General features: G+C 39.5%; 2 protein-coding genes across 6 annotated transcripts; one reads left to right on the top strand and one right to left on the bottom strand.

Moving 5' to 3' along the window:
- The first annotated feature begins 6,634 nt into the window (after positions 1 to 6,634).
- RGMB (repulsive guidance molecule BMP co-receptor b) lies at positions 6,635 to 23,958 on the top strand. The gene is made up of 3 exons (XM_082337511.1): positions 6,635 to 6,983; positions 9,645 to 10,156; positions 22,983 to 23,958. Exons 1-3 carry the CDS (start codon positions 6,878 to 6,880, stop codon positions 23,649 to 23,651), a joined length of 1,287 nt encoding a protein of 428 aa, XP_082193637.1. The 5' UTR covers positions 6,635 to 6,877; the 3' UTR covers positions 23,652 to 23,958.
- Positions 23,959 to 44,556: 20,598 nt separating this feature from the next.
- On the bottom strand, positions 44,557 to 103,230 carry CHD1 (chromodomain helicase DNA binding protein 1). 5 transcript variants are annotated; one of them, XM_082336498.1, is made up of 37 exons: positions 102,901 to 103,230; positions 100,794 to 100,996; positions 82,780 to 82,984; positions 81,667 to 81,771; positions 80,304 to 80,371; positions 77,973 to 78,122; positions 77,394 to 77,674; positions 75,629 to 75,854; positions 74,653 to 74,753; positions 74,225 to 74,403; positions 71,823 to 71,950; positions 71,038 to 71,107; positions 70,323 to 70,412; positions 69,266 to 69,456; positions 67,975 to 68,163; positions 67,497 to 67,659; positions 65,735 to 65,887; positions 65,174 to 65,245; positions 63,229 to 63,378; positions 62,462 to 62,610; positions 62,080 to 62,176; positions 61,899 to 61,994; positions 60,731 to 60,907; positions 60,365 to 60,525; positions 58,999 to 59,040; positions 58,143 to 58,273; positions 57,582 to 57,720; positions 56,721 to 56,871; positions 55,580 to 55,702; positions 55,049 to 55,186; positions 52,485 to 52,748; positions 51,915 to 52,055; positions 49,720 to 49,898; positions 47,734 to 47,830; positions 47,463 to 47,520; positions 46,341 to 46,551; positions 44,557 to 46,138 (listed from the first exon to the last, which is right to left on the bottom strand). In XM_082336498.1, the coding sequence occupies exons 2-37, from the start codon at positions 100,844 to 100,846 to the stop codon at positions 45,775 to 45,777; spliced, it is 5,292 nt and encodes a 1,763-aa protein (XP_082192624.1). In that variant the 5' UTR covers positions 100,847 to 100,996; positions 102,901 to 103,230; the 3' UTR covers positions 44,557 to 45,774. The 5 variants fall into 5 exon arrangements, with proteins under 5 accessions (XP_082192624.1, XP_082192621.1, XP_082192622.1 ...); XM_082336495.1 differs by having other exon boundaries at positions 71,038 to 71,254; XM_082336496.1 differs by lacking the exon at positions 102,901 to 103,230 and adding an exon at positions 102,302 to 102,402 and having other exon boundaries at positions 71,038 to 71,254.
- Between the last annotated feature and the right edge of the window lie 40,949 nt (positions 103,231 to 144,179).

The following is a 144,179-nucleotide window of genomic DNA, read 5'->3' on the forward strand; positions in this document are numbered from 1 at the left end:
GAAGACAAATACGAGCCTACAAAGGGGATATCGTCCTGAGGGGGTCACACCGTACAATCCAAACTTCCCCTATACTCCCCCAGGAGGCCAGACCATAAACTACTGTAAGACAGAGCAGAGCCTACAAAGGGGATATCCTCCTGAGGGGGTTACACTATAAAATTCAAGTCTCCCCTATACGCCCTCAGGAGCTCAAATCACAAACTGCTACGCGCATTTCGGTGCAAAGGTCTCAACATCCACTCCTTCCTTGTGCTTCGTTCGTCTCCGGCTGCTTCCCTCGCGGGAGAGCAGAACCGCGGATCGGAACTCCGCACTCGCTTCGTACTTATTTGTACGTCTCGTTCACACACACTCGCTCAGCACACTGTAAGGTTGTATGACACTCTCGTCTCAAGGGATCCTGTCCGTGACGCCAATTAAAATGTCCCGATCCAATGTCGGGAGAGGTTTCGATACGATCCCAAGGACGAGATTAAGACGCAAACGAGGTCAAATGCCGTACAACCTTTTACTTTTATTGGAGGGGAGAAGAGAACGGAGGGAGGAGGGAGGGCAAGGGAGGAGAGGAAAAGAATAAGAGAGAGAGAGTTAGAAAGAGAAGGAGAAGGAGGAGTTTGTCACCACCACTTCGAGTCCGGTGATCTTCTGCAGGGTCTTCGGTGGCCTCGGGTTCCGGCGGGGATCGAAGCGGGGGGGGGGGTGTGAGCCTGGAGGGTGCAGGAACAGAAGGAGTGGTCTCGCGCGCGCCGCTGCCGCCCCCGCCGAGAGGCACGTGCGCTCCTTATATAGGGGCTCCCACGCATGCGCAGATCACAAATGTGTACGTGCAGTTCGCCACGGCCGTGCTGCCCCCGCCTCTGCTCTTTTCGCGCCTTTTTGTCCCCGCCTCAGCTCTTTTCGCGCCTTTAGTCCCTGCGCAGGCGCACGAGGTTGCTTTTTCTCAAAGCTGTGGAGAAGACGGTCTTCTCGAAGCGCTACGCTGGATGGCGCTACAGCGGCAATGTCGAGACAAAACCGCATTTGGTACCGGTTCTCTACACTATGCTTAAGATATCAATGTCACCTCTGGATTCTCTGGCGGCAATGGGACCTTGATCAGTATTACGTATACTTCTGTAGTCTGCTAGCAGGACTCTCAGGATATGGCTCTGCAGAGATACCAGCTCTGGTATATCTTCTCACTTCAGTGGCAATAATTAACCCCTCTCTTCAGGACTAATTATCTTGGGTTCACCTCCACAGGAGGTGGCTAAACTGCTTCTCGTTGTCAAACTGTCCCACCTCCAACTAGCTTGTCCCCTTCAGGTTTGTGCCTGGCCTCAGAAGACTCCAGTTGCCAAACTGCATGGCTTCCAACTATTTCAGAGGCCCCTCTCTAATGTGAAGAAACTCCTTAGTATTAAGACTTCCTTTAACTTTTCTCCTTTTATTTATTGCCAGAGGGCATTGGGAGTAGCTCTAATGCAAGTATATCAGTGTAACTGAGGAGGAAATCAAGCTCTTCCAGGAAAAATATGTGTTGCCTAAGTCTATGTGCAATAATAGTGTCATAAATTTTAAAACCACTGAGCCCTTAGCAGCCGCCACTACAGACACTGAGCATTGGGATTTCTGTGAAGAAGAATGCGGATAAACCGGTAACATTACTTAGGACAGTGGCTGTACTGGTAACATAGGGATGAAGGATGGTGACCTTCCATCTATGACTATGAGGATGTCACCTTTTCTTTTGTATTTCCTGTAATTTCTTTCTCTTTTTTTTTTTTTCTTTCAGTGGCATTTTGGAACGCATAAAATGTCATTCTACTAAAATGTTTTCTACAAACTTTGATTTTTTTTGAAGTGTTTTTGTCAAGAAAAGCCACCCTTTTCTGGGAGAATATGTGCCACAGGAGTCTAAGGTTCCAGTCTTGCTATTCCAACGATTGATACTTGCTTAGAGATACTGGGCTGAGAGGAATGAGGCTATGGGAAACAGCTGGCATGCATGTTGTTGGCAAAACCCCTTCCTCTTAAGTCCTCCTCTGCAAAATAAAAAGGAACTTACCAGATTACAATAGTTTTCTAAGTGCCAAAAAAAGAAGAACTAGTTAAGTGGGTTTTTTTCTGCACAGAATCTTTAGACAGATGGTCCTGGGGCTTCTGTACATAGGGTTTCTGTCACAGCAAAGAAATGAGTGTCAGAGAAAAAGCTAGTTGGGATATTTAATTTGACTTTTTTAAGATGGCACATAGTCTTTTTATGTTAAAATATAAAGTTTCATCATAGAAGTTTTAACTTTTTGACAGACTTAACAGAACCCGAACAGTACTTTTGTACTCTCTCTAGTATTTGACCTCTCTCTTTTACCTTCCTCTTCCAATTTTTGCCTTTTAAAAAAGAGGAAAACCATCATTTTCTGTATTTTGGGATGGTGTTGGCATGACAGTGCTTCTGTACAGACAAAAGAGTAGAGGCCATGTCTCAGGGGGATATTTCAAACATCAATTCCTGCTTGGAAAGCACTTTAAATATCTATGATATAGACGTGAAACACCACTTCTGCTAAAATCAGAGTGAAGATCAGAGGTACTTCTCAACCTGCTAATAATGAGCATCACTATAAAAGTACAGAGATACCAGATTGGTAGGTCAATGATATGACAGCTCATCTCTGAAAGGTAATGAAAGAGAAGAGCTGTCTATTCTTTGCACTTTTTTTGCCCCCCCCCTTTTTTTTTGCGCCCCCCCCCAGTTATTCAGCATTTGGAAAAAAATGCTTTGGAATTAATAATGCTTCTTGGTGTCAAACAGCTCAGGAATCTGACAAAAGTCGGACGTCAGGAGACATTTCCCTTATCAGGCCCCTTGCCTTGATACCAGCGGAAAGGTCTGTTTCAGACCCTATTCAAAGTGTTTATTTAATTACTGCATTTCTTTGAGATTGGGCAAGCTGACTCTAAGACACATTGACTAATGTTTTTGGAAAGAAAAGGGCTTTGCCTTGCTAAATTATGTTTGTTGTGTTGGTACTTAGCAAAGAAGAAGGATGGTAAAGAGCTGGAATCACATTAGGAAACAACCTTTAAGGCCATCTTTCTGGGACAGCTTTGAACTCTCACTCATCATTATTTTATGCACCCAGTCTCCTTTGTGCTTATATAAGGAGGGTAAAGCAACATGAGTCTTGCCTTTAAGATTTTTAATCAAAGCTGCAACTTTCCTGATTGCTACAGTGGATTTTCAAGCTCCAAAGCAATTGTGTAAATTAAAATCTCACATTCCTGTGGGCTATGAATGGAGCTGTTTGAAATATTCTTAACAAGAAGAGCCTGCTTCCACTGTCGGAAAGGGGAAAGAAGTTTCAGGAGCTCTGGGCTGCCATTGCCCCACATAGTGATCTGCGACTGATAGACCACCGCAGGCTGTGGGTGCAGACTTGTGAACAGACTGAGGTCTCCCTCCCTTCTGGGGTAGGGCCTCACCCAAAGTACCTTGAAGCCCTTTAGAAATTTCCAATAAGCTTTCTTCATATCCATCTACCGCTGGACTGAGGAACTGAGAAACTGGTGACACATGCAGCAGAGGAGGCAAAGGGCTGGTCATTTTAAGATGTACCTACCAAGTGCACAACACAGACCCTGCCCCCCAAAACATCAGAGGTACATCTGTTCCCCCAAAACATTGTGTGGCAACTTCAGGGGTGAAAATGTAATGAGCCAGAGAAAGGACATCAGGTTCGATCCATAGCTTTTCTGATAAGTCAGCCAAGACGTTCCCAGCCACAAGGCCAAGTTTGGAAGCTTTTCCCCCCTCTCTGTTCACTCTTCTGCCCAGCTACTACATTCTGCCAGATCAGATTACCAGACACGTGTTGTATATTGATCTGTCACTATTATTCTTACAGGGGCGGATAGCCCCTGCACCGGCTGCCCAACATAACGAGAAGCCCACTAGCAGGTGCAAAGAGGAACGAGATGGTAAGCAGCCTCACGGCGGGGAAACCCAAACTGGGGTCTGTGCTGTGTGTGCAGCTTGTCAAGTGGACTCCCAGCATCCGGTAAGTGTGGAGCTACTGGTGGAAGCCGCCGCTGAGGCGACCGAGCGCCGGGAGGTGTGGGGGCGGCGCACTGAGCCACGGCAGGGCCAGGAGGCTGCTTGCGGCAGCCAGGGCGGGTCGGGGTTCAGGCCGGGTGTCGGGGGCGAGGGACCAGCGGCCGGGGTCGGGCCGACGATGCGGGTATGGGCAGGTAGGTGCTGGCCGCGGGCGCGCTGGGGCAGCGCCCGGCCGGGAGGGCAGTGGAGAGGCAGGGGGAGGAGCATTCCTGCACTCCCAGGGGGGCTGCCCGTGCTCTCCGTTTTCTCCCCTCCTCCTCTCCATTAGTTTTCTATAGGTGACAGAAAGATCATGCTGTCATTAAAAGCACGTCTCCTCCCTTTGTACTCGTGCCAGAGAGAGGGGCGGGCGGCAGGCTCGCCGGGGCGGGCCGCTCGCTGCTGCGGCCACTCCCGCCACGCCGGCGGCTGCCTGCGCTGCCGCTATGGGCGCCTCCGTGGCCGGCGGGGGCGGCTTCCCGCCCGTCCCGCCCGTGCGCTGACCCACCGACCGCCCCGTCAGCTGGCGGCATCTGCTCTCTCGGCAGCCCGGCCGCTGCCCGCCCACCCGGCCCGTCGCCTCGGGAGCTGCCCGCCTGCCTCGCTGCGCCCGGACCCGGCCGCCCGCGGTACAAGCAGGCGATGGGGGTGCTCCGGGTGAGTCATTTGTCGTGTGCCTTTGTTCGAGCTGGGGTTGCGGCGAGGGGTGCGTCTTGGATGGCGCGTTTGGTTGTTCGTTGTGTTGAGTTTCTTCCACCTTCCTTCAAGCAATCTCAGCTAGTGCTCAGAGATGCCGAGATCTCGGGGGTCAGGGACTGGAGAAGGAAGCGAAGTATTGCCGAGCTGTCCAGGCTCACATCTGGATTCACTTGCAAGTTTGCAAACTGCAGGTTGCATCCTATAAAGCAGACAGCTCCTGATATGGAGTGCTTCCTATGAATGTCACCTTCAAGGGGTACCACGGGGTTTTCCCTGCTCTGTGCCTAAAACGTGTTCCGTTCTTGAAGTCGAGGTGGGTGAGAGGCTGGCCCCCACTGCTGAAAGGATGGGGTCAGTGCTGGCAGCACACATTTTCCACAGGTATCCCCCAAACGTGGGCAGCGTGGTGTGGCTCTCTGGGCCCGTGCTGGATAGAACTGGCAGGCCCCAGGCCCAGCACTGGGATGCAAGGCCAGGGCATGTACAAAGATATGACACATGGCAACGACTGCCTTTGCTCAGCTGGAAAGAAGCAAGAAACAAAAATGCCAGTGCATTTGTGAGGCTGCTGTGCTTTCAAGTTTTTGCAGTTTTTGCCTGATGAGATGAATGTTGTTGGGCAGGAAGTTTGTGTGAGTTTCCCCAGAGAAACGGGCAAGAAACATGCTACTTCAGCAGCCCTGGCAGGCAGGCCCCAAATGTGTCTTGCACTGGCTGGTGTGCCCGCAGCAGTGTGCTCCACAACACGGATGCGGAGCCACCTCTGTGGGGGCCCTGTTCTTGCCCCCACAGCAGGACAACTCACCGTGTCCGTGTTGTCACGTATTTGATATGCAGGTCCTAATCTGCAAAGCGTCCTGTTACCGTCCAGTGGGAGGGAACGGTGCAGCCTTGACCCCAGCGAGCCACGCAGCACGCTAGAGTCAAAAAACATATAAGTACCCGGTGTGGCATGGGCGAGTTACCAGGGGCGTAGTACCGGGACTTCTGCCCTCCCCCGTGGGCGGGTGCAGAGGAACACGGTGCGCCCTGCGGCGCCCAGGGCGGCTGGGGAGAAGCCGTCAGTGGTGCTGCCTCCTGGGACTGGAAATGCTGCCCACTGGGGAGTGGTTCAGGCATCACACCTGGCCTCTGGAAAATAAACCACGGCTAGTTCAAAATCCAGTAGTGCTTCTTGCACTGGCACGTCCGTTTAATTTCTCTATTTTTCCCGGTTCTGCCGCGGGTGTGCTTGGAGCCGTGTTCCGGGGACGAGCGGGCGGTGCGGCTCCTCTGGCTGCTATGAAAAAGCTGCAGAGACGGCTTGTGCCGGCCAGGCCCGTCTACAGGAGCTTTCATCCCTGCCAGGCGGAGATCCCTGCACCGCTCCGGCTGCGGCGCTACCCGCCCCCGCCCCCGGCCCGGACCCGGACCCGCGCGGGCCGCGCGCGACCCCTGGCGGCGGCGCGTGGCACTGCCGGCCCTTCCGCCGCCTGTGTGCCGGCGCAGCCAATCACCGCCGTGGGGAGCGCTGGGGGCCGCCCGCGGGCACCACCGCAATTGGCCGCGCGCGGCCGAGTGACGTGGGCAACGGGGCGCTGGCAGCCGGGAGCGGCCGCGTGCGGCGGGACGGAGGCGGGGTTTCTGGTGCAGCGCAGCGCCTCGCGGGCAGGAGGCAAGGCGCGAGGGGGCGGAGCAGCTGGAGACATCCCTCGCGACGAATCAGCCGCGGCCTGGGCGGGCGGGGCCGCGCCGACGGCACGTCGTGGGGCTTGTCGGACAGACGGCACAGCCAATGGGAAGCGGCGGCCCGGGCGGGGCCGCGCGGGGCGGGCGCAGTCCGCTCGGCGGCGCGGGGCCTGCGGGCTGCCACCGCCCGCCCGCCTTTCCTTCCTCCTTCGCCCTCTCACCGGCTCTTTCCCTTTGTGCTCGTCTCCTCCTGCTGCCATGCCGCGCCGCCCCGCGCCCGCCCCGCTGTGGCCCGGCGGCCTCTGCTCGTCGCCGCGCCGCTGAAGGAAAAGAAGGAGGAGGAGGAAGCAGCGAGGAGGAGGAGGTTGCCCGCCCGCCGCCTCATGCCGCGGCCCCGTCCCGCCGCCAGCCTGGGGACCTGCATGGACGGGCATGGGGAGCGCTGCGCCTTCCCGCGCCACCGGGGCTAAGCCGCCGCACCACCTGCCGCTCGCCGCCTTCGGCCTCCTCGCTGCCCTGGGGCTGCTCCTGGGCTCAGGTATCGGGGCAGACCGGGACCCGCGGGGGGCCCGCTGCGCGTAGTGCCGGGGCTGGGCGGGGACCGCAGCCGCGAGCCTGTGCGGTTGCAGCCCCGGCCCGACCACGGCGGGGGTTACGCGCTCGGGCCGCGCGGGCGCAGGCCGCTGCGGGGCTGCGAGCGGTGTCTGCTGGGGCGCGGCCTCCCCTGGCCTGGGCAGCGTGCGGTGGCGCCCTGCGCGGGGCGGGGCCGGAGCCGGCGGGTGGGAAGGATGATGCAGCGATCGGAGCGAAGCCGGGCGGCACCAGGCTGAGCAGCGGCTGCCTCAAGAGGCGGGGAACTGCTCTTCCTTTTTGCTGTGGGTAGAGCCAACATTTGCTTGGCAGATTGGAAACTGGGGCGAAGGTGGAAGGTACCCCGCACGCTGCAGATGCCTGCTAAAGTGGTCTGTGTTTTAAACTCAGAAGTGATATAAGCAGTTGTAGTTCTGCAAAAATGTTTCTCTCTAGCTTGAGCACTTTTATATATTTAGTGAAATAAATAGTAGGGAGAGGTCGTCCGATTTTAGTCAAATCGCTATTCTTTCACCCCTCTGTGTACCAAGAATCCAGTGAAAGCAGCAAGCAAATTTCAAGTTGTAAGGAGTGTGGAGGGACAGATTTATTAGGCTATTTGATAACTTGATTGACTTGCTCAGCTAGTGTGATTAAAATATTATCACAAATCATAACTGAAGAGAAATATAAGAAAAGTTTTGATGCTTTGAAAGTTAGACTCTGAACCAACGTTGCCTGTGTCATTTTGCTTGGCATAGCTCTTTTTTGTTTGTGTATCTGAAAACACAGAATTTGATTGGGGTTTTTTTTCTGTTCTTTTGCAAAGCTATATATTACTTGCATAAAGATCAAGTGAGAAACTACTGTTTACTCATACAATTCATGGTCATGCTTGGCTGTAGGTTAGAGACTTCCTCCTTCTACTCTGTGTTGTCTTGGGATTTTGACAGGAGATTTGCATTGGCTACCCATCACTGGCAAAACATGTTTCCCTTATAAATTCATGGTTTGGATATTTAGAGTAAGTCATGTGAGTACTGACTCACAGGAGGGTCAGCTAAGGGTCAAGCAAAGAAATTGCTAATATCTTCTCATCACTGTGTGAACTGCAGAAAACAACTGTGTTTAGAAATGAAAAGAGCTACATTACTATTCAGTCCATTTTCCACTCCTCAGGAGTTTAGGAAGATTTTAATTAGACTATTAAAATTGGACTAGACCCATGCCTATTTTACTTTGAGGACACACAAAACAAGTGGGAAATGCTGTAAAAAGGGGTTTGAGGGGAGGGAAAAGAGTATCTGTTAGGTATATTGTATTTTTGCTTTTTTTCACATTTCCATGTATCTTTGGAAGCATTTTTGTGGTGTTCAAAATCTGCTTTATGATAGTTTGAAATTACAGATTAATGTATGCACAGCTGAATTTTATAGGTCATAAAAGGAACAAATAAGTACAGCATGTTTTTAGTAGATAATTTTGGGTGCTTGGACAGCTGTTGCATAAAGTCTCGCACATATTCTTTATGAAGGTCTATTTTCTGTTATGGCAGCTTTCAGCAGGATGGGAGGGAACCTGCTCTCCCCTTTGACTGCGGCCCTCCTAGTTTTAACCCCCATGGAACTTGTGGCTCTGTTTCCTTTAGTGCAGTCTTGTTCATTTCGTTTCTGCTCCTTCTGAGTTCTTGTGTAAAAGCTAACCTGCAGAAGACTGTTGTTAACTGCCATGAGAATCTGGAAGGGTTTCAGATCACAACAGCGAGAGCTGTGGAGGAGAGGACTGTAAAACTCCAGTTTGCTTGCTGTGATGGTAATTATGCTTTCTTTGTGGAAATCAGGTGACCAGATAAGGTCTGACTGGTTTGTTCATGTAAACTGAACTGTGTACCTGTTGCGTACATCTGATAAGTACTTCAGGTTTTCATGGGGAGAGGGTTTCTTTGCCCCTTGTCTTATTACTGAATTACACTGTAAGAGGTACTGCTATTGCAGCATATGGTTTCCTTAGCTGGCAACTTGCACTTCAGACAGCTGTGGGTTTTCTCGCTCATTAGTCCCAGAAAGCAAGCAGTGAAGCTTTAGCTATGGCAGTGCCAGGGGAATAAAGTAAACTGCATTTATGGCCCTACCCTCCTTCTCCCCTACCCTGCTTTCTACAAGAGAAACTTTGATTTCTGCTTCATTCAATCTGTTTTTTTCTAAATGTGTATTGCTTGCTGCCTTTACCACATCCTTCTGAGGGGCAGGATTCTATTTAAAAGTTCAGTGACTTGTGTAAAGACTAAGTGGAGACTTGCTTACTGACTAAGTGATCAGCTAAAGCACAGGATTGCATCACCTTGATATCTGGAAAGAAATGCTGGGTTCATCCTTGGCAGGAGTTAGTGCTCTTAATTTCCATCTAGACAATATCAAGTACTGGATTAAGTCATGCATGGGTCATCTCCGCCTTTGAGATGGACTGTATTGCTATCTTTTACTTCCCAACCCCTTTTTCTCTATTATATAGTGTTCCACCACTGTAAGTTGTCTTCAAGTTGTTTTCTCCAGTACCTGTGAGTGTGGAATGGGGTATTGCAATTTAAGAGGTTTGCTTGATTTCTCTCTGCCATCTGTTTTGTGCTTAGGTGACTGCCAGCTGCAAACACCTTGTCGAATCCAGAAGTGCACCACCGATTTTGTATCCTTAACTTCACATCTAAACTCAGCTCTTGAGGGCTTTGATTTGGAATTCTGCAAGGCCCTGCGAGCGTACTCTGCCTGTACCTATCGCAATTCCAAAGTATGCCGTGGAAACCTAGTCTACCATTCTGCAGTGCTTGGGATCAGTGACCTCATGAGCCAGAGAAACTGTTCCAAAGATGGACCCACATCCTCCACCAACCCTGAAGCCACCCATGATCCCTGCAATTACAGTGGCCACACAGAAGCCAGAGAACATCAGGGAGGGGAGAATACTCTTCCTCCTACTTACCTATTTTGTGGCTTATTTGGTGATCCTCATCTGAGGACTTTTAAGGATCACTTCCAGACATGCAAAGTGAAAGGTGCTTGGCCCCTCATAGACAATAACTACTTATCAGTGCAAGTGACCAACGTGCCTGTGGTCCCAGGATCCAGTGCCACTGCTACAAATAAGGTATGGATTGTTCTTAAGCACTGTGCATGCATACAGAAGTAAAAAGCCAGGACAGTAGAGTAAGTCACTTGGCCCCTAACAGTTAAGAAGTGTAGCAGCTTGAGAATCTTCCATGCAGTAGTATAAGAAAGTAAAACTGTTAGCTTCTTCTTTTCTGAGACTCAAACAAAACTTAAAACAGGTCTTTTTTTTTCCTTCTGCTCCTTCTCACCACAAGAAAACTCTGTACATATCACCACAGAAGGTTTTATGGATACTAAATGTAACACTTTAAAACAGTTATCAGATTGCAGCATCTGTGACTGCCTCTGCACTAAGTAGAATTTCTAGGCAAGGAGCAAGGAAAGAGTGTAAGTCTCTGCTTTTCATTAATTGTCTAAATTGTATAGCCATAACAGTAGGAAACAAAAAATATTGACAGAGTGACACAACAAATGAGTTATGAAGACACTGAGGGTTCAGAGTAGAGATAAGATGGGGAACTCTGGAGAATTGAGAGGAGGTAGCAAAAAAATTACATTGATGCCAAATGGTTGTCAGAAGGTCTCAGTACCCTGGCTTTACTAAAGAAGCAGCAGCCTGAAAATTCTGCTGAGAGTGTAAGTCCCTGTTCAGACAGGCAAGACTTCAGATTGCTCTCCTCTCAGCCACTTCTGGGTGGCTAGAGAATGAATACATGTGCTAATATTGATAGCTTATGCCATTTCTTTATCTTAAGAAAAGTACTTGTCTCTTTCTGTTGAAGGTAGATTGCAAGTGTGTCTGTAGGAAGAAAATGAGGAGGTATAAATCATGAGCCTGGCTGATATGTCCTTAGATTTACCTCCAGAGCCAGGGGTGAAAAATGCTCTGAACTTCTGGGGGTATCTTTCCATCAATAAAAGAAATTACTTGAACATATATTTGAGGCTGATGTTGTCACATATCTTCTTCCCTTTTTGGAGTGAAAAGGCCTTTTCTAACTGTGGTAGTGTAGCTCTTGTATTGTCAAGGGATGTCAGGCTATGTGTACACAGTTTCAAGACCTTCAATATTGGAGAATTTTCACTGTTTTGTTAAGCTCGGAAGCAGGTTTTTTGTTACCAGGGTCAGGAGCAGGGGGTGCCGGTCACAGTAGGTTAAAGTCTGCACATCTTCCATGGAGATGGCTGTGCAGTAATATTAATATGTGAAAATCAGTCTTGCTATTGCATTCATGCTGGATTCTGAGGTACTGACTAATGTCAATGCTTGTATGAGCGAGGCAAATTTTTGCATTTGTCAGAAGCCAGAGGTTGGACTGATACGTCACTGAAATTCAGAATCAGCTTTTCTTAATTTGTGGCTGTTCCAAGAACAGTCTGCATCATGAATGAGTTCTGAAGGAGTATAAAATGAGAGAATGAGGCTAACCTGAGTAAGCTTTGCAAAAGAGACTTTCCCTTGAAATCTGCTCCAGTGGCTTCTTTTTAAAGACTCTTAAATAAGTAGAAGAAAAAGCTGCATTTCGTAATCTGCAGTAAGCTTTTATCATCAGTTTTGCTAAAGTCTTGTAGAATGTTCTTTGTTTCCTTGTTCCTGGTTGTACTAGAGGAAGAAGTTGAGAGTATTCTTGTGTACAAATTGTGTGGGTGGCTAGGGTGTGATGGTAGTAGATAAGTGATCTTATCTTACCCTTTAGCCACATTCTGAAAATGATTGACTATGGTAGTATGTGCTGGAATATGTCTTCTCAAACAGACAACCAAGGGGAGAACTTTGGGAGATAAATGTCTGTTTGTAGTCAGGGAAAGGACATGTTTTAAAGGATGTACCTTCTGTCTTTATTTATCAATGTTTTTGTGTTTTTCTTTGACTTGTTGTTCTGGAAAAAGTGGTAATACATTCTTCTCTTTTATAATAGTGGTTTAACATCCCTGCTGTTGCACAAATACAGCTAAGTGTGCAGAAGCAATTAAACAACATAAGATGTATGGTTTAGGATATTAGAAATGTCTCCGATGCTAATACCTGTTATATGTACAGTCCTTGAGTTTTTTCTTTCTTTGGCAGGTAATCAAACTTATCAGTACACCTGTTTGTAGGAAATAAAGGTTGTTTGAATGTGCAAGTAACTTAGCAAGATAAGTTCTAATACCTCTAATGCATCCTCTTGACTGCTTTCTTTCTTTATGGAGCAGGCTGCTATAAAAGATACTGAAAAGGCTCGTTAAACTATGCTGCCACTGCTAGTTTCATTCCTCTAACATTTTTCTCTGCAGGTATTCCATTTTGGTTGTGGTGGTGGACTATCTGCTGCTGGGTGTACTTTTCTAATTTTGGCCACAGGTGAATTTAAGGCACCTTTAAAGAGCTACGAAGAGAAATTCAGTGACTTTTATCTATGTAGTGTTTTTTCCCTGGCTGAGAGCATGCAAATAGGTCTTCTACCTTCTTCATAAGAAAAGTTTCCAGAACGTTATCCATTGTTAGTCTTGCTGCTTTTTCATTGCAGATATTTGAGATACATGTTTAATGGGAAATAATAATTAAGGTTTATGCTGAAATTAAATTGTGCAGGAGCCAAAGCAAATACTAAATTGCTAACTAGCCTACTTAATCCACTGTAAAGCAGACCTAATGAAAGCAAAGATAAAAAGAGTAGAAAATTTAATTTCTCCTGAATGCATTTTTTTAGGGGAAGTAATTTAAGAAGCTGTAGGAACAGAATATTTAACGTTTACCCCATATGCAGTGTGCTTTTGAAAGGGGAATACCATCACTTGGCCTTGTAGGTAGTTATTACCTTCAAATTTATCATAGCTTTCTGGTGTACCAAGCTTTAAAGGACTGGGCAATGAAGGGAGCATTATGTGTAAACTAAGTTGTCTTCTCTCTCCAGAACCTATGTGACTTGAGTAAGCTCAACAGTCTGAGGGCTATCCGGTAAGTTCATAAAGGACAGGAGAATGCCAGGAGGAGATTTTTAAAAAGAATGTGAAGAAGAAAAGTATGTTTCCCTGCCCCTCCTACTGTGCATCTGGCAGGAAAGTATGAAAAGCAGGAAAAGTCTTCCTTTAATTCCTTAACTGGCAGTGTACGTCCTCTTGTGGGAGTTCTGTATTTATTCACAAAATGCTCTTGGTAATTTGTTTGTAGGTGTTCTGCATATTTGTGCTGCCTGTAGTAACAACATCTGTTTCTTCACAGTAAGCAAAGCTATTTAATGTTCTGCAGTCTAGCTGAAACTTGAAACTCCAGTTTTTTTGAGCTTGTCTGATGTACTTATGCCCCTTGGCATAGGACCCTAGGGCCTTTCAGATGGAGAATCACCAAGTAGCTGGGAAACTGAGTTCAATCTCTCCTTTCTTTTTCTTTCTGACAGACTTCCTGTATGAGTTTTGGGTAGGTCACTGGCATCTTTGTCTGATTTCTCCAGCTATAGATAAAGAGCTCCCCTGTCTTGGGAGCTGTCTTGGGATTTCCTGGGGATAAATGGCTATTACAAGGGGCAGGTAGGAAAGGTATTGTAGAATGCATTAAATAGAAGGGGTTTTTTTTATTTATTTATTGTGTGCTTTATTTGGAGGGGTACAAAGTCTTTATTGGTTTTTACTGCTGTGACAGGTGTTCTGGATATCACTAGTGCAGTTGTCCCTGAAGAGCAAATGAGGCAGAGATGCTTGGGCTTGCCTATGGAAAACTTTCCTCCTTCTTTGCAGTGAATGGAAACGGAGTTTTTCCTACCCAGGTGTTTTTTAGTGGATAGCTGAAGGGTGAGAGAGTGAATGGGAGGACAGAGGAAAAAAACACAGAGCTTTTACTGTAGTGGATTTACTGGGCATAAAGCTTTGAATCGGGGAACTGGTGGTATTAGCAGGGTAGGGGAACATTGGGTATAAGTGTTCTTTTTCCCAGAGTCAAAACATTTAAATATCTCTTTGCAGCATGGTTTCTGTTTTTGCAGGAAATTGTTGCAGACTGAATGCAGTGTACTTAGTCTCCTTTAAGTAATATTAAAACATTTGTATTCCAGTTATCATTCAGTTGTTCTAAGTAGGAGCATCAGATAACTGATCATGTATGATTAGTTTTTTTGTCTTTGCGGACATCCTGCCTAAGGTAAGATTAATTTGGCTTTATTTCTCGGAAGTAGTACATACAACAGTTTTGTTGGAGGACATCGTAGAATCATAGACTGATAGAATTCTTTAGGTTGGAAAAGACCTTTAAGATCATTGAGTGCAACTGTTAACCTAACACTGCCAAGTCCCACAAAACCATGTCCCTAAGTGTCACATCTACACGTCTTTTAAATACCTCCAGGGATGGTGATTCAACCACTTCCCTGGGCAGTGTGTTCCAATGCTTGATAACCCTATCAGTGAAGAAATTTTTCCTAATATCCAATCTAAACCTCCCCTGGTGCAGCTTGAGGCCGTTTCCTCTTGTCCTGTCACTTGCTACTTGGGAAGAGAGACCGACCCCCCCCCCCATGTCGCTACAGCCTCCTTCCAGGTAGTTGTAAAGAGGAATGAGGTCTCCCCTCAGCCTCCTTTTCTCCAGACTAAACAACCCCAGTTCCCTCAGCTGCTTCTGATAAGACTTGTTCTTTAGGCCCTTCATCAGCTTTGTTACTGTTCTTTGGACATGCTCCAGCACCTCAATGTCTTTCTTGTAGTGAGGGGCCCAAAGCTGAAGACTGTATTTGAGGTGCAGCCTCACCTGTGCCAAATACAAGGGGACAATCGCTTCCCTGGTTCTACTGGTCACACTATTTGTGATACAAGCCAGGATGCTATTGGCTGCCTGGGCACACTGCTGGTTCATATTCAGCTAGCTCTCGACCAACATCCCCAGGTCCTTTTCTGCCAGGCAGCTCACCAGCCGCTCTTCCCAAGGCCTGTAGCATTGCATGGGGTTGTTGTGACCCAAGTGCAGAACCTGGCACTTAGCCTTGTTGAATTGCATACAGTTGGCCTCGGCCTGTCGATCCAGCCTATCCAGAACCCTCTGTAGAGCCTTCCTACCCTGAAGCACATCAACACTTCTGCCCAGCGTGGTGTCATCTGCAAACTTACTGAGCTTCACTGGTGTAATGATAAATAGTGCTGTTTCCTGGTGTTCAGGACACCCTGGCTTTATCAGAGGTGGTTTTGTAGGGCAAGGTATGGCAGTTTGTCAGACATTAAACTGTTTTCTTTTCTGTGACATTTGTTGGGCTGCTGGACAGCTGTTACAGACATTTCAGTGCCTTCAATGCCTGCCACTGAGGGGTGGAAAGGAAAGGAGAGATGCAGACATAGTCACTCAGCAGCATCTGTCTTAATGTCTTTATAGCCTCTGGGGGGGCTGTAGGTCAGAAAATAAATTAAAAGTGGCAGTTTTTTCTCAGAGATGGTGGTGGGAGTTAAATGTTAATGTTGTGCCCTTAAACAGGCTTTACTTTCCTGTTTGTTGCCATATAAGCTTTATAGTCCCACTGTGGGGACAGGGGGGAGAACCCTTCTTCTTGTGTTGTCCACCTGAGAAAAGCTGTAGGAATGTTTTCGCTACTGTTTGCGTTGATTAAGGATGCTTAACTATGGTGAAGTTCTGGATAGTTTTGAAATTAATCAATAGTAGATTGATTTCTAGAGTGATCTATGAACAGTGGCCTTCTTTCTTAACCTCATTCAAGAAATGCTTTCCTGATTGATCTTGGCTTTCCTTTTGGAAATCATCCAATGCTGAACTGTCTTGTTTTCAGGTTGACGTCCTCTTTATTCCTCTGTTGTGCATGGAATCCACACGCTTTCCCTTCCCATTTTCTCCCATGAAATAGGAACGTGTCATGGTAAAATGTCTTGTGGTTCTTCTCTACCACAGAAGGAGGCTGAAGTACAGCAGGCTGAAGAGGGATTACTGTACTTAGTTTCGTAACACTCCCAGCAGTTCTTGCTTCTGAGAAGTTGCCCCTTCTAGTATTTCTAAATACAGGAGTTGGATTTGTGTCTTGTTGTGGGAGTGCTACACCAGGTTAAAGATGTGAAGAGAAATCTTCCTACCCTGGTATGGCCCTTGGGTTATTATCCATTATTGCTTTATCATGTGGGCAGAAACAAAGTTGCAATAAGAAGTCCGAGGGCAGTCAAACAAGAATTCAGGGTCTTGGGACAACGGGTTAAGGGATCAGGAACAGAAGTAGTTTTTTCCTCTGTCCTTCCAGTTGCGGGGAATGATGTTGGAAGAAACAGGAAGACCCAGCTGATCAATATCTGGCTCCATGACTGGTATCACTGGCAGAATTTTAGGTTTTTTGATCACGGGTCAGTCCACACAATACCAGGCCTGCTGGTGACAGATGGGGTACACCTGTCTCCAAGGTGGAAAAGGATCTTTGCACAAGAGTTAGCAGGACTCCTTGAAAGAGCTCTAAACTAGATTTGAAGGGCGAAAGGGGTAAAACCAGGCTCATTAGTGAGAAGCCATGGGGCAGCCTGCCAGTGTTTGAGGGATGGTGTGCTAGCAAGGTACTTCAGTCTGCTCCACGATGTGCTGAGTTCACTGGTGCGCATTTGAAATGTCTCTATATTAACGCCTGCAGCTCCTCAGCCATCTCAATAGGGGTAAGAGATGGAGATCCATGAGGCAGCAAAGACACAAGGGTTATTGATGTGTTAGAAACCACGGAAGCACCTGAGAACAGAAATTAGGGCTTCTCCCCAAAAGAAGGTGACAGGATCAATAGCCCAGCTGAAGCGCATCTACGCCAATGCATGTAGCATGGGCAACAAACAGGAGCAGTTGGAAGCCATTGTGCAGCTGGAAAACTATTATATAGTTGCCATCATGGAAACATCACAGGATGACTCGCACAACTGTAGTGCTGCAATGGATGGGTATAAACTCTTCAGAAGGGATAGGCAAGGAAGGAGAGGTGGTGGGGTAGTCCTGTATTTTAGGCAGTGTTTTGACTGTCTAGAGCTTGATGATGGTGATGAAAAGCATGACTGTTTAAGGGGAGGAATCAGGGAAAAGGCCAATAAGGTGGATATTGTGGTAGGAGTCTGTTATAGACCACCCAGCCAGGATGAGAGCGATGATGAGAAGAGGCAGATGAAATATTCTATAAGCAGCTGGGAGAAGTCTTATAATTGCTAGCTCTTGTTCTCGTGGGGGACTTCAAATTAAAAGGTCTCTGCTGGAAATACAATACAGCAGAGAGGAAACAGTCTAGGAGGTTCCTGGAGTGTGTGGAAGAGGCATTCCTGACACAGCTGCTGAGTGAGCCAACTAGGGAAGGTGCCCCACTTGGACCTGTTGTTTGCAAACAGAGAAGGACTGGTGGGTGATGTGATGGTTGGAGGCCATCTTGGGCATAGCGATCATGAAATGATAGTTTTTGATTCTTGGAGAAGTAAGGAATGTGGTTAGCAGAACTGAGACCTTGGACTTCCAGAGGGCAGACTTTGGCCTGTTATGGGGCCTGGTTGACAGCGTCCCTTGGGAGGCAGTCCTGAAGGGCAAAGGAGTCCAGAAAGGCTGGACATTTTTCAGGAAGGAAATCTTAAAGGCACATGAGCAGGCCATCCCCATGTACCAAAAGACGAGCCGGGCGGGGAGAAGACTGGCCTGGCTGAACAGAGAACTTTGGCTGGAGTTCAGGAAAAAAAAGGAGGATTTATGACCTGCGGAAGAAGGGGCAGGCAACTCAGGAAGACTGACTAGAAAGATGTAGTGAGGTTATGCAGGGAGAAAATGAGAAGGCCCAAACCCCAACTAGAAGTTAATCTGGCTACTGCAGTAAAAGGCAATAAAAGATGTTTCTGTAAATACATTAGCAGCAAAAGGAGGGTAAGGAGAATCTCCATCCTTTATTGGATGTGGGGGGAAACATCGTGACAAAGGCTGAGGTACTTAAGGGCACCTTTGCCTCAGTCTTTAATAACAAGACCAGTTGTTTTTTTGGTGTACCCAAAAAATCAATGGTCAGTGACCTGCTCCACCACTTAGACACACACAAGTCTATGGGGCTGGATGGGATCCACCCAAGGGTACTGAAGGAGCTGGCGGAAGTGCTCGCCAAGCCACTTTCAATCATCTGTCAGCAGTCCTGACTAACCATGGAGGTCCCAGTTGACTGGAGGTTAGCAAATGTGACACCCATCTACAAGAATGGACAGAAGGAGGATCCAGTGAACTACAGGCCTGGCAGTCTGCCCTTGGTCCTGGGGGAGGTTATGGAGCAGATCATCTTGAGTGCCATCACATGGCACGTACAGGACAATATAGTGATCAGGCCCAGCCAGCATGGGTTTATGAAAGGCAGGTCCTGCTTGACTAACCTGATCTCCTTCTGCGACAAGGTGACCCGCTTAGTGGATGAGGGAAAGGCTGTGGATGTTGTCTACTTGGACTTCAGTAAAGCCTTTGACACTGTTTCCCACAGCATTGTCCTGGAGAAACTGGTTGCTCATGGCTTGGATGAGCGTACTGTTTGCTGGGTAAAAAACTGGCTGGATGGCTGGGCCCAAAGAGTTGTGGTGAATGGAGTTAAATCCAGTTGGTGGCTGATCACAAGGGGCGTTCCCCGGGGCTAAGAATTGGGGCCAGTTCTGTTTAATGTCTTTATCAATGATCTGGATGAGGGGATTGAGTGCACCCTCAGTAAGTTTGCAGATGACACCAAGTTGGGTGGAAGTGTCGATCTGCTGGAGGGTAGGAAGGCCCTGGAGGTCCCCTGGAGGGACCTGGACAGGCTGGATCGTTGGGCCAGGGCCAGTTGTATGAGATTCAACGAGGCTAAGTGAATCTTACAACAACCCCGTGCAACACTACAGGGCTTGGGAGGAGTGGCTGGAAAGCTGCCTAGTGGGAAAGGACTTGAGGGTGTTGTTCAACAGCCGGTAGAATATGAGCTGGCCATGTGCCCAGGTGGCCAAGAAGGCCAATAGCATCCTAGCCTGCATCAGAAATAGTGTGGCCAGCATGACTAGGGAAGTGATTGTCTCCCTGTACTCGGCACTGGTGAGGCTGCACCTCAAGTACTGTGTTCAGTTTTGATCCCCTCACTACAAGAAAGACATTGAGGTGCTGGAGTGTGTCCAAGAACAGCAACGAAGCTGGTGAAGGGTCTAGAGCACAAGTCCGATGAGGTGAGCGGCTGAGGGAACTGGGGTGGTTTAGTCTGGAGAAAAGGAGACTGAAGGGAGACCTCATTCCTCTTTACAACTACCTGGAAGGAGGTTGTAGCGAGGTGGGTGTTGGTCTCTTTTTCCCAAGTAGCAAGTGATAGGACAAGAGGAAACAGCCTCAAGTAGTGCCAGGGGAGGTTTAGATTGGATATTAGGAAAAATTTCTTCACTGAAAGAATAGTCAAGCATTGGAACAGACTGCTATGAGAAGTTGAATCACCATCCCTGGAGGTATTTAAAAGATGTGTAGATGTCACGGCGCTTAGGGACGTGGTTTAGTGGTGGACTTAGTAGTGTTAGGTTAACAGTTGGACTCAATGTTCATAGGGGTCTTTTCCAACCTAAATGATTCTATGATTCTATGAAATGCGTAGTAAAAGAGCAACACATAGTCAGACTTACAGCACTGTAATTGCATTATGGCGCTGGTGAAGACTAGTATGAGAACTCAGAGTTGAAAGTGTTGCTTTTGTTTAAGGCACACAAGCCAGGTACCTTCTACAGATACATGAAAGTCTTCTAGAAACTTCTCTTTGGCATCTCAGTAACACCATCCTTGAACAGCTTTGCATATACAGTGGGATTTAACGATTGTTTGTGATCAGTGCAGTCATTGAGGATGACGTTACTGGCATCAGTAGTAGTGAAATGACGAAGTCCAAAATGAAATATTTCAAGTGCAGATTGAGTGTGTGGGGTGGTTTTTTTTTTTTTTTTTTAGTACTTGTAGTATAGCTGATCTTTGTATATTCTAACTTCAGATAAGTCTCTGGAACAACCTTATTTTCATCTTTTAGGGTTCCTCACTGCAGTAGGTTAAGAACTCTGTATGTGCCCAGAAAGCAAGGCTTAGATACCAATACTTTCAAAAAAACTTTCTTCATCTGAAGATTCTGGCATTTGGAGTTTTCTGTCCTAGGTTTAGAAAGGGCAGCTAGTTTCTAGTCCATGATGCGTGAGCAGCTTTGTGGTGGCATTTTTACAACCCAGCTAGAGTGCAGAAAGTACTATAGGTACAGGTACACATATAACATGTTAAATTTGTTTGAAATAACCTTTTTCACTGTTTAATGCTTTCTGTTACCTTGAGAATTTAAACAGAGGAAGCTTTGCAGTGAAATTTGCTTCATCTCCCTTTGCAACAAGCTCTTGAGTATCCCTCAGTACCAGGGCGTGAGATTTGAGGTAGGAGTGGATGATAAGGGAAGGACCTTACTGAACTCTGGTTTTACTAATCTGGCCTATGGATTAGATGGATGTCTCACAACAGAAAACACAATATCCGAACCTAATGTCTTGAGCCGCAGTGTTTAAATATGAATATGTCCTTGGAAAGTCTTGGATAGTCTCTGTTGATTCTCTGTTTGGAGCAACCTTGCAAGGTATGTGGAGGCATTCATTCACTTAATTGTTCAGCCCTCATTCAGCACGCAGTGTTATTGCTAACCTTGCCTTAGGGTGAAGGCTTCTGTTCTCAGTCTCTGTCTCTGTAGTGGTGTGCATTTCATTCTTGCAGAGGAGGGAGCTTTGGAGAGAATAATTTGGTGGCTGCTTCTTGATAAATTTTGCCAGTTGCCTTGCTTAACTGTTTTATCAAGTAGCCAGTTCTGTGTCTTATTAAAACCATTAACTTTTTGACTGCAGGTGCAGTCAGGTGCTGAGCAGGCTTAGACCTTTACTTCTGTTGAAATGTAAATCATTCTTTCCTTGCAAATATGTTTGAGGAAGTAGGAATGCTTCTTTGTCTGAGCAGGCTGAGATAGAAGTCTGTTTCATTGAAACTGTTACATAAAATGGAAGACCTGATTTACTGCATGAGGCTCTGGATTATATGCAGAAATACTAATCACTTGACAGATCTCAGGTTTCTCTTCTCTGGGTTGCTGAGCTTACTTCACTAAGCATAGAGTGACCTTTACAGCAACAAAGGCACTTGTGCATTTTCTGGATTTTGGGCGTAGACGTTCAAACTTAGCTGTGGCCCACAGACATCAGTTTACCAAATTGCTTGACTACAGATGGTCTCAAGCGAGCTGTATAACTGATTAATGCAAAGTAAAAACATTGGAAAATTCCAGACAGGCAGCACCAGTAGGAACATATGAAATCAAAATAGCAAGTATTGTCTATGTGTGTGATACAGACAGAAAGAGTGACAGAGCATCAACCAACTGGGACAAACCAAACATTGAAAACTAATGTAATATTGTTTAGTGTATGCCTGCATACTCCAAAGGAGGAATTGTTGCAGTGGGAGGAGAGAGAAGGGAAGACTTTTGTCTTAAAAAACTGGTATGGAGAAGTGAGGCTAATGACAGTAGAGGTTTTATTTGGATTGTCTGTAATCAGCTGTTTATTTAACCTCTAGCTCTTACTTCAAAGCAGAGGGGCAGGAAACAAGCTGTTGTGTGGAAGTGTGCTGGTTAACTGAGGTTGCTATAGAGTAGATTTTAAGGAAAAAGTTAGGTTGAAAATGCCTTCTAATATAATTTTGGAGTACTCAGAATCTTGTAGCAGACTGCCAAACTCGTAGGCTGTAAGTAATTTTGATGTCATCAGTCAATGATGAAAATAATGATTAAGATACCTATTCCTGATGCAAAATTTCCTTTGACCTTTTCAAGAAGTCACTCCCCTCTGAAACTGTAAAGGAAGTAGCATATCTGTTTTTAATATTTATGTGTGATTCCTCATTATACTTTTATTTTAGGAAAAGCCACTAGGCACTCCGAACTTGGTCTGTCAAATAACCTATTTATTTCCTTCAAGTAAGACTGGAGGACCTACTCTGTGTGTTGTGGCTTATTCAAATAAGTGTAAATGTTTAAAAGGCCAGTCATAACCTTAAAAGAATGAGTAATTGCTTTGTGCTCCTGGTTTCTGTGTTGGAAGTCACTCTTGAAAGGCATGTCTTTGAGTGTCTTTCAGTCTTGCTTTGTTTCTCCATGAGCACATTTTCTAGCAACAGTGGACTGGTAGTGTCAAATCTCCCAGTTCCTAGGACTAACATATCCAGGAGCCCTAAGCAGTTATTTGACTATTTGTTCTTCCTGGTCATGCATCTCTCATCTCACTGCCTGTTGTGTTGATGGCTGATAAAGCACTAAATACATCAGTGCTTTTAAAGTAGTCTCACACAGCTAATCGTAGCAACAAGTGTACAGTACTCTGACAAAGCTCATACAGTCACTGTAAAAGGAGTGATGAGAATATTGTGAGTGGGGGAAGCTGAATTCTTCTGTACCTTTCCATGATTTCACAGTCTCATTCTGGTTTTGCCATAGTGGCTAGCATTGTGGGAGTTACTTGGCACTTACGCTTCTCTGTGACTGGTGGATGCATTCCAAAGTGTTAAGAAAACATCAGGCAGGAGGGAGTTGTGATGCTTAATTAAATATAAACCCGTTTCCTTTCCTAACCTTGTGGCTGTTGCCACATGCTAATAGTCTTGCTTCCAGGCCAACCTAAGAATAAATTTAACCATTGCCATCTGGTAAAATACTGCTTTAAGCAAGTGTACAGACTGTTTTCCTTTAGGTATGAGTTGGGGACAACTATCAAGCTCTGAGCTAGTGGGCAGTCCCACATATGTTCAGCTGCAAAATGGAAAAGGGATTGAAATGACAATTTTTTTTTTTCCTCCACTAACTTTGCTTTTTCTTTTTTCCTCCCCTCCCACCCCCCCCCCTCAGATAACTATTATCTTTAAGTCGTACCAAGACTGTACAGATCAGAAAGTATATCAAGCAGTGACTGATGACTTGCCTGCAGCTTTTGTTGATGGTACAACAAGTGGAGGTGATGGGAACACCAAGAGCTTGCGAATTGTGGAGAAAGTCAGTGGCAAATACGTCGAAATGCATGCCAAGTACATTGGAACCACAGTGTATATACGCCAGCTTGGGCACTACTTAACATTGGCCATTCGCATGCCTCAAGAGTTGGTCATGGCCTACGAGGACAGCCAGGATCTGCAGCTGTGTGTGAACGGTTGCCCTTCAAGTGAACGTATTGATGATAGTGGCCACTTACCATTGCCTGTGATGGGGCAGTTGCTCCCTCAGGGTGGTTCTGCTCATCCCCAGTCAGTGTACACACTGGAAACTGCCACCACCAAATGCCATGAGAAGATGCTGGTGAAAGACATCTATTTTTACTCATGTGTATTTGACCTACTCACCACTGGTGACGCTAACTTCACGGCTGCTGCTCACAGTGCCTTGCAGGATGTGGAAGCACTGCACCCCAAAAAAGAGCACTGGCATATCTTTCCCAGCAGTGGAGGTGGTGGTGTGGGCAAGGGTAGCAAGTTCTTTGTCAGTCTTGGACTTGTGTGCTTGATCCTTATTGTGTTTTTGTAGGTTTTTTTTGTCTATAACAAAGTTTTGAAATATATATTGTCATAATATATTGAGTAAAGATGAGCATATATGTATATACCATGTATATGAAGGGATATTTTGTCTTGGGACACCCACCAGATTGTACATACTGTGTTAACTGTTTTCATGTATGTTGGATGTAGTGTTCTTTGTATCAATTTGTTTTGCAGTTGGTGAAATGTTTTATAATGTCCCTACATTGGGACCTGATAGAAAGCACTTTATTTTTTATATATTAAATATTTATGTGTGTATCTGAGTAACTGTATTATACATATAAACATGCGTATATAATACTCAGTGCTCCCTCTAAGTACTACTTCGTTTAACAAATTTTTTTAACTGGATTAATTTGTGGGGTTTTTTATCATTTCTCTTACTCTAGAGGCAGCATGTCTCTTGTCCTGTAGCGACATTGGTGATTTCCTGGGTTCGCTAGTTAAAATCATCAAGAATGGAATTGTATTCTGTCCCTCAAACAAATGGCCATCCCTTCTTCGGAGGGAGAGAGTGAAGTTCTTCCTATTAGCTCAGATGACCATCTTGGATAACATGAATTACAGAACCTTCTTTGTAATTCTGACATGTCCTAGTTTCATGGCATGAGTTTTAAAAGAAGAAAAGGGAATGTGTTAGAGTGAGACTTATGTAGCTTTATAGAGCCAGTGGGAAAATAATTTTAAAAGATATTAATGGTCTAGTTGTGTACACATATAAGGTAACTATTGCGGTTGCCTCTAACCTGGAGGGTTAAGTCATTCTCCAGGATGGACTGGAGAAATCACAAGCCTGAATTCTGTCCATCGCTTATGTGTTAATTCTCTCTACGCATTCACAAGGAGGAGGGGAATGAGGCCGCAGGCTCTGACTGCTTTACTGAGGAGCTAGGAGAAGAATGATTTGGTGGCCTGAAGGCTGGTTTTACTCAGTGCCTTAATCTGCTGCAAGAAGTGGAAGCTTTAATACGTGCTACAATAAACCCAGCTCCGAGATAGGCTTATTTCACTCTTAAAACTGTTCATATGAGACTGGACTGATGTACTATCTGAATAAGATGCAAATAGCACTTGCCTTTGTTAAGCAGACTTGAGCTAGTGTTTGCCTTGGTGGAGGGAGGTGGAGTTCATTCATTGAATGAAAGCTCCTAGTTTTTATGAAGACTCTTCTGGCTAGTTTAGGGACTGTTGACTTGTAAGGACAGCAGTAGTCTTCTCAAAGAAACTAAGTAATTCCCTGTATGAGTGAGAAACTGCATACAGGTGTTATTCTGGGAACACTTGAGATGAAAGTAGTCAGAACTGAGTTAAGGCTGAACGTAAAAATTTATTTTTGACTAGACTATTGGCAATTTGTTCTGTCTGTGCTGTCTGATGGTGCTATTTCAGATGAGTTAGACTTGTGAATTTATGATATGTCTGATAGTGTGGCTCCTGCAGTTTCACCTGATTGTCTCAGGCTTCTCCCTATTCTGTGTAGCTGAACTTCCTCATCAGTGCTCTGAATTTAAAGTTCTCACGGCTGAAAGCTGATGGATGAACCTAGTGTTGCTTGCAGTGGTGCATACACTTACTGGGCAGACACCGTATACTAGTTAATTTCCTCTGTCTCTGGATCCTGTATGTATATACATACATGTGCTATATATATGTATACAAGCATTGAGTTGTGAGCCTGTCAGATAAATAATATTTCAGAAATGTAGTAGTTCCCCTAAGGAGTTTCCAATTTTCTTGTTCCTGCTGTCAGACTTCTTGAGAAAATGTTATTTGCACGTGTTCATTCTTGAAGTCTGCCATTGCCAAGAGAGCTTTAGTTAATGCCAAACGTGGATAGTTTGCAGCTAGTGAATGGTCTCTGGGGAGAACTTAAGCTTAGAGGGAACACTTTTTTCACAGGCCCTCCAAATAGCTGTCTTTTAGAAGGCTACAGATATTTTTTTTTTCATGCTTGGAAACCCCACAATGTGTCAGCTTTTGCAAAACCTTTTAGATGTAGTTCATGAATATACCAGTAAGTATATGTCTGTGTAAAAGGGTGGCTGTGCAGTGTGTAAATACTTTATTATGATAGAAGAATAAAGTTGCCTGTCCTGCTGAGGAACCTCTGTAATGTGGTGCTAGTGACCCCTGGTGGGGTGCCACATACTGGGCAGGCAATCTATAAACAAAGCCGCAATTTGTTTCCTACCCATCACTTGTTGGATAGGAATGTGCTGAGTACAATCGTTATACTTCCTTGCAGATGCTTGTTTCTCCTCTGCTAAGTAAGCTGTGTAGTGAAATTTATGACCAGCAGCTGCAAACCAGGCTAGTTTATTGAAGAGACAGTGTATGGGAAACCAACAGCAGGAACCATCCCCTCAGCATCCCACTTGTACAGTTCCTTTGCAGTGTTTGTGGAGATATTTAGAAGAGCTTTAACACAGTGATCTGATATTGCTGCATCCATCTTGAAAGGCATAATGAAAATCCTCTTTTAAAGTTACTGGAGAACTCTCAAATCAGAAGAACTCTGAAAGAGAAAATTACTTGCTGAAAAACTGAAGAAGAGATTGAGGCATTGAAAGAATAAATTATATAGAAGCATCCATAAGATTACAGAAGTTCGTATAACAAGATGATCTGCTAGGTATACATGGGAGCTGTTAATATTTCAGCTGCAGGGCTAATCACGCAGTATGAAGGTAAATTGAAAGTGCCAAAACTGAAAACAAGTTATGTCAGATACATACCAGGAAAGATAGACCTAATAAACACAACTTTGAGTGTTGTTTTGCTAAGCTTGTGTTACAGCTAGAATTTGAGGTGTGTGGAGAACAATCTTACGTGGTAGATACATCATTGAAATGCTTTGTGGAAATGACTGTAGAAAGCAAAGGGAGCTTTAAATATGTATATGTTTAGTGTATACAGAAGGTGGCTATTGCATCTTTTAAGAGATTACTTTCAAAGATGTTGATCTACCACCACAAGCTCTGCAGAAGGCAATATAGCATGATCATCAGTATTTTAATGCAGCAACTAGTAAGCTATTACTGATGCTATCTGATGTTGGCCTCTGTCTTAAAGAAGTTGGCTGATGCCTTGGATATTAGTAGTTTATTCAAAAGGTTATTCTAAGTATTTTCTAGAGCATTTCTAACCAGAGTATTTCCTAATCCTACGCTAACAGAGCTCTTAACAGCAGCTGAAGATAGTTCTCTGTAGTTATGGAGTCTGACAACTTCCCTAGGAAACATGTCACAGAACTGAGCAGGGAATCGAGTGCTTAATCCTTCATTTTGTATGTACATACAGCTCCTGAACAATGGTATTATAAAAGGAAATAGTATGCTCAACTGACTGTCAAACCAAAAATTATTTTTTCTCTCTTCCTGGAAAACATGCTTGGAAGAATCATCTGCATAGAGCACCTGTTAAGTGGAACACAACCTGAGAGAATGCAGGGTCTGAGAACAACTTAGCTTTTGTTCTTGTGGTCAAGTTAGGGCCCTTCAGTAGTGCATTTCCTTTCAAACTGCTGCTGTACTGCCAGAAAACAGATCACCAGCTATTTACATTCTCTTACCTTAGCGTTATGGATACTGTGCGTTTGTTTTATGGGTTTTGAGGATGTGCAAGAGGCTATTTACTTATATACACCCTGAAGTGAAGCAGGCAATGGTGGAAGCTTTGCGCTGCCTAATGAGGGTTTCATTAGTGGACATGTTTAGAAAAAAAGCCCAAGTGACTTGTGCCTCTTTTGGCAGACTCATAGCACAGTTTCAAATCTTGCATTCATCTTCTTCATGTAAGTACAGCTGTGGCGTTTTACACTGAAATTTTCATGCTTTGGGTTATTTTAATTCCCATCTGTGTCTTGACTGATATAAACTGTATTCTTTTCTGTCTTTCCCTATTCCAGCTATTAAAGACTGCTATCTATACAATGCCTAGACATGACTAGTAATGAGTTCCTTTTTTTTTTTGAAGGTATTCTTTGTTGTCATTTACAAGATAAGTGTTCTCTGTGTTGTGCTGGTCGTTCTCTCCATCTATATTCAAAACAAACAAGGATTGTGTGAGTCAATGTTGTTCATTAGATTTTATCATTCTTATTAATTCACTTGTTTTGGAGAGCAACGTAGCCACAGATGAAGTACAAGTATGCAGGTAAATTTATAGTGATGCTGATGTAAAATAATTGCATCTGATCTGATTCAGAATTCTTTTAGTCTGACTGTTTGTAAATTACACTTCATTGAAATGAAATGCTGCTGATTAGTAAATCAACTGTGAACAGTAAGATTGATTACAGACTTTGGATACATGCAGGGGTATGTATCAAAACTGATAACTAGATATAAAAAGGACTTAATGTGTCGTATGTGGAGTGCCAATAATTTTTATTTATAGGAATTATTTCCGTGATTACTGCAGTTTTAAAGCTTAATTTCTACTTTTTTCTACACCATAACAGTAGAAGAATAATCCATATATACACAGAACATGTACGTGTCATTGATTCTAGTACGTGCCAAGGGCTGGGTCTACAAAGATTTTGTATGTCTAGTTGGTGTGTGAAGTGTTTAAATCCAAAACTGAGATACACAGTAAAGCCCTTCTCAGCTTGAACCCAGACATTTCTTTAGGATCTCTACCTCTCTCGTCTTAATCCAGTAACGCCCCTCAAGGAATGTGTATTTTTGCTGCTGTGCAGGGAAGAAGAATGCAGTCTTGAGGGTTGTATGTGCACCCTAGCCAGATTCGCATGTTGTTCATCTGCCTGATTTACTTGCAGGACTTTTTTGTCAGGTACCTGACCTGCTCACTCATGTTTGGCAGATGATGGTAAGAGTTGTTTATAGTGTAGTGGTGGTAAGCATTCTGCTGGGGTTTGGGAGATGCAAGTTAAAATTCCTCCTCTGCTGCAATTTTTCACATCTTGCAAGAGTGCCAGTGCCGTAACAGCTGGGAGCTATTATCAAATAAATACCATTCCTTGTTGTTATAAAGTGATAGCTTTATCCAAACAAGGTCTTAGGTGCCTTGAAAGTGATTGGAGGCATACTTTACGCTTGAAAGGTATTTTGCCTGAATTCAGTAACCTAAACATGTAGACCCTCTCTGTAGTCAGTGGAGTAAATGGCAATATTGTAGGTTGGGTGGAATTGTCTTCTGGAAGTGCCTACTGATATCCTTCAGTAGAGGGGAAACCCAGGCAGCTAATTTTTAAATAGCTGAAGTCAGATGAAATTAGTTCAGCCCTGATGGGTACATTTTAAATTCCAGCCTAGGTTCCTCTTCAGGGACTACCTATGTTTGCTAGAGACAAGCCAGTTGACCCAGCATCTGCACAGCACCACATCTGTCTCCCAGGCCTGAGTGATGGATACACCTTGTCCTTTGAAGGGCTCACACCTGATGTTCTTGGCCTGGCCTGTACTCTGAAACCTTCAATATTTGATTTCTCTTGAAAGCATATCTGAAGAAGGCAACAAGGCCACTCCATCCTTTCTGTACTAGCCCCTTCTCGTCTCCCAGAGCAGCTCTGTGTGGAGGGGAAAAAAAAGGGAGAAAGAAGCAGGAGTCAGGGGACAAAGAGGAAAGAAGAGGTTGAGTGGGGTCATAGTGGGTAAGGCTTCTAATCTTAATTTTGGCCTTTAATCCCAGACTGTTTACATTTTCCAATGAATGACACAAAGTATATAATGTAAGTCTGCATAGGAGCAAGGGCTGTGTTTTCTAATTAGTGTGTTTTATCTTTTAGGTTGTCCTTTGGTGTGTCCCTTGCTGCCATTACCATACAAGTGTTTTACAGAAAGCAGAACAGTTTCAACAGGTGAGATTGCCAAAACCCTTCAATACCCTGCAGCCACATTATTAATGTATTTGACTAGAAAGTAAGAGATCTGTGTTTGTTGGAATCCCCAGTCTAAATTAGTTAAAAGAGATGTTTAAACAAAGGTTTCCTTCCTTTTCCGGTGACAGTAATAATCATCCTACTGGACTTACCACCTTTTATTTGGCAGTGATAAATGAAAGTGCAAGCTGCCTCCTTAGCTGGGAACTCTGGTGGAGGAGAGCACTACCTCTGAGCTGGAGTTGTCAAGTTAACTCCTATAAGAATTTTACCCTGGTATTTCCTACTGGATAGCTAAAAGCTACAAACCCTTGCTGTGGATCCTGACAGTCTTACTTGTTCCAAGGTATCTCACTCTCAAAAAGTCTAACTAGATAGCAGTGCAGCCCAAATGTCTGCATACTATTTTTCTTAGCACTGCCTGAACAGTAGGTCCAGTATATGGTTTAAGTGATTTTAAAAGCTAGCTCACCCCTGAAATCATTGCAGATGCCTGTAACACAAATAGCTCAGTACCTAGCTATATCTGATTAAATCCTTTAACTTGGCCCCCCTTTTATAAGAACCCCAAAGGCCTGATCCAGCAGCTGTCCTTTCTCAGAACGAATGCTCCATTTTTTCATACCAATCTGCTTGGAAGCATATGAGATCTCTCTTCAAAGACTGCGTTGGGATTGAAACCCATCACTCCCACTTTCAGTAGGCGGGGTAGCATCTCATGGCAGAGGAATAACTCTCTCTCTAAACCTGTCTTTCTGTAGAGATAGCCCAACAGTGGCAAACCCTCCTGGTGGCTAGGACAAGTTAAAAAGTAGTGTACATCACTGTCTGTGGTGCCATCTCTAATTCCTTTCTCCTGACCTTGATGCAGTGCCAGTGGTTTGGCATGACCTGCCTTCATCTAGTCCTTGCTTCTTCAGGTGCTGCCAGTCATCTCTCCCTAGCTTGCTTAAAACACAATGAACTAATTCTCTGTAAAATAAGTAAGTTGATACTAAGCTATGAAAGACAGGTGACACCAGAATAGACTTTCTGAAAAAATAAAGGTGTTTTTTTTTTTCATTTCATTTACAATACTTTAGCAATTATAAATCGTGTTAAAAGGCTCTGTCATGGTTTAACCCCAGCCAGCAACTCAGCACCACGCAGCCGCTCGCTCACTCCCCACCAGTGGGATGGGGAGAGAATCGGAAGGGTAAAAAGGGAGAAAACTCGTGGGTTGAGATAAGAACAGTTTAATAATCGAAGTAAAATAAACTAGAACAGTTAAATAGGCAAAGCAAAAACCGTGCACGCAAACAAAACAAAACAAGGAATTCATTCACTACTTCCCATCGTCAGGCAGGTGTTCAGCCATCCCCAGGAAAGCAGGGCTCCATCAAGCGTAACGGTTACTTGGGAAGACAAACGCCATCATGCCTAATGTCCCCCCCTTCCTTCTTCTTCCCCCAGCTTATATATACTGAGCATGACGTCATATGGTATGGAATAGCCCTTGGGCCAGTCTGGGCCAGCCCTCCCCCTGGCTGTGCCCCCTCCCAGCTTCTTGTGCACCCGGCAGAGCAGGGGAAGCTGAAAAAGTCCTTGACCAGTGTGAGCGCCACTTAGCACCTATTCAGAGACAGCTTAGCACTACTTAGCAAGAACCAAAGCATCAGTGTATCATCGACATTGTTCTCATCCTAAACCCAAAACACAGCCCCATACCAGCTACCAAGACGAAAATTAACTCTATCCCAGCTGAAACCAGGACAGGCTCTAATAATTAAACTCTGGCTTGTACAAGTAGTGTTTGTGATTCTTTGGAATGCCACCATTTCAGAATTTTTTTTTTTTAATGTCATATAAAAAAGTCACACATCTCACCTCTTTTAGTAAATGAGATGGCCTTTATGTATGCTAAAGAGATCAATAAATAGTCCCATTGGGAAATCAGATACAGATATTCCTCTATAATAAGAATAATTGGTGAAAAATAATTTCAGATGCACCTGCATCTATGGCAATCAGAGTCTTCTGCCCTCTCTCCACAACTACTTAAGGCTCCTCAGTCAAAAAATATCAAGTCCTTCCGTGATGACCCTTTGTGTTTGAGTCCTTGAATGTTTTCTACAAGTAAACGTGCATGTTCATTGACAGAAATGCTGAGAGTTTCTTCTTTGCCAGCAGAGCTTCCGCTAACCTTTGTAAGATTGTGGATTAACTTTTTGGCTTTTTCTAGATGCATTATTTTTTATTGTTGACCTGTTCAGAAAACCTGGTAATCCTGATGTGGCTGTTTCACTGAAATAGAGGACCCTTACAAATGGAAACACTTTCTACTTCTGGGTTTAGAGTCTGGTAAAAAGTCTAACTTCACAATTATGAAAAAAGAGCAAACAGAACTTTGTTCAAAAACGTGTTAGGATATTGCTCCTACATTGTCTGATGGGACCAGAAGTGTATAGTGAAATGTCTAGTTCTGGACATTTCAGAGGCTGTCAGCAGCTGGAGTGAATTTTTACTGGATATTTAAAGTGCCAGTAGTTAAATGGCAATATATTGGCCTCTGGTGAAATACTTACCTTAAACATAGAGCTGCTAACTGTAGTTTAATTGTGGACAGTAAGGGTTATCTGACAATCATTAATCAAACTTCCTCAGATAACAATTTAAGTGGGGGTTTTTTTTGCTAATTTCCCCTCAGTGGGGTTCTTGGAGATTAAGTGTGTGTATGGATCAGTATGTACATAGAGAGTCTGCTTTATTTTTAATCTTGGGGTATAACTTTCTAATGTGCCAAAGTGACTTTATGTAGTGGTTTAGAGCCTTTAAGACAATTAGGCATTTCTCTGTCTTGAATAAAGAGCATATCCACTGCCAGTCCTTTTCACCTCTGTTCCTTATCCACAGAGTAAGCATTCAGTCTATCCTACTTATAAAGGAGGAATACAATTCTTCCATTCTTCCTTTATTTCACCCTTACACACAACTTTGACTATAGGGATTAGAGTATTGTGTATCAGCTTTGGATGGAGCACTGCATCCCTGAATCTCGGGGAAACTCTTTCCGCTGCCTGTGCCCTCCAAAGCTTTGTTTCAAGCTCATAGCACTCACCATTAACTGCATTTTTCTATAAAGGATCGAAACACTTGTCATAACTTTCTTACACTGAGTGCCTTGTCCTATCAAGGAAGCAGCGAAGCTGAAGTTACCATTTCATCTCTAGGTTTTCAGCAATGACTTCTCACTCCAACACCCACAAATCTAATTAAAGCAAGCTGACATGCAGCCCACAAAAAAAATTTTGTATTTCATTGTGAAGTTTACTGAGCTTTGTGTTCTCACTTTCCTACACTTAAAGATTTTCTACCTAGACTGGAAGAAATTCACAACATAGCTTTCTACACATGGATAATACTGATCCCATTTCTGGGGCTATGTCAAGCAATGTCTTATCAAAGCCACGAGGGAAAATAAAAACATCAACCTTGAGATCTGGCAATCTAGGGGCAAATGAAAATGCCTACAAGATTAAACCCTGAAGGAAGACAAGTATAGAAATGTATCCTCTTGGGTGTAGGCAGGAGATAGCACTGAGCTGCTCAGACCTTTGAAGCCAGGGGTTAGTGTGGGTGTGTGGTCAGAAGCAGAAATTTAGAAAGGCAGTAAATTTTAATACAGAAAATTGAGACCCTTCAGGTACTGCTGGATTAGGCAACAGCTGTGTGCAGACTCTGAGGACTGCAGTATTGAATTTAGGTGTCTAAATTCTTCAGTGATTAAAGGCTGTCATCCCTGTAAATTAACAAGCTCCTATTTTTGCAGATGAGCCTAGATATTGAACATCCACAAATCCATGGGACCTGATGAAATGCATCTCAAGATCCTGAAGGATCTGGCAGATGTAGTCGCTAAGCCACTCTCTGTTGTATTGGAAAAGTCATGGCAGTCGGGTAAAGTCCCTGGTGACTACATGCTACATGCATGTAGAGAGGCACCCAGTCACAATGATTTTCCAGAAAGTCCGAGAGAGCTTTTGTCATCCTGCATCGTTCTCTCTACACATCCTTATTTGTGTGCCTACACTTGGGGTGGGCCCCCTTCTGCCCTATTTTGCTGGCTGCAAGGTCTTTCCTGTCCACATCACCCTGCGCCCTTTGCTTGTCAATCCAGGCCACAAATTTCTTTCTTGATTGTGGATCATCGTCTCCCTCCCTTGCTGTTTCCTTGTTCTCACCAAGTTGGCCAGACTTGACAAACCTGACAAGATGTTTTGTCACGCTCAGTCAGGTGGGACCAATTAGCAGTCCTTGATCCTCAAAATGGCCCGGTAGTTAGAAAAGCTGAAACCCTATAATTGATACCAGCTACAGAAGTGATTGTTGACCTGCAGGATCTATCCACTCCTCCTCAAAATCCTCCTTTCACTGGCAAGTGACACCAGTGGGCCCTGGTACCCTTCGCCCTTGCCTCCAGAGCCATGTAGTCCTTCTTGCTATGCTCCAGGTCTCCCCTGACTGCATTGCTGGTGCTCATGTGGAAGAGCAGCGGGGAGGGGAATAGGCCAAGAGCCAGAGAAGCCTTGGCAGCCTCTCTACAATGTCCTAGATGCAAGCCCCTGGCAAGCAGCAAACCTCTCTAGGTCCTGATCTAGGTCAGGTCAGCAGATGGGGACCTCTGCCCCACAGCAGGCAGTTTTGAACTGCTGTCACTTGCCACTTCCCCCAGCTGCCATGGGGCTCAGGTGCAGTCAGCTGGGGTGCTTCACCAGATGCAGCTCCCAGGCCCTCATCTGCTGCCAAGGCACTGAATCTCTTCTGTATGTGCAAACCTGCAGGTGGGGCAGAATACCCTCCTGGAACTGAAAGCTACTAGTTTCCAGCCTTTGCCCTCCTGAGAGTCTCCATTTCCCACACCTGTACACACAGACTGTGCCTGCATCCTCAAGTACAGCAGAGGTTCAGGCTTTTAAAGCCACAGTATCTCAGAGAAGCTGACACATCCCTTATTGCTATCAGGAGACATGATTAAGTGAGGTCAAGCATAGGTTAACAAGGCTGAGAAGCACTGCCCTAGACTTCAATTAAAGATCAGTGGATTGCTGGAAAAACTCTCCCTTGTTCTTTGCTGTCTTTGCTCTTTTTCATGAACCCTAAGGGCTGCACAATGCTATGATGAAGACATGATGAAAGTTTCACTTTCTATATGCATGAGCTGAGACATTGATTTTAAAGGTCTTCTCTTAGATTCTATGATGCTTTGCTCCTCTGTTCTTGTTCCTCTTTCTGATGCTGTAAGCTTTCCTAGAAATATTTATTTCAAACAATAAAGTATATCAGAAATAGCCATGATGACCTCCTCATGTTTGTGCCATAGTGGTCATTTTAGAATCTGAGTGTTCTTTCTGTGGGAAGATAAAACAGGGCTCACTTCACAGTCTAGAAAGATCTGAAACTAGTTGTATCAACCGTCTCAAATTTTCAGTTTTGGAATTCATTACAAGAAGATTGCTCCATTCTGGAACTCAAAGTACAGCTAAAATATATATATTTATATATTTACATATTTATATATTTATACATTTATATATAATATATTTTATGTATTTTATATATATTATTATTGTGTATTTTTATATATTTATATATATTTACATACAAATTAGGTTTGAGAGAAATACACAGACCATAGGAAGCTTGAGAATCTCACCTGTCAAACTGAACTACTCACAAAGCTGAAAAGAAATACAAAGAATCTTATAGTTAATCATCAAATATTTAACATCTGATTGCCAATTGAACATTCCCAATGCTTCAGGAAAAGAAATCATCCATATTAAAAGCATTCAGGGTGCAGTATTCTTTGAAATTACTGACCATTGCTAATAAGTTTAGCGAAATCAGTATTTACTATTTGCATATGAGTGCTCATGCAAACGTTTGTAAGTACATTTCTTTTAACCATTTAGGCATTAAGCTTTCCCAGTCATGCAGCCTTCAAGTGGAAACCATGCTCCAGATTTTCCAAGGGAAGCATTTCAGCAGCTCACTTGCTGTTTAACGTAGCTGGAGTGCAGCTCCCTCTAGTGGCTCAAACTGCTCCTCTGAATATCTGGCAAGAGAAAGGACATTCCCACCCCACCCCACCCCACCCCCATCTTCTACTCAAGATGAAAAATGGAACCCTAATTATAAAAATGTATCTATATCTCTCTCATATGAGAAGATTGAATAGCGGAGTAAAGGAGAAAAAAAAGTATATCCTGTTACAAAGACTACATCATTTAAAGTGAATTTACAAAACAAAATGAAGCTGAGCTTAGTAAATATCTTGCACTTCAAGCAGTACTTTCTGATTAGCAAATAGTGCAATACTTTCTGCTCACTCATAAAAACCTCTCCATATTTTCACTTTCTAAAATCATGTTAAAAGACAAAAACAAGGACAGTTAGTATCTAAAAAAAGTAATAGAAGTAATAAAGCGCTTAAGAAATTTGAAATGTACAAGCAAGGATTTACAGTAGCTGCCATAGGGCTGTTTCTTGGTGCCATATATGAAGGGAAGAAATAATCATGAAGAAGAAATGAGGATAATCAATCAGAACCTCATGAGCTTGTCACATCTCCCAGCTTGCCCCAGCAGGAACATGTGGCACTGGCCATGCTTGCCTTCCTGCTACAATCGGAGATCCTTCCTGGAGGGCTCAGGAACAAGCTAGGAGAAAAAAATCCTAGGCCAAGAGATCTGAGTCAATCCTGATGGCTGAAAGAAGATATTAAGGGTTAAAGAAACACTGAATAAATTGTAGTATTTGGAAGCACCAGGTAAGGATAAAATAAAATACTCACATTAAAGTATTTTCATGTTCAAAAGACGTTACTACTATCTCATGTCCCCCTTGTTATGCTGGAATAACACCAATTCGTCTCATAAAACATACATTTTAAAGTGTTTGCAGTACTAAACTGAGTGCATCACTGCACCTGTGAAGAAATTATGGTTTTTATTCTGTGATTGTGCACTGAATAAAAGAAGAAATACTGAACTTACTTCATGCACTGTCTGCAGTGTACTCTTATGTCATCTCTGCAATGGATGAAGCGGGCTTCCCTAGAAAAAAGAAGTAGTTTGGGGCTCTGTCATTAAAATTGCATCATAAGAATTTCATAGAGGGGTCTGAATTAAGATTCTGCAAGCAATCTGGAATCTCATAACTTCTAAGTGATTTGTTTTGCAATTATGCAAATGTCAAGTCACTCTTACATTTATGGAAAAAAAAATTGAAAATACTGTAATCTAAAAATATTCTTGCCTCAGTTTTGAATGTTTACAGTGTTTTTATTGAAAACATTTCTTTTGTAAAGAAATGGTAGACTGTCAGTCCATCTGTTTATTCTGTATGTTATTATACTACAAACCCATATATTAAGCCTTTAGGTTATGAATGGAAAAATAACTTGACTCACTGCTTACTTAATGCAAGCAAATTTCAAATTAATAATGACAATGTCTTTTTTCTAATTATGGAAACATAGGTTGTGGTTCTAATAATAAGATCCGTTTTGACTTTTATACTTAAATAACATTTTGTTCTCCCTGTTAAGAATAGTTTTCTACCAAATTACAAGAGTGATCCTTAAGTACAGATGCAATATTCAAAAATTTAAAAGCAAATTGGATAATTTAAAAGTTGCATCATACATAAAAGTTGCATCATACATAAAAGTTACATCATACTTCCTTGTTTTCAGTACTGTAACTTGAAATAACACAAACTCTTTAAACTTCACACATTCTTCCATTGCATCTCCATGAAAAAGCAACTAGGGCTGGGTTTTTTCCGCTTGCAGTCATGATTATGGAGTTTCTCTAGAATTTTAAAACTGCAGAAGGGCAGTCATCTGTTATTATCTGAGGCTATATCCTTGAACTTCACAAAGGTAACTATTTAAAGAGATATACATACTTGCAGACTGTAATAATTGGGCATACTGCGCCTCTCAGATAATTTCACATTCATTTGTTCTAGTATTCTGGCCTTATTCTTGTCTGAGAGTAAATACTATTCATTTTATAATGAATTCACTTAATTAAAATAGAATGGGGAAGGCTGCACTATCAAAGATAACATACCAGATAGAATGGGAGCTTATACTTTAAAAACTTGACCAGAACATGCTGGAATATGGCGGACCTACAGGGTGATCTGTTCTGTTAGCTCATGGACATATACTCCAAGCATCTTTCTTCAGTCACTAGCTAGAGACTGTCCCAGTACAATACATTTGAAGGGAAAAATACAGTTTTAAAGCACCAAACTAGAGAATGCAGTGCTTCATGTGTATTTTCTTTTTCATTAAAGCTCATGGAGTATCTCCTTCCTGTGCATGTTTCCCTCCAGCATTAAGGTTAATGAATATCTGGATCCTAACTCTTCAGATGTATTTATTTGGAATTTGACATGACTTAGTGAACCCTTAAGATTTTGGGAAGGTAAGGGTAATTTTCCAGCCCTGTTTACTTTCACACCAGGAAAAAAAGTTGGATTAGATCTTACCCTTCTAGATTTGATAGTTTTGATAGACTTCAGTGAGGTAGAATTACAGTTTTCTGCTTGAGGTATTTTAAAGCTGATCTCCTGACTGTTCTGTTCTGGATAGAGAATCCATCTGCAGATTTAATCACAGGAAGAATATCATCAAGCCCCCCAAATCTAATTTAGTTAAGAATTTAAAACAGAAAGCTATCTCTCATATTAACAAATCCTTTGCAAATAGTACCAAAAAAGGGATGGAGCAGTTGGTTCCAGAGAAAAGAACTGAAAGGCATTTAAGGCTGTGGACTTACGTCCACACAGCCCAAACATGGTCCACACATAGTCCAAACATTATGTCCACAAATCCAAACAGTTTTATTATGGATGCTCAGTGCCATGATAGTTGTGTGTGTTGCTCAGTCATTGACTACATTTCACAATTCCAAGATTCATACGATATAGCACTTAATTATGATAGTGATAGCCATAGATAGTTTCACAGAATATATTCTTAATTATCTCAGAAACTTCTAATATGACATTAAATTAACCTTCACTTAAAAGAATGATGGTTTGATATGCTCACAAAAATCAGAGTTTGAGGTTCTCTTTGCTCCTCTGTGATTAAAAGGAATGTTTGTTAAAGAAACATGTTAATTTTAATTGGTACACTATTGATACACTACAGGTAGTCACTGCAAACCAAAACCAGTAGCTAATTTTAAGTGCTGAGTGAGAAGATTATATTGCAAATACTCCAATTACTTCAGCAAATACTAAATCTATTGCAATTAAAACTAAGTTGAGGTATTAGAGTACTGCAGTAACAAAAGCTGTCTGATTAATTTCTTAAATGTGATCAGTGGTATGTAATTTTCTGACATGATTTCTGTTTATTTTCAGAGAAGACAGACTTAAAACTGAGCTTGCTGAAAAACCTGTGACAAATAAAATATTTACTGTTAGCAAATAAATAGTAATAATGCCCAAGTATGTTCTTTGGGCTTCAGCCTTAGTGCATGAACTCAATCTAGATCTAAATTTAAGCCTTCTAACAGGACCAAAAGTTTATATTTAAAACCTTCTGTAAGTCTTCAATAATTACCTATTTTTCAGTTCACTTTCAATAAAGCTTATGAAATGCACTTTGACAGTAGCTGCTCTTGGGATGACAACTTTTTGATTCTAGTATTTCATCTGCCATTGAACTACTCTGATGGTCTGCAGAACTGTCAAAAACAGGGCTATTGCAACATTAAACAGCAACTGTATTAAACCCCCGTGCTCTGGACCACTCTTGTTTTACCAGTTGTAGCAGTTTTACCAGCTCCTTGTTAACAGCTTAAGAACAGACTTGCAGCATATCTCACCCTCTCTTTCTCACCTTCATTCCTCTACATGATTTTTAGCCTAGCAGTTATTACAGTAAGCCCCCATCTTAGCTGTATGACCTCAGCTATATGAACTCATGTCAGATGTGAACTCTTTATTACGCATTTCCGAAGAACACTACGTTGCTTCACAGAATCCTAGATGCGTTACATGAATAACTTTTCCCCTGGAATGTCTTCCTTTTCTATTCTCTGAAAACTCTCTTGGTTGATTTTGGGGAAGAGCAATCTGCCTGGGTTTCCAAAATCCTCACCAAAATGAGAACTCAAGCTTCAATTTTACAGGGATGCACAAGCTTTGCTAAATGCAACAGCCAGCCAAGAGTACAGGTGGGTGTTGGCTAGCAATAGAAACAGCACACTTCAAAAAAATTCAGCTGTAGAGAGGCTGCAGGCTACATGCATAAGTGCACTCAGTTGGAGGCCCTGGAGAAAAAAAATTGATTGGAGGGTGCAGTTAAGGGCATTAGTAGAAAGCTGGAATAGGGTTGGGAAAATGGATTGAGAAGCAGAGCAATGGTGAGAGGGAGAGAAAGGCTTTCCTTCCTTGCCTCTGGAGTACGTTGACAAAAACACACACTGAGGGTGAAGCTGTGGGGTGTGGGAATTTGGGCTGGGAAAATCAGGGGCATCAGTACCAGGCTGGGCTTGTATACTTCATGTTTGAATAGTAGGGGTCAGAGTGACTGGCAGTACCCTGGGGCACCATCTCCCCAACAATCACTTGCCTGGCACCCAAGAAATACACACTCACCTAATTTCTCTTCCCCACAAAGTGTAGCCAGGCACCCCATACACAGTTGTAAGACTGTCATCCTTCTAGCAATGCCCTCCTTTTTGTTGGTGCATATACGGTACCTCTAACTATACAGGATCAACTGTGGTAATGCCCAGCTCTCACAATTACAGCAATTACACCAATTTGCTCAAGTTTAGCATTAATATTTTTGGCAGGAAATCCTAAACAGAAAAATATTTCATATGGCTTTAGTCATCAGTGTGTATTTTCTCTGGCTTTCATTTACAACCTTCACACAAAAAGGCACTATGTTGTATTAAACGTTTGCAAATCAATTCCAGAATAGAGCTGGTACAGCAGGATTAATTTTCTCAGTAAGAACGTGGCCATGCTGTGGTTTGCCAACCAGATCTGGCCCATGGCCCATCCCTTGCAGACTTCTTTACCAGAGGCCCTTCAAATGTGGCCCAAGATTGACCTGTGCAACGTATGAATTGTTCTGGCAGTCTGTGTCCTACTGCCCTTTGCTTAAAGTGCTGCAGGGTCCTTTGTGGTCATGGGGTGGGAGGCAAATTGATCAGTGTCTTCTTTATACTCAATCATTTAACAGGTAACATATGCTGCCAAAGAAACACTTTAGGAGTGTTAGGTGAAATAGACCACCACTGCTTGACTATTGATGCATCCATGATATGCACAAGAGATATCTTCTATGTTATTCCCATAATGGAAGACAGGTCCAGGTGCACAGGAACTTCCATACGAGGCCACGTTACTTGCTGTGGCCAAAGGTTGTGGGTCACATGTTACAGAAAGATTAAGCAGTTAACCAAGTTAACCTACCTCACGTACAATTCATATATATTATTGTATATGATTATGTGGCTACACTTTTCCTTATAGCTGGAATAAAAGACATACTGTAATGAATCATGCTTGGACTAAGCAGTTTGGGGTTACAGTTAGATCTTGGGTGTTGAGTAAACATAGAACTATAATTAATCGCTTTGAAGTTTCTTCATAAAATCCAAATAGCATTTATGTATCTCAAAGGACTGTTGCTCAGTTTACTTCCTGTGAATGACTAAGATTCATGAAGATAAGTCATATGATACAATGGAAGAAAACAAATACGAAATACAGTCTTGATAATCCACAACATATGCATGCAAATTTTCTGTATTTATCAGTTCATGTAAATAATGAAGTTTTGGAATAAACTGAAGATTACACACTTGACCAGGACTTACCACTTTTCTGTAAAACAACAGCTCTCCCTCAATTTTTTCTACAATACATATCATACAGAATATGAACAAATATCTAAGATTAAAAAAACAAAAATTATTCTGCTGCTATAGTTTAAGTGGGAATCGTATTGATATGATATAAACAGGGACATGGTTTAGAGGTGGACCAGGCAGGTTAATGGTTGGACTTGATCTCAGAGGTCCTTTCCAACCTTAACGATTCTATGACAAATTAAAAGCCTAATGCTGACTCAGCTTTAGAGTGTAAAACAAAGTAAACAGCTTCCACAATAGGTTTATGAAGATGTTACAAATAATTAAAAAAGCAGAATTATTTTCTTTGTATGTTAGGTCTAGAAATAGTTATTTTCTTTTCAACAGGACAATGGCAATTCTTACTTTTTAATGCAAATTAACGATCATCATTAAATGTCATTATTTACCTCAAAGCAATTTTTCACTTCTTAGAAGTTTTGAAAATAAAAAACATAACTACCAATAAATTAGTAGGGCTAGGGAGTTGGAAAATACATGCCAGAAACATTCTTTGTTCTAGTATTGGCCATATCCAAAGGAAGACCTTTCGCTGACCCCATAGAGTGTGAGAGTATAAGGATGGGTGGACCAGAATGTGCTCCCCATTAGTCTTTTGTTCTCAACTGGCATCTTAAGAAGAATTGGACTACAGAGAAAAATGGAAAGGGTAAGAAACAAATAATGAATTCCATGAACCTCTTCTTTCTGCTCCTAGCAGTGTCTCACACAATTGTATTTCTTAGCTACTGCTTCTGGAGCATTTCACAAATAAAAAGCTTCAGCATAAAGTTTGAAGAACAAAGCTTAAATTTCAGGTGCAATCATAGTAGCTTGTTGGAAGAATGAAGGGGTACAAGTGACAGCACTACATATCTGTCCCAAACACAGGTCAGAAAAACAAACCTTGGTCACTACAAGTAGATGACTCATACCAAGTATTAACTATTTTAATAGACTTCACTGCTCTCTAACAGAAGCAAGAGACTGCCTACATTTATTCCTGTAAAGGTGAAAATGAGAGGACCTCATTTCAGCCATACTACACAAAAAGAAGCTAGGATTTAATTAATTTGCTGTTCAAATAAACTTTGATCATGAAGAAACTTGCAATAAAATGTCTCATCAGGAAGAAAAGCTGTATCAGTATGATCTCCTTTAGTCTCTTCAGTCTTGCCCACCTTGCCAAGTAATGGTGAGGTAATTTCCTACCAAAAAAACCCTGTTGTCATTGAACACAACACTAAACATAACACTGGAGATTGAAACAGCTCCTTAAAATACGTCACTATGAGAGTACTTCACTGGGATTTTATACGTTAAATGGGAAACCTGCAGCTAAACAGTAAGGGCTGTGGAGGTGACAAGATCCATTTGTTGGTAACAAAACATCATACAGGGACAAAACAAGCTAACTGAGCTCCGAAAAGAAGGAAGACAGGCATCAAAGGTATTCAGCCTAGGGAGTCAAGTGCTCCAGGTCACTGTGCAGTCCCTGTCTCAAAGGGCAGCTGGCACACACTCCTTTTATAGGAGCATCATGTTTCTGCAGAAACTGCCATCCATTTGTGGCGGGTGCTTGAATCCTTTGCAAGTCCTGTTCTTGATAGTAGTAAAAGGCTCTCAGAAACCAGAAGCTGTTCGAGTGCTGCTCAGACACCAGGACATCTGCACTGAAGATCAAAATGTGGAAAACACAGACTGTGAGCAGGTAAATGATGATGCCAACACAGCAGCTGATGAACTAATGGCAATGTCAGAGTATGCATTTCTCTGTCCTTAAAACTAATAGCAGCAATACATTTTTTTTAATGTGCCTTTTCAGACTGACCAACAACTTACTCTTTTTAGGTAGTACTGGGAATGGTAGACTATAAATACGTAACAGGATTAAGATGGAGATCTTAGACTTTCATGCATGGTAGATGGAACACATGAATCTTTATCAACAGCCATACGAGGAGTTTTCTTGCAGTCACCAGAATTATTACTTCCCCAAACCTCTTACGAACAGGCAACATTAGTATCTGATGGATGCTTTGGAACTGGATACACTCCTGGAAAACCTTTCATTACAAATGAACAAAAGAAGGATCAAATCTGTGTGCATGGAAAATGAATTATAAATGGCTTATCTGCAGAGGATACAGGGATTCTTCTAAATAGTAAGATACACCTTAACAGTCAGCCTCATAAGCAATGGAGGCTAATATTCACCAACAAACTTTATACTTAAGACTTAATTGAAACCAGAGGGGAAAAAAAAATAAACTGTTGCAAATGTGATTTGTAAATCTGTAAATATGATTGAATTTAACACAGCCTAAGTAGACTAATTGCCAAAGATCCTAATCATCAAAGCCACCAGGTAATTATTTTGTCTTGTGTGTTTCAGAGACCTGAGATAGCTTTAACAAAAACAGATGCAGACTAACCATGTCACATTAGACTCAGCCACAATGCTGTAATACAGTTACACTGATGGAGAACCAGGCTTAGTGGGACTGCTCTCTCTGTGCTCTATTGATGGATATATGCACTACTTAAGCAGTAAGAATCAGTCAGTGGTTGGAGATGCTCCAACTTCTAGATTTTCACCACTGCAAGGAGAAGATGCATGGCACGCATGCACAACCTTATCAGACACCACCCTACTGCCTAAAAACTGCTTCAGCAATTAAGCTTAAAACCAGAGCAACTCAAAACCCTACAGCAGGCCCTGGGAAGATGAAGAGTTAAGAAATGAAGCAGCATTAATTCAGTCCCAGCCTACATTAGAGAAACTTAACGTGCAGCAACTATGCCTACAGTGAGATCCTAAGAGGTACTCTGTAGACAAATTCTCACTCTGTATTAATGCTTTCATATAAACCTGTTTAATTGGAAAAAATGCTCAACATTGCAAGAGCAGAGAAAAATTGGAGCAACAGATATAGCTCCAACCACATCATGCCAAGCTAGATATCTTTCCAATATCACATTTGAGTATTAAAATATAGTACTTAAGAGCTTAATGTTTTTATGGGTAAACCTGAGAAAAAGTAACACTGTAGAAAAAAACAGCAGAAAACTACAAAGAGCCCACATATCCTTTTAGTTTAAATTTAATTTGTCAGATAGAAGTTATCTATGTACAATCAGTGTGCATTGTAACAATTCTGTCAATAAAGTCATTCAAATCTTCTAAAATATTAACTGGCTGCATAGCACATTTGACATTATTGCCCATGTTGAAGAGGGAACACAAATGGATTTACAATACATTTTGGCTGATTTGGATTCTGAAACGTTCAGATATTTAACATTCCTTCTTTAAAACCAATGCACCTGAAAAACTTTCCAGAGCACAGTTTAGCTGGATGTTTCTTACCATTTCATTACAAACAATCACAACACTGACAGTTTAATGGGGTGGTGGTGGGGAACCAAACCCACAGAAACACCCCCAAAAAACCAAAACATGTATCTAAAGTATCCAATAAAAAAAGGAGCACTAAATGGAATAAAATGTTCCCTTTCCCCATTTTTACGTTCTGAACAGTGATTCCATCAAGATATTTTATTAAAACATGTAAGTACACTGATTTTGTTTCATACTTGTGACAAGAAGGCCTGAGTTGGTGGGGAAAGGAACAGTCAGAAAAAGCCTGAGAGGGAAAAAAGCTCATTTAATTAATTTACAATAATTTACAGCCATTTGTTTGTGTGTTTAGGTTTTTTTATTTTTTTTGTTTGTTTGTTTTGTAAAAAGGCATTATAACTGATCACAAACAGGAGAAATCCTGGCTATTTTACAGTTATAGGTACAGAATTTAAATATTCAAGCTTGTGATGAAAAGCGGCAAGGTGGTCGCAGTGTACAATGTAAACAAGTAGCTTTGGAAAGTGAACAAAGTCCTTGAGAGTTCTTTACTAAGAAACAAAAGAAAATAAACTCCTCATTACTTCCTGAAATATGAGCACAGGTCAGTGTTTAAAAGTTCATTTACAAACATAATTTAAAATGTGTTCAGCCTGAAATCACTTTGACATGAAGAGTTTTATAGTAAGATCCAGTCTGAAAGGGGCAGTGTTGAGGTCCCTGTAAAAGTAAACATCTTCCATTTCTTAAAAAAGAGTGCCGCAACATTTGCAGCACAGTGCAGCATAAACTTTAAATACAAAAATATTTTTCTTCTGTTGGGTTAATAGACCTTGCATCCTGGAAAGAAGTAACAATACTGCTACTGATAGAATATCCAGTCCATATCTTTCAAGTCATGTAAGGCAATTACTGTGTTAGTTTACTGTATATGGCTAAAAGAAGGTCCAGAAAATGTCAGTCTTCGTTATGTTTTCCGGCTACTCCATGTATGTTCAGGTGTACTTTTGTGATCTGATGAGTGTTCAAATGGAGATCTGTGTCCTAGGGGAGATCTTGAACCATAAGGAGACCTCTGATCTAACGGTGACCTTGGGCCACTACCCGAAGCTCTGTGGTCCATTTGCCAGTCTGAGTGGTACCTATAATCTCTAGAAGACTTATGATGGCTGTACTCTGAAGTGGAACGGTGATCTGAATGTATCCTGTGGTCTGAATGGGAACGGTGATCTGAATGAGCCCGGCTGTCTTTTAAACTTCCTTCCAGGTTTGACCTGTGGTCTCTGCTCCTGTAGTCATCTAGCTTTCTATGTTTACTATCACTGTAGTATCTAAAAAATAGAAATTATTTGTATTAGGGCTACTGAACACACATTAAGAGCCACAATTATGTCAAATCAACAGAATTGCATTAGAGAGGTATCTCTGCAATTTTGCATTACTCAAAAAAGATGTTTTGGTGTTTGCTACACACGTACTACAAAAAGAAAAAGGGAATTCTGAAGAGATTTTTAAATTGCTGAAGAAACTCACCTGCTGTCTTGTTTGTAGTGATCCCAGTCTCTGTGATCTTTTCCATTGCTGAAGGCTGAATAGGGCCTTTTCCTAGAGTCATTTTTCTTGTAAGCATCTCCCTGATGCCTGTCTTTATGATGATCGTGGTATTGTGAAGAATGTCTATCGGAAGAATAACTGTCCCTGCTACTGTCATCATGGTTTGTATTCTCCTTTAGTCTTTCCACATCTGTTTAATAAAGCAGAAGTTAAAAGGAAGTCTCATAAAGTCTTTTCTTCACCTAATTCAAACAGCACTTCAACCTGTCAGATGTAAAGCTGTATGAAAGTGACATTATAATTTGACAGAAACGAGATCTAAATAGTTGAAAGACAAATGCACTAGTGTGAGTGAACTGAAAGAAACCCAGAAGAGGGAAGCAAGCTAGAATGTAGATGTATAGGACTTGGAAACTGAACTTTTCAACCTCTCCATTCAGTCTGTGAAGCCAAATGTGGTCCAAATGAGCAGTGAGTAGAGGTGCTTTTAGTAGAGCAATTTTAGACAGAATGATAGCAACTTCCTCTCTAAGAAGGGGTGGCCTTAGCATGAGTAAGAGTTTTAAAGGTACACCTTGTTAATGAACGACTTTCAAGACTTTTAAGTCCATGAAAATATACTCGAAGTGTTACATAACACAAGATAAAAGCAAGTATTACGAGAAGGCAGGTGAGGGAGCATAGAGAAATCAGTGTTATTGTTAACAATAAAAGACAGCCCATGTAATTCATTACAAACTATGACTTCAAGGAATAGCTTGCTTTCTTACATGGTAGTGACATTACAATAGCCACAAGTGGGCACAGAATTTCCAAGAAATTTACAGGTTTTGAGTAGACCTCTCTCACTCCCAAAAATCAAACACAAAAAATGCTTCCAAAATTTTTTTAAAAGATGGTCCAATAACTTGCTACTAAAACTAGTAAGTACCAGTTTCAGTCTGCACTCAGCTGGATTTCATCAGCGAACTAGTAAAGGTTTGCCAATCAGTGTATCTCTCTGATACTTAGCAGTGTGGGAGACGGATCTAGGAGAGATGTGACATGAAATAAACATGAAAACTAAGATATCAACACAAGAATATACTCAAGGTTTCTTACCTGGATTTCTAATTACATGTGTATTCACATTGCTGCTAATATTCTGGTCATTGTGTTGCTAAAAGAGACAAGTACAAAAACTCATTGCTAAATCCCAAAGTTCATCTGAATTCATTAGAAAAATATCCTAACAAAAGAGACTACTTTACTAAAAACACAAATGCTACTTGAAGTGTACTTCTGTGTTCCTTACAATCCTTTAAATCTGATAAAAGAGTTATAATACTTAAAATATATATTTGTGTATTTAGAAAGGGTCTGAAAACATTACCTGAGACTCTTGGCGTTTTTTGATTGCATGTTTATACAGTTTGTGCAGCTTTCTGGCATCAAATTCTGTAAACTTAGAGACAAAAATCCACAAATTTCTGAGGAAGAAGAAAAGAGAAGTTATAATTCTTGTATACATTTGTTTTTCTTGCATTATGCAACAGAACATGGATTTAACTGAAATTATTTGAACAGTACTTCAGTAAACCAGAAACACTAAAATTTACACAGTATTGCCTAGCTGCACAGCAAACATTACCTAGCTGTATTTCAAACATTTGAAAGATTAATTCCTTTAACGATTTGTCACTTTGTAATATTTATCATAAGTACTTCAGAGTGCAAAGTGCATGGGAAGTAGTACTAATAACAACTGTGTTAATAGAATAATTTGTGAAACTGCTTAAAAATGTAGCTATCAGTTTATATACGTCTTCTGAAAGTTTATTTGAATTTTGAGTATTTACCACTCAGTAAATAAAAATTTAAGCAAGTAAAGTAAGTAAAAAAACCCCTTGAAATCTCTTACTGTCTAAGACATTTGACCTACAAGCCTTATTTCATTAAAATATCAGTGAGAGAATTTTCCCACAAAATTCCAAAGCCTGGTCAAAACTTTTGAAACCAGATGAGAACTGTGAAAGAGGATGGAAGTGGCATGACAATAAATTTGTGCCTAATCTGTGCCTGAAGAAATGAAAGAAGAACAAATCGAGACTTTTGCTGTCAAGATGCCAAAACCCTGAAGAAAACATTTGCTTTTATGATCACAGGTAATAGATCTAAAGTCTAGAATTCTTTTAATCAAATTTACAGGTGGAATGCTTAAAAGAGACTACAGAATACCAGTGTTCAGAAGTATCTGAAGCATGCAGGCTCAGGAAGCAACAGCCTGCTCCTTCACTGTGATTATTTAAACATTATTTAAACGTTGTAATTTTGGTCTAGAGGTTTGCAAAAGTAGACAGCCACTCAATGGTGTGCCTAATGACACCTGTATAACTTCATATAAGCTAGGTAGCTTAACTATACTTCTTATCAAAGATAGCTGAAATACATATTTTAATAATCTACGTATAATATTGTAACATTATTATGAATAGTAGTTCTATTATGAGTTTCCACCTGAAAAAATATAACATTTACCAAAATGTAAGACATGGATCTTGGTTTTGTATCTCAGATCACCTTAATATTTTGAAGTAAAGCAACATAAAAACAGCAGAAGCATTCTACATTAACAGAAGTCTTCAAGAAAATGAAACACTTAACAGACTTTTGTATATGGAAGTGCAGGATGTATTTCCAACCATAAAAGATTAATGTGCACATTCCGATAAAGGTAACTCAAATTGCAATAGGAACTTAACAATGAAATGTAAGTTTACAAACCAACAATTTTTCTTAATTTTTTAAAATTTTCACCTCGAAGATGTAAACTCTTCTTTCATTTTTGAAATACACCTGAGTATGTTATGACAAATACTTTTATCAAGTCATAGTTAATATGTAATACGTAATTCAATTTTAGAGTATATTTTAAAAAGAATAAAGAATTCTGCAACTCAAAATCATACAAAGTTCAGCACAAATTTAGAATTGCCTATTTTATAGCAGGAATTAAAAAAAAAAAAAAAAAAGAAAAAACCACAAACAACTTCAAAGTTGAAAAAACCAGATCCTTAAAGGTAAGAATGCTTTTCCACTAAACACAGTCTAAGTAACAAGTTATCTAGTGTTTGCTGTCAGTTGTAAGTGAGATGACTCCACCTACTGGACAAAATGCATTGCTATTCAGTACGAAAAGGTCAATCCATTAGAAGTCAGCACCACCTGTAAGTATCTTTTTATAGATTCCTATTTAAGACAGCAGAAAGATACAAGAAAGGGAGAATAAGAAACTAGAGAAATAATTGAAAACTATTCTGCTTGATAGAAGCAATTATAGATTTTCATTTTTCAAGAAAAAACAAGGAGAATAACTTACTTCCTCCACTGTTTAATTTGTTCAGGATTTGTGTACTCCTTTAGACATTCAGTAATGTGATCCCCAATTTTGATTAGACACTGTCTGGTATGTTCCAGCTGCTCTCTTTCAGAAAGGCCCTTCTCTGGTCGATCCAGCTGTTTCAATGCTGCTTTGACAGGCCTCATTCTTTCTTTGCACTGTAAAATGGAAAAAAGGAATGTATTAATTCAAAGAAAAAAAGAATTCTGAAACATGACCCACGCTTTACTGTGATATATATATATACACACACACAAACACACAGGCAAAGACAGTATTGTTAAAAGCCAAATGAAACACAAGACTTGCTCACAGCTCTTAAAAACGTTTTACAGCTTTCTTTTGGAAGAAGTTGTATTTTAAACCCAGCTAGAAAATGCAACTTTCAGCACAAGCATATAGGACAAGACTTACACTTTTTAGCACCTTGAAAGCTACACAAACTCTATGTCAAAATTAAATATGAGAGTGTTCAGTACATTTCAAATAGATACTTTCTGCAACAATTAAACCTGGCATTCAGCAGAAAATCAATACTGCTTCTCTGAGCAGTTTTTAAATCTCAGTCACTAGCAGAACTTTTGCTATCTAGAGTAAAGCTAGTTTGGGTATGCCTAGATTAGTAATAACAGTGATGGCAACAAAGATGTGTCATACATGTGTTCTTGAATTTTCACACTTCAAATCAAAGGTTTTTATAATATATCCAGATAAAACCAGTTAACATGACTTAAATTACAGATACTTGCTTAGGAATACCATCCAACTACAATGCCACAGTGAACAGATGAAATGCATATTCTCCTTGTCACAAAGAGACAGATTAGTTGAGCCTGAACAACCCACAGCAGTAATTTCCATTTGAAAGTGTAGTTAAATATGCTAATTAGACTGCATCTGACCATGGCATAATGATGAACATACATTCCAGGAAAAAAAGCCTGGACAAAAAAATACTTTGTTCTATAAACAGACCCAACCTCGAATTACTCCCAGTAAAAACAAAAGGAAGTCTGCAGGTAAAAAAAAAAAAAAAAAAAAAAAAAAAAAAAAATTTAAAACCAAATAAATGTTTGGAATGGAATGAAATGGAATATCACCATTACCATGTAAGCATTTAGGGACAACTCAGACATATCAAGGAAGCTGTTCCATTGCCAGCTCATGCCCCTACGTAATTAAGCAGCTGCATTACATATTGCATTAGCTACAGCTTAAAGTAGCCTTCTAAAGCAAGCTTACAAAGTGCACTGCTTAAGTATAGAAGTGATCAGAAAAATGTAACTGTACATGGAAATAAAGTGATTTTCTGTCACTTAGCCACACCTGAATCACTCAAGGCTGATCCTGCAAGTCACAAGTGAGTTACTTGGAATGTTCAGAACAAACCATAGACCAGTCACTGCCATACTCAAGAGAATTTTACTTGCATGTTACAGCCAGCACCCATAACAGCCCCAATAAACCTGACTGGCAGAAACAAACTCTTAAAATCTAAATGACGAAACACCCACAGGAGAGTGGCTGCTCAAACTAAGTCATTGACACTTTTCCAAAGGCCGCAGCAGACCTATAAAACTTTACATAAATTGTGTGTACATACCTTTTTTCCTCTAATATTGATTCTGTTCTTAGTCAGAAGTAATGATTAATTAAATGAAATTCTTTTGGTGTCAGCAAGATATTTCTAAAGGCTTTAGCGTTTGTTCCTTCCTGTGTCTACTAATTTAAGTCTGCAATACTTCAGGAGGGAAGTGCTGAAACTTATTTTCTCTTGTTATCTTACAAAGAATAAAAGGCATGTATGATAAGATGAAGCCAGATACTCCAGCAATTGCACTGAAGTTCATTCATGTCTGCTCTTTAAGAAGCAGGATACACAAGTTATTCTTGAGGATGTATCTTTACAGCCTATATCCTAAATCTATTCAGCACACAGACCACTGGATAAGATTTCCTACTATCTTGCATAAATACAGTAAACAACAAAATAAAACTGCTGGAATGAAGACAAACATTACTTTAGTACAGTGTCAATAACATTCATTGATCTGAGACTTTACTAGCAAAAGATCACTTGTGTTACTGCACCCAATAACAGAATCAAGAACATCAGAAATTGTCTTCATTTAGACTATCAAGTAAAACCACTAACTTATCAAAAAAGGACTTACCACACTAAAAGTTTTCTGATCCAGTTCTTCAGATTCTTCTGATATAGGAACTGGTTCACTACTTGCAGTAATATGAACTGGAGTATCCAACAATGGAATTTTTTTAGTTTTTTCTTTATTTTCAGATTTGATTTCATTTACCTAAGAACAAGATATAAAAATATTTAAGTAAACTTTATTTTGGCTCTGGAATTATCCTATATTATATGACAATCTCCGTAACTACCACATTCTCTTCAATAGTAAGAATAAACACTACGCTGACATTCAATGACAGTACATTTCACTTTCTCTGTGGGATGGAAAAGGACAATGGAAAAGGAATATAAGAATTTCTTGCACACACTTGTACTCTCAGTCCAACTAAGATACAGATCACTGAAGACTTAATTTCCCATTTCATATGCCTGTCCTCATGGTTTCAGGTAGTAAAAATAAAACTTCAAATGATGTCAAAGACTTCAGTGAAATGACAACTGATCAAATCCAAAATACCTTTTCATCTCAAAATCATTCACAAAAACCTAGTGGCCTTTTCTAGTGCTATATAAGATAAGTAAACCTAGTTACCTTCTCTTCCTTCACTTCTTTTTCTTTCTGTGTGGATTCTTTTACTTTGTTTTCTCTCTTTTCTTTAATATCTTTTTCTTTTAATTCTTTCTTATCCTCTTTTTCTTTTTTCTCCCTTTTCAAATCCCTCTTATTTTCCTTTTCTTTTGTCTCTCTTTTTTCTTCAGCTTCCTTCTTTATACCAATATCTGGCTCAGGCTTTTCTTCATTTTCTTTTTCTGCTTTAATTTTTTTATGTGGATGTTTCACTGAAACAATCTCATCCTGCAATACGCAAGCATATATGTCACATCAAACTGAGTTCCTATCTATACAAGTTTTGTAACCATCAGATTAAAACATACTTTTTATCTTTGCATTTTTTTTCTTTTTGGACATAGATTTAACACCTATCAAATAGAACTTAATGCAGTTGTAAAGAAACATGAGAACTACTCACTTACTTCCTTGATGTGACAAAGCAAGTACTGATTTGGCAGCAGTAGTGGGGGTGAGAAATTATGTCCATTTAACTTAGAATTAACTTAGAATTCTGTCCCTCTAAAGGTAGTCAGGCTCTGAAGAGCTAAAAACTGTAAGGAAGTAGGTCTCGCAAAACTGAGCTGATTGGTCAGGACACTCAAGTGATGGGATGTTAGAAGACCTCTGTTCTAGTTAGCTTTGTCCCAGTAACTTTTTATCAATCCTGTATTAAACATTCACCGGAGAAGGTAACAAAGTCCCAACTTTCTCTTTTCCAGAGGTGTTCTTTTTACTGGGCTTAAAAAAACGTCTTAGTTACAGATTGTCCGATAGGGGACCATTTAATTACTTGAAGGTGAACAAAATACCACTCCACTGGTCTTTATAATATTAACTTAGAAGGTTTGAGATGGAAACTCAAATCCTTTCGGACACAGAAAAATACTATAATAAGTAACGGAAGTATTATGTATAGGTGCAAGAATCATTATCATCTCTGAACTGATTTGAAGTACCCCTGGAAAAGCATAAATAGATTCCATTGCAGAAAAACAGATGAAAGAATGCCTAATACATGAATCCGAACAAGTTACTTAGATGAGGTATCAAGTAATCAGCCCACCCAGGACTTCAGTATTTAGGTATCACGGAAATTTCCCAGGAAAAATCTAATGACTTCAAGCTTCTTGAACGTTTTAGCAGTTAAATACAGAAGTTTTAAATATTGCACACGGTATGGCAGCTAAATAGCTAAAGTCAACTGTTTAGGTGGTTAAAGCCCATTTTTGTATGTAGTCTAGTTTTCAGAAGTGCAATTCTTAGCCCCTGTCCGAAAGTATTGAAGTGATGAATATCTGTTATTAAGGATGCAAAAGAGGACAGCATTCTAGGCACTTTTGCAAAACGTAACAAATCAATCAACTGATTGGCAGTGTCTTCTGTTTTGAGTGGAGATGAGTCTAACACTAGTTTTTTTTAAGTAGTCTGAACACTTAATTTGCTTAGTTTTAGGATTCAGTTGCCCATGTTAATTTACTGGGAACACTTACACTGACAACACTTAAACCTCTTAGTCTTATATTCCAGAAAAATTATTGTATCTATAAATATAAGCCAGTCTACATTCAAAGTTTTTTTTTTTTTTCTGGCTTTACATTTTATTATTCATAGTACAATTTAAATACATATAGGAATGCTTTGGTTGAAAATGACTATTTTTGTAGATGTATCATGGTCCTTCTAAGGCTGACTCAGTTTTAACTATGTATTTGTGTAAGTTTTTTCATCTAGAGTGAGCTGACAATTACAATGGTTTGTAATAGTTTAAAATGGCTACGTAAGACACTTCCAATTCAGTTTATTTTAAACCAAGTAGTATTTTAATGATATGTGTATTTCTGCACTGATTTATTTCAGCTACTTTCAAAGTAATAAAATTAGGTGTGACATCACACTAAACTTCACCTACATTTCTCTTTCTAGTGGTTTCTGCTGTGTGATAAATGTTAGAAATAAAAAGACCCAACAAAAGCAAAGGCCTAAAGGAACACATCAGAAGTACACGACAAGGTTAAATAGTTGGTTAAATAGTCTTTTTGGATAATGAAAGCCATGCCATATATAGCTTTCACATGCAAGTCTTGAAATACCATTTATTCATGCTGCTCATTCTAACTGAGCTTGATGTGTTTTTCCTGAGCCTGAACAAAAAACTTTACCTGAAGAATCACTGTCAGTAGTAATAACACAATTAGCCAGAAACATTAGTTTTATAATTTTTTGTTACATTTCTAGCAGATACAATGCTGAAATCTTTAAAGAATGCTGAATCTGAGCAATGCCACTTGTAATTAGACCACAACATTTTTGTATAATATAATTTGGAAAACTATTCATAATTCCTCAGCTACTGGCTTATCATTAAATTAAAACAGATACAGTCGTCCATGTGCTTGTACTGATGCAACATCAACTGTAGGGGCCACAGGAAAAGGATGACATTCAAGTGCTTCAATTTTATTAAGTCAATCAGAAGATAAAATAGAAATCGATACTAACAGGAAGAACGGAATGGCCATCTTTACCATATCAAAGATATTTACCTTGTCATCCTCATCATCATCTTCATCAGATTTTTCTGAGGGTTGTGGCGAAGAATCACTTTTTATTTCTTCTTTTATTTTTGCAGCCTTTATCACTTTATTCTTCTTAGTTCTTGTTTTCCTCCTCTTTGAATTGCCCTGAATGCAAATTGGTCTCATTAGTATGTCAACTGACAAGCATCTTTGCACCGCAGTTGCAAAAACAGATTTTTTTTTTCTTTTTCTTTTTCTTTTTTTTACATCAAATAGAAGTTCATTTTATTTTATTTATTGCCACTACGATCACCACTTTTCTCAGGACTGGAGATAGAGCATAGTGCAACAGTAGAGAATACATACAAATAATAAGAGAATAATACAATATAAAACTTGCAATTAATTTCTTGAGTTAATCTCATAATATGATTAGCAATACAGAGTAATACTATACAAAGAAAAAGAGCAGAACTAAAAAAGAAAAAGAAAAGGATCAGCTGACATGCCCACAAGACTATTGTTTTATCTCACTAATGAATGCTAAATTTTACTTACGGCACCAGCAAGCCTTTGTGCCTCCTTCCTTGCAAGGTCTTTATTCAGTAATTTAATGAGGTAGTCTGCACGGGTCTGTAACTGTTTTGCCTGGGGTTTCTTATCTGGATCATCAGGCAAAATCTGAGGAGAACAATGGTAGTATAACAGCTATGAGTACATATTATCAAGTTTGGAAAACGATAGCCTGGAGCACACAGAACAGAAAAAGCTGCATAAAAGAAGGTGGAAAACAACCCACTTCAACTATACCTAGCAAATATACCAGCATGCTTGAAGCAATGGAAAATTTCTTAAATGTTTTTATTTCTCTCCAATCGCGCAGCCAATGCAGAGTCTTGGAAATTGCCTCACAGTTTAAAACAAACTCAAGAAACCAGCCTCAGATTTCTGTTTCCACTCTATCTAAGAAATTCTGAGCTCCAGTAAGTCATCCACAGAACTCCTGGCTCTGCCTCATTCAACTTCTAAATGCAGAACTCACTACAGGATTTTGCAGATGCCAAAAACATAAATGGGTGGTTTCAAAAAAACAGGCAAATTAATGTAAGGCAGGAGTAGGAAGCATAATTAAATGGATTTGGACAGAAGCCTGGCTCCTCAAATCCCAAAACTATAGGTTGTTGGCACTGTCACAAAGTTTACTTCACCGCAGTCTTTCCCTCAATACCTCTTGCTCGCTATTACTAAGGATCTATTGAACTAATTCTAGTACAGCTGTTCTCATGTTGTGAGTGAAAGACAGCTTCAAGTGAAGAACCTGGGGATTAAGTGGGGATGGGGAAACCAAATCAAATCTTTTCAAAAACCTTCCTTCCAAAAGTTCAAGAACACAAAATGGACAAAACTAGAACACCTAAAAGTAGAGAAGGAAAATACTGAAAAGAAAAAGTCAAATGGCAGGGGTCCAATTACATGGAAATATGGCAACATAATTGACTGCAATAAGGCATACTTCAACCGAATACACAAGACCTTAAAATCTAATAATATACCACAAGAAGGATACTAAGAAGTACAACAGACGTATAATATCTCTGCAATTTCAGTCATCATATAATAAGCTCTTTCAGTAACTGTTCTTAGTAGCATTGTTACCTAAACAAAAAGAGTCCTTGATGAAATGTTGTAGATGACATACCTTCTGTGTCAAACTAAGATCAGGATCCATTTTTATCATTTCCCAGCTGCCATAACCATATTCATAGATGCCTATTAACAGATTGGAATCATCTTCCTTACCCCAATCTATATCAAAATGAGCAGCTTTGGTGTGGCATGGGATGACATATCTAGCAGAAATAAATTAGAAAGACAAATAAGGGATTTTCACTTCTGAAGCTTAGCAAGGGGGAAGAGAACACACTAGAAGTAATGTAACTAGATTTGTTTTCTCTAAGATGCTGGTATATTTAGGAAATTAATCCAAATATTTTCTTAACATTTCTGTAAAATATTTATTGAAATCAGCACTGAGATGTGTTTTAAAGCTGATCAAGACTAAAATATGAAGAACAGACATCTATCTGTCTGTGGCCATGAGCTGCGTCACAGAGTTGGCTAACCATGAACGAAAGCATAAATCATCATCCAAGTGTAACTGCTAACTAAGTGGACAGTTTAGGGATTGTGATACACAAAGTGGCAAGGGAAAAAGTTCAGAGGGTAGAAACAACTACTTCTGCACTTTGAGATACTGCTTTGCGCTCAAGCAGAGATGACACACACAGCAGCTCCTCAGTAAGCCTGAATTCTAGTCATTATTAGTAACAGAACACAGTCCCCAGTGAATGTAATTGAAAAGCCAAAAGCTGGTACTGGCTTCAATGGCAAGGGAAGAAAGAACAACAGATATGGCGCAGGTTACTGCTGCCAGTCCTTACAGACAATAGAGGGACAATGCTGTCATAACGTGCTTTGAGTCAGTTGTCTGAAAAAAGTTAATAAAACTTGAAAATTTCCTACATTACTACTTCCTTTAAAAAAAAAAAAAAATCAATACCTTTTTCTTTCTTCTGGATCTGAAGGAATGGATTTGTGCAATGGTGCCAACTCTTCTTCATGAGAGATGACTAGCTTTGCATTCACCTGCACTCCTGATATTCGGAATGTTGGGCCTTTAACTTTACCAAGTCTACCACCTTAAAAATCAATGACAAAGCTATTAAAGTATTTACCTTTACGAATATCATACAGGAAAATGTAAAGAAAACAAGTCAGAGTGATGCTATAGCAGCAAACTTTCAATTATACAAATGACTTTTTCTTAACCAAATGCTTGAACTAATCTCCAGAATCAAAAGGTCTTCCAGCTAATAACAGATTACTTTCAAATTTCACAATAAAGCAAAAACATACTGCATTCTCCAGTGACAATTCACACAGAAAGGGAAAAAAAAAAGAAGTCCTCTTACTATAACCTTTTTTTAAAATCACCTAGCATGCCAACATTTTTGTTTATGTTTTTCCCCAACAAGACTGTTTTATGTTATCAGAGTGCAAGAATAATTCAGACTTCTTGACATTTTTTTCTTGTCCCCCAAGCCCCCTGAACACATTGTACCTGCTCTTTCTTGTCCAGATGAATTGTCCTTTAAAGCTTTAATGCATCCATTATGTACAAGCTCTCCCAAGCGTCTAAGATCTGTCTCTGATTTATCAACTAGCTCAGCATCTCTAGCTACAGCATCTAACCTGTAATAAAACAAATACACATTTTTATAGCTCTGAAACGTTACTAATTGTGAACGACTCCTTCAGACTTCGAAACTAGAGAAATGCTCATGTAAGTTGTCAGCCACCTGCACTTGCTATGCTGTGTACAATTTTGATCCAAGAAAAAAAATAAGTGATTCAGGTATCAGAGGACAATACAACAAGAACTGTAAAGGACCCTAACCCTACATTTTTGAGTTAAATTACTGTACATCTCTTTAAAAAAAGAAAAGGAATCATTATATGTGCTATGTTCATAAGGACTGTAAGTATTTTTAAGGAAAATAAGGGTGGGAAGCTTTTCTTAAAATATAGAATAATAAAGAAAGCTTAAAAATAAGAACTGACAACAAGGAAAATGCAAAACTAACTTTGACAGTCACAGTGGAAAACTCATAGGCTTTAAATAGGCTATCAAACAAGACAACTGAATGATTACCACCAATGAAGATTAAAAAAGACAGCAGGTAAAATGTAAAAAAAGAGAGTAAGTAGTCCTGCAAATTGAAGTTTTTTGTGTGCCTGTTTGCATACATCCCATACATGAAGAAAGGGAAGACATTAAGCTAAAGTCATGTTCTAGTAAAGGCAAAAGACTAGACACTGTATTTTCTCTCCAGCCTAAGGTTTCTGGGTGTATTGTTCTAATTTTTATGAAGACAAGGTTCCAAGTTGCTACACAAATAATAATCAAACAAGTTTACCTTTCAAGAGGGCCACCAAATTTCTTGTAACTCTTGATAAACCTAGCAACAGAAAATAATTTTGCCATTTAAGTGTATGCTTAACTATCTACATTGGTTTTAAAATTGTATTAATACAATTATTAATCTTAGTATAATGCTATATGGACAAGGCGGGGGGGGGGAAGCAGAGAGAGTAGGGCAGCTTAATATACCCAGATACCACAAACTAAGTCAGTTTTATTGGTTTAAGAACTGATGTAAATAAAACAATAGAAGGTAAGATTTATTTCAGAAATTGCTTTATTAATGTCATAAAACAGAAGATTTAGCAGCTGAATGTGTCTAATCATAAAAAAGTAATGTGGATGTACAGTAAATATAGATTTGAGACATTATGTTATGCCTTATATAGTAAAAGGAGCAATCTGCAACAGGTGATTTGAAGATTTCGGAAAATGTGTAAGTGATGGAAAGAAAACGGAGATACCCAGGATAGAAAGGAAATAAAATAAAAATAAAATGAATAAAAATAATTAAAAAAAAAAAGGAAAGAAAATTTTCTCAATAATCAAGGCCTCAAATTGCTAGTGCAAGCACAAGAATAGCCTTGGAAAAAAGTACCAATTCACTGTGTTGTTAGATGAAATGGAAAGGCAAAAAGGATCTTTGAAGTTATTTCTCTAACCAAAAATATTTTGAAAGCTTTACAGCATTTTAGAGAAACATACATACTTAAATTTCAGAAGCAAAGTAGCATTTCAAAACCCCAAAAAGGTAAAACAAAAAACAATTCCTCCTCCTTCTACCAGAAAAATATTTTAGCACCAAGTATGGAAGGGACCTGCTGTACAAGATTCAAATAGGATTTTGTATTTTTTTTAGTTTAAAAAAGCATGATATAAAATTAATTCAACTACAGTGTCAAGAACTTTAAAAAGAAAACAAAATCTACTCAAATTTTTGTAGCTGTCACCACAAAGATTCATATATTCTTTCAGCACTGCACTTTTTAGATAAAATGATGGGAAGCAGATTATTTTGCTTTTATGTTAAAAGAAAAGCTCACCCACTAGAACAACTGTTTTTTGAAATCAGTCTTCATGAGTTGCAGGAATTAACAAATTTGAAACAATCAAGAATATTTTTCAAACGTAATTTTATCCCTCATTAAAATGGGTTCAAATTCTTGCCATGACAGTTCACTATGTCAGCACCACAAAGTACACAACGTAAAATATTAAATGCCTAGAATAAAAAAATTCCAAATAAATTCAGGAAAAATAAACTGCCTTCTGTACTTTCAAGCTTAATATTATTATTATTATTATTATTAATTTAAAAAATTGTCTTGTCCCTTTAACATATATGTCCCCCCATATCTTACCGCCTGATCTCTGCATCACTAAATCCTTTAATATTTTCTCGAGGAATAGTGCGTGGTCTTCCACGTTTTTTTGGCCGTTTTCTTTCTGAGATAGAGTCACTATCAGATCCAGAGTATCTTCTGCTCCTACTGCGCCTCCCTTCACTTCCATTAAAGCTGATCTGGAATTTGAGAATAAATAGTTCAAAGCTATATGATTAACGAACAAAAGTAAAGTTCTACCTAGCCTGTCAAAAACATGTGTTCAGAAAAGGGAAAAAAAAACCAAAAACAAAAACCAGTGCAGAAACCAAAACCCAACAACAACCCCCAACAAACAAACTAAACCCACACCAACATAAAGTACAAGTCAGAACCAAGAGTCACCTGTTTTGCACAGTTCCTCATCCTTGGGAGCATGTATATTTCTTCAAGTTCTTTTTGTCTTTCCTCCTCTTCTATTCTTCGCCGCTGGACTTCTGGAATGATTTCTTCCCAATTTCTTGAATTTCTTTCTGGTTCCAGCTCAATATCATCTTCATCCATATTGGAAAAGTTGGCCACCTTGTGTATCAGAACATACGTATTTTCATCAAATCAATACATGACTTTATTTGAAAAAGACTGAGCAACTAGTATTTTAGGAAAACAAAGTTCCAGATGGTATATTTTATGCATTTATATATTTATGTCTTTATATATATGCTATTGTTTTGTAATACATATAAAATTTATCCATACAAATTGCTTCATGAAACAGTGTCTCTAATGAATAGTATTTTTATTCATTTATGAAACAGACACAGACTCCATGCAACATGAGCTAAGATGAGAAAAGATGAGAATCCTTTTCTTCTTTTAAAAGTTGACTAATACAAATGCACAATGAAACACCTCCCTGATAGTTGTATGATTGTTCAGATGATGTCCTTCAAAATAGGGCTAACGACATTTGAATGCCTGAGTTACCGTGAAACTATAATAATATAAAACTAACCAAATATTAATACAGTGTAGAAACCAAAACATACTGCAAATGAACAATTGTTCTGCAGCAGGAGATCAGCTATTTAATAATCTGCTGATCAAAACAAATACATCATAGCCTGCATTTTTTTTGCACCCAAATTATAATATGTTTAACTGGTAACGCTTAAGATACCTGGCATTCAAGTTTACTTCAGGGCTAAAAGCTATTTCTAGAAGTCATCAACTAAGAAATGCAAACTTTATATTTTGCATTCAACGATACCACAGCTGCTTAAAAACAAAGGCAGTAAATAAAAAACGAAGCTACCTAGGATTCTAATCATCAACACACTCAAAAATATCTCTTATTTTATTAGCAAATTATATAATGTATTTTTAAATGTTTATACTAATGGGAGGTATACTGTATAGGTGAAAAGACATTTTATTAGAAAGAGAGATAGAGTTGACTTACTGAGGCATCTATTTCATAAGAATGAAGAGACAGATAGGTACACAAAAGAAAAATAGTACTGTTTATAAAGGAAAGTATAATTATGGCACGAGGGAGGGAACAGAGCAATACCTTGAACTGTGAAAGCAACTCATCTCCTACAGTTAATGGACCTGGCTCATTTTCCCGAGTTTCAGCCCTCTTCAAGATTTCATCTATATCCATTTCCTAAAAAATAAGTTTCTCTTTACAATGAAATAATTCATATATATTTTCAGTTGTTTTATCTATCCAGTCAAGAAACACTACTTACCTGGGGCTCCTGTTCTTCCCCTTCAGGTTCTTTAAAAAGTTCCTCAGCACCAAACTTCAAAATCGCTGATAACTCCTCCTTATTAAAAGGTGTTGAGCTGAAATAAAGGATGTTTCAGGAAAAACATTTTATCTTAGTAACTTGGAAAAAGTTCTCTATAATCATGAGTCAATTAAGCTTTCTTTTTACTGTTAAATAAAAACTATATTTTTTTAATATATATTTAACATGAAAATAAAAATCTACAAAGACAATATACTTTGCATCTTTACTTATTTAACCTTATTTTGCCTTTCATTAACCAAGTTAAATAACTTGCATTTTTACTTACTTGTCAAATATACTTAAGGGTAAATTGATATGGAAATAAATACAAATATACCTTGAAGGAGTAGAGCCTGTATGTAGTACGGTTTTCCCAGTAGTGTCCATTCTCTGAATTACTAAATGATCTAACACCATCTTTTTCTTGGCTCTTTCAAGAATATCTTCTTCTACTGATCCTTTTGTGACTAGTCGATAAATATTAACCTGTGTATATTTAAAAAAAAAAAAAGAAAAGAAAAAAGAAAAAAAAAGAAACAACAAGGGAGATATCTCAGTCTTCACTACATATCTTCTGAACTTATTGACTGGTTTCAAATATGAAATACTAGTTTAATCATGTTACCACAGCCTCTGCATAAGTGTTTTAAAAAAACAGAGAAGTAAACTCTTAGACCTGTCTTTTTTAAACTTCAGTGATTTGGCACAAGCATTGCCACAGGCAAAACTGTCATACTTCCAATTATTACTGTATGTCTTCTGCAACAAAGAAACCTGAAGAAAACTGAAAAATATTTAAGCAAGGGGGATGTGCCTGATGTAGCAGTTATTTTCTAGAATGACACGATGCCAATGAATGTGGGGCAGACAAGCCTACAACTCTTTTCCCTCTCCCATCCATGTACCACAGCTACCCTATTATCTCTCCATATAAGGAGATTTTAAAAAAAAAAGTTAACGAGCATTACTAACATTTTTGGACATACGCAGCAAGTATTAGTTATTCTTAAAAATACATGAAGACTGAATGGTGCAGACAGAGAGTGGACAACTACTGTACTGGACCCTCCTTCAGGTTTGGAGCTTAAAGCTGAATGTATGTACCTGTTTCTTCTGTCCAATCCTATGCGCTCTAGCCTGTGCTTGAAGATCGTTCTGTGGATTCCAGTCAGAATCAAATATAACTACAGTGTCAGCAGATGCCAAATTGATACCTAATCCTCCAGCTCTGGTAGACAGTAAAAAGCAGAAGTCCTGAAATCATAAAATAAAAAATAGTTTTATATACAGTAGTTGTAATAGTCTTAAAGGAACCAGTATGACACTTGTTTATGCAGTTTGTGGCACAGACTACAAAAACACATACTACCGATTCCCTAGCTGTTCTACAGTTAAAGCTTCTTTAAGTATAAAGCAAACATTGATATCAATTTCTTTCATAAATAGTTACTGACTTCTCAACAGTTTAAAGGAAGCAGCATCCTGGAAGATGATCACCAACCAAAAAATCCCAACCAAAGACTGGTCAAAAAGTAGAAAAACCCTCCTGCTAAATCCTTATACATTACAAAGCCCCTCTCCCACATCCCCTGCCGCAAGCCCTGGAAGCCTACGCGCCCTGTCAGAGCAGGGAAGATGCCTGAGTCTACAGGTAACTGGTTAAGAGACAGGAAGCAAAAGTCTTCTGCCAGGTTCAATGCTGTTCAACATATTCATGAACAATATGAAAATGGTGAAAAAGCCTGTAGATTATATAGAATTATTAATTCAGAGACAACTATGAAGAACTGAAGAAGGATCTTGAGACATGCAATAGAACAACCTATGAAATTCAAGATAGAGTACAACAGGTTAAAAAAAAAAAAAAATCCCAATTTTCAGTACAGGTACAGGAAACAGCAAACCATTACACTCAGGAATGAGTCCTGAGAATTGTGTTGGAAATTTCCACGTAGACTTTAGCTCAGTAATGGCCAAAAACCATATAGAATGTTCCAAATTTTTAAGAAAGAAATAAAAAATAAAACTGAGAACATAATTTTGTTGTTGCACAAATGCATAGTTTGCCTCCATTTTTGAAATGCATGAAGTTTTAAATTCCTCTTCATCTCAAAAAGCATACAGTGTAACTGCAAAGATTTCAGAAAAAGGCAACACTGTCTATACTAGAAATTTGAAACAGAATTGACTTCTGTATTTAACAAATATCTGAAGTTTACCTCATGGAGTTAAGTCCTTCTCCCTCCATCATAGCAGAAACAAGCTCAGCAGCAACTGACAAATGCTATCCTTCAATTACTGGTTTTAAAAAAACAAGAACACACCCAAAAAACCCCAAAACAAAAACCATGCCCCAAACAACCTCCCCTCCCCCAAATCTGCCAGTGTAGGACAAAAGATTTAAGCTGATCAAAGGTATGGAATGACTTGCATATTAGGAATGCTAAACAAGCTACAAATTTTCCAACTCAGAAAAGAAAGAATCTGTAACAGACACCTATATAGTCATAGGTTGCTCACGAAGAACAGCTAGAAATCAGTTCTTCACTTTTTTCCAGGGCAAGTAGGTAGGTAGCAACAAATGAAGACAACAGAAGCCAGATTTGAAACAATTAAAGATGGTTGTTCATGCAAGGATATACACAAGTTAGTTCTGCCCATTGCCAAAGGATGCTTTTGATGCTAAATGCTTGTGTAAGTTCCATGATCTTGTGAACATTGTTGGGTTAACACAACAACAAGGCTGAGGTTAAATTTCTGCAGCACTTAAATAGTAATTAAAATAACTTTGATAAAGACCATTAAAGAAAAAAAATCATAGCTACACAATTGATTAAATACCATTTTCATAAGTTATGTGTTTTCTACTTAAGCTCTTCTTAGACAAAAAAAAAATTAGCAGACATAAACCTTATCATCTAGGCAATAACAGTGCATTTTCAACCTTATTGATATATTCCTCACTTTCCTCAGCCTTAATTTTTTGTGCAGTGGTTTTTGTATTTCTTGAGAAAAAAATAACAGACTCTTTACGAAAAAAATACCATACCTCGGATCCTTCTGCATTAAAATGATCCAGTGCTTGTTTCCTCAATTCCCCTTTTATTGATCCATCAAGTCTCTAAAGAGATTGAATACTACAGTTAAAAAGTAATTCTTATACTACATTCAAAATCAGAGAAGCCTGAATTCTCACCTGCTAAAACTGTTATGTGAAGGAAAAAAAAGTAATGCATCACTTCATGTAATTTTTTAATTCACCAGTTTAATTTCAAAATACTACATAGGATATAGCGATTGCCACTCTTTCTAGAAAAAGAACACTTTTTCTTATACCTTTTCTTAAGCAAAGTGGTAAAGAAATCAGAAAACAGTTGAAGTTGGAAGGGACCTCTGGAGGTCATCTTGACTAACTCCCCTGCTCAGGCAGGGGCAGCTAAAGCAGGTTGTCCAAGGTCATGTCCAGGTGGCTTTTGAATGTCACAGAGAATGGAGATGCAACAACCTCTGAACAACTTGTTCCAGTGCTCTGTCACCCTCAGAGTAAAGAAAAGATTTTTCTTATATCCAAAAATAAAAACTTCTTGGCTACTACCACCAAGATTCTTACCTGAAAGGGAAACTGACGATACTTCAGATATTCTGCTAGGATGTCCAGCATCCTCACCATCTGTGAGAAAATCAGAACTCTGTTGCCACGTTCTCGCAGACGAATCAACAGCTTGTCAAGAAGGATTAGTTTCCCGCTGCTACGTATTAAATGCTACAAAAAACAGTAACTACATATTACAAAAAAAGTTCATCAAAACACTAATATACACTGTAATTGGTTAGACATTCATTCGAGGTTTGCTTTTCTTTCCATTGTTGTGGGAAGGAGAAAAAAAAAAAAAAAGGGCAAATTCTGACATTCCTTAAGATTTCTGTAGTTTAAAATGTGCATACAATATATAGTCTCCTAGAACTAAGAAAGAAAAAAAACAACCCATCAAATTCATGTTACCAGAAGACAACACTGCTATATAAATTTACTAGTATGCAGCATTAACTGAACACGGAAGTTGACTCTGATTTTAGTTTAGTTGATTCTAACAGAAATCAACAGGATTACTAACTCACATATTTTTAAAGGAAATGCATTGTTCAGTTTCCTATCTTAACATCTCAAAAATTTAAGCAGTTCTGATGTAGACCCAAGTTCATTTCTGCAAGTAAAAAATAAAATTTGGTAACCATTAAAATACAAGATTGAGAAAAAACTCTTTAGTACTACTTTCTCTTCACTATCTTTTTGAAAAGAAGTTAGTATTGCTGCCTAACCCTGTAAGTATTTTTAAACAAAGCCTATCAATCAAGTTTTTCAGGCAAGATGAAGTGACAGGAATCTTGTTTGTGGTGCCTAACATTGTAACCCACCTAAAGCCTGTTAAGCCTTCTCAGCTCCATTGGGAATAACTAGAACAGAAACTCAAGCAAGTGTGAAATTTACTGTTGAAAACGTTAGGGCTCTTTAGGTGAAGATACTTGGGACAGAATTCTAGGGAATGCTAAATTTTGAGTTAGGTGCTTTTATTCTTTCTGCCAGAAAGGAGGAGGATATTTGTCACTGCACAAACTAGTAGCTTTGGGAAGGTATTTAAATTATCAACCTGAAAGCTTACAGAAAAAAATAATCCTTACAAATATTTACGTTGGTATAAACTGCATCAACAACAGTCGTCCTATCTGTTGCTGTGCTTCTGAATAGTTTTGGTACAAATATTAACTAACCTTACAAAAATCCCCCAAAAAACAGACCATCTTTGGTAGTGATGATAATTGTTTTCAGCTGTTATAACAACAACAACAAAATCGGACTGAGCTTTGGATGCTTGTTATTTTCATTTCCTTTCACTTTGGTTGTTTGCAGGCATACAGAGAACAGTATTTGATTATAAAAAAGGCTTAAAAGCATTCTACAGATGACTTTCTGCTACCACATAGATTGCTGGTGTATCACTGCCAGTCACATGTATTTCCACTTACATTACATTTACCTGCTTAGCTACTTTATTTTACTTAGGTTTAAAATAGGTCTCAAGTTTATTTTGCATAAAAATACACAGCCTGTTTCAAACTATTTCCTTTTTACTTTGATTTTAATTAAAATCAGAGATATTTTATTTAGGGAATTATCTGTCAATTATTCAGTTCCAATTAAGAAACAAAAATCAGTTCACTTACCTGTAAAACCCAGGATGCACATTTTCCAGAGAACCTGTTTTTCCTTAATATACTTCAATAAGCATTAATAAACTGCCAGAGCACTATAAAGTTTTGTTAATATTACAGATTTAATTTTTTTTTTCTTTTAATTAAAAAAGTGACATTACCTGTAAGGCCTCCTGTTTATTATAGAATTCATTATCATCTGGTGGTTTAATGAGGTAGCAATGGTTACAACACTTCTTGAGTTCCATCATGATGTTCAAAAAGCCTGAGGTACTGCCTTTTGAACCTTTACTGAGGGCTTTATAATTCCTGGTTAAAATCCACCTATGATATAAGATGTACAATATAAGTAATTTCTAACCATATGTGGAAGCAAGACAGATGTAAGCTCTCAAAATATGAACAAGCTAAAGAAAAAAAGCAGCTCCCAAAAGAATGTACTAACGTGCCAAATAAAAGAAGCTACATGAATAGACATTAGACCAGTGTAATTCTTGAGCCCTTGCTTCATAGAATTTTACTGTGTGAAACTCTAGAAGCCTCAAGTTCAAATTGCATTATTAAAAACTACTATACGTCATTAAATTGCACTTAGACATATCACTAAAATAGCACAATTTAAAAAGTGTTGTTACTTACTTGTAATATTGCTTCTGCAATGCACTCATTTCCATCCTCAGAATTTGCTCAACTTTAGCAGGTAAAGACTTTTCTACATCTTTTTTAACTCTTCTCAGCAAAAATGGTTCAAGTTCTTTGTGAAGACTTGCATAACCATACTCTCTCCCTTTGCCATGCTCCTCTTCAAAATCTTCCCAGGAGGAAAACCTTCAACATAATAAAGAATGAGTGCAAGATAGTGACAACACTGTGAATGACATGAAGAAGCAAACTTCAAGAAGATAGATAACACAAACACAGAATGTGCATAAATATACCACAAGAGCACACACACATTTAAATTTCTTCCCCACTCCCTTCTGTTTACCCAATTTCTGAATTTTCATCTCACAAGAAGTTTCAAATACTTTGCCTGTAAATACAAAAACGGAATTTTCCAAAAACATTTACAGAATGAAAACTACTGAACTTTAACTTCCTCACTGGAAATCCAACATTTTTCGTTTTCTGCAAGAATACTCACATAGATGGTTACAGAAATTCCATTATTACATATATCAAGAGTAACATGAAAAAAGAGCTGTATGGCTGGAGGATGTGCAAGACAACAAGAGACTACTTAATGTACTTTTTGAAGATTGTATGGTCTAGCTGAAGTGTAACTATCCTCTGTGCTAACAGACTAGGAGAACAGACTTTATGATCAAATGAAGAATGGGTACTAGACCAAGTGGCTTTGCTTGTAAGGTTCTGAAGAAGTCAATACAATCCATAGCTCAAACTAAATGGAGCTATGGTGCTTGGCATTTACAAGATGTCTGACAGAAACGTGCTCTCACATGAGCTCTAATTTGTCGTAAGTATAAACAGAGGTCAATACAAAATAAGGTCAATACAGTAAGCTTACTGCATGCAAACTGTATGGGAAAACCAGCTATCTGAACTACACGATATTGGGCATCTTGGTACAAATTTCTTTTCACTAATAATACTAACACAGAAAAGGTTCTGTGCTATTTCCCCAGAGTAAATCCATACAATTTTCCTCTTAGGTTAATATGAAGCCTTTTTTCCAGGTTCTGACCCGTACATCAAATCCATTATTTTTCTGGTCTGCTAAAATGGAAAAAGGTGACAACTGCTACCAACGTTACTTATCAGGAGCAGCATGAAAAAAATATATGCATCTACTTCATATAGAATATTTAAATTATATTTCAGTATGATTCTTTACCTCTATTGGTTTTCAAATCACTACACTACTTCACAAAAAAAATATTAAAAAGAATAATGTAAAACTCTTCCTTACTTTTCTGGCATGATGAAGTGCAACAAAGACCAAAGCTCTTTGAGGGAGTTTTGCAGAGGGGTTCCAGTAATAAGAAGACGATGGTTAGACTTGAAGTCTATTAAAGTCTTGTACAGAAGAGAGTCGTCATTTTTTAAACGATGCGCTTCGTCAACTCCTATGAACGCCCAATTCAGACCACCAAGGAATGACTTAAAGAAATAGAGGCGGGGGGAACGTTATACAAATAAACATATTGTATAATTTCCAACATTTTATAATCAACCTATGAACACCATCATTTTTTGGTTTATTTTAATATAATATGGACAGCTATATGTTTTTTGTACTAATTATGGCTTTTACATTTGCCAGATTCAATGAAAGGCTTTGCAAGCATCCCAAGAAAGTATAAATTAAGTTTAAAGGAAAAAAATGGCCAGAATTCTGACCCACGTTAATTTTATATGGCAGAAGAACAATCACTATTGACGTCTTCTTCCCAGCACGTACAAAATGGAAGTAAAAGTGTTCTGCTTCTTGACTATGTATAAAAATTTCCATATACCATTAGAAGCATTAACAGTAACTCCGTGTGCTACCACTATGGAGACAGTGTTAATACATGTACACATACTACTGTATGCACAATAACAAAGAAAAACTACATGGGATTTCAGAGTTCTGTATCATGTTTGGGGCTAGGCGTTGGGTTCTTTTTCAGTTCCTTGATGGTGGTCTGCAAAGAAGTAGAGCTCTTGAAGATGGGAGGAGATTATTACAGTGATGAGAATCCCAAGCAAACTGGAGAAAGAGAAGTGTTACCCACTTAATGAAATGGAAAAAGGCTGAAAGCCTCACTGCATGCACAGAAAATCTAAAAGTGCTTAAAAAAACCCCAAACCAACCAACCAACCAAAAAAACCCCAAAACCCAACCCATGCACTCTCATACTTCCCAAAGCAAAAGCTATCACACTTTCCATAAATTTAATGGCCCACAACCCAAATACATGCAAGTCTAAAGAGAGTTCTACACTGGAGAAATGATTTTTATCTCCCTGAAGAAGTATGATTACCTTATCCTTCAGCAAAATTTCGTATGTTGTTAGAAGTATGTTAAATTTTAATCGTTTGGTCTGTGGATGCATCCATTCATGAGTTCTAATCTGCAAAAAGAATCAAGTGAACTGTAAGCTAGAGAAAAAAAGAAGGTCTTGTTGACTGGGATGAATTTAAGTACTGCAGCAATGTAAATGTTTAATGATATAAAATAATATGATCACAAAACAGAAGCACAACATATTAACATACACAAGACTGAACTTCCAACCTGTTTAAGCACTCCAAAAATAGTTTGTTTAAATTTCTGAATAAACAGAAAAGAATTTCTACAAAACATTTTTTACTTTAATGGATAAGATTACCAACATTCAGAAAACACATTAAGAAAACAAACCAGCAACCTTTCAGGAAACAGATTAAGATCATGACTGGCTTGCTTTTGTTATTTATTTTTACTATATCCACCTAAACAATCATATGGCAGAAGATATTTTGTTTTGAAATGCAAGACTAAATTCTTAATCCTGGTCACTATTAAGCAGGAAGGAAATCTTTCACACACACCTATATCAGATCAAAACCTAAGCTTTCAATTTGCATCTTAAACACAGTGTTTCAGTAAGTATTTGCTCAGTCCTAATCAAAATATTGGAGATTAGCAGAGGACAGGAATACGAAGTGAGTCTTGATTATCTACAAGCCTTTCCAATGATAAATAGAAATACTCACCATATTTCTGCTAGTTATATCTCCTAAGTAAACTACAGCATTCATCTGAGGAGCCCAAGTTTGAATCTCTCTTTGCCAAGATGTCAAGGTAGAAAGTGGCACGACCAGCAAGAAAGGCCCATACAATTGATGTTCGTGAAACAGGTAGTTCAGAAAAGAAATTGTTTGTATTGTTTTACCCAGACCCATTTCATCTGCAAGAATACAGCTATTCCCTCTAAAAAAAAATTTAGGGGGGATGTAGAGAGGGGGAGGGATTGGACAAGAAGAAATTATTATCTTTTGAGCATAAAAAATACTCATACTAGTTTGCAAGATTTTGCAACAATACGTCTTGAAGAAGTTTATTTCCACTGTTTTTCCATAAAAACAATTTCCATCCCCCCCTTAATACCTGAATTAAATTAACAAAATTAACAAAAATCTTGCAAGTATTCCTCACAAGTCTAAATTTAAAAGTATAATACTAATGTTGACATTTCAGAAGAGTTTGCTTTGGATTTTCTGGTTTTACTGTTTTAGGTTTATTTATTTTTTAAAAATATGACTTACCCCCACACATAATTAAAAGCAAAGCAAGAACTGAACTTAGCTGTTTTTTGAGAACAGCCATGGAATGATAAGCTTTGGTACTACTTAGAGCAAAACCAGTCCCCTCAGATCTCTACTTTGAGCTTACTGTATGAAACCCTCCACCTTAAAAAAAAATACAGAAAAATCAAGTTCAAAGTTTTACAAATGCTTACAATTTACAAACAGAAAAACTCATTTCAGACTATACTTACTTGCACCACGAGTGAGCAAGCCAATTCAATCCATTTAACTGATAATCTCTTAACTCTAAACTTTCATGTCCACCAATATAAGATGGCTGCTTCTTTAGTGCAACAAACCTTGGCCTCTGTTTTAGAACCTGTCAAAAGCAAATTGATCATCAGTGCTACTACTGACTGAAGTTACCAAAATGTCTTCCTATAGGAAAAACTGCAGTAGGGATCTACTGGATCATCAAGTCTACTCTTTATCCATCGACGAAAACTAGGCTGTATAAAAACACCAAGCAATTTGCAAGTTGAAATGAGTTTGATTGCTAATCTGAATTTCACAATGAGAGTGACACTAACTCACTCAAAGTTTACTTTTAAAATAAACTATAATACTAAACAAGCCCATCTTTGAACGCCAGTAAAAACCCAGGAGACTAGTATCTACAAAAAGCTACTATTAGTAGTGATCCTGCTTGACCAACCTGATCTCCTTCTGTCACAAGGTGACCTGCTTAGTGGATGAGGGAAAGGCTGTGGATGTTGTCTACTTGGACTTTACAAAATGCTTTTGACACTGTCTCCCACAGCATTCTCCTGGAGAAACTGGTTGCTCGTGGCTTGGAGAAGTGCACTCTCCGCTGGGTTAAAAAATGGCTAAATGGCCAAGCCCAGAGAGCGGTGGTGAATGGAGTTAAACCCACTTGGTGACCGGTCACAAGTGGTGTTCCCCAGGGCTCAGTATTGGGGCCAGTTCTGATTAATACCTTTATCAATGATCTGGATGAGGGGATTGAGTGCACCCTCAGTAAGTTTGCAGATGACAACAAGTTGGGTGGGAGTGTCGATCTGCTGGAGGATAGCAAGGCTCTACAGAGGGACCTAGACAGGCTGGATCGATGGGCCAAGGCCAGCTGTATGAAGTTCAACGAGGCTAAGTGCTGGGTCCTGCACTTGGGTCACAACAACCCCATGCAATGCTACAGGCTAGGGGAGGAGTGGCTGGAGAGCTGCCTGGCAGAAAAGGACCTGGAGGTGTTGGCTGACAGCCAGCTGAACATGAGCCAGCAGTGTGCTCAGGTGGCAAAGAGGGCCAATGGCATCCTGGCCTGTATCAAGAATAGTGTGGCCAGTAGGACCAGGGAGGTGATAGTGCCCCTGTACTCGGCATTGGTGAGGCCGCACCTCGAGTACTGTGTTCAGTTTTGGGCCCCTCACTACAAGAAGGACATTGAGGTGCTAGAGCATGTCCAAAGAGGGGCAACAAAGCTGGTGAAGGGTCTAGAGCACAAGTCTTACAAGAAGCAGCTGCCAGAGCTGGGGTTTTTTAGTTTGGAGAAGAGGAGGCTGAGGGGAGACCTTATTGCTCTGTACAACTACCTGCAAGGAGGTTGTAGCAAGGTGGGTGTTGGTCTCTTCTCGTAAGTAAGAAGTGAGAGGACAAGAGGAAATGGGCTCAAGTTGTGCCAGGGGAGATTTAGATTAGATATTAGGAAAAAATTTCTTCACAGAGAGAGCGGTTAGGCATTGGAACAGACTGCCCAGGGAAGCGGTACAATCACAGTCCCTATAAGTATTCAAAAAACGTGTGGATGTGGTGCTTAGGAACATGGTTTAGAGGTATATCAGGAAGTTAGGTTAACAGGCTGGACTGGATGATCTCGGAGCTCCTTTCCAACCTTAACGATTCTATGATTCTATATTTTCCATATATATTACTATATATCATTATTACTATTCTGAACAACCTTCAAAAAATTATGTGATCTCCGTATTCATAGAATATTTTCACATTTTTACTGTCACAACTGATGTGGTGGCTTGAACCTGGCCAGCTGCTAAGCCACCACCCAGTTGCTTATTCACTCCCCACCCCAGTGGGACAGGGGAGAGGACTGAAAGGATGAAAGTGAGAAAAACTTGTGGATCAAAATAAAGAGTTTATTGAGTGAAGGAAAAAAGCCAACCAACCAAAACAAAAACGCACTACCAAAAAAATCCCACAAGTGACAGAAAGGGAGTGACACATTAACTCACCAGCAACTGATGACTAGCAAGTCTCCAAGCAACAGCCACCTCTGAACCCCCTGCTCAGCCCACCCAGTTTTACTGCTGAGCATGACATTAAATGGCATGGAATATCTCTTTGGTCAGTTGGGGTCAGCTGTACTGGCTGTGTTCCCTCCCAGCCCCTTGCCCACTCCCACCCTACTTATGGCAGGAAGGGCATAGCAAGAAACAGAGAAGGCCTTGACACTGTGCAAGCACTGTTCAGCAACAGCCAAAACACCGGTGTGTTATCAACACTGTTTAGGTCACAAATCTAAAACACAGGCCATACAGGCTGCTACGAAGAAAATTAATTCCACCACAGCCAGACTCAATACAACTGATTATAAATCCACTGCAAATTACAAACTCACCTTGCAGTCCTTAAAGGGAGTGGTCTTGGATTGATTTCTGCTGAAGTACTCATCAATGCGTGCCTGAAACTTTTTGGCAATGAGAGCACCATCTTCCCAGCTACATTCTGAATAAGGCAGACCCTGCCATTTGCAATAGTAGTCTGGATAACCAGCTGCTGATTTCTGATTTGAATGAGCTGCAGAAATACACCAGAGATATCTGATCACCATTTTACTTCTGTACCTTATGAAAACACTTACTTTAGGTAATAAGACAACATAAGCTAGCTTCATAGCACAGATAGTATGACAACTTCTATCTTTACCTGAAGTTTTGTTTTGGATTAAAAGGTTAGTGATATTAGTATCCTGAATTTCTTAACTACAAATGCAGTGAACATACAGAATTCTCAACACCGTTTTCTGTCTGCCAGTTTGTAACATACCAATTATTCTTTCCACTATCTGGTACTGTTTATGTAGATCATCTGTAAGCTCCTGCTGGCAGTTGTAATATTCCACATCTTCCGGAGAAGCATTTTTCAGCCTGTAATGGGAATTAATTTACAACACTTATTACACTGTATAGTTCTAAAACTAAGATAATTTGGCAACTCTAAAGCTCTGAATGTAAGCATCACAGGAATGTTGCTTACAGACCTTCTCAGAAGGGACAACAGAAATTCCTACTACAGAAGTGTTGCTTCTGGCCTAGGTGCCTCATCATTAATGACTTAGAATGCTTATCAAGAGACACAACTACTACAGCTACAGGTGATACTAGTCATGCAGCTAATTCAGAATACCTGTTCTCAACAATAAGTAGTGTAATTTACAGGGTATTTTCATGGAACAATATTCAGGGTGGCTCACTCTATAAGAATCCATCTTATGATTAAGTTGCTAAAAATCCCACCACTACTCATTCATTATACTAAACAAACTAATAAAACTGAACACCAAAAAGGCAACTTTAAAATGTACGGATTTCTGCAGGTTTTTGTTCTCAGGCTTGAACCTCAGGTTTGAGCCAAGAAAAATGAATTCTTCAAAGTATTCTGAAACAGCTAATGCACATTAATCTCTGTAGTGATTCCTGAAGAACTCTGATCAAAGTATAACGACAAAATTAGCAAAAGGTACAATTTATTAGTTATTTTTAAACACTACCCATCTTGTTGAAACTCCATTTATAACACACACACTAAAATCAGGTTCAGAAGATTATCTTACAGGAACATGTTAAGGAGATTATCTTACAGGAACATGTTAAGGAGGCTTCAACTTTTAAAGTTTTTGTCTTCCTGTTGCATAGACACTTGAAATTATGCCCTCAAAAAGAGGTAACAAGCCTCAGAAACACAAAAAAAATCTACACTGTCACAAAATAACTATAGTGGCAATCTACTTAAAAATATTCACCATCGTTTTGTTTCCTGATCCTTTTTCTTATAGTTGTCCAGCTTCTTCATTCCTTTAACATTTTGTTGCTTCAGCGTTTCCTCAGTTTCCCAAGTGTTATGGATGTGTGACCAACCTTTCCATTTAATAAGATACTGTATTTCTCCTGCCTCCTTCAACTTTTCAAACCCAGCATTTGGGTCACCATCTGCCTCAACTGCATAGATGGTGGTTGCAGCACCTGTGGCTGAGAAGAAACCACATCATAAGCCTTAATTAGGTGTGCAATGTTATAAGTTAACCAGTAAGAAATGTAGTGTAGAAAGCAATTAGTGATACTTTTAGATGAGCATATACTTGACTAGGATATACAGCTCTCATGTCATTACTCTTATTTGAGCAATTATGGCGTAGATATGTTAATACATGCCAAGTAGTCAAAAGAAAATCAGAAAAGCAACCAAAACTTCTGCACCTAACCTACAATATCTTATCTTTTCTCATGAGAATTTTCTTTGCATTCCTAATTTTTGATGTGATCACCAGGAAATGCTCCACTAACGCTGCTTGTCGCCTTCTCTGTCATACTACTCTCGTCTCTGAGCATACAAAAGACATCTGATGTTATGCTTGGTCAGCCTCAAGACATCAATAACCTACTAATAGGGACAGTATAAATCTATTTCTTCCTAAACATGTTCTACTACTTTTTCTGCCTTTGTTATCTTACCTGGGAAAATTTTTAATTAAGTACAGTCTGTATCACAGCTGAAGCATACTAGCAGCAGGAAACAGGCTCATTTCTGTGAGGACAGCCACGTAAGGAAATGAGCCCAGCAAGCTGCAGGGGCCAGATAAAGCAACAGAGAGTGGCAACAGCAAAACACAGCACAAGCAGCAACATCATCTGGGCAGGAAGAATATAAGAAGCTTAGTTCCAAAGGCTTTGACCACAGCAGTAACACTATGCAATGGAGGAGGATACACTAGAATTTGCGATGGCATGGGAGAAGAAAGTTGAGGGGAGGAAGAGTGCAAGTTCTGAGATGGATCAGAAACTTTAGAGATTGGGTATAACTAATGGAGAAAGGTTGCTCTGAAGTGCAAGGGGCCCAAGGTTGGGTTTTTTTTGCATGCGTTTGTTTCTATAATTAGAATCCGAATTTGCAGACTCAAACACATAAGCAGAACTGCTAGATCCTGCATCCCATTATTGCTGGAAATATGACATGCCTACCACTATTCACAAAGTACTCTTAAGAGTTCACATGCAAGTGCACCACTGAAATTTTAGATGCATTTTGTGGTCATTCCACACATTGCACTGTATTGAGACAATTTGTACAGTGGCAACTGAAATCATAACCTCAGTGGTTCAGCCTTGCCAACACCATCTTTCAGGGTTCAGATTACTAGTCAGCTCTCTTATCTAGTCCACTTTCTCCACTCCACTGTATATAATTTATACTGATCAAGTATCACTAAACTGTATAAACAGTTGTGTAACAATATGATAGGCAGTTATGCAATACTAAGCTATCTTCCACTTAATTTTTATTTTTACTTAGGTATGCAATTCTACATTTTACTTTGCAACACTTAGAATGAACTTTAAAAAGGAACATCCTTATGAATATGAAAGACAAAACAAGATGACTTTTTGGTAACTTTAAAATTATTGCTGTTTATAAACCTCACAGGTCACCTACAGCTGAGAACATTGTTGAAGTTGGCACCACAATGCACTCCAGAATCTTAAGAACACCGAAAAAAAAAAACCAATTACCTCCTTTTCTGCCAACTCGACTATCCATAAACTTCTCTATAGTTTCAAATTCATCTTCTTCAGTTTGTGGGACATCTTCTCCACAAACTTCCAGCAAATCATCAGAATCTGTCTTGGTTTCTTCAGCTTCTTTGTAACTAATGTTGACTGTTGCCTGGCGACGAGATCCTCTTTTATCATAATCATCATCATCCTCCTCCTCTTCCTCCTCATCATCCTCTGAAGAATCAAGTTGCCTTTTTTTTGGTCCTGCGCTCTTTTTCCCACTTTTTGGCTTAATTCTTGAAGACAATAAGATATGACACAACAATGATGTTTCAACCGAGACAACTATAAATCTTCTGTATAGATTTCTGAATACGTGTATTTCAAGAATGCTCAGTTACTCCGCTTTCAGTTACAGCAGACAGGAAAAGGGATTAACTAGAAAGCATTAGTATATTAACATCTTATGTAGCTTTAAAAAAAATCCTTTGTTTTTTAATACACATTATGTTTTCATTCACGGGTACAGTAGTAGTACACACTCAATTGCTTATTAGAAATAGTACCAGAGTATCCAAATGCATGACTTCTTACCTGCTTGGAGGTTTCCGGCTTTTGACCTTATTTTTTGGCTCGTAGTCAGATTCACTCTCTTCACAACTGCTTTTCTCCCTATCTTCCTCTGATTCAGAATCGGAACCAGTTCCTGATACTGACCCTGATCCCGACATTTGCCAGTCTTCACTGTACATATTGAAAGACAAAAGAGTAACTTATATTGTTTTGGTTTGGTTTTTTAAGTCATATTTATGCACATATTCATGCACAGAGTATCTGCTGTAATTTCAACATTCTTCACAGAAATAAAAATCTTGTAACAGTTATTTCAGCTGATGAGACAGAAAAATTGTCATCAATGAATAACAAATAAGTAGAAATGCCCAATGGCTTCAAAGAGAGTTGGACTAAGTTTTCTGTTATCAAGAGGTAGATTTAAAACCCAAAATAAAACAAAAATCTGGATTTCTATATAAATTTCAGCATGAAGAAATGAGTTAACATGACATTAAGAAACCAAAGCACTTTACAAGTCTAACTGGAAAGATACATATTTATCAGAACTTCTACATGCTCAAATCATAAAGCCCAGTCATGTTATATTCTGGAGAGTCCCATATTGTCTAATGCCTAAGGTCCCTGTGGCCCATGTGAAAAATAGCAACTTTGGCACAGGAATCAAAAAATAACAGAGGCAGATTCAAGAAATGCCCAGAAACACTTGATTTGCAGCAACCTGTAAGTGGCACTGGCTCCCAAAAGCTCCCACTGAGCTCCCAGATGAGCGCTTCACAATCAGGTAAGATACTATGAGTAAGACACTTGTCACTGAGCAGCAGCACCTCCTTGCTCCTGCATAGCTGAGATCTTCTGCTTTGCAACAGGAAAGATGTACCTACTGATGAACAGTATCTTGCTTCAAACTCTGACTTTATACAGGCAAATTTAATCTTAATAGCTTCATGAGAAAGAAAGAAAGGAAAAAGTCTGGTATACATTATTGAAATGTTGCTAAATCTTTATAGTATCATCAGGTTTAGGTTTACTTGACCAAGGTGCTAGAGCAGTAGTCATGTTCATCAAAGCTGGAATATTGCCAATAAATCTCTCCCTTAAATTTCCAATCAGGAAGCCTAAGAATCAGTGCTTTGATCCCTATCTTATTCTCTCTTTCCTGTCTTCCAGGACATTGGGTTCCTGGAGGAAATTACACTCCCATTGTTCCAGTCATCCAAGACAAATACATATGTGTGTCTATTGTACAGATGGCACATGGCCAATGGTACAGAATGTCTGATTAAAATACTTTTTCTGCAAACGGTAAATTAAAAAAATAACAACATAAATCCATGACCTGTATTTATTTGGAAATATAAAAAAACAAATATAAACCACCACCCTCTAAGGCTTGGTCATGTACCAAGTTATATATTGAGAAATCTCCGATCTGCATGTTAGATAACAACTGCAGACATACTTGTTCAGAAGAATCATAGGGCAAAAATTCAAGCACTGGATATATGAAGTGATTTGTTTATGGGGTTCCTGAACTTAAATATCTTTCCTGTAACAGAGTACGCTATTAGATGCAATCAAATTCTTAACTAACAGAAGACTATGAATAACAGCTCATTGCTAGGAAAGTACCATTTTGCATAGTTAGCACTTTTTTTTTTGGCGCCCTATTTTTTTTTCAGCTACCATTTCTTTAAGACATTATACTGGCAACCCTGAACACTGAGGTGATCCATGAATTGAGAGAAGAGGAATAACAGAACAGTTCAATTTTACACACCATTCATAAAAAACATAGGTCACTGCCTCTCACTGCCACAATAACAACATATAATCCTTTTCACAAACTTTTTGATCTATCGCTTAGGAGGAGCTTATTTTCAGTTAAAATTCTTTGGTAGTCAATAAAGTTAATTACTGTCAGAACTATAACAACTTTTAAACATGTCAGAGGGGAAAAACACAAACAAAAAGAATTCAGCATTAACTAAGGGATTCCAACTTAAATTTGTTGTGAGACAATCTACTTAAGCAGTTTCCCATTTCTGCAAGAATTTTTAGGAAGGGCCTTCAGCTCAAAAATAAACTGCAAGTATTTTAAAAATAAAAGCACTGATGAATGTTTTGGAGCAATAGTGCAGACTCCTTTGCTCAGAAATTAATAGGATATAGATGTTCCTTGGGAGTTTATTTTAAATATTCCAAAACATTTATCAAAACTGGAAATGCAAGATCAAGATGAATTAAAAAGGGAATTTAAGCATTTCAAGTGTGAAGAAATGAAGCATAAATTATGAGCATATGTCACTATGCCTTAAAAATAATGTGATATTACTTATGAAAATGTCTTACTCTTTATGTTTTTTCTTCTTGGTTTCACTGGATGAGTCATCTGCAGAATCTTCACTACTTGATGAGTCCTGCAGGTGAAGAAAAAAAAAAAATTCATTATCACTAAAAGAATGAACTACTTCTAACATTAAAAAGATAAATCAGCTCCCACTTTCAAATTGGAGGCATATTATGCATGTTTTACCCTCTTCATCCCCCACAGTGTAGCTGTTAATACAGAATGAGATAAGGACTGCTATTGTTTTTGTATTTATCCATCTATGAATACATTGTGCCAGCACAGCTCTGGAGAACACCACAAAAAAACCCTGTCTTAAAAAATAACCATTGTGCCTACATAAAAACAGTCATGGTTTAAGCTGCCCCAAGATGATCAAAATCCTAACAAAATCTCCTACCCTCAGGAGCTTTCTCACCTTCCATATTCTTTCACATGTAAAAAACAGCTTAAGAAAACTGAGAATAGCGTGTTTCTTCTTTCTCTACGCTCAAAGAAAAAACAAGAACCCTCTTAAAATTAGATTTTCCTAAAACCAATCTCAGCGAGATTAGGTTTAGATTTAGATTAAGTTTTATTCTGAAAAACATCTTTTAGAAAGAAAGTACTTAACAACACCTGTAAATTTATGTTTTGACAACAGGTGATTAAGTTCTGTGTTTAACGATGAGCTGCTAAACCAGACAAAAAAAAAGAAATCCAACCAAATGAGTGCGACTACACTGCATAGTTTTTGTCATGAAGGAGAGAGTCTGCTTTATAAATAAATTCTATTTCACAGTCACTAGGGTCCTTAAAAGATGTTCCTACTGCACAGAGTCAACATTTCTTTAGCCTATGATTTAGGTTATAAAATACCTAGAACACAGGTGTCACTCTTAAAATACAAGAATTCTTTTGTAGTAATCGTTACAAAATTTGCAAAAATGTAGTCTTCTACTCCGTACAGAATTTTTGAAAACCACAGCAGCTACCTTCATACAGAAATAAGTTGAAAAAAAATCTTTTAGCATTTTTAACTGTCTTTAGAAAACTCCAGAAGTCAAAAGTACAATGCAAGTCAGTACTGTGTGGCTTGAAAATCTCATTCATACGTCACAGAATATCTACCTAAAAATACCATAATCAAGGTACGTAATCGAGGCTGCTATAATTCTGGCACAACTCACTTGAAAACAAGTAATTAGAGATATTTTTACTTTTTTTTATAAAAATGTCAGTTTTCGGATGTTACTTTTTTAGACTAAAACCAGACTTTTATGCACACCTAGAGAATATAACTTGGCTCTATGTAATTTTATTCTAACATATGAGACAATGAGACAGGCATGTTTACATTTTAAAAATCTAGACTATGTTATTCACCTCTTCTGAGCCACTGTCTGATGAGGCTGCCTTTTGTTGTTGCTGTTGCTTCTTGAGCACTGCTGATCTTTGCACAGCAAGTATACTTGGACTAGACTTCCAAAACTAAACAGGAATGGAGATGCAAGAGTCAGTTCAACGTACTGAAAGTCTCCAGTTTACCACATATTTACTTTTCCTGAGGAGCATAACTATTAAGACTGATCTTAAATTTTATCAATTAAAAAAATTCACTACAAAACACTGCATATACTAATAACATCAGGTAGCTTTTTAAGGTAGTTAAGATTCCTGCAGAAGAGAATGCTATATAATAATTGCCAGGACAATTTCTACAGCATGTTTAACAACAATAGTTGTGTAGGTATTGTTAAGGTAAAACATTTATAAAGTACATTTTCAAGCTGACCCAGACAAATCCTTTCAGACCACTTAGCTGGTATGTTTTTGTTTCATACAGTAATACTGAAGTACATGAGTGAAAAATGTAACAGAGAATCCTTAACAGTCTTCAATTCTTGTGGTAACTGATATATGACTACCTTTCATTTATATGGTCTACCACGCCAATTAAGTCCATATAACACAGGAGAGCACAGGTAATTTTGGCCCACTGGATTTAAGAGATTTCTAAACACCACTTTTTCCTGAATTTAGCCGAGTTATTGACAAAGAAAGCCAACTGTATGTAAGCTTGAAATTTTTATACAATCATTTCTTGATAGAAAGAAACTAAGCATTAGAGAAACAATGTAAAAAAATAGAATTTCAGAAATAACTACATTACTTGTGCCTTTGTCTTCTGTAAGTTCCAGTAAATTAGCACGTGCTTCTGCATGATGAAATTTAGGTAAGCATTTAACTCAAAATACTTACAAATGTGAGAATTTTAAAAGTGTCAGTTCAAGTATTTATCTATGAGAAACTTAGCCCAATGCTTAAGACAGCTAAGCACATGCATTCACTAACACAACCAAGTTAAAATCTAATTAAAACCACTTCATTAGCTCTTTTTATTATTTTAAATGAAAACTGCTCTTGAAACTAATGGCACAGAATGATTTTTTTAATAATTTTTCCCCCACAAAGGGTTCATTTATATGTTTTGTTTACCTCAGATCCATCAACTTTTGGTGGTTTAGCTTGAATTTGCTTCTTCTCTCTAGATGTGTCAGACTCTGATTCTGACTGAGAGCCTGACTCTGAACCAGAGTCAGAGTCACTGCTGCCTGATTGGCTGCTGCTTCCGTCACTACTGCTTCCAGAGCTTGAACCAGATCCAGAACCTGATGCTGACCTGGAATCGTCATCTGATCGGCTGCAATGAGAAGTTAGTAGGATATTATACAATTGCCAAGGTAACAGGATTAAAAGAAAAAAGTTGCCTTAGCTTCACCTACAAATCAATTGTTAAGTTAGACCAGAAAAATGGGTAGCACACAAGTGGATGCAGTTGATGAAATGAGATGAATAAAGTTAAAAATAAACAAGAAACGAAAATTCAGAGTTTAATCAGATACCCTTTATGAAGCCTAAAAAACGCAAGATAAAGCAAGAACATTCAAATTAACATCGAGGAGTCAAGCAAAGGAAATAAAAGTGGTAGATATGTTTCTTACCCATGCAAACTGGGTCCACCCCCACCCAAATCCTTGTTTAGCTTCATCAAACCACATATATACATACACATCTCTTAACAGTTAAGTCTGCTCCACAAAGACCTGTCCAACTAAAATACAGAAGACCATTTTCAATCTTTATAGATCAGCAGTACTCCGTAAAAAAAAAAAAAAAAAAAAAATTTAAATGCACATATCTCTCTCTCAAAAAAAAAAAAAAAAAAGCTATGCAGACTGTGTTTTTCTGTTAAAATAACAGCAGTAAAATTCTCTCCGAATTTGTCACTGATGGTATGACTTGCGCCAAGGCACTTTCCTTCGCATGTACTTGAGCTGCCAGGTTATTCCACCTGTATATTCATTTTACACCAGATTTAACATACTTAGAAAGCACATTATTTGAAGATGAATACTTATTTTAGGACCATTTAAACTTAGAAACATTTGGTTTTCTACAACAACTTCAGGAAGTAGCTGAGTTAAAACTTTAATAAGATTCCTCACTAGGTTAATACTGCCATATTTCAAAGATATCATAAGAAAAAACATTGGAATCACACCACCACAGAGCAAAATAATATAAAATTATGAACATGAAGCCAGGATTGAAAAAGATAAAACCAAAAGCTGGTATCAAAACCTAGCCAATCTCTGCCAGCATAGTTAATTTGGCTGACAGTCAGCTGGGGAGGTGAGGGGGGTGGGAAGAAGGTAGATTGATCATCCTCTGCCCTAGAACATACTTAATTGACAACATTTATGGACCATATGATGGGGATCAGGGGGGCAAAGTTCCTCCCACTGTAAGTGAAGATCAGGTTTGCAACCACCTGAGGAACCTGAACATACGTAAGTCTATGGGTCCCGATGAGATGCATCCCAGAGTCCTGAGGGAACTGGCTGATGTAGTTGCCAAGCAACTCTCCATGATATCTGAAAAGCCATGGCACTCAGGTGAAGTCCCCCATGACTGGAAAAGGGGAAACATTGCACCCATTTTTAAAAAGAGTAAAAAGGAGGACCCTGGGAACTACTGACATGTCAGCCTCACATCTGTGCCTGGGAAGATCACAGAACAGATCCTCCTAGAAGCTATGCTAAGGCACAGGGAGGTGATTCGAGACAGCCAGCACAGCTTCACCAAGGGCAAATCCTGCCTGACCAACCTAGTGGCCTTCTATGGTGGAGTGACTGCATCAGTGGACAAGGGAAGAGTTACGGATGTCATCTATCTGGATTTCCGGAAGGCCTTTGACATGGTCCCCCACAACATCCTCCTCTCTAAATTGGAAGAATATTGATTTGATGGGTGGACTGTTCAGTGGATAGCTAACTGGCTGGATGCTTGCATCCAGAGGGTAGTGGTCAATGGCTCGAGGTCCAGACGGAGATCAGTGACAAGTCGTCTCCCTCAGGGGTCCATACTGGGGCCAGTGCTGTTCAATATCTTCATCAATGACATAGATAGCGGGATCAAGCGCACCCTCAGCAAGTTTGCAGATGACACCAACCTGAGCAGTGCAGTTGATGCCCCTGAGGGATGGGATACCATCCAGAGGGACCTGGACAAGCTTGAGAAATGGGCCTGTGTGAACATCATGAGGTTCAACAAGGCCAAATGCAAGGGTCGGGGTGATCCCCAGTATCAATACCAGCTAGGGGATGAAGGGATTGAGAGCAGCCTGGCCGAGAAGGACTTGGGTGTACTGATAGATGAAAAGCTGGACATGAGCCAGCAATGTGTTCTCACAGCCCAGAAAGCCAACCGTATCCTGGGCTGCATCCAAAGAAGCGTGGCCAGCAAGTCGAGGGAGGTGATTCTGCCCCTCTACTCTGCTCTGGTGAGACCGCACCTGGAGTACTGCATCCAGCTCTGGCATCCTCAGCACAGGAAGGACATGGACCTGTTGGAGTGGGTCCAGAGTAGGGCCACAAAAATGATCAGAGGGATACCTCTGCTATGAGGAAAGGCTGAAAGAGCTGGGGTTGTTCAGCCTGGAGAAGAGAAGGCTGGTGGGAACACCTTATTGCAGCCTTTCAATACTTAAAGGGGGCCTATGAGAATGATGGGGATAGTCTTTTTAGCAAGGCCTGCTGCAACAGGACAAGGGGTAATGGTTTTAAACTAAAGGAGGGTAGATTTAGACTGAACACAAGGAAAAAGTTTTTCATGATGAGGGTAATGAAACACTGGAACGGTTTGCCCAGAGAGGTGGTAGATGCCCCATCCTTGGAAACATTCAAAGCCAGGCTGGATGGGGCTCTGAGCAACCTGATCTAGTTGTAGATATCCCTGCCAATTGCAGGGGGGATGGACTAGATGACCTTTAAAGGTCCCTTCCATCCCAAAGCTTTCTAAGATTCTATGATTTTAAAATCACAAAACAATGCAAAATCACTCCTCTTTCTGCTTTTACTAACACTAACAAAAATGTACCAGTAAATAAGAAATGAAGCTATTCATAAACAGACTCCTGTAGACTGCACCTCAATCATCCATCTGCATCTGTCCACTCTGAAACAGAAAGAAACAGACCATGGTGAAGCTTCCTTGTTCTGAAAGGAGAGATATAGAGAAACACCCCGCTGCTGGGTTTCCTTGCACATGCCAAGATGAAAACTGGGAAGCAAGAAGTTTGCTCCCAAACTTCCTATTTCTGTCATCAAAGGCTTACTGCAGGCCAAATAAAGCAGGGCAGCCGCTACAGAATATGACCAGAGTTTAAACTGCTTATCAGAAATTAACAGCACTCCTTGACAACCTTAAAAAGAGATTTTAATTGTAATAGTGGTCTTGTACACAAATGTTACCTTGCCTTTAATACTGGGTAAATCAGATCATTATAAAATAACAGCCTTTCTCAGCATAGCAAAGTGCCATATATGTAAATATCAGGGGGATGTGGAAGTCAATACTAACTGTAAATGAAGAGAAATAGAAGAAAATTCAGCATGGACAAACCTTGAGACACAAGTAAATACCAACTAGACAAGTCCCAGTGACAAAAAGCCACTAAAAATGTCTAAATCCTACATAACCTTTGAGGAGGGGAAGGGAATCAAAATACTTCCATGCAGGACAAGGATTGCTCAAAGAGGGCAATAATAATGTGGATTACCAAATCTAAAAAAGATGGAGAACACTAAGCCATAAGGATGGTAATTAAGTTAGCTTTCCATACAGCAGTCAAATATTTCATACACACTAATATAGTGCTAAGCATAGGTTCAACTACACACAGAGCCAGAGGCAACCAAAACAAAGTACCTCTTGTCTAGGACAGCATGGAGAAACTGACACTGGAATAAGCCATCTTGGTCAAACAAATTGCCAGCATTATGAGAAACATATAAACCAGCTACAAGAGAGAATGGTGGAGAGACTGGCGAGGGGCAGAAAGAAAAAAAAAAAAAATACAGCTTACTTAGATAAGTAAGCAAAAATCAAGTCAACCAGATTCACAGTTGATAGGAAATTTTAAGCGGTTTGATGTTAGTCAACACAGGAATTTGGTGGTAAGTTCAAAAACAAAGGCACTGAGATAGGAAAAAAAGAAGTCTAGTAGATAATGCTAGTTGCTCTGAGGTTGGATGCAAAACCCCCAACTAATTCCAAATCTTTTTCTTTATGAAGAGATCAGCTAGCTATCATCTAAGGTCTCTTAAGTAATACCAACCTGTCAACAAATATGGATCATACAATAGTCAATATTCAGACAAAACACATAGACTCCTTATCTTGCCAACTAGCTCTCAACAAAGCTAGGAGTCTGCGAATGAATTCCCATTAGGCTTATGAGCAGGACCAGCAAAGTAAGAACTATTTCATAAACCCTACATCTCTCAATAAATTGGCCTGATTTGGACAAGAGCAGACTAATACAACCCAACTGCATATCACCTAACAGTAACATCTGACGAGTAAAAATGTTAAAGTCAATATTCAACCACTTTACTATAAATGCAAGACTAATGCAAACCTGCAGGTAGAGGTGAAAGGGATGTGTAGAGAAAGAAAAGAAACTACAAGAAAGAAGAAGAAAGAAAAATTCAAAGGATTTGAACCAACAGTAACAGTGATGGGGAACCTGAGGCAAAACACACATCATACAGTAAGAGCTACAGGTTAAGTGCTCAGTTTCAGCATAAAAAATATTTTCAAATAAAGAGATAAAATTGGTATTTTTCTTTTTATCACTTAAGTCACTGCAGTCAAAGATCCTAAAGAGAATATGGTTATGCCAAGACCAAAATATCACACACTTCTGGGTGCAGACTGTGTCCTTGCTTTTCCTGTACAAAACAAACAAAAAAAGGTGTGGTCCAACACTTCTAATGATAATCTTCTGTCACAACATCTAACCCTAATATATAATCATTTCCAACTATGATACTCATTTTTTATTTAAAAAAACAAAACAAAACAACTTACTACTAGCTAATTCCAAGCCATTTTACACTAACACAGATGTTATGAGAAGGCTGAAGAACAAGGAACTTAGTTCAGTCATTCCCTCTATCAAAGTCACTGCCTCTGCTCTCACAGAAATTTTTTCTTAGATGGGGGCGGGGGGGGCAGGGAGAAGAGAGGAAAAAAAAAAAAGAAAAACTCATTCTCTAATCAACTCAACTTATTCTCTAACCAAACTATCTGGAAATGCAAGCAATTAAAAGAAGACCTTTTTGTATCAACACCACAAAAAAAAAAAACACTCTATTGCTTAAGAGGACTAGCTACCTGTTCAAACAGAAACTGAATGGAAATTTTTGGCCTAAGACTTACTTCTTAATTATGTCTAAAGGTAAGTATTTACAAGGCAGACAGAAAGAAAGAATAGACTTAAATTACTAACTGGGGTTTTTCTTGGTTTTATTAATCTCTCATGGGAAACAGTTTTAGACCAGCATCAGACCAACTTGCCAGACTACCAATCAACTTCTGATATAAAGGAGCGCTTTATTTGTTTTTTAAATAATACTTGTAAGAAAGCAGCAGCAATAAAATAAAAAAAATATGTTTTTACATAGACCTATCTAATTTTTTCTAAAAATCAAGAAAGCCACCAAAATATGCAGAGGCCTGCTTGGAACAAAGGAAGAAGTGTTACATAAAGAGGAGAATAAAGAACTACCTTTCCCCTCACAACAAATGGAAAAGTAAAATTTTTCTGTGGCATTTTCTAGCCTTGTCTCTTAAGCAGTGTCCATAAAGAAAAAAATGGGATACTGAAAATGTAGTCTTACTGAAAAACTACTGTAGCAGTAGTTGCCAGTTTCAACTTCTATTCAGCATAGATACTAGCAGTTTGCTACACCACATCAATTCAACATCCAGAGACCAATCTTTTGTAGCACTTTGCCTCTGCAGATGTAAAATCACTTGGACATTACATGTACTTGGCTTTTTATTTTTGTTTGACACGTAGTGCTGACCAAAATCTAACAATGAGACACTGCTTCTCATTATCACATGAGCAAGACCCAGAGTCACCCTGCCTAAGAACTTAACTGAGAAATATTGCTGAGACAGAGAATCCACAACTCTGCTAACTGATGTGAGGAATGTCAGGATTTAACTAAAGGCTTTACCATCCTCTAAAGAGCCAATCTTTTAGCTGTAGTATTTGCCCTAAGGTGTTCATGAAAGAGATTCTCTCCTAGCCTCACCACAGTTCATTGTCAAGACAAAACTACTGGCACACCAAGGCTCCAGGAGGTGCGTGAGACAACTCGCAGGGGTATGTGAAGAAAATATTGGAACTTCTGTTTGTTGTGTTTTTTGGGTTTTTTTTAGATTAAAAATAAATCTAAAAAAACCAAAAAAACCCACAAAACCAAAAAACTTCAACAAACCAACAACCCAGCAATAAAACCCCCACCAAACCAAAAAAACCCCACAAATTCAGCTTTACAAACACTTAATATATGGATTGACACTGGCAATCCTACTCAGTCTGTATGTCTGAGGGTGCTGTGTCACATATGGTAGGTTCTCGGGAAAGCGTGTGCTCCACAATGCGGAGGGGCAACAGTGGCACAATCACTCCTTCATTAACTTTCTGTACACGGCAACATACTGCAGTTTGCCTCTGCCTGGTTAGGTGGATTTATGGATTATATCACTCAGTTTCAACCAAACTAACCCCCACGAAATGGAGAACTGGTTTAAAAAGATGCCTGCAAAGAAACGGTGGACTGAAGATAACACTAATACTGTGAGCGGCAGCGAACAACAAGAAAATGGCAGAGCTGACACTTCTTCTACTCCTAGCAAGCTCTTCATCAGCCACATTATGAGGTAAAAACCAATGACAATCTAATCACATCTGACAAGAAGTTGGACCAAAAAAATTGGAATTATCAAGACTATTTGAAATACGTATTTACTTCCACTACCATTAACAGTTAACCTTGCCCTGAGTGTATGCTCTGCGTTGAGATATTAGCTAACAATAGTATGAAGCCATCCCTATCAGCAAGACATCTGAAAACTAACCATGCAGAACACAAAGACAAATCTGTTTCTTCCAGCAATGTTTCAAGCCATGCAATACTCAATCCTGTACTTCTGCTGTAAAAATGGCTAAAATAATGCCTAGGAAACAATAGTGACAAACTAAAGTGCATTTCTTTGTCAGCAAACACTATTGAAAGACGCATAGAAAACATTGGTGAAGATTTGAATAAACAAGTATAAGAACAAATCATGCACCGTAGGAGGTTTGCTCTATGGCTGGATGAAAGTACAGATGTTTCTAACACGTCCCAACTTATGGTATTTGCTAGATTCTGTTTCCATGACGAAATACACAAAGAACTACTTTTTTGTGAGCCACTAAAGCAAATACGTACCAGAGAAGGTACATTCTCAACAGTAAAGGACATCTTTAATTAAAAAGAAAAAAAAAAACTTTTATGGAAAAACTGTGCATGTGTAACCACTGATGGAGTAGCTGCTTTGACTGGAACAAACAACAGATTCTGATAAGGGTGATAGGGATAGCACCACACATGAAATTCATCCACTGCATCAACAATAGCCAAGCTATTGCAGCAAAGAATCTGGAGCCAGAAGTGTACAAAATGTTAAAGGATGTCATCGATATGGTTAGTTTTATGAAAACAAGAATGTTTACTTGTAAAATTTTTACAATACTTTGTAATGAGATGGGAAGTGATCATAAAAATATTTTGTACGAAGAGAGGTTCACTGCTTAAAAGCATTGTTGACCTTGAAGATTAGTTTTTGGTGGGGTCTGGCGGTTTTGTTTGTTTGGTTTTTTTTTTTAAAAAAAAAAAAAAGGACAAGTGTTCCAAGTTTGCTGACCCCTTTTCTGTGAAAACAAGTGATCACCAGTAGTATGCTACCTAGCAGATACTTTTGAAAAAATAAACACACTTAGTGTATCCCTTCCAGGTGAAGCTGACATTTTAACAATGACAAAGCAACTGCTTTTCAAAAGAAACACATGATACGGAGAGAGCATTCTGAAAACAGATGATTGGAAAGGTTTTCATCGTTACCTGATTTTATTGCCAAAACCAATGCGTGTCGCCTATAAAAGTTATCATGTCTGTACACTTAAAAAGATGGAGACAGAAATTTCTAACCTGTTAAAAATCTTCAAAAAAGTTTCAGTGGGTTTGAACCCATTTGTTAAAAACATAAAACTGCAATCCCTTCTGATTAATTTGCAAGAACTGATTGATACTAGGGCAGATGGAAATTTACTAGCCAAATTTCAAGAAAAAACATTGCAAAATAGTGAATACGATTGAATAAAAAAATTAGTATTTAGTAAGCGCAGTCAACAATGCACTTCTTCCATTTGGATCCAAGTATCTTTGTGAGGTATCTTTTTCAGCTATGCCAGCCATTAAAACCAAACACCAACATAAACTTAACTTAGAACCATACCTTCAAACCACTATATCACAAAGTGTTAAACCAAGATTTCAATAAATAAGAATATTCATAGTAATTTTTTAGTGAGTGCAAAAAGGGTTTTTTTTGCCATTAACAAAGTAAAATATTTTCAAATATTATTTAATCTTTATCTCATCCTTTAAAAATTTCTATTTCTTGTGTATGTTTTATAATGTAAGTATTAGCAGTAAATGTATATAATTTATAAATGAATATATATACACTGGAGGTGTGTGCTCAAATATTTTTTTAATGACAGGAGCGCGCTAACGAAGATTTTGGAGACCACTGCACTAAGGGATAAAAAAAACATAATGGAGAGAAACCTTCCCTTCTCCCTAACCCAGACACAGTAAGCAAGCCTTGACTATTAAAAATGAACATAAATCTGTAATTCACACAATTTGAACAATGGTACAAGCAGGAGTATGAGCTACTACACTTTGAAAACACTTTTAGTCCTCACCAATACATTCACCTGTTCATGATGGCTCTACAAGAATAACTTTTTCTGACATTGGTATAGCTGCCCTCTCCAATCCCTCCTGTGGTGTCATTACTATCCACAGAGGGAACAGATTCAGCTTTTTAAAACAGCCTCTGTTTTCATAAACATTCTAAAGGGCCGATGAAGAAGTGAAACAAACAACCAGGAGTAAACAGGCAGTATTTCTTAAGACTGCTGTCCTGAAACTGAAGTATAAAACAGTGCAATTCATTACAAAATTTAGAAAAAACTAAATAGATTTCAAATGAAAAGCGTTTTCTGGTAGTTTCTCAACATTCCACGTGGCATCATGACATACTGCAAGTCATTTTTCCAAGTGCTTAAACTGTTACGAGGTGTAGTACCTTCTCCCTTTTCCCACGGAGCATGGCATTGCTGATGAGACTAAGAAAAAGGGCAACAGCGTGCAGAACAACTATTACACTGCAATGTCTCCCAACATCTCTGGAAATTTAGACAGCTTGTTTATCAAACTTTTTAAAACGTGTTTGAGTTTTTGAAGTTCATAGAAAAGGCCATACAGGATACAGAAGTTTCATACAGATTTCTAGTAGCTCAGATGACATTTTCTCAATCTGCTGAAATGGATACCCTAAGAGCCAGCTATAACACGGCAAAACCAATCATTATTAGCTGGAGAGAGGTCGACAAGCTTTTCAGAGCTTGGAGACAAGTAATCTCTTATTTTAACAACTTGTGTCAGCAGAATTTCAGAAATGGTTTAATCTTCCTTGAAGGAAGGGAGATACAATCTAAGAAGATGACATGTATATTTTCTATAAATAATCAATGGAAGCTACCATTGCAAACCAAATGATAAGTGAGAGCATTTCACACTGTACTAAAATTTGACTTCTAAAATAGCTGCTGCATTAAAAAAAACAGACAAGAAAACCCTGTCTGATAGCAAGACAGTTTACTTGCATTAAAAAAACAGAAGATAAACTCTGTAATAAAGATGTTAAAACATAAATTCAGGGAGACAATAGCTGTGAGGTAGTCATAACACCCTTGGTCACTTTCTTTTCCACCTTTGCCTATGGGGTTCTTTAATTTTCCCTGCATTTTTTGAGGCACAGTCTATAAGCAATTCCTTCTCTAGCTAAAAAGCTTTAGGTATTACCTGATGTAGTCTAGCTAGGGTCCATAATTTGACTAACTTTTCTTGCAATGAGTAATGCCCATTAGTGCAAAGTAACACCACTGACCTCCACAAAATTAATCACCTGAACTGGCACTACTAAACACTGAGATTCTGGTATCATATCTCTAGGGGTAGGATGCAAGGAACATTAAGTATTCCCTCAACCAAGGACTGGAATACTGTCACAATTGCTTGTCACCTGCTGTCTAATGCCATTATACAGGTATTTATGGAGCAATACAAAATTGCTCAGAACAGCAATTCTGGTCCCCTGCTCTTCAGAGTTCCCCTTGCAGAAAAGGAGACGCAAAGTGCTTTATTTCTTGCCATTTTCTTTTCCTGTATAGGCCAGGGCCGTTGCCTTTGCTTAAGATGCTTTTACTGGAAACAGTTCAGCAAAAGGCAAAAGTGGACACCATACCCACCATGCTTGAGGTAGGGTAAGAGAGGTGGTTTGGGTACAACTTAACCAGCCTTTTGCCTGTGCATCTGTATCTTCTTTTCTCCTTCTTCCAAAAAATCCTGATTAAAGCTGGAAAGTAAGAGAAAATCTCCACTACCTGCAGGCAGCTAGCATAAATTAGGACCTTCCTGTCTTTCCCTCATCCTTTCCAAACATAGTCAAGATAGTCTCTCTGCAGGACAATCCCGAGCTGGAGCCTACCTTCATTCAACTCTTCTGGTAGAAAAGTCATACATACCTTAAACATAATCAGAGAAACAGTCAGCATACAAGACTTCATTGTCAGTTAACTATTCACCTGTGTTTGTCAAATTTACTCTATTCCACCATGTCACATTAGATCTTCCCTTTGCTCTGGTCTTGTACTGCTGACCTCTTCTAACCAACTCTGTTTTGTAGTGTAACTTGCTTTTCTCCTTCTTCACTGATGAATGGGCTTCCAGGAAACGAAATGCCAACAGAAATTATAAACATTATCAAGACTAGAACAGGAAGTGTAGATGGAAATAACAGGGTGAAGCAAATTAAGCTTCAGAATAGAGGTGTTGTTAATATCATGTATACAGAAATATAATATTTGCTAACATTAACTGTTGAAGACCATTTGTGCTCTTTTAGGCACTTAACTCCATTGCTCAAAATGGAATTCCTGCTTTTCTAAGTCCCTCTTCTAAGCATGTCTCACATAGGCCTTCGTCCCTCCTGCAGCTCCAAGCAAATTATATACATGCTTAGTTAAAAAAAAAAAAAAAAAAAAAAAAAAAAAAAAATCAGTAAAATGAAAAGAGCATTACATGTTTAAAAGTGTTCCGGCATAAGAAACCTTACACTACATTCACTGTACTTTGTTCAACTGAAAAAGAACCACCCCAAAACTACACAAAGACAGCAATACACAAGACTGTACAAAACACTGAAGCATCATAAGACTATGTAAATAGAAACAAACATGATGGATAAAGCAATAATGATGATCTCTTTAGTACTGTTGGAGTGAGACTATTTCCCTACCATGCAAACAAACCACAGCAGTGATGACAAAGTTAGCTGTCAATAATAAGTTGCAGTAGCACGCATGCAACAGTATGTACTAAAAATGAGTAGCATGTTCTCAGGATGGCATTTCTACATGAAAAAGTATAGTTTCATGCATGTTGACAAACTGAGGTGAAGTCTATAAAGAGCACCTTCCAGGATATGTAGTCAAGAAACCTCTCTCACTTCTAGGCCTTGAGTCAAGTAGTTGCATTTGTACAGCAGCACATGTCAAATCTGATTTGGTATGAAGTTTGACACACTGAAGTAATTTGTCCATTCTTTTTTATAAACACTGTCTCCAGATACCCCCTACATATTCAAGAGGAATTTATCCTTGAATGCCGTATTTATTAACAAACCACTTTGCAAGAAAAGCAACATAGCTTAATGAAAGTACCAAAGGAGATAATTTTTCACATTTGTTTTTACCTGTTAATTTTTCAAACCCGCTAATAAATACCTATGCAATGAAACTGGAGAATGCTTTGGGGACATGACAGGCTTAAAGAGACAGATCGCTGAAACAGCCTAAACACAAGTATCCTGTCACAGAGTCATTAGTTCTTTTCAATAGTCTTAAGTTTAGCTTCACTAGCTCACCCATTAAAACAAGGTGCCCCTGACAGGATCACACAATGAGGCACAAAGTCTGCTAATTTACACAAGGCACTAGGAAGAGAAATCCTAAAATAGAAAACTGCACAAGTCACATTGTAAAAGAACTGATTGAGCTTTTAGACTCCTGTGTAAGGTCTAGATTAATAACGGATCTAACAGTGGATAATTTATCACCACTGATTTCAAGTGCATTCATTAGGTTAAGCTACCTTAAGAACCTTCTGTTTTAAGAACAGCATGAAACAGTACCAATTTGAGCAAAATAAAGTTCAACACTAAAAAAAAGAAAAGATTACTCTCTGCAGAGACTTTGAAAAGCATCTGAGATGACAGCGGACTGTCTGTTTTCTGGGTTTTGTTTTGTTTTTAAAATAAACCAGAAGTTGAAGGAAGGCAAGCATTTGAATATGAAGAGCCCATTTAAGATGTGTAGAAGTAATTGACACTAAATGCCAAACTCTTAAAATTGCAAGTTCATAACTAAGTTTCTTTATGCAAATGCTGTGTAAGTGTTTTTTAAGATTTCTTTAAAAATAAAACTATTTAATTTGATTTAGATGCATAAGGAAGATTTATCTTATTTGTCACCACCACTAAAAAGCAGAGGGAACAAAGAGCAGGCTACCAAGTGTTATTTCCTGTCCTCAGCTATTACAAAGCATGAACTCAATTGCATTTTCCTGATATGGGCTAACAACTCAAATACATGCATTATATTTCCAGTCCTGCAGACTATTATCTACTGCCACTACTATTAAGTTTCCCCAAAGCAAAGGTATCAAAACTACACTGATCATCTACCAACTTTCATGACCCTATGAACCATACTGCAAGTCCTTATTTGAGAGTCACAAGTCACACATCTTAAGAGCGCAAAGAAGACCCAGGAATCCTTCACAGGCAGGAGGTATCAGTGATTTCCCAGGGGTCTACTACTCTGCTGTGCAATATGACCATCCTTTAACATGCAGCTGGTTCCAGGGCCAACACAATGATGTCTTTACCAAAGGTTCCTTGTAAATCACCAGCAAAAAATAAATGGAATTTAATAAAAAAAACTCCACACTTGAGGGGCCATATCTGGATAGGTCCGGTGAATACACTGCCTGAATCACGAACCCCACTCTGTCTTGAGGAATGCGAAAAGCTCGCATCAGCTAAAATTTTGAAACTCTCAGAATGGTGGAATTGAATCTAAAATATGTGGAAAAAGTATTTGCCAGCCAGTTCGGATAGACAAAGACTGGGACCTGGATAAACTCAGCAGGAGTCCCAAAGCCAAACTAGAGATCATATGCACAACGAAAGCTGTATCATGAATTAATAATTTCTTCTTTTAGTTGGAAAGGTTTCTAGACAAAACACACTTGGGTTTTGATACATATTCAATCTGAACTCTTTCAAAAAGAAACAAAAAGATGCTTTTAACTTGAATCAGGACACCTTATCATGCTTTAGTATGCTTAATTCTGTAAGAGATCATTCCTGACAAAATAACAACTTACTAACCAAAGAGAAGATTACTGCTAACAGAAGTGAAGAGCTTGCTTTATTCACTAGCCGTTCATAGTAAGTTATACCAACAGTTTCCTTTACCATTCAAGTACTTTTGCTGAGTTGAGAATTCCTGTGCAGACATGTAAGTATGTATCTAAATATGTATAGTTTTATGTATATGCTCTCTCTTGCTATATACACACATTTTTATTAATATTATCTATTAACTTTCTACCAAAAAGAAGCCAGCGCATGGGAGTAATTCTGCAGATATGCTTGGGGAATCTCTTTTTTAACTCCCACTTAGATTTCTTGAAAGTGAGAACCTAAAGTCATGGCTTTCAATTCATCTTTTTACCTCCTACAGAAGGTATGAATTTATATAGTAAATTGAAGCCTGCTGACAAAGTCTTTAGTCTTAACTATCTTCTGTCGTCCACAGACTATTCAACCCACAAAGCAAATTAAACCCACTGAAATTACTGTTTTCTATTAACATCAGCTTTCAAGTGTGTAAAGAATGGCAAAAGTCTTTGGTGTAAGCAGCCGCTTACTGCAAAAATGGGAGCACAATACATTCCAGCCACCTACTTTCCAGTTAAGCTGCACTGAGAACATCCCTTTTTACCTGCAGAGAAGGAAGGTTTGCTCAAGTCCTCTGTACCTTGCTCTGCAGGAAACATAGGAAGAGCAAAGAGATGGGAAATCAGATTGTTATTCAATTAGCACCAGTGTTTCAATTCTGTAGTCCGTGTTCTACCTGGAGCTTGTCTTGCAGTTCAGGTATAACTGCCCTTCCTTGCTGATTAAGCTTTCTTAATACTATCTAACTAGACTGTATTTACTCATATTCAAATTTGCAACAGAATGCTTTCAAGAACACTATGCAAAGATGCTTTGCTTAAGAGTCAGCTTTGTAGAGTATTGCTGTACAGTTTTTGTGTCCACACTCGCTTGCTGTCCAGATGAACAAAATCTGTGATATTTTACCTTGAGCTACTTAAAAGTACTCCAGAGTAGTGATTCCAGTAAAGAAGCTGGAGAGTACACCTTAATTATCACACAGAAATCAGAACATCAAGTAACAAGATTAGGTAATAGTGTTTATGCTAGTCTACAATTTCCATTATGCTTGGTTCTAGTACTGATTTATAGCTTCATAGGCTGAAACAGGCAAAGAAAGTCCAAACAGTGCAGCCAGTTATTCAACGATGAAAATAAAAGAGATGCACTTTTCCACCTGTAGGAAAACAGAACTTCGGGCTCAACACCTGCAGCAAGGGAAGTTTTCAGCTCATCTACCAGACAGATAAATAGATGCAATGCTGGAAAGGAGTGCAGGAGCATGGCAAACTGTCCATTTCTTGCACACACTTCAGAAATAATTCACCTTCACAGCCAGTCACAGGGAGTAAAGGACAGCTACAATTCCTTACACAACACTGACCATTGCATAAAATTGAAGGTTTACTATCAGTCCCTTCTCCAGCCCTGCTCCTGCTGAGAATACTACAGGTTTTCCACAACTTTTGCAAGTTGCAGCATGTCCATAAAACAATACAACGCAATATCCATGAGGCTTGTGTAGTTTTGTAAATCCAGCCCTGATCCACTGCTTAACTTTCTACAGTAATGATGGCGGCTCCCCTGCATCAGGCTATATTTAATTGTTATGAAGACTGTCACTCCAGAATGACAGCCATGGAAGTTTACACCAGACAAAAGGGAAGTGAATGGCTTTACTGCACTTGTAAAGTGTCGAATACAAATTCATATATGTAAATACTACTACTACTACTACATATTCGTATATGTAAAGTGACACAAATTTTCAAACATTTGTTGTAGTTACCACCAATGCCACTTGGCATAGATTATCACTGTATTCGCCTTTGTCTCTTCTTTTCTTGAGAGTTTGATCTTCTTTGCAATTTATTCCCAGCTGCAATTCTCAATTGCTTTCTTCACTTGTTCCACTTCCCTCCTGAGCATTCTGAATGGAATGGGACCACTAGAAGCTTAGTAAACATTTTGTTACTGATCTCTACTTCCATTCTGCAGAATTCACATTTCCAGATTTGAAGGCTAAATACAGCAACACTTCCCAAGTTACAGTTAGCTATCTGTCTACAGTTGTGGCTTGCTAAGGCAACTCTCCCCTGAGTAAAAACCATCTAGAGTTCTGGAAACTTACAAATAAGAAGGAAAAAAAGAAAACTAAACAGCAGGGGCAAGGCATATAAAGATATTCCATAAGCGTCACACTCCCTTTGCAATAATTATTTTTATAATGGAACTAGGCTAGACAGAAAAGTGTTCCATCATTTAAAATTGAAAGCTTTCATCTTTCATTTACAAAAACAGTTTCCTGATAATATATAGGAAACATGAAAATGAGCTTTGCAAGACCTGCTTGTGAATTAGGCTATGAGGTTAATGATCGATACAAGCCTAGGAAAAATGTTTCTGGCATTTAAAAAATTTTTAAAACTTTAAGGTGTGCTCAGTAGGACATTTAAGATGAAGAACAAAGTCTCACTTCACAGGCAAGTATCAAGTTTTGAGTACAATGCATCCTCCTGATACTTACTTTTAATGAAGTTGCTGGGAACTTCATTATGCTTAGCTGGTTTAGTCTTACAAATTGCTACAGCTTTTAAATAATACTGATATACTTTTAAATATATTTTGATATATTTTTATAGGCAGTCACAGTTCAATACAAAGTATTTTTCTGACATAATCTTTAGCAAGGTGGGCTGTTGCAAGTAGTAAGAAAGTTCACACACAAAATAATCAGGCCTGTCCCTGGTAAGTTCAGGTTTGTTGGCAGTCTTACAATTCAGAAGACTGGCCTTGCTCACACCATCTCATTTGTTCATGTTTCTCTTGTCACCTGACAAACTTTTTTTTTTTAAGTAACCAGGAATATTTTGTCCCTCACGAGAAGGAACTCCAAATTTATTTGCTAACTAGAACAGCACTAACTTTATTGGAAGCAGAAGTCTTCAAGAATGAGTATGTATTAGAGCTTAAAAATTATTTACGAGATTCAAAGTTTACTGTCTTTCTAGGACATTCCTTTCTATAACAGGAAGCTTGACATAAAAATACACAGAAGTTATTAAAGTTTCTTTAGTTTTATTGTTCACAGATTTCCTTGTGATTTGCACCTAGTGTCACCTAAACACTTCTCTCTTCCCCTTCTTCCCACTCCATCATACACCGTGCTACATGCAAGCTTAATAACCAGCACGTTGCTGACTGATCAGCTGGCAATTATATTCTTGCATTTCTTCACTTGAGGCAGTAATTTAGATCTCTCTCTACCCAACTCGAAGTTTCCAAAAAGTCCACAGAATGGAGTTTTCTTTATGACTCTCTGACTGACAGAATCAGCTAACTGTTTCAACAGGTTGTGATCAGAAAGAGGGGCAGAAACAGAGACAGATGCATGGACTAACAGCACGGTCACAACCACCTCTTGGAAGACAAGTCTAAAACCACTTTTTATTTGCAAGTTCACTTTGACTTCTTAAACCTTCAGCATTCATCATATTACCAGTTTTAGAAATCTAAACTTTCTAGCACAACAGGGACTACTTGAACTTAGCATTTTTCTAGAAAAAGACCTTAATTCCACCCCTACAAATTGGTTGTCAACCTGCATGGATGCAGGGAAGTTCCAATCAGGCTTTTCCAAACATGTGAACACTCTGCACACGCTAGAAGACTAGCATTTAGCATTAGAGGACTGATTCTTCTTTTTATTAGAAAAAGCACCGGAAAACTGTACTTTCACTTCAGAAAACAAATACAAAGTTAACACTTTAAGTTATACTGCTCTGACAGCTCTAAAGAGGGAAGAATCCTGAAGTACTCTTTATCAAAAACTAAAATGAACAGCTCACTGCTCCACCTTTAGAGATAGTCTTGTTAGGATTTTAGACAATACATACTACGCATATGTGCCTTGCACTTTATAGACAGTAGCTTTATTTTAACATTCTAATCCAATGTTTCGGCCATTTTTTTTTTCCTCAAATACTATTCTGTTGGATGCTGACACAGTTTTAACACTATTTAAGCTTTATTATGTAAGGTGTATACAAGATCATTACAATTCTTAACTGAAGCAATGTAAATGTAACAAGAAGATTAAGCACCTGTAAGAAAGTACATCCAGTCCTCCTAACCATGGTCTGCTTGCTAACCAGGAAGCTTTGAGATCAAGCTCAAATACAAACCAGTTTTAATAAACAAAATATAGGAGAATACATAACCAAGAATAACTGAAATAAGCAAGTGCTTACCTTGATTCTCCACTACTGTTTCTTACGCTTTCTTCATCACTGTGCCCATTCATTGTAAATATTAAGAAGTTTAAAAGATAAATAAAAGCCCACTCAGGTTACAAGGTGGATATCAAGAATCCACTTCTTGGTACTCTATGTTTTCCAGGTAATATGTTTGCTCTAGTGTTCTCTGCTGGTATTCAAGATTTCTCCCAAAATACCTAAAATAGTAAAGAAAAACATTGACACAATTTGAAAATATGTTTGCAACTAAAAAGATACCAAAAATAGCTTGTTTTTTCACTAACACTGAACGGGAGAATCATGTTTGATGTCATGTTTTTAACTGAAAAATAGCTTTTTGTGTGTTACCTGTTCGTAGTTGATCATTTTATCACCATTTTCTTGTGTGGAAAAAAAATTTAAAATCTTTCCTCATGTCTGTGAAAACCAGAAAAAATCTTTCTCAAGAGAAGAACAGGTCTTTTTATTAGTTACACTTAAAAAAATTGAAAGAACTAAATGAAATACACAAATGCATGAAAGGAAAGACCTGTCTAGCTTTTTGCTTGACTGCAGTTGGGTCCCAGCCTACAGGCCATTATGCTTCTTTATGCAACTTCTCATTGATGGTGCTATAAAGATGGCAATTTCTACTGAGCCACTAGCTGCAGAATAAGAAGTGTTATGGAAATTACATTCTCTTTAGCATTGCAGGATGAGAAGAACAGTTTACTGCATATCTGCACTATACCCCATGGCTTAACTTTTGCCATAGTACTGACTTCAGGACAAAGTAGATCTAAATTTTAAAGAACAACTCCCTGCCCGAACACATAACTAAAAAGCATAGTGTTCTACTAAGATCTTCTTAGTAAAATGTATTTCATGCACAAAACGTAATGGAAGCATAATGCTTACATCCAGTTGTGGGTAGAGACAGGAAGATGAAGAATGTCCCGTTTAAAACAACTGCGTCAACTAAATCAAACCACAGATGGAATGATTGTTAGTTCACATAAAAGAGCACCTTAAATCAGATCACTGCAGTACCCGATGCAGCTAGAGAAAGTTTAGGCTCATGGTAAATGGACTACAAGCATAAACTCACTGATAATCAGATAAAGAGCTGCACCTCTCACAGATTTAGTGGTGTGAAAGCAATTAGGGGCTCGCCTGCCCCGAGGTGCTCTCCTCTAATACGCAACAGCCCAACCCAGCCCGGGCGGAAGCCTCGCTCCGGGGTGGGAAATGCCCTGCGCTCAGGCACCACCTCAGACACTCGGGCCACTCCGGCCTGCAAACAAAGGCGATGAGGGAGGGGAAAGTGATAGGAAGGAGCCCTGCAACCCCGGAGGGGCCGCGAAGCGAGGTCGGGGATCCCGCGGCGGCGGAGGCAAGCCGGCCGCTGCTTCCCGGCAGGGCCGCGCTCTGCGCCTCCCGGCAGCGGGCTCCCAGCCGCCTGCCCTCCCGCGCAAACAGCCCCTCGCCTCCGGGCCCGGCACCCTCTGGACGCCGCGAAACACCTTGAGCAGCGGCGAAACTTGCTCCCTGCCGCCCGCTTCCTGCTCCGCGGCGATCCTCCTCCGAGCCCTGGCCGCCCGCACGGCGCTCCCGCGGCCTCCCACGGCCGCTCTCCCTCTGCCCGCCCCCAGGGCGCTCCCGCGGGAGCCCAGGCCACAGGGCCGCCTCCCGCCCCCTGAGACGGCCCTCCGCTAGCGGCGCGGCCTGCACAGGCGCCGCTCCTAGCCAAGGCTCCCTGGCAGCGTCTCCAAGGCCGCCGCTGTCCTCCATGCTCGCTTCCCCCGGCGCCCCCCATGGCCAGAGGAGAGCCACGGCCGCTTTCCTGCCTCCCGGACGGCTGGATACTGGCTCCCCCCGCAGGAGCCAGCGAGAGCGGCACAAGCCGCTGCCCGCCTCGGCCCTTGCAGCTCCCTCCCCCCGCGGAAAACAGCGAGAGCCCGAAAATCCAGCCCTGCGCCAGGCATCCAGCCCCCCACAGCCGAGAGCGGGCCCCGAGCCCCATCTCCTCAGCACCGCCCGCCCCGCCCCCCCTTCCATCTTCGGAAGCCGCACAACTCCCAGCCGGCGAAGGGGAGAGGAGCCATGTCAGGCCTCTGCCTACCTGCGTGCGCCCGGCCCGGCCCGGCCTTCCCAGGGCCGCCCCGGACTGCGCTACGCCCCACGAGGAGGCTCGTGCCGCAGCCCAGGGTCGGGGGCTGTTCCCGCGGCCGCAGCGGGGCCTGGGCCGCCGCTCCTCCTGCTGGCCGCCGGCTCCTCGCAGCCCCGCGCGATGGGCTCGCCCGCCACCCTCGCCGGCTCGAACAATGGGACCCCGAACCGGGCAGGGAGAACCAGGGTGGGCGCTGCGCCGCTCTGCTCCGCCACCGCTTCTTAAGTCCTCCCGACCGCCGCCATCACGCTGCTGCTCCGCTCAGCCTCCCCCTCCCTCGGTCGGATGGAAACCCCGGGCGTGATGTCAGCCCTGCGCCCTGGGACCGAGCGGCAGGAGGAGGAGGAGCTACGGCCGGGGGCGACGGGCAGCGCTGCCGGGTCGCTCAGAGCGGGGTGGCGAAGGCAGGATGGGGAGCTCGTCGCGGCGGGGGCCGGCGGCCGCACGGGAGGAGCGCGGGGGCCGGAGGGGCTGCGGCTCCCATCCCCGTGTGAAGAAGGCGCGGGGCGTGGCCCGCTCCGGAGGGGCGCCATGACCCGAGCGGCGCGGCCGCCAGCCGGGCGCGCGCCGCTCGTGACCGTTCTGGGCAGCGTGGGTTTTTGTGTTCGCACTGGGGTTTTCGGTGTAAAATCATAGCCCGGCGACAAACACGACCACGTTTCTTAGTCTACGCAGTTAAAAGTGGTACCGGGGCGTATTTAGGAAGGCTTGACGCGCTGCTGCTGGGAGGACGCTTGTGTCCGTGAGGACTGTCCCCTGGCTGGGGGCTGGTCTTCCTCTTTCCGTTCCAGAATCTAACGCCCTCTCCTTTGAAAGTGGCTAACGTGAGCCGTTTGTTAAACGTGTCTCACGTTCGTTGTCAGGAAAAAAAAAAAAACAAAACCGACAACAACAAAACGCAAAAAAAAAACCAAAAAACCCCCACAAGAAAAAAGTCATGGAAGTTGTGTATCCAAACGTTCCCAGAGTGGCAAAGGAAAGCAGTGGCAGTTGAGTGAAAAAGTGTGTTGTAAACAACGTAACACCATAGCCAAACACTGTTGGAAAGAGGAAGCAACTTACCTGGCTTCTCCCCTCTGGACGCACACGTACGCAGTTATTCTGAAGGATTGTGGGGTCATTACTGACTGATACCTCGCACCAGACCTTTGGACATTTATTTGTTTAGCACCCTGCAAGAGTGAAAGAGGCCAAGATCAGCATAAAAACACAGTTTGCTCATCAATGAAGGGAAGCTTGAAGGAAGAGACTCACTGTGTGGGTATACTAGAGGAAGGTGGTTAGAGTAGCTGTCAATTCAACCTTGAAGAGTTGTGCTGGCCAGGAGCCAATGTCTGAGCTACAGTCAGTCAGCTGGAGACTTCCTCGGGCCTATAGCTTGCCTCATGGTTGCTCTTCCAGGGTGAGCAAAGCTGATTGCCTCACCGCTCAGTGAAGGGTGGGCAGCCAATGTGTCCAACACTCTTCAGCTGAGTTGCTGGGGTTTCCTGGAGCTGCACCTTCAGCCCACCGAGCAGGTTGTGGGCTTGGCTGCCATGCACAGTGCCTTGCTCTCTGAGGAGCAGCAGAGGATAGATGAGGCATATACATTAGCGTAGCTCTCAAGCACCATGTAGGAAATCTCAATGGTTGATGGCAGGGAACAATTTTTCCCCCTAGAGTTGAAAAAAATGCAGCAGGAATTGCTCAGACAAGAAAACAGCTTCAAAGTTTACAAAAGGGCTATGTTACACTATGTTCCTTAGTGAACCACTTAAGTTTGCTTAAGTCAGTTTAAGGGAGAATATTTTATTGTGATAGACAAGAATGCTGCAAGATTAATGGATTGAAGTTTAAATTCAAGAGTGTCAAAATGAAAGTAACTGTTTTAAATTAAGGTAATTAATACCAAAACACTTTACCAAGAATAGTTCAGGCCCTAATGGAAGGATTTTTATTACTGTTAAGGATTTGTTAATTTGAAGGAAAGAAACAGTAGAAAGCCACTGCCTCATTCAACCAGAAGGGATAGGTCTTATGCAGAAATTGTGGACAAAAGCAGTTACCTGCAGCAAACAGGAGATAAGACCAAGTTGATAAGAATTTGGATACATGCTAAGTGTTAGGTGTACAAATAATGTGACTTACATAGATGAATAATTTGAGTTACATAGATAAACAACAAAACACTTCTCAGTGGGTTTTACAGCTAGTTGCAAAACTCCCATAGGTAATAGATACGTAAATACATAATTTACGCCTTCAATATCAATATAATCCACGGAATCGGTAAAACCTTTAATAATGCAACCACACCTAAATACAAATAAAAGGAAATACATGAATTTAGCATCCCTTTCTGTTTACAGACTCTATTTTACAAACTTACACTTTATCTAGTTGGATATATATAAAAATGCTCAGGGAAGAAAGGAGAGAGGGGAACAAAAAAAAAAAGAGAAAACTAAATAAATTCCAGCAATTCCAGTTGCTTAGCTACAGAATGCACTCAATCCTTATTAACCATCCAAAAAGCTAAACATCAATAAAGATGGCAGATGTTAGTCAAATTCCTCTATTTTTGCTATCCAACTTCCTCCCTTCAAGTTCCTAATTATTCACAGAGATACAGTGACTTTCATTCTTCTCTTTTCTTTGTTTCTCCTCCTTCCTACCCCGTTGTAAGAAATCTTGTGTAGAAAATAGTTTTATTCTGCTAGAAAATATTTTTCCAGGCTGCTGCTTTGAGTCATGTTCATGATTTCATTTTGATATGTGTTAATTTTTAATCCGTGGTAACATCAACAATAGTAATCAACTTCTGTTAATAAATGGAAGTAAGGTAGTATTCGCATAAGTCCAGTAGCTTGTTTAGCCATTAGTACAGGAATTTACAAAACCTACTTATTCTTTCAGGAGAAGAATTGAGGGAGAAAATCCAGGTTTTTCATTTCACATGGCAACTACTACTTTGTCTTTTGCATGGTTAGAGTTACTGTTGTGACAGTTTCTGCATTTATTGATCACACTGCACATACACAGTTTCCTTTGCCGGTTAAGGCCCTGATTCTTCAAACATTTTAAATATGAGCACAACTTCCTGGCATTCCTTTGAGTGTTTATGGCCTCTGCTTCATTAAGAAGATGATCATGTTCTGCAAGATTGTCTGCACGGTAGGAAGATACGGCTGCACTTACATTAAGTATATTTGTAATAGCTCGTTTTAGCTACCAAAAGTAACTAACTGTGAACATATGTCAGAATGAACATTAGCATAAATTAATAATCAGAGTCAGTGCTAGAGAATTTTACCAACAGTACTATCAAGATTGTAAAACTGTTGTCACATATGGTTCCATTTGCAGATGCACAGCACCTCCATCTTCCTCACAGTTACATGCAGCCCACCATGTCAGATGTCCTTGGAGAGCTGCCTTGTGGTTGCTAGAAGGTTCTAGAGCAGGCAATACTGTTTTAGATTAATTAAGCAATACACACATACTTGCACCTGCTATGAGCACCCTTTTGCCAGAAAGGCATTTATATGTAAACTTTACTACTTTACTATAATCTGTTACTATTGGGTAGTCTGCTATGAAGTCTTTTTTTTTTTTTTTTTTTTCCCCCAGGACTTCAACACCAGTAGGTTTCATATCCAAATTAATAAGGCTAAACCTACTTACTTTCCAATGAGGAGCACTCCTTCGCTTTTTTTTACAGTTGCATGATTTAGTTAGAGGTGTGAGACGTCTTTCTGCTTCCACTATGTAGCAGATATGCTAGCCTGTGTACTCACTAATATGAATTGTTTCCTGAACACAGCAGTTAAAAATACTAGCCTACACTTCGCAACCCAGGAGACAACCTCCATTCCCTAAGTCTTCTAAATATGTCCCAAAGTGCTGTTCCCCAGGATGCACCTGCACACGCCCTTTCATTTGTATTTGATAAATAAAGGTGCCTCACATTTGGCAACCTCACTTGGAGTCACTGCAACATAAGGCAGGCTTAAGATTCAAGCAGAATAAATTTCTGTTTCAGCAGGATATGAACTGAACTCCTAATTACAAAACTTGGAAGAAGTCTACATTTTTAGTTACATTTTACTTAAAAGCCTTCTTAGCTTCTTCAGTTTCCTTCACCTAGATTCTTTTGGTAGAGTTTCTCAGCTGCCTTGGAAATCCCCTTTGAAGGTATGATTTCACAATGGTTTAAATGAACTGGAGTTAGAGCTGCTGTGATCCCATCCTCTTGTCTACCATACAAGCCAAAAACTAGCTACACTCAAAAATGATTGCTTTCTGGCCACTGTGACTTTCTGAACTAGGTCAACATGTAGCTGCACATGCAGTGATCCTTGTGCAGTAAGATGATGGCAGCAATTGTTACTTAAAGTGGTTAGAAATTGATGCAAATTGATCTGGGGATCTTTCTCCACATCCCTCTAAGAGATGGATTTTTCTTTCACATCACAACTTGTTTTTATTGCATCTTTAACTAAGTCCTTCTTTCCCAGGTGGCATAGTAAAGTATGCATGACATTCCTGTCTTAGCAGCATTTCACACCAGAAGTAATACTAAGTTCTGATACACATACTTTTAGTCTGTATCAAGAGACAAATACCTGTGACCCACAACATTTTAAGGACAACTGGACAAAGCTTTTTGTTATTACAGAAAAGCTATCACCCATGGGAATAAGCTGTCTTTTTCTGAAACTGTATTACAGGTTTCTGGCATCTCTATGCTTCTAGGATGTGGGTGAGAATATTTACTGTGCCTAAGGTGTCACTGATTTACCTCACCCCTATAGCCCTGGCTGTTCTTGAGTTGGATTTGTTCTTGTAGACAAAACATGATCAATACATGATCCAAGTTAGGTGTACTGTTACACAGTTAGCCCAATCTATCTCAGTGTCTATGTTTTCAGTTTATTTATCTTAACAGATCTTTTTAATAGCGGTAGTGGTTCGTGTTTATCACAGTATCTTATGTTAAAGAAAAGATTTATCACTGTTCTATTCTTAATATTTAGAAGCTCTTCTGGACAACGAAGCTTTTTCCTTTTTAAAGCAGTGAAGCCTTAAATACTGGATCTAGCAGTCTTTAGTAAGGCAAGATATATCCTTAACATTTAACTACGCACTAAGTTATGTACTAGTTTCTTCTTTTTTCTTATCTTCTTTCTGAACAACTCCCCCACCACACTTAATACTTTGATTTTTCTCCTTCTACTCTTCAATTAATTCTAAAACATGCCCTGAAGAGCTCAAAGACCACAATAATAGATATAATACAACAACAAAGATTTTCTTTCTTCTCAATAGATATTACATGCAGCAGGCGTAGCCTAGTTTGCCTGCTTTTCATTCATTTTGTACCCCTACTGTTATTCCATTTCATTTTGCATTCTCCCTTCTACTAAGAAACCATCAATATCAATTTATGTAGCTAAACCAATCATTATCCTGTCACCTAAATACTACATCTTTCTTGCCTTCTCCTTCACTCCTCCTAGCTCTTTTATTTACTGCACCCAAAAAACCCTTCTCATTTACCTCCCATCCTCACTTGAGCCTCATCAATCATCCAGCTGCACAATGCTAAAGATTAGGGAGATTAAGATTTAGAAGAAAACAAAAGTGACAAAAAAAAATCACTTGTTTTACAGAAATTGCTAAAAGAGAAATAAAAGAAAAAGAGTCAGTTCTAGGAGGAAAAAGCCAGTGTAAATTTTTTATCTGTTTAGTCTGTGGGCCACTTTCACAGTACTCTTGTTAGAAATCAGTTTAGTTTAAATCCACTACTTGCTTAGGTCTTGCCTTCACATACAGGTGATCAGAAGCAGTTATTTCAAAACAGTTTTGTGTGTAGACACCTACATCATAGTAAGATACAAAGTTTTGTTAGCTCTAAATGTCATTAATCAGTAGATACTTAAAATGCAGACAGATTTGTTAATTTCAGAGCATGGAAACTGGAAATATGGAAGAAAAAATAAAAAAATCCTAGTGGCTAGTTAAATAAATTGTCTAAATTTGGCCAACTAAGCATAGGTTTTTTAATAATTTATTTACGCATTTCTTAAATTATTTATGCAATGCCTTAAAAAATACATAAGTACATCAGCTTCAAGTAAATTATTTTCAAGTTAAAATAAACTAACAGCTTCACCTGGTAAAACTGTATGCATAAATTTTCTTAACTTTATGAGTTTAATTAAATTGAACAACAAACTGATGATTGGGCAAGTATGATTCGAAGTTTTACTCACACCTCATATATAGTACAATTTAATAAACTTTTTACAAATTTCTGCCTTCTCTGGACAGAGTATCTGTATGTGATTGGAGCATCTGAACAGAAACATCGGATCAGTGCATTGGCTGAATGTTTTGCTGAAAAGATCAAAGTAGTAACTAAACCAGTAGCATTTAATTGGTTGTAATGAGGTTTTAAAGTTAGCATCCATCAGGACAGCTGAGAAAAGTTCACGCTTTTTTCTAGACTACTGTTTTGTTTGGTCTGTCTACATTACCATTTATTTGTTGGAGGCATTAATTGTCTCCAAAAGCAGCTGCAGGGTGTAGAACTTGCCTGCCTTATAAGCATGATGTCTGTTAGTGTAATCTTCTCAATGTTTAGCTGGAGAAAGTGTAAACTGAGATTGAAGTAAACTTTTTCTTTTTTCTCTCTCTTAGGCACTAACCCTTGATATTTTTAAGGTAAAGACAACCTGTAACTATTTCTTGCAGAGACAACAGCAGACTGCTTTAGACTATATTCTGGAGTAGGAGAAAGAAATTAATTCCTGGAGACTTGCTTAATCACAGTAAGCATTTATGTGTTTGCAGATAAAAATAATAAATCTAGCATCCAGAGTTAAAGAGAAACTCACAGTAATGATCCTTCAAGCCACAAGCAGTCTTTGTATAAAGAAGTGTCAGCTGATAGTTTTAAACATGGCTATTTTCTTGTTATCGTGCTATTTCTATAGCCTTTTTTCTTTCAAGTCAGACTGATCATATACATAGTAATTCTTTCACAGGATTTTTAAAATAAGTAAGAAACTTTTCTATTGAGAAGAAGGGGAGCTTGTCATGTAGTCAGTTCTATTTTTTTCATTTGTTTACTTGTGCTTTGGAATCCAATAATGAAAGAAATAGACTGTTTTCTCTTAATTACCTTTGATATCTTCTTTCTGTGATGATATTGCCAGTCTTTAGTTTCCTATAGTTTTGGTGTGTCTGGAAAGGGAAGGACATTTTCTGATATGAATGCAATATGTGGATGGCCTTGCTTTGTTATGAATTTATCTCTCTTTGGCCTGTGCTTTCAATTTTTCCCACTGTTTTCAACAGTCTCAGATTGTTCGCTCATGAAGGTGCAATTACAGCTGTTACTGTAATTCCTAAAAGTTGTAGCCTTAGCCCATATTTGTATTAGGAAACGGATAGTTTTAGGTCTGTGGGTTGTGGTTTTTGTTTGGTTTTTTTTTTGGGGGGGGGGGGGGGAGGTGGTGGCGGCTGGGGGTGGGACATGACACACACGCTTAGTACATACAAAAGCCAAGAGGCTACCAAAGACAGAGCTCTTGCTATTTTAATTTGGGAATCTAGTAAAGCCTTCTTTGTTGCTGATGGTAGGAAGCGGTAACTGTTCTAACAATGACCTCTGCTCAGTCCTGGTTTATAGCTGTCTATCATACATGTGTATTGAATTAGTCTACAAGGTAACTTAAAGAAAACTTTTAAAAGCCAAAATAAATACTGTAAATGCCCAGGTGAAATGAACAAGTTCCTGTAAAGATATATGTTTGAAGTAGCCTATACTTCAACTAGCAGGCTTTTTGGTGCGCTACTTGAGGCTGGAGCTAAATACAATAATGCCTGATTTTAGATAGGCAAGTAACATTAGTGAAGCTTTTATAAGTGGACCAATATCTTTTTAGTATATTAACTCTGACTTTGAGGCTCTGATAGTATTTGTTTTCAAATGGTCTCATTTTTTGAAGTGATTATATTCATAATTAACTGATTTTGTTAAGTGTTCTAAATTTGCTTCCTAGTTCTAATTTTAGTTGAAAATTAGCTCATAAATTAAAAATTAACAAATAAGTCATTGGCATATCTAAGTTTTGTCCAAGATCAAAGGAATCAAGAGAAACTGAAGAAGGGTGGGGAGCAACAGTCAGCTAAATAAAACTAATTTCAGAATATTGTAATCTCCAAGCCTTACTTGGTTTGCATGTGATAATCATCACTGTAGGCAGCCTAGTAATACCTCATTTGTAGCTGTACAAATGGTTAATGCTGCAATTGTGTTTCCTGGTCCTATATACCAGAGCATTTCCAATGCTAGTGGCAAGCCATTGCTGAGCAACAGCAGCATCTTCAGACTATGTTTTCACTTGCCACCATTTTTCCTTTAGGGCAGTTTGTGCATTCTTGCAATGTTTATTGGGTGCTTCAATTACCTGGAGAAGTATATGGGTTCAGTAGCATCGTCCAAGGCAGGATAGAGCTTATTTTGATTCTCGCCTAGCGCTTTGAAAATCGGTATCTTATTTCAAAAGAGCACTTTGGTTTTTGAAATCCTTCAGGCTTTGAATGTAAAAACAGAGCTGGCTATTTTTAGAAAAGAAAACATGATGACATGAGCAGACCCAGCCATAAGCATACCAGCTAGTAGCTACCTTTTTCTTGTTTACAGAGTGGGACTAGTTACATTTGCTGCAGGTTCACACTGTACCTGGCAGTCTCCAAGAAAGGAGAAAACCAGATAGGTGTTCTGGGAACAGCTAAGATATTTATTTCTGCAAACTTGCATCCTATATACCACCATCTCAATCTCTGCTCTGTTCCCTGACCTTTCCTACTCCTTAACACCTCAAGTTCCTTTTCATGTCCACCAACTGTACTGTGCTCCAGGGCGAAGGAAGGGGAAGGCAGGAGGAGGCTGATTTGGCCTTGTCAGATACCAGCTGATACCAGGGGCATTCATTTAGAGCTCTCTTTATAATCACAGACTTTATATTTTCAGAGCCCCAGCACTTCTGATAGACTTGGTTGAACTTGCTGGCTGATTTCAAAAGTTATTGCAGAAGAACATAGGGAATGAAAAAGTAAATAGAGTCAATGCAACCATATGTTTTTTTCTTTAGGAAGCTCTACTAGAAGAAGAGTGCCAGTAATGCATGGGAAAGAAACTAGCCAGTTTTTGAAAGACTGTCTCTCTACTGCGCACTTTCAAAACACCCCTAAAAATCTAAGTTTAAAGTTACTTAAAACATCTCTTGAACAATCAAAGAATGTTAGCTTCTACATGTACGCTTAAGCCATGATAAGTCTATTTTAGAGAGCTGTTATACTATTTCTAGGGTAGATTTCATTTTTCAGGGTTTGCAACAGTAATATCATACAGGTCTTGTTCATCTGTCCCCTTTCTTGTTTTTCCTGTTTGCATTAAGATGTCTTATGAACTTCTAGTGGTGTCCTTCCTGATCTGTCCTCCCATATTCAGCTGGCTGGCCAGCTGGCCTGGTTGGTAGAGTGTTGGCCAGGTACAGATAGCAGGTGAAGTGCCATAGCAAAAGGCATGGTACTGAGCAGGCATGAGGGAATATGCACCTTCGCTTAATGAACTCCCACCATAAGGCATTTTTCTGTGCTGTAGGCCCTCCTCTGTGACGATGTATTACTGGGAACCTACTTTTCATTTGATAAGCATTATTGTTATGTGACCTTATGCATAAAATGCCCATTCTTTGTAACATGTCACTGTAGTCTTGGATGTTATAATTCACTGGAAATTAAGAGGCATAAAATGACATAATTATATGACATTATATATGACACTATATTTACACCTGGAGCTTTTGTTTGCACAGCTGTTTCAGTCACAAGCCTCCCCTACTCATATCCCAACCTGACATAGCATACACTATAAACCTTTACAAATACAGATGTTTGGAGCTTCCCATCAGCTACTCTTACCCATTAATGTTAACAACCCAATATATGTTACACTAGTCTAACTATTCTACTTGGCCAAAACCTTGAACATTGTGCCTCTTGCGTACTATAGTAATGCAATTTTCTCACTAGAGCAACTGAAATCATGTATTGCCTTAGGCTTTGTCCAAGTTGTTTAAGAAAGTGTTTTTTTTCCCCTCTCAGTTGTACCAGTATAATGGGTAGGTCATGCTAGCAGTTATACTAACGAGCAGTCTTTTAGTACTTCAGTACTTTTAGCACTTTTAGGTGTAAATAAGTTTATAAAAAGTAACTGAGTGTTTTCAGTGTTTGAATCTTCAGTTCAGACTAGCTCTGAGAAGAGCGGACAGCTGACTGCAATTTGAGCATGCAGAAGTTCAACTCAAAGCTAAGGCTGACCTTACTGCTGATGGGAAAAATAGACCAAAGAAATCAAAGGAATCATATGTGAACTGTTTCTTCCAGTTACTAAAGGGAGGGTAAAGAGGAGCTCTGTCTTAAAGAGGAATCACCCTTCTGTACTTAACCATATAACATACAAAACATGCAGAGTTGAAAAGGCCCGCATTATATTGCTGTATAATAACAATATAGTTGCTGTATAGTAGCAATTGGGGTTAGACCCATAACTTTCTCTTTGATATAGAGAGTGGTGAAAAGCAATGATTTTGAAGCTAGGAAGAGTTGCAACAAATGCAAAATATATGAATTCCTTCAAAGTGTTTGTACTGTCATTAAGAATTTGATCCTCAAAATTTTCCTGTGGGGCAGTATTACCCCAGGTTATAGTAAGAAAATGAAAACTAGAAGTACTTAAACAATAAATGAGAATTAAAATAATATAATAGCAGCAGATGCAAAAATGTCTCAAAAATGTCTCAATTATGTTAATCTGCAGGGACTTTACAGCAAGACACTAACGACATAACAGTGTGTTTGACTGTTTATTTTCTCAAGACACTAATTGCATAATTCATTTACTGCTAATATAAATAAAAATGGGCAATGGGACCTTCTGAAATTTTTAAGGCCTTGTCTGAGACAGTTCATTAATGTATTGAAATATAGATCTCTGTCTTAGGGTCTTACCTACAAGCTGGGATAAACTTTCTTTCTTAAGTTATCAATACTGAGTTTTAATTCTTCTGCCAAAAGATTATAGAAGTTAATGACTGCAGAGCTGAGAACTCACTTGAGCAGGAAGAAACACCTTAGAGCCAGGAATCTGTTAACTGAGGTAGAAGAGGGCTAAGTCAACTCTAAAACCCAAAGAAGGGTAAGAGAAACAACTTTGCTGTCAGGCTATCATTTAAGACTCCACTGTCTGGTCACAAGAGGCAAGGAAACAGGAAGAGAGGGTTTACATCATTTGCTAGAAATTGTCAAATCATATGTGAGAGCAGGAGCGATAAAGTTCTGTGAGTTCATGGCAGGTGTGAACTGTAGAGGCAATTTAGAAAGCCTCATAGACTTAGAAGGTGGAATGGCTCAGGAGAAATTGTAATGTGAATTTTAACATTTTCTTTTTTATTTGTTTGTTTCTGCTGCAATCTGCAATTTTAAGTAAACAAGTTATTTTGTCCTTATAACTTGTCTGTCAATGAAAGTGAATCCTTTTATCTGACTCTTCTGTTTCTTCATGGTGACAAATTCCACTATGTGTGGTGGGTTGACCTTGCCTGGCTGCCAGATGTCCACAGAGCCGCTCCCACTCCTCAGCAGGATGGGGAGAAAATAAGATTAAAAGATCATAAGTAGAGATAAAGACTGGGAGATCACTTACTAATTACAGTCACAGGGGAAACAGACTAGACTTAGGAAAACATTTAATTTATTGGCAATTAAAATAGAGTTGGATGGTGAGAAACAAAGACAAAAAACTAAACCACCTTCCCTTCACCCTCCTGCTTTTTCGCAGGCTCAATTTCACTCCATTCCCAACTCCTCTACCTCTTCCCCCTGAGCAGCGCAGGGGTATGGGGAATGGGAGCTGGGATCAGTCCATAACAGTTCCTCTCTGCCACTTCTTCCTCCTGACACTTTTCCCATGCTCCAGGGTGGGTCCTCTCCATGGGATACAGTCCATCACAAACTGCTCTAACATGAGTTGTCCACAGGCCACGGTTCCTTCAGGATAAACCTGCTCCAGCATGGACTGTCCATGGGCTGCAGGGGAATAAGACTTCCACTGAGGTCTCTCCCACATGGTGCAGGGGAATCTCTGCTCCAGTGCCTGGAGTGCCTCCTCCCCTCCTTCACTGACCCTGATGACTACAGGGCTGCTTCACATATTTCTCACTCCTCTCTCTCAACTGTTGTGCAGCATTTTTTACCATTTCTTAAATAAATTTTCCTAGAGGTGGCACCGTCTTGGCTGAGCGGCTCAGCTGTGCCCTGTGGTGGGTCTGGAACAGTGGGTTGGAGCTGGCTGGAACCGGCTGTGCCTGGCACGGAGCAGCCCTGGCCTCTCGTCACAGAGGCCACCTTTGCAGACCACACCAGCTACCAAAATGTTGCCTTGTAGACCCAATACACTAAGATATTGGGACACTTTCACAGTAACCAGAACTCCAAAAAGTATCTCCAAAAGGTTTCATATTGTACCTCCACTTGAGCTGCTCAGGCTGCTTGAGAATTGGTACTCCAAAATTCTGAGAGTAAGAATTTTTTTCTGGTGGTTGAGAGTAGCTGGATATGTATCCAAGTAATAGTGGCACTCCTGAGCCTCGAAGGGAGTATGTAGTATTTGTTCTAGGACTGAATAGTCCTTCCAAGCACAGCTCAGGAGACACAACTCAGGACTGATTTTTGTCCCATGGAGGGTCATGAATTATGCGTGCACCAAGATGTGGGTTATGCAACAAAGATTTAGCAATTATCTCTTCCTTTTGATGGCCCTAACAAAGTCATTTGTTGAGATGGTCCTCCATTTCCTGAGGAAGTCCTAGTAAATTGCTGGCTGTGTGGCAAGACTGAGGGATCTGATGATTGGAAATAAGAACACTGTATTGTATTGCAGGAAGTTGTGCTCTTGTATCTTTGCATTTACACGTGTAAAATGTAAAAAGCTGCGTAGCAGCAGAAAGCAGGAGGTATGGATCTGGCTGTGAACTCAAGCTCTGCTCTGCCTGTCTTTCCATCAGAGGAGGTTGGGAACAACTGGCCCCTCCACAACTAGCAGAACTTCCCATCCTTCGTTAAGGCATACAAGTTCTGGAGGGAACTGGCAAAAGGTTTCAACCTGTTTCAAACCTGAATAAGACTCAGTGTTCAAAATTTAAAAGTCTCCCAAAACAGGTGGCAGTAAGGAACAAGGAACCATGTATGGTTTTATACATATGTTTGTAAGGTTGGGCATGTGTTTGCTTTTAGCATGATATTCAAGACAACAACATGAGTAAAGTTATGTGTTGGGATGGTGGCAGATCAGATCCTGGATTTTTCAAATTAGGCTTGCAAAAGTACTGGACATCTTGTCTAAGTTTCTGCAGTATGGCTCTCCAGGTGCAGAACGGAAGTAAAAGCATTGCTGTACCTCAAAGAGATTTCATCAAACTTATTAGATTATTATGAAAAAGAAGATGCAATAATATTGTTTGTTAAAGAAAAGCCTCAGAGGAAATTAATACCTTTATATTCATGGCAGGAGTGCATTTGGCCATTCTGTGTTGTTAAATGGAGAACATTCAGTGATGTGGATACCAAACATTCCTCTGTATACTGGGTAAAGCAGCAGTGTTGTGTCATTTCAATATGTGACTGTCTTTAAGACGCCCTTAATCATTTAAAGAAACTGACAATTTAAAGTTTAGAAAATGTCAGATCAAGTATATATGGACAGCCTTAATCCAATCTTTGCCACATCTTTCTACACACACAGACTTCAAATATAGAGACTCTCGTTTGCCCTCTCTCCATCTTTTAGGTGTCAAAAGTTTGTTTAAAAAATAAATTGAATTATTGAATTTAGAATAGACAGAGTACTGAGTTTTAGTTGAAGAAAAGAAAAAGAACATCTTAGATTAGGATAAAATAGCAATTTGTGTTTTAAAAGTCTAAGAAATGCAAGTCCAATAGTGCCCTTAACTTTTGAGTTTGACTTTGGCTAGAAATACCAGACAGGAAGATATTTTTGCAATATTAAATATGATGGTTGTGTAGAATAGGAATGAGTGCTACCTTCAGTTTATTTTCATTCCATATGATGTACCAAGAAATTTGATAAATCATTTTAAATATATGCTGACATTAAGGAAGCGCATGCATAGTAGTCAAAGGGAGAAAGCTATTTACTTATTCTGTATGTTATTAGATTTTATTCCTGAGCTCCAAAAATGAGATAAATCTTAAGACTAGTGAGGAAGACAGAGTGCCTCAAGTTATAAAGAGAAGTATGTGCATGGGCCTTGCTTTGGTACACTCTGTTGCTATGAAAAAAGTTGCAGAGTTGTGTTTATGGAAGTGGGAAGATAAATAGTGATTGTGAATTGCTTGAGATCACACAGCTGTGTGAGACACATCTGGCAATTAAGCAAAATTTTCTTGGATACAGGAATAGAGATGGATTATGCTTGGTGAGGTATCCTATGGTAGACAGCAGAGGTTTACCTTCAAAATGATGTAATTGAAGATTTCTCATACTGATTTTTAAATTTCTATTTTAAAACTGGTTTTTTACTCAGTATATCACAGTCATGTGAGAGAAGTCAAACCTGAAAAAAACTTCACTTGTCAAAGTGTGAAATCATTACTAATTAGTAATATTTGAAATGAAAACTCAAACTTCTTTAATACTGTGAATTTTCTTTAATTAGTAGCCTTCCTTCTTTCTTCTTGAAGTAACCTGCTCTTCAGTGGAAATTCAACATGGAAACTAATTCCATGTAGGTAACTTCTCTGTATTTTAAAACTCTTTCAGGTATGTAACTACTGAGTTTGAGTTTACAAAGTAGTATAAGGGTTTAATTTTGTCTGAAATAGTATATGTTATGAAAAACTAGTAAAATTCAGGGAAAAAAAGCACATAATTTACAACTGTTATGAAACAAACTCTTGAAAACCATAGGTGGAACAATCAGCATTTGTGAAAACTAGAACCATGGGTGTTCTCCAGGGACAGTGTAACTTTTATTAACTATGAAATTAGTATAGTTCTGTAAACTTGGAACAGTTTACACTAGCAAACTATCTGCAGTATTTTATTTGCTAATAGTTAATAGTTTATAACAATAGTACTGTGATGGTGGTCGTCTTCGATGTGTACAATCACTTTTTTTTCTTTGACCCTCACTTTTCAGCTGCATTCTTTCCTCTGAGCTATGCACTGTTCTTACTGTGTTGGAAACACTTAAAAATCTCATGCTAAGATTATGGTTTTGACCTGTTAAACATGTGTGCGGTGTTAATATCCGACACACCAAATTATCACAGATATTAAAATAAAACTAAATTTGTAATATTGTTGCAATAGTGACCAAATAACATCTTTCTGACAAAGAAATTGAGAAGTGGCAAGTTGTCATCAAACCATTACTTTCACATGATGGGAATATTTTTCATAGTAGTTTTTACCTCTGGTGTTTTCAACTTTGATAATTGTAATGTAAGATACTACTGGTACTTGAACTTTTATTCAAACTAAATGTAGTAATTGGAGAAAATAATGTTCTAACATGTTCTTATGTTTGTATTGCTGAAACCTGGTTTTGTCCAATTTGTCAGTGTGCAAAAAATAGAGCCCCAGTGAGAATCCCAGCCAGACCCAATACAATTAATTATTTAATTGAATCTTTAGTATTCTTTTAAAGTAATGTGAGTTAGTTTTACATATCTTTATAGTCCTTTAATCTTTATAGTCCTGAAGTAGTCATAAATGACTTGTAATAACCCACAGTTGCTGTTCTATAGAAGGTACTTATTATATTAAACTAGTCTGTACGTCCACTAATTGTAAACCACTGCTGATGACTTGCCTTTTGTGTTTTTGTTGTGTTTGTTTGTTTGTTTGGGTTTGTTTGTTTGTTTTGTTGGTTGGTTTTGGGTTTTTTTTGCTAGGTTGTTTTGGATAACTATTACATTAACTCAAAAACTGGAAGATCTTATTCCAGATGAACTCTGCAGATAGTTGATGAATATTGTCATTAAAGCATAGTAACTAAACTAAGAATCAAGACCATTGCCCTACATCTTTCATTGTTGATCTTTTTGGTACTTAGTATGATAAAGCAGATACTAGAAAGGGACAGAGAAATGGGCAGATTGATCACTAATTGAAAAAGATAATTTGATTTTAAAAAATGCAAATACCTAATCATTGAGGACATCATGGAGGATTTATTTTGGAATAAATATTTTACTAACACTGTCTCCTTCAGAGTGTCATCATGCTCTTTCTTGATTGAATGAAGAGCTCTGAACAATGACTTCTTAAGCAGGGTAAATTGGTGATAGGAAAGAACATCATGGGTTAAAATGCAGGTGGTATTAAGACTACAAATTAATAATTTGTTATCTATGGAGAATCTGAGTATGTTTCATGTTCTTTACAAGTTCTGCAGTAGAGGGAGGAGTTCCACTGTAATGTTTTGAAACATCATTTATTACATAAACTCATGCCAAAACAAAGGTTTAAGGATTTTGTTAGAAGCAGTCATCAATCATTCTACTAGAATGTAAGATGCATCACTGTTTTTTTCCATTATAAATTTAAAAACAGTGATAGTGACAGGCCTTACTTATGGCAAAACATAGGATCCAATACTGGTAGCTCAGGTGGGAAAATCTTCGAGCAACATATTCCTTAAAATCTCTAAAATAAACCAGTTTCAGTCAAAAGTTCAGCTTACAAGTCTTCTTTTGCTGCTGTAACTGAAGTATAAAGGCTTTTATAAAGTACACTTCTGTAATAATAAACTATGAGTACAAGTGAAGTAGCAAATGTGGTTCTGGAGGACTGAGCAACTTGGTATGTATAAATTCAGCAGAGCTATCAAAACTTGTTGAAACACCATGAAAATTGGAACTTCTCTGTATCTACCTAAGGAAATAAAATAATTTTGTAATGTTTAAAATCCTGGATTAAAACAGGTGAAGTTTTAAGAAATGTTGGAAATCAAGATCAGACTCAACAAGAATGTTCACATTTACCACCTACTAACACCTGTAAAATTGCTGCTGCCTTACCCATACTGAATTTGTTAGTTAATAATTTTTTTTAATAGAATAAAAGGCAGGAAAAATTGCTTTTCTAAATCATTCATTTCTTTCTCCCAAGTAAATGTGAAGAGGCTGCAGATTCATTTGATCAAAAAAATAAATATACCTACTGCCCCCACCCCCTGGTATGACAATAAATTTTTACTTCTTGAGCATGTCATTCTTTAGTCACTTCCTCTTGAGTTTATATGATTCCATTGCCTTTGGTAAACACTCTCTCTCTCCCCTGCCACCCCCCTGAGTTAGGAGAAATGAAAGCAAATTTGAGTAGAAAAGCTTTTCTACTAAGAGATTTGAATGACAGCAAATGGTTTTCACCATATTAGAAATCTTGTATTAAATATCATCCTGTGCAGAAACTGGTGTCATTTTAATTGCAAATCAAAATGATGCTACAAAAATGTAAAAGCTTGCAAAGATCCCTCTACAGTTTAGTATGGGAATATGTGACCTGCAGAACAGATTTAGTATTGAGATAATGCAGCCTTCTATTAGGCAAAACCAGCTCAATTGTCTTAAAATGTCTTTCTTGTAAGTCATCAGCAACTTCCCTATGTACCTTTTTAAAGATGTTTGTTAATCAAGTAGCCCAATATTTACTGTGTGCAGCAGGTGCAAGTTTCAGGGCAGGCATAAGCCTTGGTGAATGTTTCAGATTCATTGCATATTACTATTTACGCCAAGGTAGAAATTTATCTGTCTTCAGTAGGCTTGTGTGAACTGCATCAAACAGGCTCATGAGCTATGAATGACCTCTTATGCCCTGTCTTGCATGATCTTTGAGTAATTTCCTATATATAAATCTATTGTTGATGAGGCTTTGGCAGAGCGCATGGTTCTGACTTGTGAATACCTACTACAGGTTCAAGGAACAGAGATCTTCTCAGATGAAAAGTAATAGACATGAATAAATGCTCTTATCTTTATTAAAATAAACCTTAAATCTTAAAATTATCTTACCTTTATTAAAATTATTTATGGGCAAAATTTACTGCTGAATGAAAGTACAGAGTTGCTAATGTGGTGGAGGACCTTTGTTTCCTTACTCCATGTTACTTCACATCATGCTTGAAAAGTCTTAGGCTTTCAAAGATGTAATTCTAGATACAATTCTAAGAATGGTATAAGAAATTCAACACATTTTTTTTTTTTTACTTAAAGGCTATGCCAAAGTTTGTAGTTCGGTGTACATGAGAATACATGCTGAGCTATGAATGAGGTTCAAAATATGGATTTATCAAAATGGCCTGTTATTTTTTACTGCTGTCAGAAATAACGTGTAATATTTTTCAATGAGGTTGTAATATTCTACTTCAATTTTGTTTAATTTAAATGACAGCTTAGTGACAACTGTCTTTAAATACATGATCAAAGGAAATTTTTTTTTTTAAGGAGACACTTATGAATTGATTGAAAACCTAGAAGTGATCAGGAGAATCTAACTGTTAGTTTAATAATTGAAACAACTTTCCCATTGCAGGCTTTAAGCAAAAGATGCTACTTACACCAAATTCTAAATCTTGAGGTAAGTTCTTCCTGAAGTTTTAATAAAGGCGATCAGTGACAGTTAGATGTTTTGCCAGGTCACAGAATTTCACATGGCATGTAGTCCCATATCTGAAAGGGAATAGGGGATTGCTTCTGATTCATTCTTATGAAAAATCTTGCTGTGCCTAAGTTATTTGCTCATATCCTTCTAAATGTCATGTATAGGTATTTTCACTAACATATACAATATTGCTGTATAATATTGATCTGTTAGAACAGGAAGAAAATGGTTCAAATTTCAGGGAGGTCATCTTTAATAAGTAGTTGATAATATATATCCTTCTAAGTGGAAGAGTACTAAATATGACATTAATTGTGGTTTGGATAGATTTTTACCTATTACAATTTGTCTTGCAAAGATACTTCGAAGGTAGACATTTTATTAGGTGGCCAACAGACAAAGGGTCAAAGGCAGAAGTGTGCCAGTGTTGATTAATTTCTTGCCAGTGTCAAACTGGGACCAACTTTCCTGAGTCAGTGGATTTACATCAGTCCTCTCATAGTGTAAGTGTGCCTAGTGTCCTCTGCAACAGCCAGAAAGGTTTTTGGCAGAGAGGAAAGCAGCAGTCTCTTCAGCTGTCATCCATGAGAGTGTTTTTTGAGGTGAACCTTCCTTGCTTGTGTCCTAGCAAGAGAACGATACAAGTTGAGGATTTGAAATGAAGTTACAGTGACTGGAAGTTTGATAGCTGGATTTAGAAGGAATATTTAGGAATAGCCACCTATACAGTTTTTTAAAGAAAAGGTTAAGAAGCAACTTAATTATGGTCTATATATACCCAAGGAACGCATTTCTGATAATAGCCAGCTTTAGATTCATTTGGAGGTAAACAAGCATTTTGAAATCCATTTTGGGGGGGCTGAAATTAGACATTCAGACTAGAAATAGGGTAGCTTTTTGACAGCAATTGGAACATAGTGTAAAGGGATCACATAAAGATTCCTGATGTTGAAGTGCCTGTGTATGTGCAAGGTGCCTTACTTGAAATGTCCTAGGTTCACACACATGACAAATGACGCAGAGACTGTTGGTTACAGAGTTTTGGTCTGTATGGCATAAAATTTCAGACTAGATTCTCAAAATAGTTCCTTACTGGTCTTAAATATCTGTTTCAGTATTTTAGGACCTCCAAGGTAGATGGGTTTCTGTATGGCTTATTAATTATGGGTGCCAAAGTTTAACTCTGAGGGAGTATTTTACTCACTTGACTAACTGGAAATTCCACGGTTTTCTCCTTTGCGCTTTCTGCTTCATTATTGCTTAAAAAGAGGTTTCCTCCAGTGGCTACACATAGTTTGCTTTCCCTTGCTTTTAGGGCATGATGAGCTGATTGCTGTCCTCCATTTTGAAGATCACATCATTAATTCTTCTGATTGTTTTCTACTGTGTAGTGGTGTTTGAGTGGAGCAGGGAGTGTATGCAGAAGCACTAGAGTCTGTTCGCACAGTTAGAGATGCTATTTGTGGAGATACAAACATAATATAAATTGGATTTTATGATTTATTACCAAATTCTCTAGAATTAGTTTGGAGGGGAAAACACCATACCTGTGTGAGTGTTTATTATTTACTATTAATATTTTTTATTTGATTATTATTTCATCAGTTTAACAATATAATTGGTCTGACTTATGACAGTAACAATATCTACAAACCGGAGAACAAATAGTTGTTTCACATGCTGTGGTAATCTCATGTCACTCCCAAGTATTTCAACCCATTTGACCCTGTAACAGTGGTAGTTGTAGTCATAAGGGAACTTCTGTTTTGGTTTTCTTAGGTTGTGGTTATGTAAAGAAAAATCATCTTAAGGACTGCAAGAATTACAGAACGGATTTGTTAATAGAGAATACTTCGTGATTACTGCCACTCTTTCTTTATATGGTTGAAGACTTTAGAAGTACAGAAGGCTGACTGCTGATCTCCATGCAGATTTACTCAAAGCAGTTGTTAACCAGGGCTTAAACCAAGGTTTATGCAAAACATACTGAGCTATTTACATATGTTTGCTAGAATAGCGGATGCTATTATTTTTATGAGAATAGTTGCTTTAATGTCTACCAATTGATTTCATAATGACAGCACAGCAAAACTTAGAAAGTGATGTGCTGATTTCTGTTTTAGCAGGTGATCTGTGAATGCATAATATTTTAAAGAACTGCTTTCCCATTGCTAGTGTTCACTGCTGAATATCTGTTCTTACCTTAAGATGTACATAAATCTAGTAATTATTCCTTATATTACTAATTTTAAAGTATTTTGTGCCTCAAACCCACTAACAAATGGAAACTCTGCAAAATGATCTATGGACTGAATAAGCAAGCTGGTTAAAGAGATGCTTCTTGCTGTTTAGATTAATTTGTCATCAATTATAGAACACATAAGAAGTCACACACAAGTAGATAACAACTATAGACTTTATATAAAGATGTGTTGACACTGGCCAGAAACTAAGTACCCAGCCAACTACTCACTCTCCCACATACCTCTCCCCTCCCTCCAGGGGGATGGGGTACAGAATTGGGAAAGCAAAAGCAAGAAAAAGTTATGGGTTGAGATAAAAACAGTTTAGTAAGTGAAGGAAGGAGGGAAAAAAAGAACAAGTGACACAAAGGCAGTTACTCACCATTTCCAACCAGCACATCAATGCCCAGCTCATCTCTAAGCATTGATTACTTTAGAAAGACTACACATCCAATTTTTACTGTTGAGCATGTCATTATATGGCATAGAATTTCCATGTGGTCAGTTTGAGTCATCTGTCCTGGCTGTGTCTTCTCCCAGGCTCTTGCTCAACCCTGGTGTATTCCATGGGGGGGACAGAGTGAGAAACAGAGAAGGCCTCGATTCTGTGCAAGAACTGTTCAGCAATAGCCAAAACACTGGTGTGTTATGAATGCTGTTTTGGTCACAAATGCAGAGTACAGCATCATACAGGCTGCTGTGAAGAAATGTAACTCTACCCCAGGCAGAGCCAGTACAAATATACATCTATCCCCAAGTGACGATTTCAGACTATAATGCATAAATCTATTATTACGATGCAACTTACTAAACAGTCTTAACATCTTTACTGCTTAGTTGTTACTTCCTATTTTCTGTACACACAGAGCTTTATTAGATCTCTAATGTGCTTTCAACCACAGTTCTGTTATGCAAAGTAAGTTATAGTTTCTGTATGCTTCACTGACACAGCTTCCTTTGAAATTACTCCCCGCTGCATTGTGTTTATACTGAGACTTATGTAGTGCAAAGGTGAGTGATAGAGGAGATAATGCTTTTGCTGTTGTGCTTTGGAGAGATATTCTAGACGAGGAAATTGCGTAAACAACAGAGACACTTAGAAAGTGTTCTTCACTAATACAGTGGAAAGGCTATAATGACTGTCAGAAGTCATTAGGGTATTGGAACTTAAGCTGGCATTAGTAATTACTTATTATGCAGACACTGGTTATGGATTCACAATCCAACATTGTCCAGGTCTGAAACTTGAAGGGAATTTAGATACTAAAGCGAATATTATGTATTTATCTTTTGGTTTTGTTTGTGCTATGATTAGAATTGGGCAGCTTTTAAAAATATTTTAAACAAATGTTACCTGCCATTAACTCCTATTATCTGTAGGAAATTTGTATTTTAACATCCAAATTATTTACAGCATTTCTTGAAACCAACTTAAAATCTTATCAAAACTTTACAAAAATGTGACTGTAAGTTCAAAGCACAAATGCAGTGCAATTTAGACATCAAAGTGTGCTTTCAGCTTTTGAGGAACTCTATCTAACTTCATTTAGATTACCTTAGTTATGGCTATGCTGTCCATCTGTCACACTAGCAAATCTGAGAGTTACTTCACCCTGGTGAAGAGTAATTACTTCCCTACTCTCTTGCATTTTTTTCCCCTCCTAGACAACGAAATTAGATGAAAGGAAAAACTCATTTAGGCAAAAAAACCCAAAGAAATTTACTAAAAAAACCCCCCACTCTAGTAAGGAGCATCTAAAAGATATTTTGATGTGAGCAATTACCATTTCCCCTGGAACACAGCATGGTAATTTCCTTCTTTATTAGAAGCCAAGAAGGACATGTTGCTTTCAAGATTAAGCAGTGCTCAGATTCTATCTTCTTTTTTCTAATATCCCTCATGTCCCTTTCATATGCTAAGTCATCTAAAGAAACAGCAATGCATGGTGCTGTATACATTATGGTTGATCTGAGCTGTTCTTAGTCCTAGATAAATTATAGCTAACAGCCAAAACCAAATAAGAAACAGAAGAGCATAGCAATCTATGTAACAAATTAAAACTCTCTTGTATCAAATATTTTTAGATGGATAAAGAGGATTATATACCTAAGAAAAAGTAAATTTTATTTTCAGTAACTTAAAGGCCTTAGTATTCTGAAATTATTAAGGAAAAAAAAAGAAAAACCTGAAAAAAACCAAAAATCCCAAGTCCCAAAATCTAGTTTCTTCAATCTCTGTATGAAGGATACTGATGGAGCTGGCAGAGGAGCTTGCCAAGCCAATTTCCATCATTTATCGGCAGTCCTGGTCAACTGAGGAGGTCCCAGATGACTGGAAGTTAGCTAATGTGACACCCATCTACAAGAAGGGTTGGAAGGAGGATCTGGGGAACTACAGGCCTGTCAGCCTGACCTCGATGCCCGGGAAGGTCATGGAGCAGACCATCTTGAGTGCCATTATGTGGCATGTGCGGGACAATCGGGGGATCAGGCCCAGTCAGCATGGGTTTATGAAAGGCAGGTCCTGCTTGACTAACCTGATCTCCTTCTGTGACAAGGTGAACTGCTTAGTGGATGAGGGAAGGCTGTGGATGTTGTCTACCTGGACTTTAGTAAGGCTTTTGACACTGTCTCCCACAGCATTCTCCTGGAGAAACTGGCTGCTCATGGCCTGGAGAAGTGCACTCACCGCTGGGTTAAAAAATGGCTAAATGGGCAAGCCCAGAGAGTGGTGGTGAATGGAGTTAAATCCAGTTATCGGCCAGTCACAAGTGGTGTTCCCCAGGGCTCAGTATTGGGGCCAGTTCTGATTAATACCTTTATCAATGATCTGGATGAGGGGATTGAGTGCACCCTCAGTAAGTTTGCAGAGAACACCAAGTTGGGTGGGAGTGTTGATCTGCTGGAGGGTAGGAAGGCCCTACAGAGGGACCTGGACAGGCTGGATCATTGGACCGGGGCCAACTGTATGAGGTTCAACAAGGCTAAGTGCCAGGTTCTGCACTTGGGTCACAACAACCCCATGCAACGCTACAGGCTTGGGGAGGAGTGGCTGGAGAGCTGCCTGGTGGAAAAGGACCTGGGGGTGTCGGTTGACAGCTGGCTGAACATGAGCCAGCAATGTGGCCAAGAAGACCAATAGCATCCTGGCTTGCATCAGAAATAGTGTGGCCAGCAGGACCAAGGAGGTGATAGTGCCCCTGTACTCGGCACTGGTGAGGCTGCACCTCAAGTACTGTGTTCAGTTTTGGACCCTTCACTTCAAGAAGAACATCAAGGTATGTCCAAAGAAGGGCAACGAAGCTGGTGAAGGGTCTAGAGAACACGTCTTATGAAGAGAGGCTGAGTGAACTGGGGTTGTTTAGTTTGGAGAAGAGGAGGCTGAGGGGAGACCTTATTGCTCTCTACAACTACCTGAAAGGAGGTTGTAGCGAGGTGGGGGTCAGTCTCTTCTCCCAAGTAGCAAGTGATAGGACGAGAGGAAATGGCCTCAAGTTGAGCCAGGGGAGGTTTAGGTTGGATATTAGGAATAATTTCTTCACTGAAAGGGTTATAAAGCATTGGAACCCACTGCCCAGGGAAATGGTTGAATCACCATCCCTGGAGGTATTTAAAAGACGTGTATGTGGCACTTAGGGCCATGGTTTAGTGGTGGACTTGGCAGTTTTAGGTTTACGGTTGAACTCGATGATCTTAAAGGTCTTTTCCAACCTAAATGGTTCTATGATTCCTTAGAGGAATTTTAGAACAAGATCAGCCATGCTGCAATGTTAGTGCAGCTTGGCTGCGATGTACATTTTGTAGTAACCCCAAGGCAGTATTCACCAAGCAAGCATACAGGAAACTACAGAACCAAACCTGGCTTAACAATGTACATAAGATGACAGTTAGAGAACATAGTACTCATTTTGAGTGTAACGAGGAGAATGCTCAAATGTGTCTTTAGGCTGAATAACTGATCTCCATCATTTTGATAGAGTGGAAAAGGTCAAAATTTTATTCATATGGATCTATGATGATCCCAGTGATGTTGCAACACTAAATTGGATTTCTGTTTGGCAAAAGATTTCATAGAATCATAGATTCATAGAATCGTTAAGGTTGGAAAAGACCCTTAACATCATCTAGTCCAACCATTAACCTAGCACTGCCAAGTCCACCACTAAACCATGTCCTCCAGCACCACATCTACCCATCTTTTAAATACCTCCAGGGATGGAGACTCAACCACTTCCCTGGGCAGCTTGTTCCAGTGCCTGACTACCCTTTCAGTGAAGAAGTTTTTCCTAATATCCAACCTAAACCTCCCCTGGCGCAGCTTGAGGACGTTTCCTCTCGTCCTATCACTTGTTACTTGGGGGAAGAGACCAACACCCACCTCACTACAACCTCCTTCCAGGTAGTTGTACAGAGCAATAAGGTCTCCCCTCAGCCTTCTCTTCTCCAAACTAAACAACCCCAGTTCACTCAGCCTCTCTTCATAAGACTTGTGCTCTAAACCCTTCACCAGCTTCGTTGCCCTTCTTTGGACATACCTTGATGTTCTTCTTGAAGTGAAGGGTCCAAAACTGAACACAGTACTTGAGGTGCAGCCTCACCAGTGCCGAGTACAGGGGCACTATCACCTCCTTGGTCCTGCTGGCCACACTATTTCTGATGCAAGCCAGGATGCTATTGGTCTTCTTGGCCACATTGCTGGCTCATGTTCAGCCAGCTGTCAACCGACACCCCCAGGTCCTTTTCCACCAGGCAGCTCTCCAGCCACTCCTCCCCAAGCCTGTAGCGTTGCATGGGGTTGTTGTGACCCAAGTGCAGAACCTGGCACTTAGCCTTGTTGAACCTCATACAGTTGGCCCCGGTCCAATGATCCAGCCTGTCTAGGTCCCTCTGTAGGGCCTTCCTATCCTCCAGCAGATCCTTCTCATCCTTCCACCGAACTTGGTGTTCTCTGCAAACTTACTGAGGGTGCACTCAATCCCCTCATCCAGATCATTGATAAAGGTATTAATCAGAACTGGCCCCAATACTGAGCCCTGGGGAACACCACTTGTGACTGGCTGATAACTGGATTTAACTCCATCCACCACCCCTCTTTGGGCTCAGTCAACCAGCCAAGTTTTTTACTTAACAGAAAGTACACCTCTCCAAGCCATGAGCAGCCAGTTTCTCCAGGAGAATGCTGTTGGAAATGGTGTCAGAAGCTTTACTAAAGTCCAGGTAAACAACATCCACAGCCTTCCCTCATCCACTAAGCAGTTCACCTTGTCACAGAAGGAGATCAGGTTAGTCAAGCAGGACCTGCCTTTCATAAACCCATGCTGACTGGGCCTGATCACTATATTGTTCTGTACGTGCCATGTGATGGCACTCAAGATGATCTGCTCCGTGACCTTCCCGGGCACCAAGGTCAGTTTGACAGGCCTGTAGTTCCCCAGATCCTCCTTCCAACCCTTCTTGTAGATGGGTGTCACATTTGCTAACCTCCAGTCAACTGTGACTTCCCTGGTTACCAGGATTGCTGATAGATGATTGAAAGTGCCTTGGTGAGCACTTCTGCCAGCTCCCTCAGTACCCCTGGGTGGATCTCATCTGGCCACATAGACCTGTGTGTGTCTAAGTGGTGAGGCAGGTCACTAACCATTTCCCCTTGGATTACAGGGACTTCATTCTGCTCCCTCTCCCTGTCTTCCAGCTCAGGGGGCTGGGTACACCAAAAACAACTGGTCTTGTTATTAAAGACTGAGGCAAAGGTGGCCTTAAGTACCTCAGCCTTTTCCTCAGCTTTTGTCACTGTTTCCCCCCACATCCAATAAAAGATGGAGATTCTCCTTTGTCCTCCTTTTGTTGCTAATGTATTTACAGAAACATCTTTTATTGCCTTTTACTGCAGTAGCCAGATTAACTTCTAGTTGGGGTTTGGGCCTTCTAACTTTCATAGAATCATAGAATGCTTCGGGGTGGAAGGGACCTTTAAAGATAATCTAGTCCACCCCCCCTGCAATTGGCAGGGATATCTACAACTAGATCAGGTTGCTCAGAACCCCATCCAGCCTGGCCTTGAATGTTTCCAAGGATGGGGCATCTACCACCTCTCTGGGCAAACCGTTCCAGTGTTTCACCACCCTCATTGTGAAAAAGCTTTTCCTTGTGTTCAGTCTAAATCTACCCTCCTTTAGTTTAAAACCATTACCCCTTGTCCTGTTGCAGCAGGCCTTGCTAAAAAGACTATCCCCATCATTCTCATAGGCCCCCTTTAAGTATTGAAAGGCTGCAATAAGGTGTTCCCACCAGCCTTCTCTTCTCCAGGCTGAACAACCCCAGCTCTTTCAGCCTTTCCTCATAGCAGAGGTATCCCTCTGATCATTTTTGTGGCCCTACTCTGGACCCACTCCAACAGGTCCATGTCCTTCCTGTGCTGAGGACGCCAGAGCTGGATGCACTCCAGTACTCCAGGTGCGGTCTCACCAGAGCAGAGTAGAGGGGCAGAATCACCTCCCTCGACCTGCTGGCCATGCTTCTTTGGATGCAGCCCAGGATACGGTTGGCTTTCTGGGCTGTGAGAACACATTGCTGGCTCATGTCCAGCTTTTCATCTATCAGTACACCCAAGTCCTTCTCGGCCAGGCTGCTCTCAATCCCTTCATCCCCTAGCTGGTATTGATACTGGGGATCACCCCGACCCTTGCATTTGGCCTTGTTGAACCTCATGACGTTCACACAGGCCCATTTCTCAAGCTTGTCCAGGTCCCTCTGGATGGTATCCCATCCCTCAGGGGCGTCAACTGCACTGCTCAGGTTGGTGTCATCTGCAAACTGCTGAGGGTGCACTTGATCCCGCTATCTATGTCATTGATGAAGATATTGAACAGCACTGGCCCCAGTATGGACCCCTGAGGGAGACGACTTGTCACTGATCTCTGTCTGGACCTCGAGCCATTGACCACTACCCTCTGGATGCAAGCATCCAGCCAGTTAGCTATCCACTGAACAGTCCACCCATCAAATCAATATTCTTCCAATTTAGAGAGAATGATGTTGGGGGTGACCGTGTCAAAAGCCTTACAGAAGTCCAGATAGATGACATACGTAGCTCTTCCCTTGTCCACTGATGCAGTCACTCCACCATAGAAGGCCACTAGGTTGGTTTCTCCCTGCATAACCTCATCACATCTTTGTAGTCCTCCTGAGTTGCCTGCCCCTTCTTCCAAAGGTCGTAAACCATCTTTTTTTTCCTGAGTTCCAGCCAAAGGTCTCTGTTCAGCCAGGCCAGTCTTCTTCCCCGCCAGCTCGTCTTTTGGTACATGGGGATGGCCTGCTCATGTGCCTTTAAGATTTCCTTCCTAAAGAATGTCCAGCCTTCCTGGACTCCTTTGCCCTTCAGAACTGCCTCCCAAGGGACGCTGTCAACCACGCCCCTAAACGGGCCAGGGTCTGCCCTCTGGAAGTCCAAGGTAGCAGTTCTGCTAAACCCACTCCTTACTTCTCTGAGAATTGAAAACTCTTATCATTTCATGATCACTGTGCCCAAGACGTCCTCCAACCATCACATCACCCACCACATCACCTTGTTCACAAACAAGAGGTCCAGCAGGGCCTCTTCCCTAGTTGGCTCACTCACCAGCTGTGTCAGAAAGGCCTCTTCCACACACTCCTAGACTGTTTCCTCTCTGCTGTATTGTATTTCCAGCAGACTTCTGGTAAGTTGAAGTCCCCCATGAGAACAAGAGCTAGCGATAATTGGACTTCTCCCAGCTGCTTATAGAATGTTTAATCTGCCTCTTCATCCTGGTTGGGTGGTCTATAGCAGACTCCCATCACAATATCCACCTTATTGGCCTTTTCCCCGATGCCTCCCCTTAGACAGTCAACCCTTTCGTCACTATCATCAAGCTCTAGACAGTCAAAACACTCCCTAACATACAGGACTACACCAGCACCTCTCCTTCCTTGCCTGTCCCTTCTGAAGAGTTTATATCCATCCATTGCAGCACTCCACTTGTATGAGTCATCCTGCGATGTTTCTGTGATTGCAACTATATAATAGTTTTCCAGCTGCACAATGGCTTCCAGCTCCTCCTGTTTGTTGCCCATGCTGCATGCATTGGTGTAGATGCACTTCAGCTGGGCTACTGATCCTGTCATCTTTTTTTGGGGAGAAGCCCTGATTTCTATGTGACTGTTCTCAGGTGCTTCCGTGGTTTCTAACACATCAATAACCCTTGTGTCTTTGCTGCCTTATGGATCTCCATCCCCTACCTCCACTGAGATGACAGACCGAAGGACCTCGCTAACACACCATCACTCAAACATTGGCGTGCCACCCCCAGGCTTATCTCCAGCAAGCCTGGTTTTAGCCCTTCCCCCTTCAAATCTAGTTTAAAGCTCTTTCAATGAGCCCTGCTAACTCCTGTGCAAAGATCAATTTTTCCCCTTTGAGACAGGTGTACCCCATCTGTCACCAGCAGGCCTGGTGTCTTGTAGACCGACCTGTGATCAAAACCCCAAAATTAGCATGTGTTCTGGGTTATCCTCCATCACTGGAAGCAGTGACACTGAGACAATGCTGTTCGGAGCATGGATTAGTGCATGAGATGATTAGATTTAAAGTAGCTTTGTTACTCTACTAAGATGCAAATGCATAACTCGTTGCTATATACCAAGACTTTAACTTCAGCTGACTAAATTCCTGTAAACTTGTACCAGCAAGACTAAACCAGTATCTTTTTAATTTCCTGCTTTTTATCTTGAAATAATATATTAATAACAATAACAATATTTCGGAAGTAGCATGTTTAGCTTTACCAGAGTAGCTGCTAACATAGGAGTGGACTGAAAACTTCGGAAATGTTGGTACTTAAAACTACATACTCACAGATTTTGGCTCCCCCTAGTGAAAAAATACATAAACATTCAAGTAATGTGTTGGCTCACCCATTCAGACATGAAACGGCAAATCATTCCAGGATGTTTGACTAATGCATTGTAGCAGCTCAATCTCCTACAGAAGGCGATCAATGTGGGCATTTACTGACATAAGTGTCAGTACTGGATGATCTTTGTTAAACTATAAAGACATCTGTTTCTAAATTTTCCTTAAGACTATTTTTTTTTAGTTTCTGTACAAGTACATAGAATGAAAGGCTGCTTTTAAGCACTTGACTGACAGTTGATTTTTTTTGAATTCTCAAAATAATAAAGAAGAAAATTAGGTGGAGTGTGGAAAAGAAGGCAAAATAAAAAAAAGGTAGATCCACTTCTGGATAGAAGTGGATTCTGGGTACACCTGTTCTGTTTCTGGTTGTCCTTAAATCAACTTTCTTTTTCTTTGCTTTTTTTTTTTTTTTTTTTTTTTTTAAGAGGTGAATAGGAAAACAAGTGAGAGAAAAAAATTAAGGGACACAGCAAAAGAACATGTCTAAAGAGAGAACAATAACACTGACAACAGAACAAGATAATGACTACTGTTGTCAAATGTTCAGCTGAAGAACAGCTTGTCAGATCTCAAGCTCTGTTGGTGTGGTATAAACTATTTCTCCTAGATGGCACAACCTTGCTTAAAGTGATTATAATGACCTTTCAAAATTTTCTACTAATTAGTCAAAATGGCAGAGGCATAAAACGGTAGAGTTCATGTTATTTGAGCAAAATAAGTCTATTCTTTTTCATAATATGTCAAGATTTTTTAAAATTTCTGTTTTCTTCCGTTCATTTTTTTGTCAGGTCAAGGCATGAAAAGTAAAACTTCACTTCCACTTTTATGCAAAGACCAAGAGAAAACAGGCTGTTGGGGTTTTTGTTCTCTTCACTCCAATCCATTCAGAACTTAATAAAAGAACACTTCAAGCAAACTTAATTTTTGCTGACTAATCTTTCATTTTAAACACAATGATTAGCCATCTCCACTATATCTTTCATTGTATTATTCAAGAACATAAAGAGTTTAAAATAAATACAAGAAGGGTGGGAAGAAGAACTAAATTCATTGCTTGTCTGAATATTCCTTTTTATTTTTCTTTAGATGCATCTCTAGTAAACCCAGTGTCCCTAATTTACTGTAAATTGTCCCAAAGGCATACACCACTTCCAACAGATGATTATTTGAATGCTAGAAGGGTATGGTTATTTTCTGGGTAGGTCCCAGGTTTTTCTTTAATTGTGAAGTTATGGGAAATTGTGTGTATTATTCAGATAAATTGCTCTTTAGTTTAGATTCCTTTGTAACACACATACATCAGAGTACAGTGAAATAGCTTGAGTTTGAATACTTAAGCGTTCAGAGAACACAAGGGGGAAAGTAAAAGGAAGTAAATGCTGGAATAAAATGTGTGCTATTGCTTGGCACCAGCTTTTCCAAAACAAAGAAAAACAGAAGAGCAAAGAATGACAATAATCTCTTGTCTCTCTCAAGACAAGAAATACCAGAGAACAAGGTTTCTCAATGCTCTGTTCCTTGTCAGCTTCTTTCTAGTAGATAGCTATGAGTAACAGAGAGGCTTAAGACCACTATTTTTTCCGTCATCAGCATAATGGGTTTATAGCCTTGTGCTTCATAATGTCTTTTCTGCATTGAAGAGTACCTGCACACCAGTGAATGTGAACTGAAGGAATAGGAATGCAGTTAATTAATTTCCTTATAAACTATTACACTCTATTTTACTCTTCTCAAAGGTGAAGGGAAAGAAGCCTGACAATCATTTTTATGAGACATATTAGTGGTGTGACTGCTGTGTCATAGAGGGAAGGAAGAATGAGAGTTTGCTAATTAAAAATTAAAAAAAAAGTAGAGTGACTGTTGGATAATTAAGTTGTGTGTCCCACAGGTCCACAGAAATGTGTATCAAGGAGAAAAACTGAGAACTTCTTAACATGATAACCTACCTATATGTGTTTGGCTGCAGAACACATGGTACTGCTTCCAGGAAAGTTATTGTCTTTTCTCCTGCACCAAACAGGAGTAAGAGTGCACAAAAATAAGTGTCTAGGTAGGGTTTTTCTTTGGGTGAGAGAGAGAAGTTTAAACCTGGGCTTATGAGAAAACTGGTTACTTTGTCTTAGGAAACTGCCTGCCCACGAGTGAAGGTGTCAGTAAGAAAGAGTTCATGTTGTGACCTGTGGTTGGAGCTGCATGGTTTTGGGGGGTGTCCTGGTTTCAGCTGGGATAGAGTTAATTTTCGTCTTGGTAGCCGGTATGAGGCTGTGTTTTGGGTTTAGGATGAGAACAATGTCGATGATGATACACTGATGCTTTGGTTCTTGCTAAGTAGTGCTAAGCTGTCTCTGAATAGGTGCTAAGTGGCGCTTACACTGGTCAACGACTTTTCAGCTTCCCCTGCTCTGCCGGGGGCACAAGAAGCTGGGAGGGGGCACAGCCAGGGGGAGGGCTGGCCCAGACTGGCCCAAGGGCTATTCCATACCATATGACATCATGCTCAGTATATATAAGCTGGGGGAAGAAGAAGGAAGGGGGGGACATCGGGCATGATGGCGTTTGTCTTCCCAAGTAACCATTACGCGTGATGGAGCCCTGCTTTCCTGGGGATGGCTGAACACCTGCCTGCCGATGGGAAGTAGTGAATGAATTCCTTGTTCTGTTTTGTTTGCGTGCACGGTTTTTGCTTTGCCTATTTAAGTGTTCTAATTTATTTTACTTCAATTATTAAACTGTTCTTATCTCAACCCACGAGTTTTCTCCCTTTTGCCCTTCTGATTCTCTCCCCCATCCCACTGGGGGGGAGTGAGCGAGCGGCTGCGTGGTGCTTAGTTGCTGGCTGGGGTTAAACCACGACAGGGGGGGAAAAAAAAAAAAAAAGAAAATTGGTTGTTAGTTCTACTAGGAACTTGGGAAGGGAATATAAGACAGTTGCAATTTGAGATAAAGTCTCAGATGGCGAGGTGCTCAGGACAAGCTGGCCTTTTGAGGTAAAGGCGCAAGAGCAGACTTGGGAACTTGGCCATGTTTTCTTCAGAGACAGAATGACAGTGCTAGGTTTTCCTGCTGTATGAGTAGGAATGAATTCAATACAAGGAAATTAATTTTGTAGAAAATAAAAGGCAGCCCAACTGAAAATTTTGCCTGAAAAGAATATAGTTGTTGGCAGTAGTATACAACAGAAGAAAGTTGAAAACTAAAGTCAAATTTGAGTTTGATTTCATTGTAGTCAGTGATTTTAAACATGCAACAAAAACCTTGTTCTGACAGGTGAGATTTTGACAATTAATAGAGATCAGGGGAGATAATGAAATCTTTGTGTGTTATACTGAAGCTAGATTGTAAATCATTCAGTAAATACTACACTGTATTTTAAACTAATTAAGCCTATTCTGACATGCTTTATGTGGGGCAGTATTGTAATAATTTTCAATAATATTTACAAGTTTAATAAAGCAACTTGCCCAAGAGCCCAACATCCTTAATTGCCTGCTAAACATTACAGAAATGAAAATGAATTTTTCTCTGTTGTTTCTAAGCTTCAGTGGTACACCTGGATTACATTTTCTCCATAATCAAGGGACTCAAACCATCTCAAGGAAGCTAAAAGTAGAGTTTGTGAGAGAAATACCAAAGGCACTACAACTCAGAATAAAAAAAAAGCATATGTTGGACATGCAGAGTAACTAAAAATACAATACTTGTGCACAATGTAATAATTCCAGGTCTATCTGGAATATCATCAGTCATTAACCATACATATGCCTTCCGCCTTCATTCAGAAAATGAGCCCTAGATTATATTAGCAACTGCTGTTTCTAAGAATTAGAGAATCACATCACAAACATTACTGGTGTTTATAATGGCCCCAATTAAACAGTAATTGGACAAAGCTAACAGCTCTGAATAGTCGTTGACTTGAGCCACATGGGTAATATCCTTCCTGTAATTAACCACAGTAAAAGAAATTACAGATACTCTAATTATAAATTTTAGTAATTTCTGAGCTATTTTTATCCTAGAACTCTAACCAAACTGAATATTTCTAATTTATGTCCCAAATGTCAGCTGGTAGACAGGAGGTGTGCAGCAAGTCTTGATGCTACCTGTCAGCTGACGTGGTGGTGGGGGAGGGAAATAATAGTGCCTGAGGAATAAAAAAATTGAAGATGGGAGGAGACATAAAGCTGAATGAGGCAGGGGCATTTAAAACCCTAAAACTTCATAGAAGCCACATATGGTTAGATCTAAGGTAGAATTTAATGGAAGCAGGGAAAAGCATCTAGTTGAAATGAAGGGCAAGTGTTTTTTGTTTTAAGGACTATTATGAGTCAAAGATGTTCTAAGTGGTAGGTTTTTATATGATTGACATATGTAGGGAGGTAAATCAATAACTTAATCTAAGTGCTTCGGGAAATTTACAGCTCATTCAGTGAATAATGATCATTGACCTTGTCACTTAAGCTTGTTGCCAAATATAGTACTTTTGCACTGTGCATCAGTTAGAGCTAACTGCACTTCTGAGCCCTCCAGATCTGTCTGGAATATGCTCTTCCTTTAGGTGCTGGCTTTATGCCATCTCTCTTCTCTGGAGTGGAATTATGTAATTAACCTACTATTAGGCCAAGTCCTGAGCTCCAGTGATCAATTAAGATTGATCACCATGGCTGATTTCCTTTCCTCTAAGCCATTCCTCTAGGAGCAGTGACAGCAGTAACCGGTGATCAGGCAGCCTACTCCAGTTCTGAAAGCAAGTTAAGAGAGAACTGATCTCAAACCATATGCTGTATGAAAGACTGTCTTACCTTAAGCCTTTCCTTGAATCTGTAAAGGGCCAATGTTCCTCAGTTTCCCTGCTCAGAGCCTGTCTTCATGCTAGGTTGCATCCCTGGACAATCTCCAGCCATGGACTTTCCCATGTGGCTTTCTATATACATGTCATTTAGTTAGCTCTTTGTATTCACAGAACAGGTCTAGACATATATCTGGAAGTATGGTGCTTGATGAATTTAGTCCCTCCACTGTTTCATAGGAAGACCTTTTTTTCTCCTTTTTTCCATTTTGTTATTACTCATATGGGTAGACTGATAGATTCATACAGGAAAAATCTCAGAATCCTGTGTAATTTAAATACATCTCTATTCATTGTCATAAGAATAATTAGTACAGTTTTGGAGTGGAACAGAATACATAGTGCTTAATTAAGGAATCTCTGCATTACCATATTGTTTTTCTAAGTAAAGTGTTGCTTTTGCAACAAGGTAACTTAAAGCCACATTGTGTTTTCTATGATTCCTGTTCCACACTAAAATAACTTTTACACCTGCAGGAAACAGCATATTAAATTTTCTGTATATTTTTATTTTTATATAAAGTTATTTCTGTTCAGCAAACTCATGGTCACTCTTTTTTCAATAAATTGATTCAATACAACATTTTAATATAATTTATTATTAAATGAACACTTCAAGACAACTAAACATTCTGAAACAGTCTCTTCTGTCTCCCAAAAGAGAGCCCCTCCCCCCCGCCCCAACCTGGACTGAAATACCACCTCTTCTTAAGAAATATGAAAACATTAATTTTTAAAACCGTGAAATGTTGTGTCTTACCTGATTTATGTCTCTCTTTCCAGTGTATCATGCTGTTGTCTTATAATTTAGATGATGGAGCAACTGCTGTGCAAGGAGAGACTGAAAAAGCTGGTAGAATAGCTATTGTAGAATAGAAGACTAGGAGAAATATAATCAGGGCTTACAAAATCATGAATATGGTAGATACGGTGAATACAGTAAGTATTATTTTTGTGAAGTCCTACAAGACTAGAATTAGCAGCACTTACTGAACTGATAGAAAACGGCTAGTAAGAAAATTATTTAAAACTTACAAAACCAAGCACTTTTTTCTATAAAACTGGCAGTAAATTTTTGCTGCAGTAGATACAGCATCAACAGGTTCAAAAGGGATTTGAAAAAAAATCATGGACAATGGTCTGTAATTTAATATGAAGTAGAAAAGGTAGGGATATATCCTAAATAGCATCTGTTTTTCTCTGCTGTCAGTGAGAGCTGGACAAGATGGACCACTACTCACCTTCTTAATAACCCCCATCCTTTTGTAAGGAATCCTCTGTTCTTGCATGTGACTTCAATGTACTTGTTTTCCATTGGACTTCTTTCTGTTCGCTTCAGGCTATCACTTTGCCAGTGACACTGTTCCTTTCACGTACTTATGTGCTGTTTGATTTGTGTCGTCTGCTCAGAAGCAACATGGGTGACAAAATAATGAAAACCTTGAGCAGATGCCTAACCCATGTGATACATTCTTCTGCTACAACAGCAAACAGAATTGGAAGTAGGTGGACCTGCAACATGTGTTAGGGGAAGTGGGTGAAAATGTAGGTCTGCTTTCTACTCGTCTCTCTTCTTTATTTTCCACCATCTATAGTCCATTTCTCCTATTTGTAAGCACGGTATTCCCTGCTGCACCTTTTATTTCCCCTGTAACTTGAAGGTAGATTGGGTTCTTCTTGGTGTTCATAGACATTGTGGAATAACTGGCACAGAGATTTGAAGAAAAGCACAGTTATAGCAGGGAACATGCCTGGGTAGAGTAGAATATACTTATTTAAAAAGCTTTTTTGAGTAACTGTTACATCATTAACCTTTTATCAGCATACAGTCAAAGAACTGCAAGCAAACAGGTCTAGGCAACACAATAACTCCTATTTCTTCCCATAAAATATTATATCTAAGCTCAACACTACTTGGAAGCAAAGGAATTCAGGTACTGTTCATATTTTGTGGACTACCTTATTAGATCTGGATTCAATAAATGATTTTTTTTTTCACTAAAAATGAATTGTCAACATGAAATAGGCTATCATGTGTATTAGCAATAGGAAGCAGACATGCAACATTTGGATATCTGTATAATATAAACTAATGGAGTTTCAGGAGAAATTGAACTGATTGCATATTACTACTTATTTTCTTCCAGTTATACAGAGTAAACAGTTGTCTTTGACTTTGCTATCTTAGCTTAGCTCATTCCATATGTAGATTTTAAAATATCAATGTATCTGCACTGTGGCAGCATTTTTAAGGGAAAGTCAATATAAAAGTTGCAGAGTACACTTACTAGCATTTCTTTAATAGTTTTTTGTCTCTTTAGGTTAATATTTTAAAAAGCTTAGTCAGATTGTATTTTGGAAAACTACCTTAGATATTAAAGTGAGATTACTAGTCCTAATTTTGTTCTATAGCTTCTCAACTGTGAATAGAAAATTCCCTTAAGGGAAAAATGTTGTCTTTCTTAGACAGTTTTTATTTCAAAAGGGAAGCTTACTCGTGGTTTGATCAGGCGTTACACTAATGGGATGCACAGCAGAACAGTCAACAGCAACTCTGTTAGAGTGAAGTATCCACTTGCTGTTTCAAAGAAATTGTATTTTCCATTGTTCTGAGGTGAAGTTGCAGTATTGGTCCCTCCTCCTAAAGTTTTTAATATACAGTATATACAACAATCAGTCAGGCACTGCCTAACAATCTTGGGACTCAAATTTTGAGAAGCTCTACTGCACATGCAATTGAAGTTACTGAAGAGGAGGTTTTGGTTTTTCTCCTCTGACACCAGCCCGGACTCTTTACCAAGTTGACCTAACTTACTGGAATGGCGGGATATTATCCACAGCTTTACTGAATTAATTCTTTAGCACTTTGTCCAGTTAGACTGTTTCACAGAGAACACAAATTAAGTGGTGGTAGCATGCAGCCGGGAAGACAGAAGAGAGCAAAATGAGGAAGAAGTGGGATGTCTTCCCCACTGTTTCTTGTAATATTTGCCTTGCTCAGCTCTACCTGAGGAGGAGGGGCTTCTGAGGACTGAGAAATCGGGGAGAGTAATACCTGTGATCTAAATAGGTATAGGCGTGAACTAGGTGTAGGCAGGCATTAGATCTAGATTGTTGATTATGGACATGAAAACTGAAAGAATCTTGCTGCTTCATTTGGGGTCTCCTGAATAATCTGTCCCTTAATCTTTCTGTAGTTCAATTTCCCATCTGTAAATCACATAATTTCCTGATGTTTGCAGTGATACTGTGAGGATAACATGAAATCTACTATCTTAAAGGGCTGAGAAGGACACTGATGGTATGTAGTCATCATCAAAAGTTTCTGACATACAGGTTGCCAGGCTGCAGGTAGTTCTTTATCAAGTTGCCCATAGCTGATAAGCATTAACAAAATAACCGTTAAACTGTATATGCTCTTCTGAGCGACTTTGTTTTATTCAGCAGGAGTTTGTAAATAAATAGTGAAAAGATTTTACAGCATTGCCAGTATTTTGCAAATGCAACCTAAAGAATCAGCACTTACAATAAAGCCTGACAATATAACACTGAAACAGTGTGCTATATAAAGACTAGAAAATGCTGGTATTATGCTACCCATGGTTCTATTGAATTGATTTCTGCATGAGACATTTATCTTCTGCTTAGTATGCCCAATGTGGCAAGGTTTTGTCTTCTATTTTTATTTCTTGAATGCCCATTTTCACATCACATATTTAAAACACCTTGGAGAGAGAGGTGTTATCTTAGATTTTCACATAGAACAAACAAAACCAGGCTATCAAGTAACTTCTTCAAAGGCAAAGGAGGAGTCACTGGGTTTGTTACTTAGCAGTTACTGATTCTTTGATTTGATCTAGTTAAGTAGGCTTCTAGGGCTCCTTGGTATTGTGGAAATGAGCTGCTGTTTTCTTCTTACCCTTCAGATAAGATTATATATATACCTGGTTTAGTTTTAGGTAATCCTGCAAGGAGCACGGAGTTGGACTCAATGACCTTTATGGGTACCTTCCAACTCAAGATATTCTATGGTTCTGTATGTGCTGCCAAAATGTTATTGTTCTGTGAATCAGTTGTGAGGAAAAAGTAAAAAAACACACGTCCATAACACCAATCAAGCAACTAACTGCAGCAAAGCAATACCACAGCTGGTTTACAAGCAAATCCTAACATCCTAGCATAGGAGAACCTAAAACTTGAATTCTAGATCACAAAAACATGGAATGGGGAAACTAATATGGCATACATACCACCACCTTGGTTTACAAGCATCTTGTTCCAAACTGTTGTATCTTGTAGATAATACACAGCAATGCATAGCCAATAGAAACACATCTTCATCCTGCTTTTTCTTGCTTCAATGCTTTAAGAAGTAAAATCATGACTAGTGCTAGGGATCAAAGTGATTACAGCTTAGGAAGAGATAGATCTTGACTTGCTAAAGAATATATTCAGAAGAGGACATGAACCAGAATGGAATTTTCAGATCAAGATAAAAAGTGACTTGCATGAATGGATAGTTCATCATGACAGCCAGAAAATGCTCTAAAATTCTCTTCATTAAAGAGAACAGAGACAGAGTTTGAATTTCAGGGCATAATGTTGTAAATCCAGAGTATTTAAAACAATAAATATGTTAATAAAGGTGTTGTCAAGCCTCTCAAAATGCTAATTGCTTTGCCTTTTAGTCTGGGTTCCGTTTGTGTACACCTATCTCTATAATCTTTGTTTTGGAGAGTGTGTCAGAACACTGTAATCTTCTGTGACATCTTAAAAAGACAACATTTGGTTTTGCTCAGCAAAATAGTCTTTGCAAGTTGTTTGTTTTTGTTTTTTTTCTATACCTGTCCCTCTAATGAAAAGATGTTGTGTTTCTGTATGTGAAGTCAGGCTTAGCAGTAATGTGGATAGTAGACACAAAACTGAAAAATGCATAGATGATCCCGAAAGAAGGCTAGGAAGTCCAAATCTTGCTTTGTTCAGTTGCACCTCACAAACAGAGCAGAGTCATATGTGTTTTGTTTCTTTTTAGGGTAGTCTTACTGCTTTTCTCAGTTTATGGCAAAAAAAAATTCTTCATTATTCTTTCGTATTATTCTGACAAGAAAGCAAAGCAACCTTAAAGACCGTGAGATCTCTGAAGGATGCTATATTTGGAAAGAAAACTAGACTTAAGACAAATTTACATTTTTCTTTTTCAATTTTATTATGATATATGGCTGGCTAAAGCAGGTGAAACTTCTCACAGTTTCAAACCTTCTGTGAATTGTCCACTCTGAGCTTTGAATGTCTCTATTCCTGAATGAAATGAACTGTAATGAAACTACTGAAACACTGAGAAATGATTTCACTAAAAGAAAGCTGCAAGGATGTGTTAAACCCAAATTAAAAGTTTCAAAATAGCATGTCCATGAGAGTCTCCATAGTCCGTTAGTCATATCGGACAGCCTTCAAGTAGGTGCTTGTCTGTGGCTTGACCACAGTCTGGAGTACAGCAGAGGAGATCCTTGGCGCAGATGATACAACTGAGACACTGGAAACATTTCTGCTTGCACCTAATGATAGTCTATTAAAGGAGAAACAGAGCCAATTTTGAGATGGCAATTTCATGGATGTTACCTTGTTACATACCTCCTTCTTATTTGTAGGTCCACACAAACCATCTCCTGCTCACGCCTGTTTAAAGCAGTCATGCTCTTTGTAGCTGAGATGAACATCAACAGCAAGTCAAGTCAGAATTTAATCCAAAATACCAATACAGGCCTCTTCAAGCCTGTTTCTAACTCTTCAGAGACTGGGTGCTATTCTTCTTTTAAACTCTTGGACCCTAAACAGTAATATCATGGACTTCTTCAGAATTGCTAAATTTTTTTAATCTTTTACAACAGGGTAAAAAGTGTTAATTAACACAAAAAGTGTTTTTGCATAATCTTTAATCTTTAATCTAAACAAGTAGGAAGAGTAAGGCTTTTTCTTCATGTATGATTAGTGAAAGTGATTTCCCTTCCCTGACAAATAAATGTTATTCCTTCATCTTTACCTAGACTGTAAGATAATTTGCTTTCAATGTGTGGGGCTTTTGTTTTGTTTTGTTTTGTTTTGCTTTGCTTTGTTTTGTTTTCTGGGAGGATAAAGTTTCATTACTAGGTTAAGGCTGAGAATTTAAAGGGAGCTAGGTGGCAAAGCATGTTAAAAGTTGCTGGGAACTGTTCATTGATCTCTTTGTGGTCCTTTACAATTTTGAGTGCAACATGTCATGAACACAATTCTATCCACAGAAGTGAGAGACCAGTTGACTATAGCCAGCTGATCTTCAGGACTCCATAGCTAGTGTTCCCCCTAGCATGCGTTAGCATGCATCCATTGGAGGGCAGCATTGACAGGTTTTAGTGATCTTTCTGGACTGCGAATTGGGATGGTTGAAGTGCAGGCAGACAATCGTGCATTTTTTCTTACAAAGTGTAAGAC

Source organism: Platalea leucorodia (assembly GCF_965183815.1).
Source record: "Platalea leucorodia genome assembly, chromosome: Z".
Classification (NCBI taxonomy): Eukaryota; Metazoa; Chordata; class Aves; order Pelecaniformes; family Threskiornithidae; genus Platalea; species Platalea leucorodia.

What these genes read in the sequence shown, in the direction of transcription:
- CHD1 (XM_082336495.1), bottom strand. Translation starts at nt 100,846, where the DNA reads ATGAATGGGCACAGTGATGAAGAAAGCGTAAGAAACAGTAGTGGAGAA. An exon ending in TCGAGTTGGCAGAAAAGGAG is followed by an intron (nt 75,855 to 77,393) that starts GTAATTGGTTTT and finishes GTTTCTTCTCAG; the next exon opens with CCACAGGTGCTGCAACCACC. An exon ending in GATAGTGGAAAGAATAATTG is followed by an intron (nt 74,404 to 74,652) that starts GTATGTTACAAA and finishes GTATTTCTGCAG; the next exon opens with CTCATTCAAATCAGAAATCA.
- RGMB (XM_082337511.1), top strand. Translation starts at nt 6,878, where the DNA reads ATGGGGAGCGCTGCGCCTTCCCGCGCCACCGGGGCTAAGCCGCCGCAC. An exon ending in GGGGCTGCTCCTGGGCTCAG is followed by an intron (nt 6,984 to 9,644) that starts GTATCGGGGCAG and finishes TTTTGTGCTTAG; the next exon opens with GTGACTGCCAGCTGCAAACA. An exon ending in GTGCCACTGCTACAAATAAG is followed by an intron (nt 10,157 to 22,982) that starts GTATGGATTGTT and finishes CCCCCCCCTCAG; the next exon opens with ATAACTATTATCTTTAAGTC.